Source organism: Camarhynchus parvulus, chromosome 9 (assembly GCF_901933205.1).
Source record: "Camarhynchus parvulus chromosome 9, STF_HiC, whole genome shotgun sequence".
NCBI classification, from domain to species: Eukaryota; Metazoa; Chordata; class Aves; order Passeriformes; family Thraupidae; genus Camarhynchus; species Camarhynchus parvulus.
In genome coordinates this window covers 10,606,370-10,747,786 of record NC_044579.1, presented here as the reverse complement: position 1 = coordinate 10,747,786, position 141,417 = coordinate 10,606,370, and the positions used below count along the sequence as shown (strand labels likewise).

The window sequence follows — 141,417 nt, the reverse complement described above, 5'->3', positions numbered from 1 at the left end:
TGCCAGCAGGTGCTCAGCACATCCAGGGCAGTGCGAACAATGGTGCCCAGCCTTGTTCCCAAAGCCAGGGTAGAGACAGAGTGTCAGTGTGCCAGATGCCCAGCAGTGACCATGAAGAGCAGGACCTCCTCTCTTGTGCAGATGCCATGTGGTAGTGATGTCTGCAGGGGCAGTGCTCACTGCCAGGGGTCAGGAGGAGCGTGAGAGTGCCCACGGGAGCTGCTGCAGCCAATCCGCCCTGCCCCGCTGCAGCTCCTGTCATGCCTGACTGAAGAGAAATGGGGCTGTGCAGAAGGGACGTGCAGGTAACTGCAGCCCTGGCTGCCAGGGGAGGCAGGTATCATGGCAGGTTTTGTCAAAATAGGGATTAGAAAAAAGAATCAAAACTTGTTCTCTAGGGCAAAAGTCTTGAGCCTTGCTGAGGGACGCAGAGAGGAGCTCTTGTGTGCACACACACATTTATTCCTGTTCAATGGTTTATGCCTTAGCAGGGAGCAATTATTAAGTGTCTTGGTGTAGATCCCAGGCCCCTTGATTGTTACCCTGTTGGTCTCTGGTGCAGTAATGACCTAGTTCAATGCAGAAATGTCACCAGGAAGGAAAAGGAAAAGGCAGCAGTCATGAGGCTTCAGAGCCAACATCCACCCCCATCCCACATACAGAACTCTACATTCTGAATTTAAGAAGAACCTCGATACCTCTCATGCCCTAGGCCTCGATTTGTTCATGGCATGAGTACAACTCCCATGTGGAAATCTTGAAGTTTTCAGACTAGTGCCAGTCTGGAGGATTTCAGTTGGTTGGAATTTCCCTGCTTGCTTACTCTGACTGCAAACTTCTGTTCTCCCGCTGGACTCCGCAGGTGAGCAGGGGTCACACAGGCTGCCAGGGGCAGAAGGCTGGGGCCTCTGTAAGAGGCTTCTCAATGTCTCCTCTCGTGCAGTGCTGATAAAGCCATCAGGGCTCCAGAGAACCTTTCAGGAAAACCAAAGGGGAGTGCGACTAGAAATTGCTCCCACCCCAAAGGTACAAAAGCACAGAAAACATCGCATCCTCAATGATCATTATTTTTGAATATAAAGAGAAGCAGTAGCAGGCTGAAGACCTGCCTTGAATGGGCAAATATTCGACACAGGGCAGAGGAGCAGACTCCTTCTCTGCGTTCAGCTTTGCTTCCAGCTGCTTGCCCAAGCCGGCGGTGTCTGTCATCTGAGCTGTCACCTCCAGATGGAGCCAAGCGGCGCCTTTACAGCACTGCTCAAAGCTTCTGCCTCTCCGGGATTTCCCTTCAAATACCACAGCAATGAGAAGTTTATTCTTACAATAGATAACCCGTATAATTCCAATCATAACCTCATGAGGCAGTTTTGCCAACAGAGATCACAACTTTTACCCTCGATGCCAGGCTCACTCCACTCCTCAGAGATCACCCTGTGGAATAGGTTGTCAGCACATGCTTTGGGAGGCTTAAGTGGAGAACAAAAGTCCCAGGTCATAAAGCCAGGGTATGCAGGAGGCTCTGCTTCTTCAGCTTTCTGTTTCCTAATTCCATTTGTAAAAGCTGACAAGTGAGGAACTTTTCTTCTTCCTTCTTTCCCAGATGCAGGTCTTGATGTGGTTATGTGGATATGATGCTTTCTGCTGAGTTTTCTGGTATCCAAATGTCTGGATAAGTCAAAGAAACCTTCATGATTTTCACTTCATGGCTTTCTGTGACAAAGGTAGCTTTGTGTTTTCAACAGTCCTGACCTTTGGGGACATAGCAGTGGCCACACAGGTCCCATAAAGGATCATGACTCTCATTAGCACATATATGTGTATAGATTACTTTTGTCTGAGACAGGTACTGAAAACACACATCATCTTCCTATACTTGTCTTGTTCTGAGTTCATTGACCTCTGTCTGCACCCATTTCTAAAAAGCATCCTAGTCAGTTGTTATTAATGGTAACTCAGAAAAAGCGGTGTGGTGAGCTAGAAAAGGCCTGAAAAATCTGAGACAGCCTTCCCACAATCAGCATTAAGTCCTTAGCAGTGTCAAGACCAGAGTTTGACAGCAAGAGAGCCTGGATTAACCAGGAAATGTATTATAGCCATATGAAATGTATTATAGCCATTGCCTTCTCCTTCTGTCCTGTACCCAAATGCAAGCCACTTTCAGAGAGGATAAGTCCAGTGGAAAGAAAGGGGACATTTTCTCTTATTTGGTGTGTGGTGGAAGTGTCTCTATACAAACATGACAGAGGGAGGAAGTGAAAATCTCCCCTGATAATAGCCAGAGAGGTGTTTCTAAGCTTGTGTGATGGGCAAATTGTTCTTCCAGCCCAGCCCATGAAATGCCCATGGATGTCAGACCAAGAGGCAAACTCCACCAAGGTGGGGAGGCAGCATGTGAGGCACCAGTGCTGTCTGTGCTTCCCTCCATCTCCCCCCAGCTGTTATTGCAGTCCTGGTGATGTCTTGTTTATTTTCCGCATGCCCAGCAATGTGTTGCTGTCCCAGCTCCTTCCACATCCCTGTGTTCACCTTCCCTGCAGGGCAGGACAGGTGAGTGACCCTTCCTGGAACAGGATGCCAGGGCTTCCCTGGCCATGAGTCACTGGGGGCAGGAAGTGGCTCCAGCCATTTGCATCTAGCTTGGGGCTCTGGAGCATCCTGGCCTGGACAGCAGAGCAGGTCAGGATCCTCCAGTTTTCCCTGGTGTGAGGCTGCTCCAGAGTGTGCAAAACACAATGAAGATGGTTCGTGGCTTTTCACCTGGTGGAGAGACCAGTCCTTCTTTAGGTCTGTGTCTTCAAACACAGCCATAGAATGTGTTGTAGTTACTAGAAAGAATACAATATTCTTTATTTAGTAGAAAATGGCAATGTACATGTTTAATATTCTTTATTTAGAACAAGTCAGCATCTTCTTGAAGCAAAGTCTGTAGCAGTTTCTCATCATGGTCTGCTTTCCTAACTTGCATGACAGATGTCCCCTCAGCTTCAGAAAACAGCTCTCCCAAAATAACTTCCCAAGATGCCTTTGTATAGCCCAAAACTTGGCTGACATGACGCAGGGTAACTTTCCAGTGAATTTGTAGGCTGTACTACATATGCTAACTGTGCTTTGACACCAACAAAAGCATTAGGGTATCCTAATATTTGATTGTCAGAGCTTGGCCTTGTTGGGCTCTCACTCTGTGTGCTATCAATGCAGCAAAACTTTGCTAATGTAGGAGTTTTATCACCTTGACTACACTCAGTCCCAGCTCAGGGACAAATGCACCATGGGTCGATTGCTTTTATTACTCATTAACACAAGGTGGTCTGTGCTCTCCCTTAAAGCCAAGCTATTCGTGTTAGAGAAAGAGAAACGACCGCCAGTCTTGGGAAGTGGTTGTCACCAGTCTACTGACAAAACCATTTTTGCAGCAACATCCCCCTGAGGTTGCAGTCCCGTGAGCACAGAAGGGTGGTGTTCTGCCTTTACTTCCTCAGCGTCTAATACACAGTGTAGCAGAGGGCCTGGAGCAAGAAGGAAGTGGTGATGCTGTGCGTTCATGCATGGAATACAGACCTCTCTGCAAACAGGCAAGCAGCCTGTGACGTGACTTGCGCTCAGGGCCAGGGGCTTGTCCAGCAGGAAGGGCTCAGGAGTCAGAGGTGATGGAGAGCTTTGGAAGGGGTTTCCCTAAGAGCCCTTCTGCTCCATGAGCTTGTCTGCCCAACCCTTCCTACTCCTCCCTCCTGGTTGTATCACCTCCATTTTCCTGCTTCACACACCCCCATCCATGGCCTCTAAGTGTGTTCAGCTCCAGAGCAGTGCTCCTGGGATGTGAGATGTGCACACAAATAAATTACAGAGCAGTGTGTAATGTACCTCTTCAGCCATGCTCATACAGCCACAAAACCTTGGGATTTAGCTTGGCTTTAGCTCAGTAACCCCAAGGAAAATAGTAAGACTTCTGAGCAGCCTATGATTTTTCAAGCAGGCAGTATATAAGATTAAAGGAAAACAGGAAAGCAAAGGCATGTTCTGGTAGATGAGAGCTTAAAGGATTGGTAAGTAAAATTGTGTTTGTACACGTGTGTGTGAGTGTCTGTATATTACACACACAGATACGATGCTTGCACACACTCCTTTAAAACAGCTTTTTTAGTCACTACAAAGCAATAAATGCTAAAACAAGCATTTCATTACAGTCTACAGGTTCTCAAAGTACCATCTTCTCCTCAGTACAATAAATTTAGTTTTATGGCTGCCTATGAAATCCCACACCTGAGAAACACATCATCTCAATGATGTATTACTAACCCCACTTCAGAGCTGGGGAAAACCAGGCCCTGACTAAGTGCCTTTAGACGGAGTGCGAGGAGTCCCGCTCCTCTTTAGCGCCGGGGCAGGACTCCCTGCCTGGGCGTGGTGAGATCCCTATCGGTGAGAACGTGTGTGACCACTCGGCTTTCCTGGGAGCTGCCGGAGAATACGCGCTGCCCTCGCTGCATACCAGCTGCACGCAGGTGTGTTTTGGCAGAGGAGCCGGGTAGTGGATCAGACACACCTTTTCTCGGCATGTCACAAGTTCCAGTGCACAGCCCTCGTCCCCAGGCACCCCGAGGGCTGTTGATGCCCTGCCACGTCCCTGCGGAGTCATCCTCACCCAAGCGTGCCTTTCCCAGCATGAGCCTGAACTTTCCCGTGCGCTGATACCAGGGTGATTAAACGCAAGTGAAGCACAACCTCTGTGCCACTGCTAGCAATCGTGCAGGAAGGGGAGGGAGAGCAGCGCGGGCATTTAGCACTCCCCAGAGTCCAGAGAAAAGCATAGGAGAAAGCAGCCGCGGTGGAAGGGCTCTGTGTCGTGTCCCTGCTCCTCAGGGACACCTTAGCGCAGGGGAGGGGCCGTAGGTGAGCCTGGCCCTGCAGGGCTCTCCTGGCTGGAATCCAGCCCCCCCTGTGACTCACTTCACAAGAAACATCCGCTTCAGACCTCTGTGCCTCTCGCTGATACTCACCAACCTGCTTATCAGAGTGACGAAAGACCCTCTAGGAGACTCATCGAGAAAGGGATGAAAGTAACTAGGGGGTTAGAAATGCACAGTTTGGTAACAGGATGTTTGGTCTGCTATAAAAAGCCCAAGAGGACAAGAGCTGAGGCTCAGAGAGAACAGTTGCTGCTGTGATTCACAGACCGTGAACGCAGGAGAGTTTTGAGATCGGGTTAGATGAGTGGGGGCCAGGTTTGGGTGCAGGATCTGCAAGGAGTTTCCCTGCAGAGCTCTGGGGCTGTGACTCTCTTAAAATCAGTGTCTGCGCACTTGCCTGCCACCTGTCCGTACCGACACACTCACTGTCCTGTCTCTCCTCCACATCGGAGTCTCTCTGTGCACTAAAAAAAGAAAACACAGCATGTCCTTTCCCTCTTTCTTTTACCTGCCCCTATTCTGCCCTGGTGGTCCCGGTTCATGAAGGGCCCAGTTTCTGTTCTTTAAGATGTGTTGTTCCTCACCCACGCTCTCCCAAAAGAGATCATCCCTCCCCTCTCTTCAGGCTTAAAGCTTCATTTGCACCTTCTTTGTCAACAGCGCAGGGCGTGTGCTCACGGAGCGCTCCCGAAACGCCCATCGGCAAAGCCTCTGTGTACATCGGGTTTAAGGGAGAGTTTCACCAGCAGGGACACAGCTGTGAGAGAAACACCCCCAGCCCCTGACCTCCAGCCAGATAACTGGGGTTTTAAACTCCCTCCAGGCATTGAAATATGACCTTGGGTTTCCAATGTGCTCTCCCTAGCGATAAAGGGTGTGTTGGAAAGTCCGGGGAAGAAACTCCTTCCCTCCTCCTCTGCCAACACACAGTTCTGCTTTCGGTGCAGATGGGTCTTGCATTTAGCCAAGGCTTTTCAAGAGTTTCATTTCCTTGCAGGCACTAGAATTTAACCGGCCACATTTAAATACTCTCTAAGTGTTTAACTCTGCTCCCCACTGAAAAATCCAGCCACGTTTGTCATGGCAGGGGCTACTGAGTGCTTCAGAAATACCTGTCTCTGATTTGGTGTCTTAAGGAGGACTGACCACATTGACTGTCAATACTTACAAATCCCATTCTTCTGCTCCTCTCCGTTTCCAGAGACAACTGCTTGTCAGAAGATGGTTGTACAGGGCCAGCATGCCTCTGAGGATGCTGAGCAGTTGTTAACTGTTTCTAGCCTGTCATGAGATTTCCTACAGCACAGTAATCTGTGCATCTTGAATTTTTCCAATGTCCAAGGACAGCACAAATAGGTTTGGTCTTATTGATCCCCAGAGGAATTCCTAGCAGCATGTGAAAGAGACTAAGTTCAGCAACCTGAAAAAGATGTGAAACTTCATTTCCAAATATTTGCATTGCCCCTAACAGTCTGATCTAGAAATCTGGCAAGAATTTATGGCAGAGCCTTTCTAGGAAGGACACTGGATCACTTTATCTTCCCAGCACTAATTATCTGACATATCATAAGGGCTTAGGAAAAGGGCAGAGGTTGTGGTCCAGGAACAAAAATGTGAGACATAGCCATACCCTGAGATGAGAATCTTTGAGTAATTTCTAAAGTGCTGAGTACAGCTTGGGCTTTTCCTTGGTGTGAAGGTTGCCCCCAAAACCAGACTCACAGGTACTTGATCTTGATGGCTCACTTGGTCAGCGGTTGGGCAATGTAAATGGTGGTAACTCTGACTTCACAGAGGTAACTCTGTCTTCAGGACTGCCTGAACAGCAGTTCCTGCAGAGGACTTCAGATGTAGTCATTAGGCATCTTTTCTCCTCCCCATCTCTTTGTAATACCATTCCAATGCCTCCTTCCTCCCTTGATCTGATTTCAGCAAAAACAACCTGAGGTTATTCCAAAGAGGAAAATTTTTCAGTGGTGATTCTGAAGGTGATCAGATTCTTGCCAGTCTCAGGAAGTTAATTTCATAACTAGGGTATCAAGTTCATAAATGAGCATGGGCACCATCCATCAGTGAGTTCCTGGTGGACACTTGGTGAGATTTGGGTAGAAACGTGATTCTCGCTATAAATTATCTTGGAGGATCTTGACCAAGACCTTGGAAGTATCAGGAACATGATGAGAGAAAACAGGATGGGTAGATGGCAAGGACTAGGTCTTTACAGAGCCCATCATCTGGAAATGCACTTAGAAAGCTCTTCCATGGATGGTACCAGGGATGATTTTTATCTTGTCAGGACCTTGGTGCACATCTCTCATGGCTCATGCACTGAGCATGACACTCACACACACATGGATCTGCCTTGCTCTCAGTCAGCCTGGGTCTCACTTACTCTCCTTGTTTCCCCTCTCCTGCCCTGGGACTGTGGCACCAGGAACTGCTGTGCTCCACGTGTTCCTAGTGGCACATGGTGGGGAAAGTGGCCACACTTTGTGGCTGACCCTTCTTACAGGGCACACTTTCCATCTACCACATCACTGCTGAACCTCTTCCCCAGATGCCTCACCATATCTGTCCCAACATGACATTCTCATTAGTTTAATACATTTTGAAAATTATATCTCTTGTTGATATGATGTAAAGCTACTCTCTATCTACAAGATTTAACTCCCTGCTTTTCCTACCATTACCTCTCTAGTACTATGAAACTTATTGTTTCCAGGAATTTGATTGTGTCTGACTTTTGTTTTCTATCTGGCCTCTGGTACAGAATGTCCAGTGAAAGAACAATACTAAAATAGAAAAACTGAAAACAAAATAAATCCTACCATACGGGTCAAATCTCTTGGCCTCCAGGGGCTGGTTTTCGTGCCCTGGAATCTCTATCACAGCTTCCAGTATTGCTTTGGGAAACAACACCCGAGCAGCCAAGTGCAGGACCACCTTTATTCCTTGGCAACTCACTGCCTTGCACAGGCAAGCCCTGAGATCTGAGAGCTGTGGGTAATGACACACAAAGTACAGCTTTACACATGCCAAAACCACTTATTTACAGACGAGAAAGATTCCAGTGGTTTTGGGGCATTCTGAGGCACAGTCTCGGGCCCTGTAGTCATTTGTTGGTTGCTGGTTCAGAAGAGAAGAAAAAACAAAGGTAACAGGTGAAAACTGAGAAGCCAGGGAGGAGACACGATTCCTTTCAGAGCCCTCACTAGAGAGAGGTTTGGAGGAGAAGTCAGGAGTTCAGCCAGCCTCACACAACTTCAGTGTGTTACATGTAAACACATTTTAGCTACAGCCAGATGAAATCCATCATGTGAAGAGTGGAATTAAACTACTCCCAAAACTGTAACCTTATTAAAACTGGTGGGAAAATATGAATGTTTGAATGACTGCAAGAAGAGGGTTGATTATTAGCTTGGTTTATCTCCAGATGATTAGGAATTCCAGGTCATGTCTGCTGACCAAACATAGATTGGTTTATGCTTTTTCTGTCCCAAATATTTGAGAATGAATAATTACTACAGCCTACTTTAAATCGTATTTTCAGAAATATTCCCTGTGTGTAATCAGTATCAAATAAGTCCTGTCAGTCCCTCCAATGGATGCTGCCCCCATCAACCACAAATTTCAATAACAGAGGAAATCTGAGCTTTGCTCCTGGAAATGATGGTTTCAATTCATCTGTGTAGGTAAAAGCTCTGGTTTTGGTGCTATTCACTGCCCTGTGGTTTACGGGCAACGGGAATCATTTGAAGGAAGTCTTTTCCAACAACTCTTTTGTAAAACTTTGTACTGAATGGCAGCCCTGCAGGAGTGAGCTGCATATGAAGAGTTAAGCTTTTCTTGTGCTGTTGCCCTCTCCAGCCCTGAAAGCTGTGATCTTTGGCTGCTTCAGCTGCCACCATGCTCAAACACAGTCTGCCTCTCACTGCAGACCAGGCTGGACACAATCCTGACTAATCCCAGGGAAGATTTGCAGAGGTCTTAGATCCTCCTGACATCTGGACAAAGACATCTGGGCGCTGCCTGCAAAATAGAGCTCGAAGCTAAGGTTCAGCAGGGGTGTTTCCCCTGGATGGATGGAGCAGTAAGTGGGAGAGAGAGAAGAAAAAGCAGCCTGCAGAAAACAACAAAGTCTTTTTAAGGTTTTTCTAGACAATGTAAACCTGAGCTAAACACATGTGGTCCAGCCAGTCCACCCTTTTCCTCCAGAACCTTGGGAACTTCAAATGAAACAGCAAGTCACAGAGTTCAAAAGAAACAAGGTGTTGCTCTTTCCTGTGAAGTACTGAGTAAATCTGCAAAACTCCTTCCTGTAGAATGCTGCCAGTGCCAGAAGTTTAAAAAAACAATCAGCTGAATTCATGGAGGGAAAATCGACTGAACAAAATTAAAGTTAAAAGTACTGACACCAGCTCAAGATTTATTCAGACATGGATCAAGGCATGCTATAACGCATTTTGGAGAAGGGTCACTGTTCTTGCATTATTTCCTGGCTCTACAACCAGCTGCCACCAGAAACACAGGCTGGAGTGCTGCTGTCTGGCCATTCCCATTTTCTGGTCCAGTTATGAAGCTTGTGCCTTCAACCTGAAATCAGAGTAATGCAGCTGTGCCTGCTCTGTACACCTGCTGCTCTGTGCACCTGCCCATACTAATAACTTACAATCAGATGTTTACCCTTATACATGAGTTTTAGCTCAAGGATGAATTCAGGGGAGTCTGGGGGCAAGCGTGAGGGTATGCAAGGGCAGAGAACCACATGTGAGCCCACTTCCCAAACACAGGCACACACAGCGAGACCTTCCCCGAAAAATGTCTGAGAGAAGAGGAAACCAGGCTGCTCACCTGCAAGTCCTGGCAAGTGTTGAAGCTTGTTTTTGCCAGAAAAGGAAACAGGTATCGTTTACTACCCACAGAGCTGAGATCTGTGCTGAGTACAGCACTGAGGCTGCTCTCTGACTCACACCCCCCAAGGGAGTGACATGACCAAGGTGTTGAGCATTTGGCCAGGGCTGTGGCACACGAGGGCAATCTCTCTGAACAATTAGAGGAGGCTCTCTACCTGCAGACAGAAAGATCCCAGTTTGATTTCAGGGACTGTCTGTACACACGCCTCTTCTCACTCGGTCATGCTATTGTAAAGGACAAAAATTCAACTTGCATGTTTGCTTAAGAGCAGGCCAATCACTGAGGACTGTCACTTGGGGAGTACCTTTAGCCTAAAGAATACAGAGGAGATTGCAACATCTTGGATAAACCCAGGTCTTTCAGCTGAGAATAATGATCTGAAGGAATGGTATTTCCCAAAAGTCAGGTATAAAAACTAGGTGAAAATAGAGTGAAAACTCTTTGGGAGTTCCAATGGAAAAAAACACCCCAAAACCAAAAAACAAACAAAGCAAAAGAACTGCACTCAGAGGAGGAAAGACAGTGATTAAGAGTAAAAAGAGGTTTTATTTTGCCCATTGAGGCAGAACAGAAAATCATCCCAGAAAGAAATCAGATATTTCATGACTCAAAGAAAGGAAGTTCAGAAGAGGAGACTAGATGCTCTTAGGGATACTGTAAAATCCACTGCAAATTCCAGAGTACTGAGAACATTGATGAGTGATGAAGGGGAAAAGTGGAGTTTCAGTGTTTATCTTGCTATGTAAATTCCTTGTGATGATTCCACAGAAATAGTTTCTGGGTTTTGAAATCTTTCATGAAACATGAATAAAAAGTATCAACCTCAAATTGTCCCTAGAAAGCAAAATACAAATTTGGTGTTCACGAAGCTGGTGCTGTGCATGAGGGGACTGTGTGAACTCTGTGTACAGATTGTCAGGGATGTTCAGTGGTCAAAGAAGCACTGGCAACTTGTGCTGCAGCCTGTGAGGGCTGCAGGAGGTCTGAGAGCACGTGGATGTGTGTCCTTATTGCCTTTCATGGGCTTTGTGTGAGCCAAGGCCACTCTGTCACCCAGCAGCACTGCCCAGTGCAGCACCATCAGGGACAGAGCAGCAACGGGATGGCTGCACAGCCCCTCAGGAGCACAGCATCCATCTCCAGGCTGCAATCCCACAGTAATCCTCACAGAATATTGCTGTCTCCAGTCTAAGTTCCATGTCCTTCTGGAAGGGGAAGACCCTGAGCACAAATGCTGTCCCTATGGTATGAGCAAGCAATCAGACTCACACTACAGACAGTTTTGGCACAAACTGTCCCCTGAGTGCCACGAGGATGAATTCTAATATAAATCCTAAGCCAAAAATTCCCAAGGACACAGTGGCCATGAATTTCAGTCCATCCAAGAGCTAGCAGCATGGTCAGGGTGCTACAACATGCATCACATGCTGGCTGCATGCATTTCCCCAAGATCAGTCTTGATGTGCCTCCCAGTACCAGCGCAATCAGATCATTGGTACCCAGGACTCCTCCCTGTACTTTCCTAGAAGGTTCAGTATAAAGTCCAAGACCTTCCCATCCCTCCTTCTGTTCCCCATCCTGGCTGCTCAGAGCCTGTAGACAAAGGATCTAAACCTTCGAAAAGTGTCTTGGTAACTTTTAACCCTGTCCAGAGCTGACCTTGCACGGCAGGAGTCAGTGAGGAGCTGCCCAATCTGTCGGGGTAGGGGCTGGCAGGAGGAGGGATGGCAGGAAAGGGGTGAGTCAGTTCAGTGCTCTGAAGCACCAGGAGCCCTGCACATTCCTTTGCAGATGGACACTGTTGGACTGAAATGACCCCACAGATGTCAACTATCAAATCCAGACACTCCTAACTCCACACTCCTCAGGTCTACATGAGTTTCTGCCCTGCCTCTTTACCAGGCAAGGAATTGTTCCTCACAGGAATCCGTTCCAACATGCTGGTTTCCCTGCTCCCTGTATCAGAGTTCTTCATGAATACACAGATAAATGCAGCTACTTTGTTATCTCTGCATTGCCAAAGAAAACTTTGCTGCTTTATTCTTCTCCACTCCCAGAAGTATAAAACTGTGGTCCACAGCAACACAGGAAAACATCATTTATTCACATGCAAAATCACAGTTCCCTAATCCTTCAAAAGTGAAAAAAGGCATAACTGGAAAAGTTTGCTACCAGGCAACTGGGGTGGATTTCATCACACCAGCACTGCTGCCTGGACACTGGAGACCCGCAGCCACAAGTGTTTTCAGAGCAAACCAGCCTTGCTTTGTCTCTGGCCAGTGGAGCAAGATTGCAGTGGCTTTTCTCCCCTTTGACCCCCCTGGCATTGCACAGCACTGGTCAGGTAATCACGAGTCTGTTTGTTTGTCTGTTTGCAAATCTCAGGAAGCAGCTCCAGCAAAATCTCCTAAGTCATCAGAATGCAGCAAAACACGGTGTCAAAACAATGCAACCCCATCCCTACCTCCAGCAGGACCTTTATCAGGAATTATCACCTGCTTATCTTGGAGTTTGGGATCACAGCAGGTCCAGGCTGAAGGACCCCTCCATCCAGCCTGCAGTGAGGGCGGGCAGCACCACCCAGCCCATGCTGTGCCCTCTGAAGGAGACATCATATCCTCACTTTGCCTGCTATGATGCGTCAATATTCAAATATTCGTGCAGGAGAAAGGGAAACTAGAGTAACTGGACAAACACACACCCAAGACAGAGCACACTCCTTCCTGGTCTGTAATCCTCTGGTTCAATAAACCTTAGCAAATCACTGAAGAGAAATTTCTCCCAGTAATGCAGAGGTGTACTGTCCTTATTAAAATGGTAGGTTCAAAAGTTTGGATTTGTTCGTGGATGATGAGTGTTTGCACAGCTGCCTCTCTGAAAGCCCTTCAAAATCAGTGTGCTCATAATTCCCATGGCTGCTCTACTGCCTCCTCTGTGGCTGGTTATCCCACGTATGCTGCATGTCCAGGAGCCAGGCAGCGAATCTGCTGGGGGGGAAATGTCCCCAGCCTTGCCTGGCGGCACTGAGCGGGGCTGGGGACAGGGGTCACACACGCAGGACAGGTGGCACTGGCAAGCCCTGTCTCCACTCCCCTGCCCGCTGTGCTGGCTCCGGGAGGGACGGAGGGAGACGCGGAGAGCCAGGTTTACAGCTCCAGAGGGTGAAGGGCAGCAGCGGGCCGCCAGCCCCAAGGAAGGCGAGTGGGGGTTCGCGCTCTCAGCACCCCCAGCTCGAGGAGGGCAGACCAGGGCACAACCAGGGCACCCTTTCGAGGTGCCAAAACATGCAGGGGTGCCAACGCAGCCCCCCGTGGGGGACAGAAGGGATGATTCCTCCGTAGGGAGGGGCAGCGCGGTGCAGGGGGGTCAGCGGCGCTGAGAGAGGGGTCATTCCCCTCAGGGAGGGTCACTCCCGGCCGCACCCGGGGCCGCGCGGCCCCCACGGAGCGGTGCGGGGGGTCAGCAGCGCTGAGAGAGGGGTCATTCCCCTCAGGGAGAGTCACTCCCCTGAGGGAGGGTCACTGCCGGCCGTGCCCGGGACTGCGCGGTGCGGTGCGGTGCGGTGCGGGGGGTCAGCAGCGCTGAGGGAGGGTCACTCCCCTGAGGGAGGGTCACTCCCGGCCGCGCCCGGGGCCGCGCGGCCCCCGCGGGGCGGGGCGGGGGCGCGGCCGGCAGGGGCGCGCTGGGCGCGGGGTTCAAGAGGCGCGCGGGGCGGCGCGCGGGCGGCAGAGCAGCAGCGCAGCGCGCGGGGCAGAGCGGCGCGCGCCCTCCGTCTGTCCGTCCCCTCAGCCCGCAGACATGGCCAGCGGAGGGCTGCAGCTCCTGGGCTTCGTCATGGCCTTCCTCGGCTGGGTCGGCATCATCATCAGCACCGCCATGCCCCAGTGGAAGATGGCATCCTACGCGGGGGACAACATCGTCACGGCCCAGGCGCTCTACGAGGGGCTGTGGATGTCGTGCGCCATGCAGAGCACGGGGCAGATCCAGTGCAAGGTGTACGACTCGCTGCTCAAGCTGGAAGGTAAGTTGGGGCTGGGAAGGTGGTGAGGGTGTCGGGGTGTCCGTCCCGTCGGGGCCGTGCCCGCCGCCCCAGCGCCTCTTGCTTCGGTCGGGGCGGAGGGGACCAGTCCCGCAGGGTCATTACCCCGCGGCCGTGTCGGTCGCGTCGAAGTTCAGGCTGAACTATTTGGACTGGGTTTGCCAGTCCTATTGCACGTCCAATGTCCCATCTCAGCCGTCGTCCCCTCGCCCCCACCCGGGTGCCTGTCGCGTTGGGGATGCCGCTGCTGTCGGGTCTCACGGTCTCTGTCCCGTTGAATTTACTCAGCCTGTCCCTTCAGGGCTGAAGGCGCAGGGCTCGGGGTCCCCCGTCTCTTTCATGACTCCTCACCCTGTCGGAGGTCGGATACGTCTCTCTTGGGGCTCCCCGCTAGGTCTGCCCCCCGGAGCTGAGGGTCACTCCCCGGTGACTGTCCTTTGGGGCACCCCCGGCAGTGCCGCCTCCCCGGGATGGAAGTGGGGCCGCTCCAGGGGCAGTGCTCGGGCAGGCGCCGGAGCTGCCCCGCATCCCCCTGCCCGCTGCCAGTCCCCCCCAAAAGTGCCCCGGAGGGAGGAAGGGTGAGATTCTGTACGTGCGTTCCGGAAAGCGCCGTGTTTGCGAACAAGAGCTTCTGGCTGTGGAGGTCCAGCCCAGGGACTGGGCTGCCGTCGCTGGGCAGCAGCGCTCAGCAGCGTGGCCGGAGTGGGCTCTTGGAGCACGGTTCCTGTTTGCCTTTGGCTGTTTTGGTCTTTTGTTCTCTGAGAAAGTCGCTGCTGCTCCCGCGGGGCTTTTAAGCTGAGGGCTGGCAGGTGAGCTGGCCTCCTGCCCAGGTAGCACTGCCTGGAGTTTTTAGGCAGGCCGGTATGCCAAGATAATCTGTGCGTCTCTTATCTTGTCCTGGGACGGCGAAGCCATGTCGTGCAGGCAGGAGCTGCAGCCTGGCTGGCTGGGGTGGCACGGGGGCACCAGCCTGGCTGGCTGGGGATCATTCGGGTGCTCAAGCCGAGCTGGAGCCTCAGAGAGGGCTATTTCTAGAGCGCTGGGGCAGATGATTTAGGGTGATACCTAAAGGGGTTAAAACAAATGTACTACTTTCTCAATACCTCGTGTCATCGCGAGTCCTGGAACACCCTCATCCCTCCCTAATTAATAAAATAATAATTGCCACCTTGGTCACCTTCTCTTTCCCAAAAGAATGAGCAGGCAGTTTCACGTAAACCGATGTCGGCGGGGAGTGTCCCCGAGTCCGATTGCCACCAGCCCTTCCCGTGTGTCAGGCGGTGAAGCCGGAGCCACCTTCGCGGCCAGCCCACGTCTGTCCCGGCTGTTTCCTGCCCCAGAGCTCCGCAGGAGGTGCGGGTGGCGCCCATCGGGAGCGCTTCGCACCCACTCGGCACTGGCAGGGTGCGGGGCTGTGCTGATCGGGGCAGGGCTGGGCGCGCCGTCCGGACTGCTCGGGCTGCTAATTATGTGTCAGCTCAGCTTCAATCCTCTTATCTCTCACTGGGGGTGGGGGGCGAAGATGCCAGCAGTGGCTGAGGAATCTCCATCCCCCCCCCGGATGGCTTGCGAAAGGTAACCTTGCCTCGGGGGCTGTGTGCAGCCCATTGTGCTGTAAATGGAGCCTGCCTTGAACAGGCTCCCCAAAAACCTGCCCCAGGCCCTCCTGACCTGGCCATTCATGGCCGAGCGGTGAAACGAGCTGCTCCCCTCACCTTTGTCCGGCCAACAATGCGGCCTCTTCTCTTCGGGGGGAGGGAGTGACAGGGACCGAGGCTGAGCTTGTGGTGGCCTTTTCTGTTCTCGCCGAGCTCTGCAGGACGGTATGCCTGAGAATTCTCAAATAACAGGGAGATCATAGGGTGTGTTATCCTCACGGAAATCAGTGAGGGCTGGCAAAAGGGCTCCTCATTCTTGTGCTCCCTCAGCTTTCTTAGGCTGTGCCTTTCCCACTTTTAGGCAGATCATGCCTGGGGACATACACTTTATCTTTCGTTTCACCTCCTGGTGTCCCTTCAAGGTCTTGCGGTCGCATAGGCCTGGGTCGGGACCAGCAGTTCTGGTTTGGGTGGAGGTGCAAAAAAAAAAAAAAAAAAAAACACCCCAAACTGTTTATACCAAATCAACAGCCACACCCTGGGACAGGTGCAGTGGAGAGCTCCCTTACTGCATTCATCTGTGTCCTGCTGAAGGTGGCACAGCTGTGTGGGCAGAACTTCTGCCTGGCCACGCTTTCCTGCCGGGGCTTCATCTGCCCCAGGTGCTCTGAGCCACATGTCAGAGCCACCGATGGGAGAGGCTCAGATCTGTAATTACTTTGTCCCTGTAGAAAGGACTGAGCCTTCTTGCACCTGCAGTAACTCGTGTTTGTGGGAATGCTGGAAGGCTTTGCCAGCAAGTTTTGGAACATCTGGTAGCTGTTGCCATTCCTCTGGGTGTGTCAGTGTTTGGCTGCAAGGCAGAGATGGGGTTGGCACAAGCTGATAAGCACCATTAGCCAGCCGAGGGGCCTCCAGCTTCCCGTGTGGGCACACTGCTGGAGTGCACCCGTGCTGGCACTTCTCCCGCAGCTGTGTTCAGCTGAGGGCTTATGTCACTGCTCCTATTCAGGCAACAGAAAGGCTGCGTTTTGCTGGCTTACGTGAAAAGCAGTGCGTGGCCACACGCAGACATAGAGGCAACAAATGCCACCCTTGCAACGAGGCTTTGTTGCACAGCCTCAGCATTGTTCTTGTGGCCCTCCAGCATGGTCCATGGAGCTTAGCTCAGCTTTGTGCTCCTCGGGGTCTCAGGGGGATGGTCCCAGACATGAGGGAATAGGGCTCCTGGTAGCTGTCTCTGAAAGTTTCCAGCCCCACCTAACCACATTCTCCTGTTCAGGACAGATGTTGTTCTGAATCCTGTCTAGGCTGTTTTAGCTGAAGATACTCATCGACCTGTTTGATTTTGCTGGGAGAGGTTCTGTGTTTGAGACAAGCTGAGACTCATCTATCACTTCATCACCAAACCTAGTACATCCACAATGAGCCTTTGTGCCCTAGCCCAGAAAATAAACAAGGTTTTGAATGCCCTCTGGGTCAAGCAACATGGCTGAAATGTGAAATCTTCCCTCCTACACCTTTACCACCCTGGCTGAGCCTGTTCCAATGGGTGGGGGGAAGGAACGGTTCATGCTCAGGTTACTGCTGCTCAGTTCTGGTGGTAGGGGACTTGGGATGGTGGCCCAGGGAGGGACAAAGCATGAGGGACATGTGTCCAATTCTCCATCTTTAGATCTTGATTAAGCAGGTAGAACCTGTTGGTGTCTGTGCTTTTATGTGGGTTAAGGGTTAATTTGCTACTGTGTTTCTCAATCCTTGTTCCTTCCTGATGAAAAATTGTGATTGAGTGATAAAACAGTCTCTTGTGCTGGCTTTGAGAAGGTAGAGGGTTACTTGGAATGCCACCGAGGCTGTTCCTGTGCAGGGCCCTGGTGTGTCTGCAGGAGGGGATGGATGGCAGTCTGTCGCAATACACTGGCTTTATTGCTCTACAGGCAGCTTCTAAGCAGCTTTCAGTAGCTGGTGTTACTATGTGTTACTAAATCTCTTGGTAAGGGAATTTCCAGGCTTCGTGGGAAAACAGGCTGCCCAGATCTCCTCTGACCAGGAATCTGGAAATGGTGGTATCATGCTTGTCTTACAACCAATCTTTATTTGTCAGTGAGGGTAGGAGGGCATCGAACCTTACTTGCTTTGAGATATGCAGAGTACAAGGCCACTGTTACCTACTGAACTTGCCTCTTGTGCACTGGACATGCAGTAGGGAGTTCCCAACCTTCCCATTTTGTAAAAACCAGGACCCAGAGTCCTTGTCCTGCCTGGATACCTCGGTATGGTCTTTCAGACTTCACGGAGGTGCTTTGAAAGTGTCCAGACTAGAATCTGCTGCTGGGTATGCAAAGTGGGCCTTTGCAGGGTCTGGTAACGGGGTTGAAAGCCTCCAAGACATTAGCAGCTTTTGACAACAACTTCAAAGTGTGAGAAGAGATGTTTGCTGGCCACCTCTGAAGTGTGCTTAGATCTTCAGTCCCCTGTCTACTGCACAAAAGTAACTTTCACATGCTGGCAGGGCAGACCTGCAGGATCTCAGCTCTCCCTCCTTCCAGGGAATCCAGCTTTCATGAAACTCCGGTGGGAAGGCTTTGAAGGCTGCTGGCTTCTCTCAGAGGTGGACAGTGGAACATGCTTCCTGTACTGCAGGGCTGCTTGAAACTCCTGGGGAACTTACCTCATAAGGACTAGAGGGAGCTGCACAGCATCTGTCTCACCTGTATTTTGTCATCAGTTAGTTGGATGAAGGCCCATGGGAAGGGAAGGAAAAGTCCTTGTTTTAAATTAAGGCAGTTGATGAGCATCCATATCAGAGAATAATCTGCACACAAAGCTATTACCGCAATTTTGCCTTACAAACAGGCATTACAAAAATCCCATGGCACTTTCCCAACAGCTTTTCTGTAATATAAATGACATAAACAGATTGAATAAGGAAATGGGATGATAGAGAAAACCTTCAAACATCTGCAGGTGAAGTACTGAAGTATTTTTTTATATAGCTAAGCAGTTACCAGCAATTACTTCTGTCTCAGTTAATGATAGTTGTGGAAGGAAAGCATATTACTTAGGACTCAGATAAACTGAATAAGGTTGTTTGTGTCCAAAACCACTAACAATAATTCTGAATGGTTTGTTAGTATTTTTTTTTAAAGATGTGGGGTTTATTCTGTGAAACAGGTGTGAGCTGCAGCTGCATGCTTGTGGAGTTTGGGGTTTATTTATGCCCTGTAGAATGCACATTAGTTATTGATTGTCATGAGGCATTTTAAGCCTCTGTTTTTCAGTTCTTGCTGCTTTGTTGCTACAGGGTTTTCAGACCATGTCTCTCATTGCTAACCAGCAATCAAAAGGCTTGGCTTCAGAGTGAATACTGGTTTGTATTGACAAAATACTGTTGCCATCTGACAGCTCTTGTTTGGTGCCAGGCCACTTTGTCTCACCTTGTGCAGGACTGTTTTTTGCCCAAGAGCTCCCAAGACTGCTTGGGTTTTCCTGCCTGTTCCTGTTGGTGAGACAGTTGCAGCAACAAGGAGTGTGGGGGAAATCCTGTTTTCCCTCTAATATGGTAGAAGTTGTAAAGTTAAATTGCTGTGGATTACTTCTACTTGCTGTCAGCAGCCTGTCCTGTTTAGCAGGTTGAGACGATATTGTACTTGTATAATTTTGGATTTTTAAAGCATCTGGAAAGGCCTGTGTGAACAACAGAACTATTATTAAAGTAGCTTTCCCAGCCCCTGGATGTGCAGCTTCCATTGACAGCATGTCTGTTAATGTGTAGTTACTAACTGGTAGCTTGTATGATGATTAACTGTGGCCAGTGCACTGCACACATTGCAAAAGTGGTCGGAGGACAAAAGCCCTGCCTCCCAGGCTGTGCTGGGAGCACAGGGCAGGTGGAGGATGGTTGGCTAACACAGCCATGTCACATTGCTGCTTCTTGGGACAAAGGAACAGAATGTTCTGCAAGGGCAGAACCTGTTCTACTGTCCCACTGCAAGCTTCCTCCAGGTTTCTGTCCCTTTGTGAGCCATGCATGAGGAGGGGGTGAGGGCACCAGGAGTTGTCCCAGCAGCGTCTGCTGAGAGTGGGCAGCCCTGGGGAATGCTCACAATGCTGTATTTTGTTCAGCTGCTTCGGCAAAGCTGTTGTGGCATGCATCCAGTTAATACTTATACATATTGAGATTTTGGTGCATTTCATAGTTGGGTTTTTAGAGGTCATAGAAACCTTTTCCAGCATTTTCCTGTGTTTGTCCCTTGGCACTGTGTGTGAAGGTGAAATGTTTTTTTCCACCCTTATAACTGTTTTTCTGGTTTTCAGAGATAGCATTGCCTATTTTGAGCTTCATGAAAGAACTCTTTCAAAACCCTCTTCTATAAAGTAATTTCTTCTGCAGCAAGACTGAGCCAAACTTCCTGTAGTCTTGATAAAACAGGTTTGGTACCTCTGCAGAACATAAGTTTCCCATGCCTAGTACAAACTGGTACTCAGCCATGGGCCTCTCCAGAGCTTCTGCTGTAGGGCACAATTTAGCCTTAAATGTATGGCAGCTGAATTGGTTGCCTGTCAGCTGAAGCCTTTCTGAACACTGGCATCGCTTTTGTAAGGTAGAAATTACTTTTGGAGTGTAATCTCTGACACTAGAGATAAATCAATTAAAAACGAGTTTGGATAGTGCAGTGGTGATTTATGCTAAAGTGACAACTGGCTTTGTTAATGGGTTTCTGTACATGCAGCAGATGGGCTTTGATTAACACATGGGTGGTGCAGAGGTGTGTCACCTTCCCCTTTGGAGGAAGTGAGAGATGATATTAGCCAAGCTGATTGAGGAATTTTCCCAAGAAAGCCAACAGTCATCTTATGAAAGTGTGTTCCTTCCTGTTGCTCTGATGGTCTTTTTGTTGTGTTGTTTGTAACTGGTTTCATAATGTGTTTACAGAACAGTAGGGTTGTGTGTAAAGGGGCAGATCCAGATCTGTTTTAGAGCAAATTAGAGCTTGGTGTTGGTATGGGTCACAGGAGTTTTCCTGCACCAGCAGCTCTGTGGGACAAAGTGTAGTAAAGAAGCTGCAGAGGATGGCTGTGTGGCTTTGCTCTCCTCCTGGCCAGGTCTGAGCTCTGAGTTTCAGACTGCGCCACAGAGCCCATTGTTGGGGCAGGGACTCAGATGGGCTCACCATGCCAGCCCTGAGTGAGTGTGCAGGTGCTCTGTTGAAGGCTTAAATCTTGCAGTCCAAGCCTGAAATGCTTTGCAGAGCTCTACCAGGATGCAGTCAGGGTGTTTTGAGGGATGAGCTTCAGATCTGAGATTCTGTGTCAGGGGACACCTGTGCCTTGGTAACAGCATACTCCTTGGAGCTTATTCATTGTATTAACTAGCCCTGTTTGTTCTCAGGGCTTTACAGGGCTGTGTATGAAAATTCATTCTGTTCAAAAAAACCTGATTTGCCAGACAATGAAGCTCAGGCTCTTATTTCACTGCTAGTCAGGTGTTTTGTCACCTGAGGGGTTTTTTTAGTAATGACTTAATTTGCATTACTACTTTTTTTTTGTATCAAGAAAATCTAAGTTCAGAAGCTCCCATTAGTAGGATTAGTGTGTCTTCATGCCTTCAGATGACTCCATATAAAAACCAAATCCCGAGGTACATCAAGTCTGTCTGCTGAGAACTCGCAATGAGAGGCATCACCCCATGTTCCAACTCTTCAAAAGCACAAGAAGCTCTTAAAGCATTTAAGTATCTTTGAGTCAATTAAGCTAAATATTTTATGTAGAAAAGAAAACAAGGTATTTTTCAATTGTCTGGGAAAGTCCTATTTCTTTTGCCATTGTATTTTTGTACCCTCTGGGACTCAAAGTGAGAATGTAGCATAAAAACATCTAAATCAGCACTGAGTTATTTGTATAAAAGACAGGTTTTGGAAGTGTTGAACAGCAAATGGGCCTCTCTGTCTGCTGTGGCACTATTCATATGTATGTCACTATTCATATTAAAACATGTGCTTAAGTACTTTGTCAAGGTAGAGCCTAAATCTGAATACTTCTTTTGATAAACAGATATGTCCTTCCAATTGGGATTCAAATGATCAAGGAACAAAAGATGTCTGGGGGCAATTCCCAGGTCATTTCCTGCAAAAGGCCGCTGCATACCCTTGTTTGCCATGCATTTTAGAAGAGGCAGAGAGCCCTCTGATCCCGATGCATGGCAGCCTTGAGACTAAAGCTGAGAAGGAATGTCTTGCTTGGCTGTATCCTGTGTATTAGGGAGCAGGAATACTTAGATAGAAGATTGTTGAGCCCAGTAATCTGAATTTTGATTTGTATCTTGAGTTTACTTTGTGGATAACTCAAATCCTATTGTCTTCCAGGCAGTCTGCAGGCCACAAGGGCTTTGATGGTGGCTTCAATACTCCTGGGGCTCGTTGGAATGTTTGTTGCTGTGACAGGCATGAAATGCATGAAGTGCATGGAAGATGACCAGGTGAAGAAGATGAGGATGGCTGTCTTCGGTGGGGTGATCTTCATCATTTCAGGTTGGTAACATAAGATGTGCTGAGTGTTGAATGTGCTGTTTCCTAGGCGCCACATATCCTGTGCGGGATGTGGGAGGGCTTGATGTGTTGCTCCAAGAGCATTTTGGTCTGGGAACTCCTTAGAGGACTTTGGTTCAGGCTACCTGAGGCACCTTAGCACTGGCATTGCAATCTCCATATGGACTTCATGCTTTCCATATCTCTTGGCAGAGCTGATTTTGACCCTGCTTCAGCGAGAAAAGGCTGTCAGCAGAGCAGTCTTGCCTTTGCTGCAGTGTAACTGTGGGAAGCCTCAAATCTGTTCTTAACTTCTGTCCCAACCAGCACTAAATGGAACAGCTCAGAACTTCCAGGGTAGTAGCAGCTCAGCTTTACTCCAGATGCTGATTCTACTGCATCCGTATTTTTGCAGTGATTTTGCTGATTCTTTTTTCTTAAGCCTTGACATGATGTGCTGTTTGTGTGCAGGTCTGGCAGCGCTGGTGGCCACATCCTGGTATGGCAACAGAGTGGCTCGAGCCTTTTATGATCCTTTCACCCCCGTCAACACCAGGTACTGACCCATTTGGTGTAACACACTATAGTTTAGCATGACAAGTGCTCACAGGGCTTAGGTTTGGGTAGCAGTCACTCAAAACAAAGAAAGGAAGTTTCTGAACTAGCTGGGCAGGCTTCAGGCTGTGCAGAAAGAGATGGGACCGGATCTCGTTCTCCATGTGGCTCTTAGATCTTGGCTTTAAGGTAACATCACTGCCAGAGACCTCACAGCTGGGACTTCTGCGATTTTTGCCCCACTACATGCTAAAGGGCTGGTTTGCACAGAGCTTGGCCTGCAGCTATTGGGGGTGACTCAAAATACTGGAGAAACCCAGCTCTGAGCTTTGAAGATCAACAAAGCCTGACTGCTCCAAGCTGCTGCCTTGCAGGAAGCCACATCCATCCCAGTTTCTGCTTTCTCCTGCTATGTGTGAATGTATAACTACAAGTAATACCTCTGGATTACAGTGATTCTCACTTTCTCCCTTCTTTCTTCTCCAGATTTGAGTTTGGGTCAGCTCTCTTTATCGGCTGGGCAGCTTCATCTCTGGCCATACTGGGGGGATCCTTCCTCTGCTGCTCCTGTCCACGGAGAGAAACTTCATATCCCCCCACCCGAGGCTACCCAAAAAATGCCTCCTCCACAGGGAAGGATTATGTATAATGAAACAAAGAAGAGGAGCCGCCAGCACTGGTAGTGAAAGCATTTTGGAGAGGACACTACAATGCCACTGTCCTGAGCAGAGTCCAGGCTCTAGGTTCTGCCTTCCTCTTCTCCCAAAAATGTGTATATTTTTGTAATCCTCTTTGCTACTGGACATAACTTCTCCTTTCTCTCCCAGCCCGTGGAGGAAGGCTAGCCTAGATTCATAGGTATTGCCACTGGAAAGATGAAACCTCCAAGCTTGGGTTAAGTTTAGTATTTGGGAGTAAAAGGGAAAATGATACTGTTTTTATAGACGGATGTTGGTGCTTTTTTTAGTTGGTTGTTTTTATTTTTTTTTAAATAGATGGTAACAATTCAGTCCCATATCCCATTAAGTTAGAGCCCAGTGTGGTGTGTGTAGAAATTAAAGGAACATATATAATATACAGAATGATGAAACCAATAGCTTAAGGGGAAACATAATTTTGGGGAAAAGGCTTTACATGTAAGAATGTTTGGAGATGTAAAATGCTCTTGTACTGTCTTATTGGCATAATCTTCAGCACCCTCCTTTCCATGCAGACAAAGGGTCAGAAACAAATTGCTGTGGCTTCAGTGGAAATCCACACTGTCTGTGCACATGCTGTTGGCTAATGGAAGATGCAGTGTAAGGTAGAGACCACAGAAGTTACCAGACTCCCAAAGCATCTGCAGGTTTCCCTGGTGCCAGGGAAGAGCTCAAGGAAAAGGATTGCCTTCTGTTTTCACTATGTGTCTATGGTGAGGCTGTGGCTGTTCCTTAGACACCGAGTGCTGCCAGTGATTGTTTCTCCATGTTCCCACCCTGGCAGCTGAGCTTGAAGCTTTATCTCTGTGTCTGTTACAGGTCACCTTTTACACTCTCCTCTTTCCTCAAGGCTTTCTCATTTGGGCTTAGTTTCCCAATCTCTGTTTGCCTGTTGCAGCTAGCTGTGTTAAACCAAACTGAATGCACTGCCACTCCCTGATGTTTCCCCAAGGATACCTCACACACTGCCATTCCATCCTGTCTATTTCTTGTAAACACTTCCAGTGATGATATGAAGGCAAATTCCAAGAAAACTGACCCAAAGGTTATGGCATTTGCTTGTAATCCAAGTTCACCAAAGAGGAAGAAACAAACATTTTAAAGATATAGCCATCCTTATATATTAAATCATACCTAAAAAAATAATAATGCTGTTCATCAAAGGTTCCCACCCCTTCCCCTGAAACACCCACTCAGCCACTTGGTGTTGGCTGACACTGGGAGTTAAGTCTTGTGATTCCTACAGGGATAGTGCCACTTCTCCAAAGCTCCAGAAGGAAACTGGTGCTTCTGATCAGGCTTTATAATTGTGTATATGTTCAGAGGCATCAGATCTCTTGATTTCCTTCCATAGACAGGGAGAGCCTCTGGCTGAGCTATGTACCACGTTGGTGGTCTGTACAAGCCTTGTACCTCTGTACCCGACTCTTGCAGCATAAAGTTACTAAAAGAAACCAAGCAGAGCATTTGCTTCAGGCTCGAGTTGCTGTTGGCCTATACTTGGAGCTGGGCCATGTGGCTTCCCCTTCTCCATGGGGAATTGCCTGTGCACAGCAGCTGCCTCGGGAGACCTCTTGTCTTGGGAGGTGGAAGCTCAGGTCACATTAAAGAGCTGCTGAAGTCTGTGCTTTTGTATTTGCATTAACCCTGAGCCAGGGAGCAGATGCTTGTACTGGGAACTTGTAAAAAGTGTTTAAACAATTTCAATAAATGGACTTTTTTAAGGAAAATCAGACTATTACTTCATTTCTTGTTTTTGAACAGAACTTGGAACAGTGCACATGGAAGTGAAGAGTGGGACTTGGGCTTTTGGGAGCCTGCCTGCCAGGATGGAGCTTGTTTAGCTGTGTGTATCTACAGCAGACTTAGGTGGGGACAGATCTTCTGCAGTGAGTCAGGCAGTTGTGGCCTCTGGCAGAAACTCACCCAGTAATTGCTCCGATTGCAGCCCAGGAACCAGAAGGTCTGCTCTGCTCCTCGGCAAGGCAGGCTGCACCCTGGGTGGAGCAGGAAGGGGCAGGGGCAAGGCAGACTGTCCCTGGCAGGGGAGTGGGAGCTGCGGGAATGGGGAGGGGATGGGACTCGGAGCCAGGGTGTTCCCAGGAGAGGTGCTCTGCCTTCAGAGCAGGGAGAGTTCTGCTGATCCTTGTGTGACTCCTTCATCTCACTCTAAGGCCCTTCAAGGAGTGTACTGTGCTTCTATTGTGACAGTACAACCTTTCTTGCAGGCCTGGTAGAGAATGGTTCCTGTTGGGTATGGGGTCTTACAACCTGCACTGATAGCTCCCCAGGATATCAAGGCTCTATCCCCCTGCTTCTGCCTGCCCTGGAAACCTTTTTCTGTTCAGGGTTTTGAGTTCATCCCTTTTATATTTTTAAGTACTTGTGATGAGAGGCAAACTGTATTTAAAGCATTTTCTTAAGCTCTGTCAAGGAGCTGCCTCCTCTAGTCCCTCACTCTCCAAGGGCTGTTTGCTTTTGTGATTACAAACAATAGGAACAAAGCTAATTAGGCCTTGTAAAGCTGGCAGAGCAAAACAGCCAGGCATGTGGCTGGCTGAGTGAGCTTGCAGTGCCTGGAGCAGGCTGGTTGCCTGGCATAGTTTGGGATCTATGGTCATTCTTATTCCAACCTGTCAATTAGTCAAGGATTTCCATTGAGATTAATTTTTTCCCATGTTTTCATGTTCTCTCCCTCTCCAAGGACTCTTGCAACTTCTACTCTGAGGTTTCCTGGGCAGAAGAAAAGAGGAAAGCAATTCCACCTCTAAAATGGTCAGTAAGACTTCTCAGCAGCTGGCAAAAATAGACCACTGCAGGAGATGCAGATCTGCGTGAGGCTGGCACAGAGGCAGGAGCCAGAGGCTACCTTGTTTGTTTGTTTGCTATATTTTAACTGGACAAAATTCAAAGCCAAACTTTCATTTCCTCTCCCTTTCTGCCATGATCATGCAATTCTACTTGGCCATGTTTCCTACAACCCTTTGGCCATCTTTGCTGTAGTTTGCATAGAAAAGCAGTTGCATGGGTTGAAAGCTGGGGGAGTTTCTCACTGGATTTCAGTATTTGCACGTGACTGACATTCCTGCTGCTAAAGCCATCTTGCAATGAAATGATGGCATTTGTCTCTGCAGACAATGGGAACTTTGACTGCTTTTTGGCACCTTCTTCTATGTCATATTTATTATTCACATAGTGCCAGAGCTCTGTACACTATGCAGAGAACTTCACTGTCAGTGGGAATTACATGCTCATTTATATTGCTTAGATATTTCGAAGGAGTAAGAGACCTCAAGATGTTTTTGGAATAGCATCAGCCTGTTGGATTTCTTGGCTTCTCCAGCTCAATAATTTTAAGAAATAATCCATGCCCAATGCCTTTTTCAGATTCAGTTTCTGATTTGCACATGAGCTTCTTGTAATAAATTTGGCTTTGTTTTCTGTATTGCTCTGAAAACATAGCTAAAGAGTATTAAAGCAGTGAAAACTGACAATTAAGATCACAGAAATAGCAAGGCAACCTAGTGACAGCTGTTGACAGCTGTTTGTGAAACACTTATACAAGCTCAGAATCTTTTTAATATAAGGCAGAAGCAGAAATAATGGCATTACTGAGGGAAAGAAGTTAATGAAGGACTTCTTCTCGAGAGAAAAGCCCAGAAATGTCACTAACCTTCTGAAGCTGCTCAAAACAGCAGCAGATCTACAAATCTAGATGAGTAACCAGACTGACAGAGCCTGAGCCTTTGTCCTGAGCATGGAGACATCTGGAGTAACTTTGGGGCGGCCAGTGAAGTGACAGTGATGTGAAATTGTCTCAGTCTTTTCACAAAGGACAGCTAAAAGCTGCCAATGGTAGCAGCATCTTCCAGGGTCTTACACCTAAGTCTACCTGAAAAGTTACTTTGTGCTCAGCTCTTTGCACAGTGTCAGCGCTGCAGTCAAATCACAGAACAGCCTGGATTGGAAGGGACCTTTCCTTGTCACCTTGTCCATGCCCCTGCAATGGGTGGGGACATCTTCAATAAATCCTGCAATGTCACACCTCACAAGTGCCCAAAGCCTGACGGCTAGTGTGTATCCCATCAGGATTACTCGCCCACAATATTTTTTGCCCATGACCTTAGCAGCCACCAGCTGGCAGAGGAGATGGCTGGTGTGACACTGAGCGGAGGAGCCGCAGACTCACATCAACCACGTGTTTCAGCCAGGGCTTTGCATCCAACTGAGCTGAGCTTTCCAAACTGGCCTTTGGATTGCAACACAAACAGTATTGCAAGGGTTCCTCCCTGTCCCCCTTCATTACACTCTTCATTCCTCCACTCCCACTGCTTCTTCAATTTGCCTTGTAGCTGTTTCCCTGCTTCTAGAAGTCCAGCCTGTGACAAGGAGCTTGTTCTTCTATAGCATGTTGCTTTTGACCCTTTCTGCAGCTCCTGAAGTCCTGTGCTCAGGCATCTGCATCACTGAGCAGAAAGGGAAAAACACTCCTTTGTTGAGCCTCGTGCTTGATTGGAAAACATCCCAACTCCTACAGCTTTTCCAGAAAAGCCCTGCCTGGATTCCTAGCATACTGCATCAGGGACTTGGTGTTCCTAGGGTCTACATTTCCTACAGGGACCTGCTGTGCATACCAGGAGCCCCTTGAGCTATGGAGCCTGTGGGTGCTCCTGCTGTTCTGCCACAGGGGACACAAGGAGCCTTCAGCTGGTGGGTCCTGCCTGGGCTGGGGGCCAAGCCCTGGGCAACTCACCTGGATAACACATCTCCTGGGTTTGCCTTGAGGCACAGAAACCGCCCTCCACTCTGATCTGGTTCATCAGCCAGGCCCAGGAGCAGGTTTCATGTCAGAAACATGAATTTTGATGTTTCCCATATTTTTGCCTTGCTCTAGAATGGCTCTGCTTCCATTGTGTCCTAATTCACTGTAGTTGTGCAGGCTGTCCCTCCTGCTAGGAGAAGGACTGTTTGGGAAAATGTTGTCATCACCAGGGAAGTCCATCTGACCATCCCAGGCTGTTGCTGGCTGGTACAGCCAGACTGGGTGGCACACTCTGGGACATTGCACAAGTCTACATTCTTACCATGGTGTTTTTGTACTTCACCTACCCCATCATAAAATTCCACACCTGTCTTTTGTCCAGGAAGCTGAAGGAAGTGACTGACATAAAAAACTGTTTTTTCACATCAGGGCAGAGGATCCCCAGGACTGAGGGGTACAAAGACAGCCTTTGCCAATGTCCTATAGTTTGCAGATGGGTTTTAGTGGGAAAAAAAAAAGGGAAAGCGAGGGAAGAACAACATGAACTAGCTCGTGCCAAGCTTTCTTACTTCCTAAGCTCCTAGAAAAGTCCCAGCTATGTGAAAGCTGCTGAGTGCTGCACCAGTGTTCTCGCTGCCACGGATTCACCTCCCACTGCAGCCAAGGGCTTTGACTTTTAGTTTCGAACCACCCAGCAAGGTTCAGCAGGTGGGAGGCACGGGATGCTGCTGTTCCCAGCCCAGCACTCCTGGCTGCCCTTGGAGCCAGCTGCCCCAGCAGGACAGCAGCCGGGGAGACCTAAAACAAGCTCAGCCAAGGGAAAAAAAAGCAAGAAATAGCATTCTTATTACAAGGTAAACAGTATTAACTCCGTCTTGGGGGAGGAGGAACATCACGGCGGCGATCGGCTTTTCTGCCCACAGCCGGGGAGGGGCGGTGGAACGCGCTCCACCCTCCCCTTGTGCAACACTGCCCAGGCAGCAGCTGTAAATAATCATTTACCTGTGTCTGCTCCTCTTTCGCGGCTGTTGTCGTTCAGTGCAGCTCCCGGAGGGGTGGCTGCCCTGAGGTGTGCATGGCACAGCCTGAGCCCGGGGCTGGCAGAGCTGTGTCCCACCAGCCCGAGCTGGGAGCCCCGGGCCGGCCCTGAGAGCAAGGCTGCCAGCTGCGCTAGGGGGATGGGAGAGTGTGGGCTGCATTTGTTGTTTTTTCAGGGAAAAGAGCTCAACGGTTCCTTTTAATTATTGTTTTCTCAGACCCACAATAACATTTCTCCACACTGCGTTCTCTGGAAAAGGTCTGGTAAAAACACATAGGCCAAAACACATCTGTCAGAAAGCCAGGTCTGCTTGTTTACCTGACTCCTGGATTTCAACACAGGTGCTCTGAAGTCTTCTCTGAACCTTTCCTGACTTCAGGTCCTCAGAAACTCGGGACAAAAAGGGGAAGCCAGTCCCTTCCTATGTGCTTTTCCCTGCCAATGAGTAAAAATGCCTAAACTGACCCAGACCTACGGGTAGTCACTTTTGTTGAGATTTACTGGTCACTGTCATATTGTAGCATGACAAAAGCATCCTTTGGGAAGTATGCGTGGAATGGATGCTCTGGGAGCATGAGCAGCAATGTGACCATGCCCAGGCAGCCCTGTGCACAGAGCAGGGGACGTGAGGAGGAATGAAACCCTCGGCTGCTGCCTTCCTTCAGGGAGGGATGTGGCCTTGGCCCAGCAAGCAGAGTCTGCACAAGAGGGAGTCTAATTTACAGTGCCCTGTAATTTGCTGATGCTGTAATATGTTTAGCTTGGGGAGAAGGCTGTGTTGATGTTACCGTGTTCACTCACATTGGAGCTGTGGTGTGTTCCATCCACATGGAAAACAATTCCACAAAGGGTTGGACCTGGGCCATCCCCATGAAAATAACGGGCAGTAGCTCAGCTGGGGCTGAGCTGTTGGGGCTTTCCTGGGTGGGAGCAGCCCCCTGAACCCTCCAGACCCAGGTGGGGTGTGACAGCCGAGCACCTGCTGCAGTGACGCTCACTCTTCCTTCAGAACTACTGCCAAGGTTAATTAGACTTCAGGTGTCAGCACAGGACCAGGCAGGATCCCCCTAATGCTTTTGAACTGTTCCCAAATCACTGGCTGCAGAGTCAGAAAACATAGCTCCATCTCTCTATCTATGACTTTTCTTCTAGCTGGTGCTTTTTTTTAGTCCAGGCAATGAAGGTGAGAATATTGTTTTCAGTACCAGCTGGTAGCAGAAACAATAAAAATTATCTCAACACACACCCTGGGGTGCCAGGGTGATACTAGACAGACAGACAGACAGCAAATAATTACTGCTCTGATCAGGTCCTGCTTTGGGATACAACATTGTCGTGGCTCAAACACGCCTCTCTCTTTGCCTGGTAGATTTGTTAGCAGTAATTGCTTACACCTGTGCAGTGCTTGAGCTCATGGGGCTGCTCCAGGCTGTCTGCTGCATCTTTCAGGGTAACACTGCAGGACTAAGCCCTGCAGATATAGGAAGCACTTGTTCAAAATTCAAGCTAACTCCAGAGCAAGTATTTCTCTCCACAAGGCTTACATGGCTCTTTACACCTAAATTCTTCATCATCCTCAGAGCAGCCAAGTGAGTTAGGACAGTGTCTTCACTGTGGTTACAAATGGGCAGCAGGCAAACCATAGCCCTGAACCCTAAATGCCTGAAACCAAGTGAAGTGCCTACAGATCCAGGAGGCTTTGGACTTGGACTTGGGTTGAACTTGGACCACTCAGTCCTCAAGCTGCCCTGGAAAGGGGGAAGTCTCCCTAGCTCCATCCTTGCCAGCCATGTGCTTTTGAGTCCTTCTTTTTGCCATCTCTGGACTCTCATCACTCACACTGAGCTGAGTGAAGAGCTCTCTGCTGGGTTTGCCAGTGGGTGCTCAGGCCAGCAGAAGGCAGGGACTGGGCTGAGACCCTGCAGCTCAGAGGCAAGGGAGAAAAGCAGAGTGCTGGGGTAGGACCACACTTCTGGCACCAGTGACTCCTTGGGCAAGGCAGGTCAGCAAAGCTCCCAGGCTTGCCACAGAATTCCTCAGAAACTGGAACATTAAGTAAGAGTCTGCCTGGAGTCCTGTGTTTCAGAGGAATGATGAAATTTTCCTTGCACACACCTATTTCTACTGAAGGCAAGAGTTAGTCCTGATTCAGAGCAGCTCTTATCACTGCAAGACAATGTTTTAATAGGAATTTCCTTACAATTTGTTCCCAGAGCCAGGCTCAGGCCAGCTTTGAAAGATGATGATATCAAGACCGAAGTCCAGAGCAGATGAAAATTGCTCTTACAGAATTGCACTCAGCATGAACCTTTTTCCAAAGAAGACATATCAGGTATTTTGAAATAAGGTAAAAACATTAATTACAGCTGTAGCAGTAGTTCAAAATGTGACAGGCCTTTTAGAACTTGTTGCCATAGGTCACAATGTCAATATTGCAAAAGAGTAGTTTGTTTCCATCATAATCAAGTTGTCTAGCACTGAATAATGGACTACTGGAGGCTGCCTCTTTATCTTGGCATACACAGAGCTCAGCAGTGTGTGTCAACACCAAGAACACTTGAAGGATTGCATTGCTTTATCTGCTTGGACCCAAAAATACAAGAGCTTTGGAGGAGATTCAAAGTTTTGTAAAGTACCTATTCTAAGCCAGCTTACCCCCTTCTAATATAGACAAACTTGCTTATCTATGTCCTGGTGTTCAGAACTTAGCCCTCCCTTTCCTCCTATTATTCACCTGGGTAATGAAATCTGTGCTGTGCAAAAGGGGCACATGAACTTGCAGAGGTTTCCATTGGTGCACTTCTACCCAAATTATTTCAGTGTTACATAAATGGTGTCAGCCCTCAGCCCCTCTAAGCAGCAGCTTCAGCTAAGCTGTGCCAGGTGCCATACAAACAGCTCAGAGCTTGGAAAAAGACATAATCTATTAAGGGTGGGACAGAACCAAATATATACACTTAAATCAACTTGTTCATGCATGACTGGAGTGCAGTAACAGCTCCAGTGAAGCAGCCAGTGTTGAGCTCAGTGTCCCTGAGCCTGCAGCACCTGGACTCCCTTCTGGGCCATAACTTGGCTATTCCTACTAATTTTAAAGAAGGCATACCTATGGAAATGATAGGGCAAATACAGCACAGAGGGTCCCAGAACTGACCATAGTCTTGTCCCTGTTTAGGTCACTTAAGCATTTCTTACAGAACAGATGGCACATTAAGTGCAGGGCAGGCTCTGCTCCCTTCCTGCTACAGCAGAGATGTGCAAGTAAAGCAGTGGATCTGCTAATCTCTTCCATGATGAGATTTAGATAAAGGTTCATTTGGGACTCCCCTGTGACATGGGTAATTTTGATTCACACCTCTTGGACAAATGAGAGCTAAAAGAGTGATTACAACATCCATGACTTCCCACAAGAGATACTTTCAGGACATTTGAGTTTTTATCTTTTTGCAGAACTAATAGAAATTCAGGAAAAAAATGCTGATAAAACCTAAACACACACTCTTCCTTCTTTCCATGGAATTCAACTGCAAAACAACTTACAACGTAGCTAATAAAAAATGGAAAATTTCCTCTCAGAGTCATAGCTTTTCCTCTCAAGAGCAATTGAGGTGATTTCCTATGAAAGCCTGTTTCTGCCCAGTGCCAGTAGCAGTGTTTTTCTTCCCAGGATAGGTGGCTGCACATATTTGTGGAGAGCACCTGTGCACTTGGTGCTGGATGTGCCATCACACCCAGCCTAGGATGGCAGAAGATGTCCCTCCCCACAAGCATGGGTCTGCTCCTGACACCAGTAACTCTGCATCCCCATGATCCTTGGGGCTCCTGTTGTCAGTGAAATCTCTTCCATGTCAGAGATTTATTTTTTCCTGCTGGATGTTTCTCATGTGGCTTTAATTCTGTTTGTGGAGGCAGCTGCATGCACAGATCAGAGGAACGGGCTGGGCGCAGAGTCAGCTTCCCACAAGTTATCTCTGGTTGACTGGGGCAGGTGGGGAAGGGAGGATATGGGCTCCATCCATCCCAAAACCTGTGGGATGGCTCAGGATTGTTACTGTAGTGATGATATCTTCTTGCAGAGAAGACCAGAAGAATGTGGTGGGTGCAACCTGGGACACATTCCCACACCCGCCTCTGTATATTTACACTCATTCAGCTCCAACATCCCATTAGGCTTGATGGAAGCAATTAAAAAAAGCAGCAGTAGCTGTTCTTGTTCTTTTGTGAAAACCAACTAGTGAGATTCTGTTACAGATGAGCAGTCAAATTTTAAGCTGACTGGTGAAGTTAGGCTCCCAGGGTAATTCTGTCTTTTGGAAAAGCTGTGTGTGTGTATGTCAGTGTAACATAGCCCAGCCCAGCACAGGGAGCCTTCCAGCAGGGCCAAGTTTAACTGCTCAGTAGAGGGGAGAATGGGGATCTGTTCTGACTAGGACCAGCAGGAGAAAAAGTGTGTTTATGCAAGCATGCATGTGTGTAGGTGGCACACACACACACTGGACTGTTTGCAAAGGACAGTGCCAGAACATTAGACATGATTCCAGCATCTGCTTGGAAAAAACTTCTAGCAGTATCATAAGAGTAATGAAAGTTTGGAACTGCTGCCATTTGTGGGGCAATTTCTGTTATTTTTGTGTGGAGATCCCACTGGGAAAAGATTAAGTCCATTTGTTTGTTGTAACAACACAGGAAGGGAAGAGGTTTTCCTTTTATCCTGCTAGAACCTTTGGCATCATATCCCTTTTCTCATCTGGTTGAGATCCATATTCAAACCAACAGAGCTTGTCCATGGCTACCATTCAGTAAACAGGAACGAGCTACAGCCAGCTTTTATCTAGATTGAATTAAGCAGGCAGCAGATTGAAGATGTAACATGTTCCCCTTTCCTTTTGCTGGAGCAGGAAGGGATGGATTGAACCCCACTGGGAAAAGGCCTCCCTTGATTCTGATGACAGAAACTTCTGACTGCAGCTGATGGAATAGGAAGCCCTTGAGTTACAGTAATACATCCTAAATGTGGTTGACAAGCCTCTGACAAAACCAGTGGTGAACCCCTGCTTCAACTGGGTGCTCACATCATTCTAATCCAGAAATGATCACAATCTCTGCAGACTTGTACTATTTGAAAATGCCATCAGATTTTCCGACCTGGAAGTGCCCTGAGGCAATCCTCGGCTATTGACTCTGGACTTCCAGCAGCCACCGAAACTCAAACTGAGTCCTTTCTTCTTTTGGATAAACAATCCACCCTTTGCCTCCCTGTTCCCATCCAACAGAACACTCACTCTTGTAAATGAAAGCAAGCTAATTTACTGATCTCAACTGCTCTTTTCCCAACATGATATTCAATGCTGTGAGTCACCAAAAAAGGCTCTCCCCTTTTCCATTAAGGTCAGCAGAAGCTTTAGCAGGGAGTAGGTGCCTGGTCATAGCTCCAGGCTGAGCTGGCAGCACCAGAAGCAGTGTCCAGGTGGAGGAAGATTTTCTGCATCTGCCTGTGCCACAGATACAGCACCCTAATGTCAGAGGAGGTCAGATAAGCAAGATAAGTTGCATTGCCCGAGCCTTCTTTTTTAACAACTCTTTTCGGATGCAAATAATTCAGTTTAATACAGGTAGGTGCTGCCCCAGGTCTCAACATAATTTGGGTGACAAATGAGGAATGGCTTAGGGGCAGGGAGCAGTCACCTAACTTTAGAAACAGTTTAATCTCTCTCTTAGAGCTGCAGCAATGAGGACTTTTCTTTGTGTTTCTGTCCCCAAACAAACTTCCTTTGTTCTGGTGCAGTTTCTCCTCCGTTGGAATTTGCTGTCCCAACTGCCTCGCTCCAGTCATGCTCAGGCTTGCTCCAGTGCCAGCAATGTCTCAGAATGAAACCTGAATGATCCCTTCTCCCCCTCTATGCCTGTGTCCAGCCATACAGATAGAAGCCAGAAAGCATTCCCTGCAGCAGTGTTGGCCCAGCAGCAGTGCATGAAGAGCAGGAATGGTGGGATGGCACCTGCTGGAGCCCAGCCTTTTGGTTCAGATACTGAGTCACTCAGATGTCCAGAGTGGTGGTTGACTCACCAGGAGCATGTGAGGTTGTCCTGAGTCCCTGATGAGTGTTTTCACACCCAGACACTCCTCAGCTGGAGTGGAGGACAGGAAGCCACCTGGAGAAGCCACCAGCCCAAGGTTAGGGCACTGCCTTGGGGGGACAGGTGCAGCCTCCAAACTGACCAGAGTAGGAACATGAATTTAAATCTTTCCTCTTTCACATGGATGTGCCAAAGGTCAGCACCAGCAAGGCTGCCTTTGTTCAAGGTGGCCCTGGTTTTGGCTTTGAGCCTGTCTAGGGCAGAGGATGGGGAAATGCACATCAGCTCTTCAGGGAGTCCAGCCTGAGCTGCTCCCTTTAAGGAGCTCAACTCTTGGACACCTTGGCACAGCTCGGTGAAGCTTGGGATCCTGATGGGTACAAGGACACTCCTGAGTGAGGAACTAGAGGCTAGGAGCCCATCCCATTCCCAGCTGAGACCAGTGGATCAGCAGTCTTGGTGCCTGACTCAGCCCAGCTCTCTCATTCGATCTCACTGAGGAGCAGCTTCCAAATCATGGTGTGACTTCAGAGTCAGGTGAATCAGACACTTGATCAAGAGTCACTCTGGGATTTATGGATTTGAGTGCAAGCTTAACTGTGGCCGTATGCCGAGGTCATTTTCTAAAGAGCAACGTCAAAATGCAAAGTCAGTGAGATGCCTGCTGCAAGAACCCCCCTCCATTTCATGGCTGCTCATGGAGCTGGGCAGCCATTTCTTCAGGCATAATCAGAGCAGTTTGAAATCTCCTGTGTCATCCTTAACCCTGATCAGGTTCCTCTACACGTAATTGTAACAGGTAGGATCAAGGCTAGAGTGAAAAAGCAGCTCCATGTTCAGTGAGGGATCCTCACTGGTAGTGTCCAAGCCAGTGTGAAGTTGGGACCTGGAATCATTGGAGAGAGCAAAGTTTTACCTGGAGAGGCTGTTTCCACCTGCATCTGCCTGTGTGATACCCACTCTGAAGTTGTAAGTGGGGGAGCAGGAAGGGACCCACTCTGTCCCTAGTTGAGTCTGTATTGACACCCACCCTCACCTTAGCTTCTTGCTGCATCCTGGTTTGCGTTTTGTCCTGTGCCTTGTGGGAGCAAAACTCAGGTTTCAGGAAGCGTCTCATTAAATTTTCCCTATTTTGAAATGGAGTGAGTCACCGTCACCAAACCAGCCACTGTTTTGTCCTTGCTTTGGGCACTGAGACAAGCACAGGACTCACCCCTGCCCCATGACTGGGCCCAGAATTCTGGGGAGTCGGGGGTCCAGGCAGCAGCAAACACTCATCCCCTCCCCTCTCAAAAAATGTCCCTCTGTGGCTTTTAGACACAAACATGAACGTACATGAAAGGGCAGTGGGTGGGGGCTTGTGCTGAATAATAAGCAGCAGCCAAACAAGTCGAGCAGGTCTGTGGAAGCAATTCAGGCAAGCCAAAAAGATCGGTAAGGTGAGATGTAATTATAATCCCTCTGAGCTGGGACACAGGAGGAGCCGAAGCACCCGGGACACAAACACCAGCCATGCAGCCCTGCTACACCAGGGGCAACTGGGCCCGAGTAACAACTTGTTTACAACTTCATATTCGTCCTGGCTGAGCCAGCCCCACAATGATGTAACTCTGAGCACCTTATACCTTGGCCTGGCCAAAATTATTTGGGGTGCAAGAGGAGATAGGGAAGAGGCACACACACTTAGGTCAAATTTTCTTTTTTACTTTCATGCATCCTATCCTCGAAATATTTAACTGAATATTTAAAATATTTATTATTATTTAAAGTATTTATTCAGGATTTTCCCCCTGTTTTCTATTGTGTGTCGTGTGTTTTGCTGGTGTGTCAGTGATGGAGGAACTGCACAGCAATAGCTCACATGCAGCAACAGTAAAATGAAAGTTCAGAGCCCAAGCAAATGGTCTCTAAACCTCTATTACCCTGTTAGAAAATAAAGAAACCAAAAGGTACCTTGATTATCACCAGAAAATAGCCTGTGGGAACATCCTGCTCATTCAGCTATCCCTAACTTGTTTTCTTTCTTTAGCTGTATGAGGTTTCCAGTCTCAGTTGTCCAATGGCACAACATGAAAGGGTGAAAGGGTGGCCCTTGGGAGCCAAGTGCCCAACCAGAAGCTGAAAGAAACCAGTTACAGCCAAAGACAAAGCTTAACATAATGAGCATCATCAACAGAGAAAAATATGAAAGCAGGAGAGTTTCAAATTGTCTTGTCACTTCAGATAAGATCTGACTTTCTACACGTAAAAATGGAAGTAAAATTAAAGGGAATGGGGGCGAGAAAGAAGCTGGGGAAGTGCTGAAAGCTTTCAGGCTTTGTTCTTTCATCACAAAAAAGAAAAAGAGGGGCACGTTTTCCCCTTTGTAAGTTGTATTTAAGAGCTAGACCCTTCTTCATTTCCAGCCAAGGGAATTTTTGCTTTTGAGTTTGAAAAAAGCAGAATCAGGGTCATGATTTTTAAAAAGCTTAAATCCCAGGCGTGTTTTAGAAACAGATTCAAAAGCACATGCTCACTGCAATTATCTACGCCTGCGGTGTTTTCAGACATGTGGACTTCAGGAAAACAATAGCCAGCCCTGTTATCAGCACAAAGGAGGATCAGTTTGGAATTACCATACCTGTAACGTAGGCAGCCCTCAGCTCTGAGGGCTTCTACTCCCACTGTTGTTCAGCTGTGAATTTACTTACAACGTTCCTGGGAAAAAAAAAAGAATAAAAAGAAAGAAAGAAAGAAAGAAAGAAAGAAAGAAAGAAAGAAAGAAAGAAAGAAAGAAAGAAAGAAAGAAAGAAAGAAAGAAAGAAAGAAAGAAAGAAAGAAAGAAAGAAAGAAAGAAAGAAAGAAAGAAAGAAAGAAAGAAAAGAAAGAAAGAAAGAGAGAAAGAGAGAAAGAGAGAAAGAAAGAGAGAAAGAGAGAAAGAGAGAAAGAGAGAGAGAAAGAGAGAAAGAGAGAAAGAAAGAGAGAAAGAAAGAGAGAAAGAAAGAGAGAAAGAAAGAAAGAAAGAAAGAAAGAAAGAAAGAAAGAAAGAAAGAAAGAAAGAAAGAAAGAAAGAAAGAAAGAAAGAAAGAAAGAAAGGCATTCCTGACTGAAGTGTGGAGCAATTGAGAGCTGGCACCCTCTAAGAAATAGCTCTCAGCACAGGTCTTGCCTAAAAGCAGGGGGATATTCTGCTACTGGAAACTGATGGTTTTTGAAGCAGGAAAAAAAAATCAGAGAGAGAGGATGTCTGAACACAGGGATGCTCCTCTCCAGTGCAGGCATTTGCACAAGGGTAAAGAGGTGAGGGACGTGTCCCTGGCTGGAACACTCCCCTGTACAGGAGCCATGACTCCTTCCATCCATTTAAAGCAAAGGACCATGATGAACCATTACAGCTCCAGAAAATAGTTTAATAGAAAGGTTTGGTGCTGATGGCAAATATCCGGGTGCTACCCGGTGTGATCACTCCGGGGCACACACACCTTGGGTAGCTGGGCTGGTGAAAGAAAGGCTGTCTCTTGGAAACCCTAAGCTTGTTATTTAGGTTAACTGCACGTGACTTTTTTATGTATTTGAGTTTAAAACTCCCAGGGATAATATTGCTGAATCTCAGCTCAGTGGGAATCAGGCATGGGTAGTCAAGCCTTAAGGACTTGAGCTGAGGAAGAAAAAAAGCGATGGTGAGTTTTAGCAGGTCCTGGCTCCCCTGAGCGGCTCCAGAGGAAGTGGTCTCTGTGCGGCGTTTGCATTGCAAACTATGCTGAGAAGGCAGTGACGTCGCCTAACCAAAGTACCAGAAACATCTCAAAAACATCTCAGAAATCCTGGTCTCTGTGTCAGGGGCTACAAATCCTCAGTGGTCTGGGTCCTGGGTGTCTGTGCAGCCGAGGGACGGGGGGACAGGACCCACACCCCGCTATCTGTAGCAGCCATCTCGGCTCCTTCCATAATCGATGGGGAGAAACTGGGAGGAAGGCGTGATTCACCGCACCTGCCGGCGCTCCGCCCGCTCGCTGCCCTCCTGTCCCCGCTGTGCCGGCACTGCCCTCCCTGCCACCGCACTGCCACCTGAACCCTGCTGCTGTCCCCGCTGTGCCAGCACTGCCCTCCCTGCCACCGCACTGCCACCTGAACCCTGCTGCTGTCCGGGCAGTGCCGGCACTGCCCTCCCTGCCACCGCACTGCCGCCTGAACCCTGCTGCTGCCCGGGCACAGCGCTGCCATCGCCCCGGGCCGTGCTGTCCCCGCGGTGCGGAGCAGTGTTGTAAATCAAAGGCGACTCCGACAAAGGGGAGAGAGAATGATGCATTTGACTCCATCATCAGAAGGCTAATTAATTACTTTATTATACTACACTATGTACATTGTATCTAAACTGAATCTGCCGCGCACTCACTCTTGCTCACCACTGCTCACACTGCACTCATCTCTGATTCTCCCGTGACTGTCCCGGCACAGTCCCTTCTTTTCCCCCACTTCTTGGCCCCGATAGGCCAAGGGAACAAAACATCGTCACTTTGGGTAAACAATCTCCGTATTGCATTCTACTTTGGCACAACACAGGCACAGCAAGCGAGATAAGAATTGTGTTTTCCTCCTTCTCTGCTTGTCTCACAGCTTCTCTCTGTTCAGAGGGCATGTGGATACCACAGAGCAGCACCCCAAAAGCAGCACCCCGCCTCCTGCACGGGTGATCCCTTGCTGGCACTTGGGAACAGGAGCAAGTTTGTGTCACCCTTATCTGCGAGATCTCAGCTGTGCATTTCATTTCTCCGTGTGCTGAAACCTGCTCCGGGTGTGATTCATGTGCCATTACCATGGGTAAGCCCCGTGGTGGCGATTTGCAATCGCTTATATAAACCGGGTTTCCAGCGTACCGAGCACCTGTGAACGATGTCAAATCGTAGGCAGAGTGCTCGGGAAGCTTCTGGACCTTTCTGGGCTTTGGCAGGGGCACCCGTGGGCTCCCCCCTGCCCCAGGCTAGCCAAAACTGTGATGCTGCGTGGCAGGGAGCCAAGGCAACAGCCCTGCCAGAGGGCTTTCCCCATCGTGGGGAGCAGATACCCAGAGCTCCCTGGCAGGCTTACATGGAGGGAGAAAAAGCCAGCAAGAGACAGGCAGGGCTGGGGAGAAGGTAGAGCAGGGTGATCCTGGAAGGGAGGGCTGGTTTGGAGAGGGGAAGTGCTTGGAGGCTTGGCTGGGGAGGGGAGGCTGGTGGAGATGTAGGGTGAGGAGGTGACAGTGGAATGTGGGGACTCTGAGAGCAGCCTTGCTGGGGTGATGGGATGGAGCTGGGAGAAAACCAGTGGAGGAAGGGCAATGAGGCAGATTGGTTTCCAGCTTTCTGTTGCAAATGAACAGAGGTGGGAGAGGCTCTGAGGACAGATAGGGAGATTCAGCTAATCTCTATCAAATTAACCATTCTTTAAAGACTTACTGAGCAGGCAGTGCATCCGTGGGGGATACCGGTGCGGTCCCGATCCTTATCCCCCTGTGCCCATGGAAATGCACTGCTCACCACTAGTGCAGCATGTGCAGAGCCTGAGTGAGTCCCAGCTGGGGGCTGAGGGTGCCCTGTGCCCCCCTCACACCCTCTGGCAGGGCCACCCTGAGCCTCTGATGAAGCTGGATAAAGGGATCTGGGAGATCTGGTCCTGCAGGGAGCCCGGCAAAGCCCACCTGACATCTTGTGCCCAGCTCTGCCACGCACTGGTTAAAGTCAGCTCCATTCTCAGCCAGAAGAACCCTCTGATAAGTAGTAAGCCAGCCAGCTGCATACTTACCTTCCAAGGCTGGCCAGCACTGACATGCTTTGCGGAGCCAGGCCCAGCTCCAGGGAGAGGGGGAGTGCCCGGGAATGCTGCACAGGGAAGTGGGAGGATTTACAGTGTTTGCCATGGGGGTCGGGGGGGTCACCTGAGCCGAGGGGGCCTCCCATGTCCTTCTCCCCTGCCAAGAAAGACTTTCCTTGCTTGGCCTCCCAGATAGTTGGATCGAGCAGCCCCTTCCCAGGGTCACTTTGGAGCAGCTGAGCCTGGGAGATGAAGCCATGGGTAGGGCTGCATCCCACCGGGAGAGCATCCTGCTGCTGGCACCAGGAGATGGCTCCAAGGGCTGTGGGGAGCTCGCAGAGGCATGAACTGGGCTGCAGACATTGTTCTGTATTGCTGGGCATTTTTTTTTTCTCTTTTGCCTGCTGACCATCTCTTTGTACACCCCCACCCTTCCAGGCTGCCCTGACACCAAATAACAGCAAAAAATAGATATTTTCCAGGTAAAATGGGGTCAATGCCTGACCCAGGAGGGGTGCATAGGGATGGACTTTCTTTTCAAAGTGCAAAGGCTTAGAGAGACTGCTTTACCAGCCAGCAGAGCATTCCACAGGGGCTGTAGCACCCCAGTGTTCCCCCCCCCAGCATGGACTACACAAACAAACTACAGCTGAACTCCCCCAGCCCAGCTCACTTGCTGGGTTGTTGGGGTTTTTTCCCTCTGTTACCAAGAATGCAGGAACCTGCTGCTCCTGGATGGCTCCAAGCTGAGTTTCCCTTCTAGCCCTGCCGCTTCCCAAGCAGGGCAGAGAGTGCAGCCAGCCGAGCTGCCGGAGAACTGCACCGGCCAGGGAGGCACCTGCCATGAGAGCCTGCAGAGCCCCGAGCAGCTGCCCTGCACTGGGAACGGCCCCGGGGCACCAAAGGGAGATGGGCAGGGAGCCCCCTGTCCCCCCTGGGCAAGATACAGCTGGGGGACATTGCTCTGGCCACTGCTCCAGGGGAGGCTGTGTGCGAGGAGGGCTCATAGGAACAGTTTTCCACAAAACTGGAGGAGGTCACAGAGTGGTTTGAGTGACAACAGGTGACATGTAGGCTTCTGCTCTGAGAGGAGTTCTTGCAGGAAAAGGCAGAAATCTGAGTAAGGTCTAGCAGGATTTCCTATATCCAGGCCCTGGGGACAGGGTCCGTCTTTCTGGGTCAGTGAATATTGAATATTTATGCTAATTGAAAAGCCTGGGAAGGTGAAGGCTGGCTCTGCAGATTCATTGTATGGTAGTCCCACTCACTGTCTTAAAGTGTGCTGAACACCATTTTCAACTTATTCTCCCAGCAAATGCCCTGACAAGGTTTGGGTGCTTCTGCTGTTGGCAGGGCACTTTTGTCTAATCCCCATCTCTGAGATTTCTCACCCTAGTTAGGAAACCAGTTGCAGAGCACCAGAGATTCCTCTAAACACGATTATTTCCCAGCCTGGTGAGCCTCCACCTTCCTGAGACAAAGTCTGACCAGGTGAGAGTCTCTGTGTCCCTCTCCAGCCCTGCCTGGCCGCCTGCCTCGCCCACCACGCAGGGCTTTGCAGGCAGGGGCGCTGCTGCTGCTGCTGCTGCTGCTGCTGCTGCTGCTGCTGCTGCTGCTGCTGCTGCTGCTGCTGCTCGGGCCCTGCTCTTGCAGCTCCACTGCAGGTGCTCACCCAGGCTGTGCCTGCACTGAGCCGCTCCCCGGAGCCTGGGTTTCCGACCAGACTGCTTTGCTCACGCTGGGCTTGCACAGTCTGTTGCTGTCTGTTCCCTTCCATCGGGTTCCTGCCCTCGGTTGCGACACCAGGGTGCCGCTCCTGCTGGCTGCCCCACTGTCTGCCTCTCCACACGGTGTGTTCTCATGCCTTGCCTCCAGACTCTTTGAACCAGTCTGTAAGATCCTTCTTATCCTCCTCCAGATCTCTGCTGAGATGATTTCTCTAGGACAATAATGGGAAATTCATTGTCTAGCTATGAGGAGAGGAAGGATGTGGGGAGGAATCTTTATCTCCCATCCCTGCTGGGACATTGGCTCCCGAAGTGATGTGACCCATTTGCTGAAAACCACATTTCCAAACTGTCCAGTGGTTGTCCTGCTCGCTGCTGGGTGAGAACACTCTCTGGAGAACAGGGTCACAAAGCCACAGCAGCAAGTGCTGGGAAGATGGTCCAGGCAGTGTGCAAGGCTCCTGTACCCGTCTGTCCCCTGTGTCACAGGCAGCTGTCCCTGGCAAGGCAGGAAGGGCTGTTTGGCCTCAGTGCAAAGTCCAGCAGCAGTTAAAGCAGAGCCTGTGACAACATTTCATCATCCCAGTGTCCCTCTTCACTCAGTGCTCCCCAGGGCACACAGGGCACTGTGGCAGCCTGTCCCAGCTTTGGGCAGCCTCGTGCTGCTCCTTTGGCTGCAGCTGTTGTGATGGAGGCTCTGGACACAGCTTTGAAACCACACCCACAGGGTTTCTGCATCAATCCAGGTGGTGGACACTCAGGTTAGGATCTACAAGGAGAGGATATGAGGGCTGAGAAAGCCTTAAACACAAAAAACATCTCCAGATCAAACTGATCCCTCAGGAGCAGTCATGACTGAGGAGGGGCTTTGGTTTCACATTACTAATAACATAAATCCTACAAAACCTACTGTGGGGTTTACACAGGAAATTCATGTCCTGTTGGCTGTGCTTTGTGGAAGACCTGCTCTGAGATATCTGTGGGCAGAGCTTGGCAAACTCTACACAAGTGGGAATGTTGAGATGTTGGAGCAGACTCTGGGTTTACTTTCCAGGAAGAAAAAGGATCCTCTGCCCAGGGCTGACTCACTGTCAAGTAGGAATTCAGGAGGCTGTTGTACAAGATGATAAAATGAAGAGGAACACCAGCCTACAAGGCTTTTAACTTGACACTTTTCCTTGATACATGAAAACAAAATCAGCTAGACTGGTGGTCAGTCCCTCAGGTTTCCAGCTCTGTTTCAGGCAGCCTGGGCTGCTCATGGGATGTGTGTTGTTCCTTTGACCTAAGAAATCATGAGCACAGTCCCTCCTGTCAGCCACATGAGTACTTTGCAGCCTGTCTCTTGTGCCCAAGCACATGGGCCTTGCTCATCCACCTGTCTGGAGAAGATGGCAGCAAGGGCAGTTAGGCTGACCACTGGCCTAGAGTCTGGGAACTGCTGGCTCTGAATTTTGGGCTTGGAGAAATTCTGCTACTTGTGATATATAAAATGGGAGGTAGTGATGCCTCAGCAAAAGTTGCTTAGAGTGGCTCTGGGGGTTGACTAGTTAATCCTGCAAAATGCTGTAGGTATCTGAAGTGTGATGGTTATATTGCTGCCTTTCACACAGGCAAACTGTGTTCACTTCACCTGAGAACTTAAAGCAGACTGCTCTCATTAAGACTCCCAGAAGAGTTTTTGCAACCTCTTGTGTATCTTGTCAGGACTGACATGCCCAGTCTGTGTGAAATAAGCTGTTGTGATCCCATTCATTTTTCTAGCAGGCAAGTGCAGTTCTTCCATCAGCTCACTTGTCTGATGCAGAGACCAACACCTGGGATTGCAGGTCCCTGGACCAAGTCTGGTGCCTTTTTTGGCACAGCTGGGCTGGTGTTGGTCTGGCTTCACCTGCGGGTTTGCAAGCTCTCCATCCTGAGTAAGCTGGCAGGAAGCACATAAAGAGCATCACTTACACATTCCCACATGGTAAATCCTGTCTGGAGCAGAGCCTGCCTCGAGCACTTCAGAGCTAGGAGTGACCCTTGTGAGGCTGCCTAGAACAGAGGCTAAGGAATAAAGGAATAAAGTAGGTATTTATGAAAAAGGCCTTCAAAGAATACACCTTGGGCAGCACAAGAGCCCGGCTGTGGGCCCACCCAAGATGAACTCCAAGTCATGAGTTCTTGCACTTTTATAAGTTCTGTTCCATTTATATATTGGGGTTAATTGTCCAACTACAGCTTCAGGTTATGAAGTCCCATCCTCCCAGTTTGCTCTCCTCAATTTGCTGTTGTTTATACTTTTTGAGCCTGAAGCTGCAGCGGTGTCCTTGGTTCTCAGGATGGGAAAAGATTGTTTTGTCTAACTAAACTGTGAGAAGATACATATATATACATACATATATATACATACATATATGTATATTTATACATATATGTCACTATAGGACACGAAACAACACGAGCGCACACACCGCTGCTCTCAAGGTGAAGAAAAAGGAAATTTATTTTCTGACTCCAACATTTATAGTTTTCCAAAAGTGACAGTGGATTAGAGGATGAAAGTGCCACCTCTCCAATGACACTGGACAAACCAAGAGTCCATGAAATTTCTCCTCCTCCATAAAAGAGTGCAAAACAATAAGTTATTTGCAGAAAGTGTGTGAGAAAGTTTGCTACAATAATGTAAACATCAGAAGGCTTAGAAAATCTTAAAAAATCAGGGCAACACATATATGCTTTATATGTATAAAAACATATATGCGTCGCCCTGATTTTTTAGCATATGAAGTGCTAACACTATATGAAGTTCAAAGTCATATACTGATGCAGTATAGAACGCAATAGAGAATCCAATAATAATGCAATACAGGATTTGGAAAACATGAAAGCTACAACTCAAGGCATCAGGAGAGGGCCGTGAGGAAGCGGCTGTTGCAGAGAGCAGGGGAAGGTGGCGAAGCGAGGGGGATCCCTGCGGAGCTGCCCCGGGGTCCCGCGGAGCCAGGCGGCGGTGGCGGGGAGCGGCCGGCAGGCGGCGCTGCGGGCCCGGGGAGCGGAGCCAGTGCCGGGATCCCCTCCCGAGATCCCGGGATTTCTCCCCAAATCCTGCCCTGCAGCGCACCGTGCCTGCGGCTACAGGGAGCCCAGCGCCCCGAAACCGCACCGCAGCCAGCCCCGTGTGCTGCTCATTTGTGCGGCTGGATAGCGGCGTTTGTCAGCCGGGCTCGGCCGAGGGACCGTGCGGAGGATGGAGGCAGGAGCTCGTCCAGGATGGAGGCAGGAATTCGCCCAGGATGGAGGCAGGAATTTGCTCAGGATGGAGGCAGGAATTCGCCCAGGATGGAGGCAGGAATTCGCTCAGGATGGAGGCAGGAATCCCCTCAGGATGGAGGCAGGAATTCGCCCAGGATAGAGGCAGGAATTCGCCCAGGAGCCGCCTGGTTCTCACCTTCCTTCCATTGCCCCTTTCTTCCCCGCTGGAATGCCGGGGTGGCTGCTCGCCTGCCTCGCAGGGAAGGAAGGGCCGAGGGGTGGATCAGAAGGAAGGCAATGTGCCCTGTTAATCCCCTCGAGCCCACACTTGTCACTGAAATGTGTGACTTGGTTCCCAAAGCGTGTTTGCTGCCTTCCTAGTACAGCCAGGTGACTTTGTCCCTGAAATGCTGAGTGTCCCTTTCAAGAGGCTGCCAGCTAAAACTTCAGACATCAAAATGGGATGGCAGAACCACTCTGTGCCTCACCTGTGCTATCACTTCTCTTTTCTTTGCCTTGTACATCTTCACTCTCTTAGCAAGAACTATGTGAACTCAATCCTTATACTTCTGCCAAATGAAATTTCCTTTTTACCTTTCCCTGGTAAAGGGAGCTGCTTTTCAGGCGGCAAGGACTCACTCCTCCAAGAGGGGATGAACGGAGGGCTGAGGCACTGCTGTGTTTTGGTGGGAGTGGATGGGACACCAGAGAGCAGGGGATGTGAGGGGCAGCAGCATCTCACCTGGACAGGTTATATCTCACCTGGACAGGTTATCAGCCCTCTGGAGGGACAGGGCAGTGCATGGGAAGGGAAACAGAGGGACCTTCCACCATGGGCTGATATTTTCCCATCTTGTCTTTTAGACCATAAACTCTCCCAGGATGAGAGCCTGAGCAAACATCCCCATGCCCAGGAGCAGGGAGGACTCCCCCGTGGTCATCTCCTGCAGGTTCTCTCTCTCCTTGGGCTTGTTGGTACCCAGCATGACCCTCAGACCTTCCTCCTGGCCATCTTTGTCCCTCCTCTGCTCTTGCTTCAGTTTTCAGCCATCCTCCCTGCATTCACAAAGGAAGAGCTGGGAGAGGGCAGCAGAATGAGACAAGGAGCTGGGGGAGGAGTTAGAGAATTCCAGGGTGGCCATAACTTCTTTCCAGTGGTTCATTCTCCTCACATGCCCCCCACAATCTCACTGCATCTCACTGCATCCAAACTTCTTCTGCAATACAGACCCCTTGCTTGCTTGCCACCCCCCAGCTCCCAAAATACAGCCTGTGCAGTCCTGCACTTAGCACTTACTCTCCTTTTTGCCCTGCCTCCCATTCCAAGGAGAAAGGGAAGCCACTCTCACTGTCCCACTTTACAGGGCTCTGCATCCTCATTCTCCCCCCTGCACTCATCCTAGCCAAGCAGATGAGGACAAGGGGCTGTGGACAAACATCCAAACTCCTGGGGCAATAGAAACCATAACATTGAATAAAACCTGCCATGAAGGCCAAGCCAAGGGCTGCTCCTTGCACATGCAGCATGCTGAAGCTGGCCTTGATTTCCAGCACACTTGTGAGGCCAAATCCTGATTTATTTATGGCAGCTTTCCCATCAACTGGAGTAGACCAGGACTCAGACTGAGACACACATTCTCACTAATGTTTCATAGAGCTGTACTTTTTCTTCCAACACGATGGTCTTGTTAGTAGCTGGAAGGCTTCAGAAATGTGCAGAACAGATGCAGGTAATTTGGGATTTCCAGCCTTGGGAATACTTTGTGCAAACTGAAGTCAGTGGGAAAGCTACCACCACTTGCAGTGGGTGCTGGAATGCCTCTGAGCTATTTGGCAGAATAAATTCGATTGCCTTAATGAGTAAAGGAGGGCTTGGGTTTTCCACAGGATAGAACATTCAGCAGCAGTGAGCTCTGGAAATGGCTGTGTTATCACTCAGGTCTCTCATAAAAACAGATCAAACCCAACAACAGCAGCAAAGTCCTGAATGAGGGAAAAAGGAAACATTTTTTTTCTTAAAAGCTCTGGGAAATTGGAGCACTGGGAACCATCTTAGTGGAGGGATCAGTTTGAAAATGAGGATGTTTCTTAACCCCAGCTCGTTGTGGGAATATGCAGCCTGGCATTTCTGTTCTGAGCAAAGATCTTATCTGGCAAATGAGCCAAATTACCCAAAAGGCCTGTGTTTATCCCATTTCCATGACACAACAAGGTCCAAGTGCCACCCCCCAGACTCACACAGCTGTGTGTGCAGCAGAGCTCATTTCAGGAGGGCCTTTGAGATGGAGATTCCCAGGAGTTCCACAGTGTCCATGCTTTTTCCCCACATCATGGTGTTCCATGCACTCAGCTCACAAAGCTGTGTCTCCTCCTCCTCAAACACCCAGGGCAGGCTGCAAGGTTGGCGTGAAAGGCTGAGATTCAAACCTTTGCTGCACCTCTTCTGGTCCAATATGCCCTGATTTCCCTTCCTCCAGTAAGGAGGTTACTTTTTTCCCTCTGAAAAGGGGTCCAGCAGAGGCAAAAAGAGCTCTCCATGCAAAAGCCAAATCTCTTGCACGGTGCAATGACAATTCACAGCCTCTGTTACACTGATAGGTAACAAGAGTGTCACCTGTGTAATGGGGAGAATATTCTCTGGAGAATATTGGAATCCTGGACTAGATACCAAAGTATCTCACTATGGAAATTTTACATCATGAGGCGTCAGAGGTTGTTTAAAGAAATCATGAAAGCCACAGCCCTCTGAGCTTGTTGCTCAGGGAACTGCACATTTTCCCAATGTGGGAACAGGTGATGGAAAAGCCCCTTCCATTATCAAATGCTCATGTCTGACCCCAGCCAGGAGAGTGTTTTCCCTATAGTGTATTTTCCCTTCACATTGTGTTATTTCATCAGTTTAAATCCCCTGCTTGTATTTCTTCAGTTCCCAGCTACAGAAAGCAGCTTCAGCTGTGGCTGTGCTGCAGCCAAACTGATGTGCTGCACGTAGGAGACCCTGAGGTGACCCTGCAGTGACTTCACTGGGTGCCTCACAGTAACCTATAGATGCTGGTGCTGTAAAAATGCCTTTGTGAGAGGCATAAATACAAACACTGTGAGATCACATATTCCAGGCTGTAACTGAATGCAGACTCTTGGAAGAAAAACAACTCAAAGCCCTCCTGGAAAAAGCTGTCAAGTACAAGCACACTCCATAAATTTTTCCACAACCCCAAATGTACCACGCAACAAACAGGCTACTCTTGGAAAGTGGGGCTGGGAGCCCCACAGTGGCTGGGCACTGCTTGTATTGTTTGTGATCTGTGCAGGATGGGGAGAAGGAAGGGTTATCTCAAGCCCTTGTTGTGGAGATGTCCTTAGGATCTCCATGGGAACCAAGAGCATCAGGAAGGAGTCGTGCTTGCTCTGCAAAGTGAGCCTGGTGGTGCCACACAGCAGCTCCCCTGCCCAGGGGGTGCCCAGCCTGGCTGCTTCAGGCACTCCCAGCAGAAAAACCAACCAGGGACTCAGGAGATCAGCACTGACAGCCCAGCACTGGCACTGGGCAAGGAGGGCACAGACCGTGCAGGGAACTGCTGAACTCTGCCTTTCTGCACTCAAGTGCCACCAAAGGACCTGAGAGTCCAACACTGACCTGCCCAATACTTTAATTTTTGCTGTCTTTTCTCCCTACTTCTAGGCAGAGCAAGGACAGTCCAAGCAGGATTCCTAACAGCTTGCTCTGTGGCCATCACCCTTCAGATTTCCTTGGAGAAGGTTAACCATCCTGGCAGATGCACCTGCTTGCAGTCAGAATAGCAAACATCTGCTGTGCAGGTGATTTAGTGACAGTTTACCTGGCTGTGCAAGGTGCCCCAACACTGACAATTGCAGCATGGCCATGGGGAGCTCAGAGCTCCCTACCTTCCATCTCACACTTGTCTATTAGTGTCTGGTGATGTTGCACAAATGCCTAGAGCAGGCAATCAAAAAGAATTATGAGCTTAATTAAAACCCACCATGACCATTTAACTAGGCATAATGAAGCTCTCCAGGCTGGAATTTGCCCAGCACTCAAGCACTTGCTATTTCAAATGAGTGAGAGTGGCCAGAAGTGGTTTTGCAGTTCAGGGGAAAACGGCATGTCCAGTCCTACAGTGCCTCTACATCCATGCCAAGGGCTCAGAGCAGCACAGTTGTTTGTGCATCTCCCATCGAGCCCTGTCTGGGCACAGAGCCACCCTCACACAGCCCCTGCCAGGAGCTTGGCCCAGCTCAGTGTGCTGCACACCACCTTCTGCCACTCTGCATGGTTTTCTCCCTATTTCCAGCAGTTACCCTCTAATTATTCACTGGAGCAGGGGCTGGATGCTGTGACAACAAAGCTTGTGCCACAACCCTGCAGAGTCCCTCCCAGACCAGTAAATAGTTGTTGATACTGAAAATAATCCATCTGGGCTTCTGTTCAGCCTCAGAGGAGGAGAATGCAGAGGCTGCACTCGGCCTCCCCTGCCATCTCCTGCTCATGCTGCTTTTAATGAGCCTTAGCCATGCTCCTCAAGGCTCTGTCCCAGCAGCACAGGGACATCTGGCTTGGGAGAGGTGCCAGGGCTTGGCCATGATGCAGAACCCCATCCATCAGCAGGGTCACTGCTGCAGAGCTGTCCCTACAGGCACTGAGCGTGGGCTGGGGGCACACCTGCCCTTCTGGCTCCCAGACCTTCTCCTGTGTCTGTGTGAGCACCCTGAGCTAAAGGTGTCCCTGTGTCTGTGTGAGCACCCTGAGCTAAAGGTGTCCCTGTGTCTGTGTGAGCACCCTGAGCTAAAGGTGTCCCTGTGTCTCTCTCTGGGAGCACCCTCCCTTCCGAGGGAAATAGTTGCCCCAGGGGGCTGATCCTGGATCTGTGTTTTGCTGACCTTACAGGCCATGCTGGAAATCAGCAGAACCTTTTTTGAAATAAATGGGTAGCACTGATATATGACAAAAATACAGCTCAGAACATGTTTAAGGGAGGGATAGCTTGGTTTTTTCACTCCTAGCTGTTTGGATAAAGGAGTGAAAATATAGCTAAGACAAAAATAAGCCAACCAGGATGGTTGGAGGCCTGGGGGAGAAGAGGTTGGGCTGCATTCATGGGTGCCTGCCTGGCACTTTCTCCCTGACATGCTGAGAGGAGCTCACCAATGCAAGAATTTATTGTCTGGGTGTCACATTGCTGAATGTCACTGAAATGCCCCAGAATTCAGGTTTTCTGTGCTAGGTGCAGAAGAAATCTCCATGGCCAAACCACTGCAGAGATGAAGCACTGCTGGCATCAGCTGGCAGCTGCTTTCTCTTGTATTTGGGGCTAACTCTGACCACCTCTGTGTTGACCCTGCTCATTGTTCAGGGCAGAAGAAACCCAGCCTTGACATAGCTTTTGGGCTGGACACAGGAAAACCTCAAGCATTGCTTTTTTGAGCACAGAAGCTCATTCTACTCACACAGGAATGTTTGTGTGCTTGCAAAGCTGGGGGTGCAGCATGGGAAAGAATGAGTTCCTGTGATGTTTTGTGATGAAAAAGTGGACACACAGTTAAAGGAAAAAGGTCCCATTTTATCCCAGCCAAGCCTCATTGGGGAAACTCCAACAAAATCAGTGATGTTTGGCCCAGAGAACAAGCATGTTGGCATAAGCATAAAATGAATCATCCAAATGGTCACAGATGATTTATGAGAATTCCTCATGCCTTTACTGCCCTTTCCTCCAGCTGTCCGAGCTCCTTCCACACCGTTCTCCCATTGGAGAGCAGGAATTAACCTCCTTTTTCCTAAATGCTACATTTGGGGAAGACATCTGACTGAGCAGGCCCTCTCTGCACATGGGAATGGCTTCAGATATTCAGGGCTTTCCTTAACATAAACATAAAATGCTGGCTCCAGGTCCCTGGAAAACCAAACATTCCCCTTGGGCTCCCCTGGAAAGCCAAACACTCTCCTTGGGCTGCTTTAGCAGGCAGTGTGTCCCCTGTGGAAAATCTGTGTGGGATGGACACAGCATCGATTAGGGAACACCCAGCACCAGCTGATGGGCAGTTTGGTACCTCCCCAGTTGTTTTACTTTGGGTTCTCTACTTGCTTGTTATTTCTTCCTGTCAAGACTGTCCCAGAGCTGGAGAATGCTTTCACATGTGTCCTTCTCCAGTCTTCACCTACATCTTCAGGTGTGAGGGCAGGGTCCTCTGGGGCCTCTGGGACGTTTGATGTCCTGCAGAGACCTGCTGAGGGAGGAGGAAGGCCACAGACTTTTGGTGTTCCTGTCACCCTGACCATCATGAGCTTGACAAATCTCCCTTCCACTGGAGCACAGTGCTCCTAACAGGTCTTGCTGGTCCCTCATGCCTGGGGAGCAATGCTCCAAGCTGGCTCCTTTGCTGCCAGGTGACCTCTGGCTGGAGCTGTGCCACGCTGAGGACAGGAGCCAAAAGGAATGACAGTGTTAAAGCAGCTGGGGCTTGAGGGTGGGCACCAAAAGCACAGCCCTGGGAGGTGCCCTGGGTTGCTGCTACCTGTGCTGAGCCTGATGTCAATATTAACCCTCAGCACTGTCATCACAGCTGGATTTTGCTGTCTCCTCTCCCCAGGGTCTGTCTCTGGCTGCTGTGCTGTCCATGAGCCATCCCCTGGCCTAGGGCTGTCCCCTCCATCTCCATCAGGATGCTGCTCTTTGGGGAGGGAGGAGTTGAAGGAAAAAGCTGTGGGCACAGCCACTCCAGGTGCCACTGATACACCACAGGATCCTGATTGCAAGATGCTTTCATGGAGCTGGGGAAAATCCCCTGAAGCCCTATCAGGTAGGGAAGCTCTGGCCAGTGCAGAGTGAGCAATTCTGCTCAGATCTTAGTGCAGAGGGAGAAAAGCTTCCCAGGGATGACTCACAAATTCCTGAGTGTGCTGAGGTTTTTCTGAGATGAGGTCAGCTCTCACAGAAGCAGGACTGCTGCAGAAGGGGGTGAGCTGATGGCTTGGTCTCCATCCTGTGTGTGTTCAAAGAGACACCACAACAGCCCTGGTGCAGAGTCCAGTTCTGGCACACATCCCTCTCCAGCTGCTGAGCAAATGCAAGGATCTCTGCCAGCCTCCCCTCTGCCACCTCTCCCTGCTGAATTAATATCTCCAAACTCATCTGGAAGCAGAATATCAGCAGTTCCCTGCGATTTGGTCAGTGCTCATAACCAGCAGTGTAGCAGGCTTAGAGGCAGACACAGAAGCAGAAAGAAACACAAGGAAACACTGCAGGCAGTGCTAACATCAGACATGCTTTTATTTCAGCTTTCAAGGTGGTTTTCCAGGTCTAATTGTGTTCAGTAGTTAAACAGCACATTCATTTCTTTGTTACCTGCAGCATATTGGGTGTCCCTGTTCTTATGTTGTTTTGATTTCTAGGAATTTGAGGGTTTAATAAGGTCTTGTGTTTGTTTAAGGAATTATTGCCCACCCAATTGAAAGATAATGGGACGCTGTGGCCTTGCCAAGTGTTTTTATGCTTCAATAAAACAACAAGCAATTTACACAAGCCAATAAAACAGTACCCTGCCTCCTCAATGAAGAAACACAAAGCCAGGTTTGAAACCATGTCTAGCTCAGAAAAGAAATCCACTCTTACTCAATGCACTCCATAAAATTAACTGGGTAAGAATCCCCCATACACTCTCCTTTTCCCAGAAGTTTGGAAAATCAGCACAAGATGTGTTTGCAAATCCTGTAATGTATCAGCAGGATTTGTCCCAAGACAGGTTGCTGCCTGTGAAGCAACAGACTGATTGCTCATTAAGGCTTCCAAAGGTTGATCACATGGCCCACCAATCCCTTATTTCTTTTCTCTCTGGGCTCTGTCACTCTCTGAGCCCTGCCTGGTGGTGTGGAATGCTGAAGAATCCCCTCTGATGTAAGGAATTGCCTCTTTACCCACTGCTGCAGGGCTCAGGCATTTGAGGGCATTTTCCACACTGGCATTCAGAAAATTCTGAAGGCTGTGCTGACCTTTTGCCCTCTGAACAGCTCTGGCATCTCTGTTCAAGGGCTGAGAGCATCCTCGAGCCCTCAGGGTGGGCTCTTGTTGCTTTGCCTGCTTCTTCTGTAGTGGCAAAGAGAATTTTGGAGTTCCATGGAGACTGAAGCAGGGAAGAGCCCTGTTCCCTCAGAAGTGTCTTGCCATGTGTCTTACCTCAGTTTGAGTCTTGAGCTTCAAAAGCCTGCCTGAGCTCCATCTGAAAGATCTCCTGGCCACAAGGATGCTCTGGCCTGCCTGTTCAGGACTGCCATAGAGGAGAGATTTCAAACTCTGTGGTGACTAAAGTGGCAAGAAGAGGTCTGAGCCCAAAGTGGAGTAGAACCCTTCTTGTTCTCACACAGCACTTTACTCTTCAGCAGAAAAAGATTTCTGCTGGCTCTTCCAGTGGGAAATGCCACAACAAAACTGAGCTTTGGGTTTTCCTCTATGCAGCAGCTTGTGCTTTGAGTGTTGCTGTTGGTAGTGCAGACGGGCACCACCTCAAGTCTCAAGTTTGCCTTTGGAGATGCCAACCAAACGGAGGCCCTGAAGCACAGGATGGCAAAAGGATGGTGGAGACTCACAGCCATACTGCCCTGGATTGCAGCTGGAGCCAGCAAGGAACACACTCCCCAGTGCACCCCCTGCTCTGAACCCATCAGCCCAGCAAATCCAAGATGTGCTGGTTAAAAGCTGGGAGTCAATCACAACAGCTTTATCCCTGCTGTCCCCCCCAGAGTGCCCCCAGCTGTGGCCAAGGACCTTCTGAGATGCTCTTTAGGCCTGCATCTCCAGCCAGCTGAGTGCTAATCCTCTGCAAGGTGACCTCTGCTTTGGGGTGCCCGCCAGCCCCTGCAGCAGCTGCTGCTCTGAGAGACCTTCCTGCCTTACAACAATGGAGGCTGTTTAAAGGAATAAATACTCAATCTGGCCCATTGCAAAGCCAGGTTCACAGCAGTCTCTCCTGACAAGAGAAGGTCAGAATCTCCTTAAACAGAAACACACCCTGGTACTAAGATTAAAACTTTCCCATATCTCTTCTGCCATTAAAATCCCACTTCTCATGAGAAACATCTTTTCTCCTTCCATAAAGGATCCAGCTCATTTGAGCCATCAGCTTGTCAAAGTATGATGGATTAATGCAGCAAAGGTTGCTGAGGCTTTTAGCTATCCTTCTCTGGACAGACACTTCAAAACCACTCTTGACCTGGCATACAGAGCAAATTTCACTCCTAGTCCTGAAGGCTTGGCCAGGAGATGCTTGTGAGACCAGATCACTGCTCTCTGCAGAAATGACAGGGGTCAGAGAAGTAACCACAGTCTAATTTCTAACAGCTGAGACCTTCGATGCAAGGAGCTGATACAAAAGCAGCACTGTCTGTGCCTTACTTCTTTTCCATTAAAAGCTGGAACAGAAACCAGAAAATTAAGGAAAACTGAGTCCTTGCTACTGTGTTTAGACATCATCTCCTCTTGGCTACCCTCCAGAATCTTTTTTTGGACAAGTCCCAGAGGTAATGCAGTGGAGGAGAGAGGGAGCAAATGCACACTAGGGTCTATTTTTAGTGATTACAGTAAGGCTGAAATCTGTTCCCTCCGCCCAGTCCATCCTCAGCCAAGAAAAGGCCCCAGAGAAACTGCTGAGGCTGTACTGAACAGGCTGTGCTCTCTGCTGGGCTGCTCACCTGCCAGCAATGGGTGTCCCCTGCAAGGAGCAGGAGAGCTGCTCCTCTGCCCTGGGTGATTTCAGGCTGCTTGCTTCCCTGCCTGGGTGCCAGCATGTGGTGTGCTGGGAATCTGCTCCCTCCACAGCCTTCTGCTGCTCCCCTCAGAGAAGCAGCCTCAACCAGAGAAACCTCAGCTTTCACACAGTGCTGCACCACAGGGAACACAGAGGCCATTTCCCTTCCCATTCTTCAAGAGTGTTTCTGCTCTGCCACTTCCATAATTACAGGGAACGCTCCAATGAGACAGGGTGTTTGCTCCTCTCCACTATCACCATCTGGATCTGCTGCTCCTGCCACATGTCCCACAGCTGAGGTAACAGCCACCCTCTGTGCCTCCACTGCTGCCTGCTGGGCACTTGTTTGCCCTGGAGCCTGAGGCAGTCCCTTGGAAGGGTAGGAGAGGGTGGCACAGGGGAGCCCGAGGCAGATCTGATCTCACAGTGCTGTTCTGGAGCAAACTGGAGTCACTCCATATCCTTACACTGCTGCTCCACCACATCCCATGGTCTCCATACCCAGTCTTTCTGTAATTTACACCACTGTGAAACCAGAGTGAGTTTGCTGCTGCAGGGGAGTTTGTCCAGCTTTAATGAAGCCTAAATGTTATCCATGGGGGAAGAGAAGGAAAGAGCCAGAATGAGGGAACATGTCACTGCTTGGATTGGCAGGATCTTTTCCAAACTGAGTGTTTTCCACTGGCCTGCAGTAGTTCAACAAATAATGACATGAATCCACTCCTTCCAAGTCTCCTTCCTCCATCACCCCTTCCAGCCCTTTCCCCAGCAGCTATGGCCCTACAGAGTATCTGTGCAGCATCCAGCTCTTCCCAGTTACTGACACAGGCACAGGGGATGGGATGAGAGGAAGAATGGTGCTGCGATCTCCTGCACACCTGAGCTGGCCACAGAACCTCGGCTGCCTCATTCCTTTCAGCTGGAGCTGACTGTTAGAAGGTTTCTCATGCACTGGGGGGCAGGAGGCATCCCTGCTGCTCTGTGTTCCCAGGCTGGTGCCAGGCATGGTAGTGCAGGTGTTATTGACCCACTGCCAGGGGAGTCTGGGCATGGTCACTGCAGGTTCCCAGCACAACTCTGAAACCTTTGTGTTTGCTCTCATTTGCCCCAGGGCCACACAGTTGGCTCCAGCACTCTGACTCCAGTATTACATTTGTAAAGACTGACCAAGACCCCCCAGATGACTCTGCATTACACAAAATGTTAAGAATTCCAGTTCTGCTTCCTTTCCCAGGAGTAATTTCCCTTAAGACAGGATTTTGCTGAGATGTCCTGGGTTGGTTATTCCCTTCCCACATCTGGGTGGGAAGCAGTGTGCCAGCAATCTGTCTGCCTAGCAGCTGTAGAGAAGTGAGTTTTATGTGTATAGCATTAGCAGAACATTTTGGGATTCTCTAGGATGAAAACTGTGGCCATATAAACCTAACACCTTGCAGTAAAAATGATTCAGCCAAATGTACTCTGGAGTGTAGTTTTAATCACCTCTGGGCCTCCCTCTCTGCATGCAGTGTGTCTGTGATCTGTCCCAGCAGCACTTCATCCTCATGAAGGCTTTTGATTTTTAACCAGGGCAGGTCTTTAAGGAGATGAAAAGCTATTCAAATTTATACTTAAATGTACATAATTTCTTCTGTTTTCCCTTGTGCTGCAGCTGATAGGGCTGTAGATGTTATTTGCACCTCTTGGTCAGCTCAGTCAGAACTGCATTAATGTACAAGAAAGATGGACTGCCAAAAGTGAGCCACAGGGAACCCAGTGCTTGTGAAAGAAGTCAGCTTAATGTCTTTCATGGTCTCTCAGTCCCCCACTTTTTCACTGAATCACAAAATTAAAATTGGGAAAGGCTGGCAACACAGGAGTCCCCTCTAGACCTCTGCCATGCCGCTGCTGGTGAGAGCCTCTGGTGTTTGCTGCGGTCCTGGTGGGGGATGGCCCCAGATGGGGATGGATCACAGTTATCCCTGCTGGTGATAACCAGGGAGCTCCTCCCTGCTGTGTCCTGCCATTGCCAGATTGTTTTTCCATTTCCTCAGTGGACTTTGCCAATTGGGCTTCCACTGCTGCTCTCCTCACCCCTCAGGTTTCACAGGAGGACGTTGGGTTTCCCCCTGTGACAGCTCTCCATTCTCTGCTCTTAGGCTGCCCTCCTTGTGGGCCTCTTCCCCCTGCCCGACATTTCCTTCTTCCTTCAATAAGCTGGGGTCTGGCTCATGTGGAGGGCTCTGTGGGGAAGACAAATATTTACTCTGGGAGTCACAGTCTCTCCCTGCTGGGCAATGCAGGTAGAAAGCTCTCTGGATAAAACCTTGCTGTTTGCAAATTATATTTTGGATAGGATGCAGCATCTACCTGAGCTGGCTCAGCTTCCCCATGGCTTCTGCATAATCTTATTTTAAAATGCCTTCTGAGTCCTGAATGATATTTTGAAACCAGAAAAGAGCTGATAAGAGGAATGACAAAACCAAACCAAACCGAACCAAAGAACAAAAACCAAAAAACAAAAAGACAAAACAAAATAAAAAAACACCAAAAAAAACCCCAACCCCCCCCCCAAAAAAAGCATCAAGGTGCTCAGATTATAAATTAATGCATACAAAAAATAAGCATGAGGTCATACAGAAGAAACACATGGCCACACTGGATTTAGGGGTAGTTATATTGATTTTAATGAGGGTTTATTTACCATTTCCACTAAAAAAACACAGACTGCTTCAGATAGCTTTTGAGAGGCCCTTGAGTATTTCCTCTTGTCCCACTTCAATGCCCACATCTTTCACAAAGTCTGATTCTTCCATGTCACTCAAGTCCTCACTCAGCTGAGGTGAGGCAGCTCAGGCCAGCCCCATTGCAGCCAGCACAAGGAAACCTGGGAATCAAATCCACCTGATGTTTACCCCAAAGGCTTTCAAGGGCAGGGTTTTCATGGGAAGCTGGTGGTGAGTCTGCAAACATCCACACCAGCTGCACGGGAGCCTGGGCCTCTCCATCTGCACACACACATCTCCATCAACCTCATTTTGGGTGAAGAGGAGGTTTCCTCTGTGTGGCCTCTCTCTGCCATCTCATCTTTCTTCTCCACTCACACACCACCACGGAGGGCTGCAGTTGATCAGCCAGAAGTGTCAGCTGTGGCCCTACATGAATTCTGTGTCCCTCAAACCCACCTCAGCAGGCGGTGTCACCCCCAGGCACTGATGCATGTGAGCTGCCAGGGCTCAGCCAGGCTCCGGCTGTGCGAGCGCACGCTCTGCACTTGACCCATCCTGTTGGCAATGTCACCCACTTCGGTCCCATTACAGCAGCCATGAATTGCACCCTGTTCACACTCTGGAACTGCCACAGCTCCCAGCTAAAGTTCAGACAGTTGCACAATGGAGCCATTCACACGTCTCATTAACTCCGGACTATGCATTGAAAATAACTGTGTCATATGAGTCTCCGATTCAATTTTCCCAGTTTATATCATTTATAGGTACCTTCCTGTTTATAACAGCAACTCCAGTTATGTAAAACTTTTTGTCTGTCAGTGGAGGAAAAGTGGTATGTAGAGCGCAATAGAATAATTCTTTAGTGTTATTAATTGTTGTCATCCCAAATAAGATAGGCCATAGAAGTATTTCAAATCCAAGCTCGAATGTGACAGGCATGGAGCCAACTCCTTCAAGACACCAGTGTGCCTTTGGTTCTGTATTTTAAACTTCTTGAACTTGTTTTTATCCTTTTTTAATTTACAACAGCAGTCAAGTTCAAGTTTCCAAGTAAGAAAAGTGTGAAGGCACTTGGAATTCAATAAGGCTCATACCATTGCCTACACATGGGAAGACACAAGGATCTTCTGCTTATGTGATTTATAGGATTGTATTTCTCTGCCGAGTGCCAACAGCAAGCCTTATGTTGTATTTGTCTGTGCTCTTGTATTAAGGTTTTTATAACAGATGCAGCACAGGGGTTTCTGTGTATCACATAGCACGTGCAAACTAAAGCACACATGTCCAAAGCTTCAGGAGGCACAATGGAGGGGTGATTGCAGAGATGGCTTTGGGGAATTAGTTCTGGTTTGTGCTGCACTGGAGAAGCAATGGCAAATTCTAGAACACAAAACCCTGTCCCAAACAGGCAGAGGTACAGTAAATCCCATAAAATGAAGCAGAGAGATGGGACAGACAAGGACAAAGAAAAGAACGAGCTGTCAAGGCTGGTATTAATAATGATGTGCAGCAGAGAGAGAACTGGACAGGCCTGTGCCAAGGCAACTTTGCTGGATGCTGCAAAGGAAGATATGAGATGACCTTGATAGTCTGTGTGAGGATACAAGAGCGGGTCAGGCACTTAGAGCAACACTGCAAGCAAAGCTTTGCTGGCAATCATTTTGTGCTTCTGCAGAGGTAATGTCAAGAGGAAGTCATTAAGGAAAACGAGGCTGTCATCAGCAAGATATGAAGTGGACATGCATTGGAGAAATGTCAGGATAGGGGGCTGCTAGGACAGAGGACATTCCAGGTTTTTGAGGTAGTAGTTCATGAAATAACAACAGCTGGCATTTGATCACAGGTCAGATGTCTGGGAGAAAGTGATAGCGGCTCCCAGGTCCTGAGCCAACAGAAATATTGCTAGAAGGAAGTAAGAGTTAAAATGCTTTGAAATAAAAATTAAAGACCTGTTCACCTGTGCTGACCTCAAGTTATCAGCAACCCATGCAGAGCAATGCATCAGAGACAGGCCCAAACATACAGGGAGACAGCTGTGGGGAAGCAGATTTGTAAGCCACTAGCAAAGAAACAACAGGTAGAACCTGGAGCAGATGCAGAGGCGCTCCCAGCAGGCACCTTGTGCTCTCTCCATCCATGTTCTACAGTGTTGCAATGTGCTACATCTTGCTATACCAAGATTAAAAATTTACAGAGAAAATTCCTCCTTGGTCACACATCCTTTCACTCTGCCCCCAGTTTTATACAACTCTGATGATGGATTTTTCCTGGAAGGAGAGTCTCAAAATATAGTGCATGATTAATATTGCAGCACATCTTTTTTGGTATTAATTTCCTGACATTTACTGACATTCACAACCACTCTCACACCTTCTTGAATAAAAAAGGTGTTGGGTAGATGGAGGCATTCTATGGAATTCTAGTATGGATTTGGGTCTAAATCATGAAGTACGTAACTAATGGATGTGATATATTCAATTCACTTGCACTTTTGTACACAAGGCGAGACCCAACGCCCTCTAATTTAGGGTATGTTGTACTTTTCCATCTGACTCAAAGCTCTCTATCTCACTAAGGTACATGGCTGAAGGGGTCTCCTGTGTTTGATTTGGAATTATAAAGTTTGTCCATGATTAAATATGAAAGCAAGTCTACAAATGAAACAGAGAGGGCTTGAAACCTAGGTCTGCTTGTACAGTGCACATTGGAAAGCCATTTTGAAAGGCATTTTAAGTTTTGCTCTTATCTTCTTGCCAAATCATCAGTGGTTTGACTCACATATCAGAGTTTTCAAGCAAAAAAAAAAGCTTCAGATGAACCTATTTACGTAGGAAAAGGTTTTTCAAAACAACCGCACAGGGGCCAGGATCAACATCTGAACACGGGCTGAGTTGTTACATTTTTAGAATTATTCCTTTCATTAAAGGCATGAGGGATATCTCACGCATCTCGGGGCCTGATTCAGAGTTGTAACATCCTAAACCAGTAATTGCTGTGCTGGGTGAAACCCTCTCTTTATATTTGTTTTGGAAGCAAACCTTCCAAACCCGGTTCCTTTCCAGCTCCATGGAGGAGAGCCTACCTTGCCTGTGATGCTGATGGCTGTAGCAGCAGCACTGCTGGATGTTATGGTGCAGATCTGAAAGAATAAGACTCAAAATAAAGGGAACAGCAAACTTTCCATCTTCTTGCTGCTCTGGCAGTGAGCAGGCTCATAAAACTGAAAGTGGTTGTTCAAGCAACTGCACTGAATGTCGGAGAGATACACTGGATTAAGAGCCTCGTTTGTGCCAAATCTTGTTGAGCTCTTTGCTGCAATTAGCTAACAACAGACCACCAGAGTGAGGGAAAGCCAAATGTCTGTGAACAAAGACAGTGTGACTCCAGGCAGGGAGACTGCCAAGTGGGGTGGTGGCAGTCTGGCCCTAAAGTGAGTGGATGCCTACAGGGAAAACCCTGCAAGAAGGGCAGCAGGATGGGTCAGAACAAATAACTTTTTCTTCACTGTTTTAAAAAGGACTTTTAATGAAAATAAAGATCTGGACCAGAACATGCAGCAGTGTGAAATAAAACATTTTGTTTGACTTCTCTCTCTCTCCAGTCACTCATGTACTTTCTACATTCCTTCCTATGCAGGGCCTCAGTTACCACTGCAAGCACAGAGATGTTGCTGACTTGGAAGCAATGTGGAATTGGGTACAGCACTTCTGCAAACAGATCATCTGAGATGTACCATTCAGAACATTCACCCAGAACATTCCCAAGCATTTTATCCCTGTGATTTGGGGCAGGGCTCTCCCCAGCTCTAAACTTCTGCAGTCACCAGTGGCACCTCTGGAACCCTTGAGAAGGTTTAAGTAGCCCTCTCATAATGTCAACTCTGCTCCCAGAGGAGTGCTGATAAACTTTTCTTTGCAAAAGGCTTTATCTGGACCTGAGACCTTTGTTTTGCACAGGCAATCGGTTACAGCATGTACCCCTCCCACTGCAGATACCCCTTTCAGGGTTGGGTTCTCCTGTTGTGATGCCCTCCCCAGCATGCCAGCCTGGCAGGCAGAAGGGTGGAGGGGACATCCAAACCTTTAAAACATTTTGTGCCAATTGGCAAGAAAGCAACAAGGACAATTGTTGTGAAATCTTTGCCAGATGGGAAAGATCTCCACCAAGAACTCTAGTAATCTCTAGTCATGTGGAAAAAAAACTTCCTTTATGTGAAACTGTGGTAAACTGACTCCATAATCTGATCACTTGCCCGATGAGAGGCTGTTGAGCCCTGTTTCTGATCCGGGACACAGCAGAATAAACAAGGCATGATTTGATCAAAGTCACTGGAGCAGCAGAGGGGGATGCACAGCATGACCGTGAGGAACATCTGGCTTATTGCAGTAACAGAGTCTGGACCAAGTGGATTTCAGGCATCTCCCATTTCCAGCTGTTTTAGTCTACAAGAAGATAGGCAATATCTGTAGAGATATTCCTGAAATATCTGAAAGAAATAAGGCCACAATGCCTTGCGAGAGACCCTACTGAGAACGGTGATGTATGCACAGCCTTTGGAGTAGCAGAGCCCAGAACATCTTACAGTAAAGCACCTAGCCAAATCCAGGGTTTGGTCAATCTCCCTCACTCAGGAACAGCTGATTTTAGCCAAATTAACTGTGTTAATATGAAAAACTTCTTGGTGACAGGTGTTCAACACTGAGATTATTTAAAATGCCAACTAAGATATTTTTTTCATGTGTCACCAGTCTGCATTGCCAAGCGTCTCGTCACAAGAAAGCATTAAAATTCATGCAAAAAAAAAAAAAAAGTAACATTTTTGGCAGGGCAGGGCATTGCAGCATTGGAAGAGAGAAATCTTGGAGGAATTGAGACAAACACACAGCTGGGAGCTGAAAAAGCTTCGCCAGCCACTCACTGTGCCCATCCCAGACTATTTATTTGCAGAATTCCCGAAGGCAGGAGGGTGCCGGGGTAAGAAAAGGCGAGCGGGGTGGAGAATCCAGCGAAAGACGGCTCCAAGCAGTAGCCTCGCAGGGAGACGACACCAAGCATCCTTTGAATAATGCCGCCAGCGCGGGGATGCGGGGCGGCGGGAGGAGGTGCGGAGCACGGCAGGGAGAAGCGGGAGCAAAGTCTGCTGCCGCTGCTGCCTCTGACATCACCGCGGGACGATTTACATTTCCCGACGTCACTCACCAACCCCTGCGGCCGCGGGGGACGGGGATGCTCGGAGCAGCCCCGGCGGCCGCCGCTCCCCCTGCGCGCCCCCGGCTCGCTGCGGGGGACGGGGCCGGGCCGGGGCCGGGCGGGGCGGGCCGGGCCGGCGGCGCGGGGCCCTTTAAGAGGTGCCGGCGGCGCGGGGGGCGGCACAGGCCGGGCGTGCATGGAGCCGCGGCCCCGCCGCCACCGCAGCCGAGCCCCGCGCACGGCCCCCGGAGCCCGCCGCACCGAGCCCCGCTCCTGCTGACGGAGCCCCGCGTCCCATTATAGCGACATCCATCGCACGGATCCCGCCTGGCGGACTGCACGGCGCTGACCCCGCATCCCAGCACGCCGGGATCCGCTGCACGGACCGCACTGCACCGAGCCCGCCGGGCGGACCGCGTATCCCGGGCCTCCCGCATCCCGAGCCCCATCGCCCCGCGCTGCCCTCGGCGCGGCGGGCATAGCCCCCGGCGGCCGGCGCGGGGGGCCCGGCTGCTGCCGCTGCTGCTGCCGCTGCTGCTGCTGCCGGCGGCGGGCGGCGGGTGCGCGGCGGAGGGCGGCCCGCTGGAGCCCTTCGATGCGCTCTACGCCAGCGGGGTGGAGGCGTACTACGGCGGCGACTTCGCGGGCGCGGCGCGGTGCCTGGAGCGGGCGCTGCGCAGCCGGCGGGAGCTGCGGGCGGCGCGGCTGCGGTGCCGGCGGCTGTGCCGAGCGCAGGTGCGGCTGGAGGAGCCGGGCCCGGGCACCGGAGGGGACCTGCGGTTCTTCGGCTCGGTGCTGCGGCGCGCAGAGTGCGTGCGGCGCTGCGAGGAGCCGCGCCTGGGCGCCGTGTCCCGGCACCGCGCCGCCGAGGAGGTGCGCGCCGACTTCCAGCGCAGGGTGCCCTACAGCTACCTGCAGCGCGCTTACATCCAGGTAGGCACCGCCCGGCCCTCCGAACCGCCCTCTCCAAAGGGTTACCCGCGCTTCCATACTCCCGAGCATCCCAGGTGTGCCCCTTCTGCCAGCTCTCCCGAGCCGTACAGGTGTGGTCCGCACGACGTTCTCTCTGGTGTGTGCGGTCAGTGGTCATGGCCAGTTCCTGAGACATGGAATCCTGGATAGCAACGTAGATTCTCTCCAGCTTTGGTTCACCTGTGCTTTACCTGTCCTGTTTTGGGTGTTTTTTCTATTTGCTTTGGGGAAAGGATGTTTTTGTTTTAATGTAACACAGTATAATTCTGAAAATTGCCTGCCTTCAGTTTGCAGAGAAAAACCCCTCAGTAACCCCCAACGCCCTCTGCCAGAGGTGTTTCCCTTTCAGACAACCTGAACTGATCTCATATTTCTGGAGCTGGGACTGTAGGTGAAGCTGGAAAGCTGGAATGTACATAACCTGTGTTCCAGGGACCTGATGGTCATTGTCCTGATGTGATGTGAAGTACTTTGCAGTATTTCTGGAAAGTAACAGTGTGCAGTCAGTGTTTAGCAGCCGCTGACATCCTGAGTATCATCCTCTTATCCCAGTAACTTCTGCCTTATAGCTGCTGCCTTACCTGAGAAAAATGGTGTTACTCTTTGAACTTCCTTGCCAAAAAGAAGGAAAAAAACCCAGAGGGAAAAAAAAAAAAACCCTCCCAGCAACCCACACCATGATAATGGTATTTTTCTTATTCATCCAAGACTTGTGCTCTGTCAAGCCAGCTACCTGTAGTAAGTCTTCCTGTTCATGACTAGTAAGGACAAAAACTCTGGGAATTTCGTTTCATGACAAACGGAATGTTTAAAGCATTTCTGGAACATCTCCCTGTGGATTTCTGCTTTATTTGAGCACATTCATAACCTTTTAGTTGTTATAGGCAACTTAATAGGTGAAGACCTGCGTAGTGGTGCACAGGGAGGGTGAGTCTGCTGAAATCCATTTCTAGGTGGAGAAACAAACATCTTTGCTAGGCAGTGCTGGTGCCTGTGGTGCAGCTCTTATGCAGCAACATCAAGGAGGAAAACCATCAGCACTCAAACCTAGTGGAAAATCATAGCTACATTGCTTTTTCTATGCTTCCTTTTCTGTCATTGCCTTAATGTCAGTTTTACAAGTCAGGGACTAGAACTGCATTGGCTTAAACTCTAATGGCCATGTGATGCAGAGTTCCTGAAAGAAATCCTGGGGGTGAACTGGAGCTGTAATTTGGCTTGTGTGCAGTGCCAGTGCAGCTGATGGTCCTTACTATAAAAGATATTCTATGTAGTGTCAGCATCTGTGGGAAGTGATGCAAAATTTGTCATGCTAAAAAATCAATGATTTCTTAATCTGATTTCAAAGCCTTTTTCAGACTCACTGATGTCAATCTCACTGAAGAACTTTACTCTAAATTAGATAATAGGGTTTTTGTCTCCCACTTCGGTAAAATTGATATATAAAACCACAGAAAATTTTGGGGTATGGGCTGTTCTTGCATGTATGCTTCTACTGAGACTGAAGTTATTTTCCTAATGGCATCCTAAGCTTATCAAAGCAATGTGTTGAAAACAGCTTTTTTAAAATTTATTTTATGTGTGACTCATCTTAATTTGCTTTTGCAACATCTGGGGATTTTATGTTCATGCTAACACTGATTTCACTGCTCTCAGATGGAGTAGTGGATGTTCTTGTTATCTGTATGGCTGTCCAGGTATCAGGCATTGGAGCCAAGGGAAGCTACTCTCTGATTAGGCTTGTTTGTGTTTTTAATAACTTTTTCTTTAACCCTTTCTGATTCTCTTGGATTTTGTAAGCAGCACTCTGACCAGCCTGGTCCCTCACAGCACCCTGCAGTGATTTGCCCATGTCCTCACCTGGCTGCTGCCTGTATCTGAGCTCTGCTCCCAGGATTGCCCTTTTGCTCTGGCTCAACAAGTCTGTGCACAGGAGAAAATGCCCCACATGGGATTTGCCTGCACTTGCACCAAACACGAGGTCTGCTGTCGTACACTTGGATGTGAACCATCCCCTCATGCCAAGGCTGAGTGCCAAAGCTTTGGCATGTTCCCTGGGGGTTGGGATGCATCAGCTCCACATCCTCTGCGTTGACTTTGGCTGCCACAGCTGCTCAGCATTCTGTCTGAAAAGGGGAGCTTCAAGGTGGGGCTTGTGCAGAGCCCCCCTGCCTTGCTGTGGGTGCACAGACAGGCTGCACAGCTCTGGGGGTGGCCACTTCACCCTCGTGTTTTGCTTCTTGAAACCAAAGAGATGAGGCTAAACACCCTGCTGTGTACCCTGTCCAGCTCCTCCCTGGGCTGCATCACGGGGCCAGGATGCTGAGCCCTGGGAGGATGGCAGGGTTTGGTGCCATTTGTGCTTTGAGAAAAGAGGAGCAGCCTGGAATGTGCTTCCCACCTCCCACTCTTGCTGACCTCGTGCTTGTTTGTTTCTCAGGAGGGGAGAAACACATCCCGTCAGGAGGGAGTGACAGAGCAAGGAACAGATGAAAAAAATGGAAGGGTTTGGCTCTTGTGCAGTGCTTTGAAAAGCGGTGCTGAATATACATGAACTAATCCTTGCAACACTCCTGTGGGGTAGGAAAAGCAAAGGCTTTCAGTCCTGCTGGACAGATGGACAGCCTAACATTGGCCAGCACTCTGTGTGCCTCTGCTGTTTTGGGAGCAGCAGAGCCACCCAGATGCCCTGGGAGCAGGCAGGGCTCCCCACTGCCTTTGGTGCCCTGGGAACAGGCTGGGGTCTCCCACTGCCTCTGGTTCCACTGCAGAGCAAGCACCAGCACAACCTGGCCCAGTTGTAATGATGTGAATGAGACTCTGCAGTGAATTGCTGGAAAACTGGTGCTAGATTTGGAAGTTTTGGGCTTTTTTTACTCCTTTTTTTTTTGCTTTTTTGGGACTTTTAAAACTGGATTGTAGCAGCAGATGTACAGGGCTGCATTGCTCCTGCTTCTGAGCAGATGCTGAAGATATTCCTGCACAGAGCACTGTAAAGGGGCAGGGAGGTGATGATATGTGTAGGTGAAATACCACTGCTATCCCTCTACAAAAACATGTTCTATCAGCCTTTGATGTGATCATCCCCATCATCCTATCAATTACTTCCTCATTTATCCATACTTTTCTGAAACAGAAACAGTGGTCTTCTGAAGACCACTTTTCTATTTCACAGACATGATCTGAGTGTTTCTGGTGACTCTGGCATGATGTGAGGGGAGGCTGTGGTGCACTGCAGGAATGGGACAGCTTGTGGGTTCAGCTAAGTGTTTCTGTCAGCTTTGGGCTCAGGATCAGCCTCCTGAAGTTGACTGCAGACTCTGCACACTGTAGACGGATTGCACTGAACAAGCAGCCCAAGTCCATGTGTGTTTGCAAGACTTCTTTGTGGCTTCTCAATATGTATTTAAGTAGAAGACTCCTCCTTTTCCTAGGCTAGCTGGTGTTTTCAGGTAATTTGGAAATAGAGTTGGGTGCATTTGCTTGAGGCAGTTAGGGTGGGCTGGGTTGAGAAGGAGATGGAAACATGCAGTGCATGTAGTGGGCTCTCCAGCCACAGTGAAAAGGTTCTTCAGTGGGTTTCTGCTGCCATGTCCCATGGGCTGGACAGTTTGCCAAATGCTGGTGAGTCTCAGCTCTGTGCTGGCTGCTTGGTCTTTGTCAAAGCAATAACCTCTGGGCTTGGCAGGTGGGTGTGGTACGATCTCTTTGCCCTCTTAAATATTTTATTAGTCATGTCCTCCTTGCTTTGCTGCTGTAGTCATCTTGTTTCTGTAAAAACCTAGCCTGCAGGCCATGATGTCCTAACCCTGCTTTTTGGAGTTTTTCTAGCTCTGAGAGTAAGTGGAGGAGGAAATGTACACAATGTACACTGTGGCAGTGTTTGCTGCTGCGAGCTGCTGACTCAGGAGCCGTGTTGGAGCTTGCCCTGGCTAGTCTGCCATGAACCCTGTGACAGAGCACTACTTCCAGTCCCCAGTCTAACTTCTGCAAGTCAGCTTGGTCCAAAAACAACGAGTAACTTGGAAAAGTTGATCACCGTGTCAACTGCAAAACCAAATCTTGTTTCTCTTCTACCTTACTGACCCTCCCCTTGAGGTCTCTTTCCTTTGTCTCGTCCTGTTGGCAGCCACAGCATTCCCTGGCCTGCTTGCTGGGTTGATGCTATAGCCTGTTTTAGTTTTCTGTGGATATTGGTGTGCTGTTGCTGAGCACTTCCTCCCAGTTTGTAAATCCTGAGCTGCAGTGTTCTTGTCTCCCCACTTTGCTGAATGCCCCGTTGCACATTGGTGAAGCATGGCAGGAATTGTATGTACGTAGTCTGTAACCACCAGCCTTGGATCTAGATGATGAAAAGCTTTTTAGCCTGTGCTTGGGTTTAAAACAATAAATAAAACAAGTCTCCAGCATGTTGGACATTGCTTCTCTCTTAGTAATGCCAGATTGTAGGTGGAGCAAAAGGGGCAAGAGCCTGACTGTGTCTGGCTTATCCTGTCTTTGGCTTGAGCTCCCCCTTACCATGTCTGAGATGTTTTTCAGTTCTGTTACCATCATGACTTCATGTGTTGCAAGCAAAAAACAATAATGTTTCGGTTTTCTGTGTTGTAGGAGAGACTGTTTATTTGTTCTTTAAGGCTGTTTCTTTTTTTAAAAAAACAAGGTCTTGTTTGGGGAGAGCTTCCACTTTTATCTTCAATGCTGGGTTTTCCACAGTGCAGCAGATGGGGCAGTGCTGGAGGCAGCACTGGGAACGTGTCCTTGGGTCACACTGGGCTGTCCTGCCCACCCAACCACCAAGATGTCTGAAATGCAGCAGGCACAATAACCACTTGATAAAAGACCACAGGAGAGAAACAAAAGAGACAAGTGTGAGGCCAAACTTCAGAAACACTTGTGATACAGATTATTCCTGACTCCAGTTCTGCCTTTGAAAACTCCCTATTTATGACAATCCAGACCCAAGGGAGGAGAGTTGTGTATGTAAACCTTGGCCTTTAACCTCCCAGTCTGGTTGTTCTGTCCTCTGCCAGTGCTTGTGTGATCTCTCCACCAGCCACACTTGGGTGGCTGAGTGTACCAACCCTCAGGGTAGTGGTTGTTGAGACATTTCAACCAAATCCTTTCCACCTCGAGTAACTACTTGCTGCCCACCTCTGTGTATTTCACAGGGCCAGAGACTTCTGTCTCTGTGGCAGGTATGTGGATCACCTACCTGGGGGCTATGGAGTAATTCTGGATTCACACCAATGTGGTTGCTTAGGGAATTTGGTTTGTTTCACTCCAGGACTGCTGTTTTCCATGAAGGTTTTGCTCAGTTTTCCTTCGTGCCACAATGCTGCATGGACCTAAGCTGGTAATGGGGTCCTGTCCTGGGGTGAGCCACAGCCTTTGGGGAAGTGTGGTTTCATGTGCAGCATCTCATGGGCACTGACACAGAATAATGTGTAAAACTTCTTACTTTAAAGTCTTTGGGGGAGCAGCTGTTTCTCACCAGAGGCACCACCTGTCCTGCAAAGTCTGCCTGTGCCGTTGATCTTGTTTTTGCAGGATTTATGTGACATCTCAGATGAAGACCTATAGTAAAACTGTTGCATAATCATTATTATTTGGATTTTTACTATTAGTGGTGTTTATTTATCTTCAATCTTGAGAATTGGTATTACTCAGATACTGGATAAATAAACAGATCTGAGACTTAATCTCTTGGAACATCTCTTTATTTAGATTTTCTGAGAAAGCATTCCTACTCCTCGGCAGAGGGTAAATGTTAGTGCTCAGAAAGTTAAAATTATTTAGGACAAAAATAAACTCAGTTTATGGGGATGGAAAACTTTGAGTCTTGATGGTTGGGTCAGTGTCCTGGGTTTAAAACAGGATATTTAGTCCTGCCCTAAGCCGGGACACTGACCCAACTGCCCCTGCTCCTGTTCTTGCTGACCATTTCAAATGAAATGCTTCTAACATGTTTAGAGTTGAAAGTGTTGTCAAAGAGGGAAAGAGGTGACCCAGTGGTTCAATTCTGCTGCCAGCAAATGCAGACTAGGTACATCTTTGTCATGAAGGTGTCTCAGTGTCTTCACAGGAGTCAGTCTTGACTTTTTGGACTTGAGTATGGGCTTGTCATGTACTAAAAATTAGACTAGCTGGTTGTAGTGATTTTCTGCTGGTTTCTTTTGTTTTTTGAGTGTTTGTGTTTGGTTCTTTTTTTTTTTTTAATAGAGCAAATGCAAAAGCAAAACTAAGGTGTTTGCAGTTTGCCACATCATTTCAACTGGTAGTAAATTAGCACAGCACTGCCCAGCAAATCAGGACACAACCAGTAAACATCTACTGGTCTTAGACCCACTAAGCTCATTTCATACAGCCTAATAATCATCCATTTGATAGCCAGGGCTGCTCTTTTGGTCTTGCCAAATTCCTCTTTCTCACTTCATGGCTATGCAGTCGTGCCAAGGCTTCAAATTATACTAAATACTAAATAGAATAATATAGAAAAGTGCTATTGCAGGCTGGGTCCCAGTGCAGTGGGTCCCAGCCTGCAATATTTTGCAGTCTTTTGGAGAAAACAAGGTAACCCTGAATTCCTCCTTATTTCTTGGCAGTCTCTGGTGACGTGGCTTGGATGATGGATGAGGCAGGTGTGACTCACATGGTTTGAGTGGATTTTTTGAGACCTTGATCTAAAGGCCTCTCAGTGCAGGTTAATATCCCAAGTGGAACAAAACTGGGCACCAACAGTGCAGGAGAGCCCAGACTCCTGATGCTGGGGTGGGACCCAGGAACCTGCCCCTTCCCTGCTCTTGCATCTCCTTAGTTTCTCATGGGTATTGCACTTTCCCCTGCTGGCTGCTCCTTGGCAGAGCCCTGCTGCTGCACTGCCCTGTCCATGCGCCGTGGTGTGCTGGGATTTGTTAAGTGGCTTTTTGAGCTGCCTGTTAAATCTCATCCATACGTCTGAGAGCTCTGCTCTGGCTTCTGCAGAGCCCTTTTGTTGTCCTTGGCCACAGGAATAACAAACGGCAGCTGATGATGAACTGCATGTGAATGAGCAATGCAACTTAGCCCTGCTAAGCAAACTTATGCCCAGTACTCTTGAGTTGTGGCTGAGGTTTCAGCAAGGATTATTCCAATTTCTTGTACAACTGGTGATTTCATCGTGGATGGCACCGGCAGTGGTGAGAAACCATCCTGTCAGTAGCTGCTGCTTTACTGCCAACCTCCCGAGCACTGCTGGAGCCTTGCTAGCAGGATTCTGGGCTCAAAGCACTGCTGGACGTCTGGAGCAAGGAATTGAGGGGTTATTTATCTTAGTTTTTTCCTTTGGAGGTGGTATGAATTAGTCATTGTGATTGGGTTTGTTCCCAAGGAGTAGGAACCCCTGTGCTCTGCACAGGGCATATTTCCATGTGTGTAGTCTGGAGTGAGGCCAGGCTGAGTTGGGATGAGTGGATGTGAACCTGGAGTGACCCAGCTGAGGGCCCTGGAGTTCCTGGGGAAGCTGAGATCAGGACTTGGCCGGTGTGTTCCAGCAGTAAGGGATGGCAGGAAGAAGGGCACGAACTTCCCTGCACGCTTTTGTTTCCAGCCAATGTATCAGCAAGAAGGTATTGACATTTTTATTTCTTGGCCCTGAGCTGGTGGTGACTAATGAAGGCAGGGGGTCTGCCTGTGGGTGGGTTCAGGCAGCAAAGAGCTGTTCCTCATCAGCCTGTACCTCCCAAGCATCCTTCTCCTTTCCATGACAACTGGTCACTTAAACAGACCCTCCAGGGCTGACGTCAAGGGTCAGGGATTTGGCCACCAAATAATTACAGCAACCAAAATAGCATCACTTTCCCCACCCCTTCCTTCCCACATGATCCTGCTGAATCCCAACTCATAAATGTCCTTTTTTTTCTTTCTTGGATGAGAAGCAAAGCCCACATGTATTAGCTGGAACATATGGCAGGGTTTGGCTGGAGCCCATAAGTTGTGAAGGCCAAATATTCACTTGTAGCTTCTTGTTCACTTAAAAAAAAAAAAAAAAAGAGGGGAAAAACACGTTCTTTCAGGATTGGATGAAAGGCTGAGTCTGTGCTGGTGCTGGGATGGGAGGCAGATAGGGTGTGGGACAGCATGCTGACCGTGCTGGTGTGACAGGGAACGTGTCCCCTCACAGCCACTGAGAGCTGGCCTGGTGGCAGTGGCCACTGTCCCTTGCTCCCTGCCCTAATGCTATTTCTCATGTCAGGCAGGGTTTGCAGACAGAATGTCACCAGCACCAGGGGTGCAGAGCAGTCAGCAGGTTTTACATGTGGGTTAGCCATGGACAGGAGAAAATTCTGTCTTTGCAGCAGTAAAGGCTTTATTAAGGGTCTTGGGAGCATCTGGGAGGGCACAGAAAATTTGTGAAGGAGAGGAGAATGAAGGGACATTGTCAGAAATTGAATGTCTGCACCACCAGAATGTACCTGGTGTACCCAAACTAAAAAAATCAGAAACATCACGAAAATGCTTGTTAGACATCAACATGCTGCTTTTCACCTTGGGTTTTCCAGAGCAGCTGCAATGGTGGCCTTGATCTCACATCATATCCCTGCAGAAAGATGAGCCTGAGGCTGTGCTGTGTCCTGTCAAAGTCAGAGGTGGGAGCACATGAATCCACAGAGCCTTCTGCCTGGAAAAAAAAGGGTGGGTAAATCCTGCCTCAGAGTATTGCAAGTAGGGCACTGCCTACACCCACAGCTCTTTGAGGTCAGGGCTGGACTCCCGAGGATGCAGTGGGGAGATGTACTGGAGTTCATTGCCCAGGGCTGTGAGTGCAGCTTCTTTTGAAGATGGAGCCAGCCATATTCCTTCCCAGGAAAGATCAGTGGTGTAGAAAGAGCTTGGAAAATATCCTTCAGAATATTTGCTGAAGGTGTTGCTGTGACTGCCCAGGGACTGAAGCACAGTCTGTTGGTTCCCTTGCTTAGAAAGCTGCTTTTAAAGTGGTTTTTGCTAAGGCACTGCCTGTTCTAAGGTTTATATATATATTCTGAGGCATCTGTGACCTGAGTTACTCTGTGTCTTTGGAAGCAGATGAGAAACTGCAAAGTTTTGTTGAAATAGTCTGAAAGGAAGATTTTAGTGAAATATTTTAGTGAAAGAGAGGAAAATGTTGTGTCTTACCTGCATTTTTCCTATTTATGGAGCTGCTGGTCTCTGTTGCAGGGACTGAGAATGGACAGGAGTTTTCTACTACCTGTGGGCAGCACTGATCCTGGGGATGTGCTTGCAGGCTGTTAACCAAGAGTTGTGAGATGCCCTGAGCTCCAGAGGTGGCTGAGGAAGGGCTGTTTTTGTAGAGGGAACTAGGCTGCTTTGGGAGAGGCTTTTATTGCATGGTGATGCAGATCCTGATCTGTGCTGCTGAAAGCAGGTGCTTGGGGCAGGGTTTGCTGAGTGAGTGGTGCTGGTGCATCTTGTGCTCCTAATTACCCTGGTGCACTCAGCACACTGTGTGTAGGCACTGCAGATCCCATTGTGGGCTGCTGGGGAAGCTGGTCACCACTGCTCCCTTTGCTTTAAGTATCTTTTAAGATCTTTTAAATGTCTTTTGGCAGATGGTGGTTCCTTGGTTGGCAGCCCCAGTCCATTTTCTTTAACACAAGTGTTGCACCCTGGTACCCAGGTGGCTCTGCTGCTTCTCTGGGGTTGCCACTCCAGGGTCAGTCACAGACTCCTGCAGCCAGCTACCTTGGCTCGCTGGGTGCTGCTCACTAAAACTTGTTTTCAGCTTGGATCCTGCTACAAGGCAGGCAAGTACCCAATAAAACAGTGATGTGCCACTTTAGGAAGCAGCTTGTCCACTCAGCTGTCAACTGCACATCCCTTCTGTGCAGCCTAGGCTGGGCTGCAGGACTGTGGCAGCTCATTGCAGGCATGTGCTGTGTGTGTGAGGGTGCAGAGGACGCCTCAGGCTCCCCCAGAGCTGTTTCCCCAGGTGATGCCCATGTCTGGGCTGTGTCTCCAGCTGAGTTCCAGCTGAAGCCAGGCTCAGACTGGCTTCATGCAGCACTTTTGCCTGCATGGGGGAGCAGAAGCTGTTGCACCCCTGTCTGCCATCAGCATGACCTTTGTGTGCTCTCCCTTCCTGCTGCTGGAGTTTGCTCTCCACCACCCAAACTGCAGAATCTTTCTCACTGTGCCCTGAGCACTCCTTGCCCAGGCTCACCCCCCTCCAAAGGGGCAGATCCTGCCCACACTCAGTGCTTTAATGCTGGGTTCAGGTCTCATTGCTGTAGCCTCAGTGACTTGGGTGTAACAAAAGCACAACTTGGGACATCAGTGCCTGGTTGTGCAAGCACTGTGAGAGGAGGCAGCTCTGCAAGGCACTGCTTTGTAGAGGACAAGGCTTGTAGCTCCCGTGATGGCCTGGGATGTGCAGGACAGTTTCAGTTTTGGCAGCTGGACTCTTCCATGTGATAGCTGAAGCTCTGGGAGTTGGAGTAGGCTATGATTCTCTGAATGTTGCCAAACTCGGATCTGAGCTTAACAAAAGAGATTTTCCCATCTTGGGAGACTCATTCCAACCCGATTACTGTTTGGGTTGTTCAGCAAAACAGTCCCTACAAAATGATTTTTGCACTGTAGCACAAGGCTTCCATGGTGGGGTTTTTAACTCCAAATCACTGTTTCTTTAATCACTGTGCTTCTGTTTTCCAAATATATTTTTGGATCCTTGCTGGGAAATCTGGCTAGATGACAGACTCGTAAATAAACCATTTTTAGCTTCTAATCCTTTTTGAATCAAACCAAACCAGGTAGAGACCTGAATAGCCATTCATCTGGACTTTTTCTTGTAAGTTACAGCTCTTAAAGTTGTCACTGAGTTGCCAGCAATCAATACACTCAGCTATACTGAAAAGCATGGTGTAGAAGCCATAGTGTCCTTCATTATGCTTTTGAGAAGTATTAGATAGTGAAGGTTTGCATGTTTCAGGCTTATTGTTTACATTCCTGTCCCTCTGCTGCCGTTTTGCATGGTGGCTGTTACAGCTCAGCTCCTCAGTGGTGGAGCCCTGCTCAGAAAGGGTTCCAGGTCCTTTGGGACCCTCTGTGCTGCTCTTTGGGGTTGCTTTGGTATTGCAGCCAACCTGTGCTGAATAACAAAGTCCTGCTAAGTAGGATTGCCAGCTGAGCTCTTGCATGCTCTGGGTGTGTGCACAGATGTGCAGGGAGCTGGGGAGATGAACAGCAAAACCCTCCTGGTGTTTGCCTACCTGAGATGGGAGGGAGTGCTCAGGTGTAAAGCTGGCAGTGCCCCTGAATGAGGGATTATTTAATCAGGCTAAGAAAGTACTCAGGCCTAGAAAGGCCTATATTTGGGAAGTGATCAGGATTGCTGTGCCAAGCGAATGTTGCTGTTTAAGTGCCAGTTGGTCAATGGCACAGCTGGGTCAATAGTGCATTATGTCAACCCCTTTACTGTCCATCTTATTTAAGCCGCTTAATGGCAGCTTTGGAAGTTATTATCTGCTACTGAGGGAGGAGAGCTAAGCCCAGACAGCTGAGAGTTCAAGTGTATTTAATTTTGCTGTTTGCTCTTGAGTCCTTGGCTTGGAAAGGTAAGGGCTGTAGGAAGACAAGGAAGGGAGAATCTGCTTTTCTTTTCCTAGTGTTTCCTCTGTGTCAGGAGGATCATCAGGCATTTTGGAGGTTATCCTTGTAGATTCCCCTGTTGCAAAACTGCAGTAGAATTTTGGCTGTGCTGTATTCTCCCTTTTATGTGCCAGCAAGCTTGGCTCCCTGCTCTTATCTACACTTAGTGCTTTAGCAGTCCTGAGCATGGAAAACTAGGTCTGCTTTTGCTTAGCATTATAAGCCAAAAAGCAGCACTCAGCTATCTCTTGTGTCAGAGCCAGGGGTGCTGCTGAGTGCAATCAGAGACTTTGTCCAACCAGTGACGGGTGACAGCAGAGGGGTGTCAGTGCTGGGGAATTTCAGACAGAGATATGTACCAAAGGCTGCTGAAAATAGCAGGGTTTGAAGCCTTCTGAGCTGCACACTTTGATCTTGGTCCATGCTGAGGACAACTGCTCTGACTGATGGACTGCACTGTAAGTTGGTGATGGATTTAGCAGAGTCCTCACAGGTGTCTGGATTTGAGATGTGCTGATATTAGCAGTAAAGCTGGGTAAAATGTCTAATGGTGTATCTGTCCTTTAATGTGAAAGCACTGAGATGGAGGTTGTTAGGACAAACGGAAGGGAGTGTGACGCAGCTTATTCAGAAAGACAAAGAGCTGAAGTGGTGCCTGTATTTGCTGTGGGCTCACATCTGTTCTGATGACTCAGGTTGATGCCTGATGGCTTACTAAGGCACAGCTGCACTGTGCACTGAAGTGTGTGTGTTGGCTGCAGCCTGTTGGGTTTTTGTTCTGCACAGAGCTCAGATGAGATCTGCCAGACCTTGGGCTCAGGTGCAGCAGCCCCTGATTGTCCCAACTGTGCTTGATTTGAGAGCCTGTGAGCCAGACACCAGCACAGTCCAGGAGGCAGGACAGCAGTGGCTGGGTTTGCTCCAGCCCAGCACTCCCAGCCCTGCTTTGCCCATCTGTGGAATGAGTTTGATGTGCAGTAATTGCACACCAGGCACTCTGTGTGTGTGACAGGGCTGACATGACATATCTGGGGAATGTCAGATGCGCTGCGTGGTGTCCGTGCTCCGTGAGGGAGTTCCAGCAGGAACAGCACACACAAACAGTAGCAGATTAATTAAAGATGTCCTGCTCTGCAAAAGGCCAATTATGGAGCAGCTTGCTCAGAGTCAGTGGTGCTGCCTGACCTGTTAGCAGGGCATGAGCTAACTGTCCCCTCAGAGGAGAGCAGTCATCCAGCTGTGGCAATTCACTGTCACAACTGTCCTGCACATCAGAGAGGACATGTGGCTGTCAGCCATGCAGGTCCAGGGCAGGTCAGCTTCCATCCCTCTGTTAAAGCTGCTCCACAGGCAGCAGAGCAGGGTCTGTGTTCCATACTGCAGACATTTGCAGCCAGGTGTTCCTTACTACCTTTGCAGAGACTTCAGTACCTTTGGTATGTTTATTCCAGATGTTTCTCCTTGAGCTGCTGCTGCTGCTGTTTTAAAGGACCCTCAAAACCTGATAATATCCCTGGGACCTGGGGAAATTGAGCATTTCAGATGAGTGGGAGTCCAAAATCATCATCAGGCTGCAGAATAATGGTTGTCCTTGTTTTAGGCCTTCAAAGCCTGATAGGATCATGGTCAAAAATGTGACTCAAGGGTTTTCTTTGGAGTGGTTCCTGAGTTACAAACATTTTCTTGTTGGGACCTGGACTGAATGTGGAAAGCCAGCTGCCTTGTCCAGGGGCAGCAGCTTTCATTTCACAGGACTCATCTGGCTGAGCATGAAGGGTGAAGTGTCCTAAATGTCCTAATGTCCTAAACCCAATCCCATCCCTCTGTCCCACCACTTTATGGCCCAATGCCATAAATCCCATTCTCTAGCTCACCATAAATTACCCTGTGAATCTTTTCTACCCACATCCCTGCTTCTTTCTGGTGAACCTCACCAGCAAGACCCTTACAATCAGCATGAACTCCTGCAAGGACAGTCAGACCCATCAGCCATGGGGCTGAGCAGGGCTGACAGCTCATGCTGTCTCAGCTACACTGCTTGAGGAGAGTTGCTGAGAGGGATTCTCCCTTTCCAGCAAGGCTTTATCTATTTTTCATATTGCTTTACTTTAATCAAACAAAAAAAATCATTGCTGGAAAAAATAATTATTTCAATATCCCCTGAGATTTGTTTTGGAAAGCTGATACTCTGCTTGATTTCAAATTCACGAGGTGAACTGAAATTTCAGCTCTGGAGCATATTTCACTTTGTCTTCCACCTGTGGGAGAACTGAAAGAGAAATGTAAGCAAGAAAAGTGGGGCAGGAAAGAGAAGTGGCAAAGGGACTGGGGAAAGGAGTCACAGCATCAAATGTGTTTGTCAGACTCCTGTGCCAGACTGGAGGAGGAGACCATGGGGATGCTGTTGTGTTGAGGGGCACTTGCCTGTACCAGGTTTGAGGAGGATGAGCAGTGATAGGTTTGTTTCTTTTGAAAGGAGGAACTTGCCAAAAGGTTGGATTTGAACATTCTCCCGTGGAAAACTGGAGCAGGAGTTCCTGCTGGGGCTGAAGCAGCCAGGCAGGCTCTCTGTGGCTGGAGAGAGCGAGCTGGGGGTCATCCCTCACAGGGTCTCAACCCTGCACAAAGCACACAGCTGCAGCCAGTGTCTCTCAGCTTGCCACTTTGGAAGGTTTTGAAGGCCATGTAGCTCTGCTTTCACTTCCTAAAGCCTCTGTGCCAGGTGTATGGAAGAGCCAGCACTGTCCCGCAGGGGATTTGGCCCTTCCTCAGGAGGGACTCATCCTCCAGGCCAGTAGGCAGAGAAGTTTAACCAGGGTTGTTCTCAGGTAGTGTGCACTGGGTTTCACATCACTGAAACACGTCCAAAAATTGTTATTACTTTTTATCCTAGTTCACAGTAGAAGATTTCACATTTACAATAGGACAGCGGTCTTCAGCAGCAAGCATAGACACATTTCTTTTCTGAGCTACAGAGACATGGATTGCTGCAGAAGAAAATTCACAATGATTGGTGTTTTGATGGACCTCAGGTTAGCAATTGGGAGTGTCATAGCCTGTCCATGAACACCTTTTCTACTATAAAGTGAGGCTTTCCAAGAGCTTTTGGCCTTTTCCTTAGCAAAGAGGATACACTTCCCTGGCATGGGATGCAGTACCCCAAACCCTGCTTTACCCCAGACACACATCTTTGTGTCCAATTGCACAAGTGTTAGTGTGTTAAACAGCTGTGTGACGTCTTCCACAGAGCTGGGCTTGTGAATTTGGGAGATTTGGGAGCTCGCTTGTGCTTACACACTTGTGTGCACTCGTGAGTGCAGAGCCTTAGGAACAAGTAGAACAGCTGTACTCCTTGAATCTTTCCTAGTTCCTCAGCAGAAGAAAACTTGCCAAAAATATGGCACCCTGAATTTGTAACTGCTCTCTTTGTTCCCATTTGCTCATATCTCCAGAGGAATGAAGTCATTTATTTGATTTGCCCTGCTGCTTCACACTCCTGCTTATGAATGGCTGGGACAAGCCTGGCTGCGTGTGGTTTGGAAAGATGTGTTCACTTGCACGTTGGTGTCCAAGCAGAGTAGCTGGCTCTGAAATCCTATCAGTGAGGCTTTTGAGTAACTTGAAACCCCTCCCGTAGATGCTTTGAATTTCTTCCACTCTGACATTGTGTAAGCCCCTGTTGAAGTTTCATTACCTCAGTAACCACGGAAAAGCAGCCAGCCTTTTCACTGAAACCTTCCCCACAAAGGTCTGGATTCATTCCCCCACCCCCCTTTTTCCTTGAATGCAGAGCACAGCTTATTGTAGTTTAAATAACAGGGGAGAAGGCCAAGTCTGCATATGGATCTGGGTGGCATCCTGCTAAAGAAGTAAGAATGTGTCCTGTCCCCTGGCTGTCTCTGTGCCACTCTGTACTAAATATGGAAGGTGGCCTGTACAATTTTCAACATAATTAGGATATTCAGTACTTTATTTAGAGTAACTTATAACAGACCAGTCCCAAGCAGCTGCTGTTTCATGGGCCATCCTTGGTATTTTCTGTGCTTTAAATAACTCCAGAGTTTTGTGATGTGCTCTGGTGAGACTTTTCCCTACTTTGTCTCTAAAATTTGTTTCCAGAGCCTTGTGTACTGAGTCATTGATTCCCCATTGGTTTAGCAGGGCATTGTGGTGTGAGCAGTCAGAAGATTTCTCTAGTGCTCTTTCTCTTAGGGGCAGTATTCCTGGCAGAGGAACTTCAGCCTTGCCCAGAATGGTACAAATCCTCCTCAGCACAAATATCCCCTTCCCACATTCACTACTGAGCCCCATCCAGGTTCCTTCTAGCCTGACTCCTCCTGCTATTTTTAACATAGATCAGAAGAGTTACCCAGGAACAAAAAAATGTAATTTTTTGCCAATTTTTCATCTGGTTTCACCCAAGGAGACAACCACAGTGTATGCCACTGCTATGTAGAGAAGCTAAAATATCCTGTTAAAAAATCAAGACAAACCTCTGCCAGCAGCCACTACATGGAGCTGCTGAGGACTTTTCCTTGCTGTGGAATACTGCTAGGATTTGGGAAAGATTTTAATTTTTGCTTTTTTTTTTTTTTTTGAGTGGCCTAAGCCCAAACAACTGAAATTCATGGGAAACTGAACATCCAATGAAAAGGTTTTTTATTTGATGCCCACACTTCCCAGTTTAAATCAAGTCAAGCTCCACTTGCTGATGCTTGGAGAGGAAAAGGAAAGACCTTTTTAGACACCAGGCAATGCAATATATGTGCCTCCCCAGACACTCTAATTTTCAGCCTTTTTTATATTCAGACACCTATAAAATTAAGGGATTATTTTGTTTGGCACAAGATCCTGTCTATTTTCAGAAGCACCCAGAGCTGCTCCAAATGCTGCAGTTACTGCTGCTGGGGGAATTGGTGCCAGGCAGCTGCTTCTCATTTCTAGGGAATTTAAGAAAAGTTCACGGTGCTTAGCTGATGTTTTGTGTTTAGTAAAGCCTTTGCTTTCTCCCTCAAAATTTCATTAATCACATTACTTGTTCCTTAAGCAGCAAGGTAGCAATCAGGCAGAAAGGATTGATGTTATTTGCTCATAGGCAATCCAAAGTTGTTGAAGCAAGGAAAGAAGATGAGAAGACTTCTCAGTCCTGAGAAAGAAAAGCCGTTGCTTCAGGCTGTGCTGTGGGAGGTGCAAGGCAAGAAGTTTACCTTAGCTGAGTGAATGAGCACAAAACCCCATCTAACAGCTTTCCTCTTTCATGGTGGTTATGGCTTTGTTTTTTTCCTTTTAACTAATGATTTTTTCATGTGCAATCTGCACAGAGCCAGTGTGTGATTCTGCTCTGTGCTAGAGGATGGGATGCTCAGAGCCAGTAACAGGTGTACAAACTTTTGGAGTTCTTTCATCTCATAGAGCCTGGAGTGCTTGCACTGATGTGGTAAATAAATTCCTGAGAGTGTCCATGTTCAGCAAGGTGAAAGCAGGAGGGAGAGTTCCTGCTCTTGCTTTGTGCCCATGGTCAGAATCTGCATCAGGCACCCACCACCCTGCTAAGATGAAAAGATATGAAGGCACTAAAGTGTGATCATGTCCTTTGCCACAGATCACACCATGTTTTGTTAGAATTACTCAGTTTAGAAGACTAAAATAGCCCAGTAAGTTGCCTTCCACAGAAAAAGTGAAGAAATCAAAAAAGCAATGTATGCCAGAAGGGTGGTAGGGGGGAAATGGTCCAACAGAGTCTGCCCTGCTCTGGAGAGCATGAGCCTCTCCAGAAATCCATCCCTTTCTTGATTTGTTAATTAATTTCAGTGATGTAGCTATTGAAACTCCTGTGCAGGTGGGAGGGTTTGCTCTGCACATTTTCATTGCAAGTAACTGCAGAAGGAAAGAGACTTCACCAGACCACAAGGAGGGCTGAGCTCTGTGTGTTGGCAGCAGGACAAGAATTATCTCTTCATTAGCAAGCTGTGAATGTTTGCTGTAAACTGTTGTTGTGAATTGACTCCTGCAATTCATGTCATTCCCATGCCAGATGCTGTCAGGCTCATCAGTAAAGCCACTCCAGGCCACCCTGTAATTCTGGTTAGACCTAAGCATACCCACAAGTGGAGTGTGAGGGGAAACAACTCTTGGTGCATACACACTTGTGAATGGGTGAGATCAATAGGCAAACTCTTGGTAGTTTTTTAATGTTTCCAAGACAGAGGTTTGCCATGTGTTTGGGTGGATGCTGGCACTGCCCTGGGTCCCTCTCTGGCTGATATGCAGGAAACCATTTTGCCATAAAAGCTGTGGTGCTAGAGCTGCTTCCCTGAGACAGCTGACATTTCACCCTCCTTGCTGAGAAAGCCTTGCTGTAATCTGCTAGATAAGGAAAGTATTTTTATTCCACCTCCAAATACTCTGCTTGCTCAGAGTCTGGCTGTGCCACAATTTTTGCAAGGAGCGGGAGGCTCTTGTTTAGCACAGATGCTGATCTTACCCCCTCCCAGCTTGCTGAGTCACACAGATGCAGCCCAGACATGATGTAGGCTGCATATCAGACTTCCCAGGCTTTCCCACCCTTGCAGACCTCCTGTTGTGGTTTCAGCTAAAAACAGAATTGAGGGACTTGATTCATCCTTCATGGGAAGAGCAGGGGAATGACCTGGATTTTCATGTCTTTTCCATGCAGGAGTTGAAGTTCCAAAGGCAAACATTGGTGTTGGCTCTTGGAGAGATGATTGGCTTCCTGCTTCATTCCTGGGGACACTTTCTGACTGTCACGTTTTGGGCTGTGTGCTGGCTCCTGTGGCGCTCAGAGATGGGAAGCCTTGCTGGGCTGGGAGTTTGCTGTGGTGCTGATTCAGGAAGGCAGACGGGGAAGATGCTGGAAGATGCCTGTGTTGTGACATGTGACCAGTCTGTTTCCAGGAAGAGAGCTGCTGTGCTTCTTTCACAACTTCAGTGATAAGCAGCCAGCCTGGAGCAGAGCCTGGAAAATGTACAGAGTCATGGGATTTTTCATTCTTGGTTGTGCACAGCTTCTTCATCTTGGCCCTTGAGAAAGAACAGAGCTCTGGTGTATTATTTTCCAGCTCACAGCCCAGGCAGACTAGTCTCATGGAAACTGGATCCTTTGGGGAGGAAAGTTTAGAGGGTGTTGGTTTGTTTCCTTTGCCATTTATCTTGCTTGAGGAGATGAAGGACTGGGAATGAGACAGGTATATCACCATCTAAATAATGTAGATTGTCTAGTGTGTTTTGGGATGAATCCCAGTTTCCTTTGGCTGTTTTTATCCTAAAAGGTGTCAAGTGCTTATGTACATTTCATCAAGTGACTTGTTGATGCTCCTCAAGCAATAGATGCCTCAGTTGCATTGAGGCATGTTTCCAGCAGGAGGAAACAGTCAGAGGCTCACGAGTGCCCTGGGTGAGAGCAGCAGATCAGGCTGGAGGTGCCAGCTGAGGAGAAGGCTGATGGAGACAGTGGTGCCTGCCTGCCCCTGACACACTGATCTTGCTCTACACATTGATTTTCTTCTCTGTTTTCAAGGATGTCCATGATATCAGTCTCCCAGCTCCTTTTCATCTCTTTTCCCATGTCGATACCTGGCTTAACCTGGGTGCCAAGGGGCAGCACAAAATCACAGGTGCCTGGCCCACACAGGGCTCCTTTGACTTCTGGTGTCAGGAGGAGGCAGATTTGGATGAGAAACAGTTTCCTACCTGGAATTTCCTGTTTGGGTGCTGGGAAGGTTGTTAGGGATTCCAATCTTAATTATGAATTTTTTGTTTCAATTAAGATCCCTCCCAGATAAACTTGAGCCCAATGCCAGATGTGTCACAAACTCCAGCCTGCCACTCTGCTCCTTTGAAGCTCCTTGCGAAAACAGACTGTGGACATGCAGTGCAGAGACTGCATTTGGATTTTCTAGTGAGAAAACCTATTTGTCCCAGGCTTTTGCTGATGTTACTCTTAGTAACGTTTGTGTGCACTAGAAAATGCATGATTAATGGTATTGGGGGAGGAGGAGGTTTGCTTTTGGTTTTTGTTTTTATGCAACTGACAGAGAGAGCAGCTGTATCCAGGTACAACAAAGGTCCCCAAGAGTGGCCAGCACTGGGCACTCAAGGAAGGACAGAAAAACATGTTCAGAGCACAAACAGGATGCTTGTTTTCAATATACAAGGCAGTTAGCAGTTGCAGTGGTTCATTAAGAACTGGGGTAAATGATCTAGCCTGGCAAATCTTCTGAATTAAAAATGCTCAAGATCTTTCAGAATTGTAATTCTCAAAGGTCACAGATTCATGTGAATGCTGCACTGACAGATACTAAAAAAACTTCTGTAGTCCAGCCACCTGCTTGAGATAGGGTACATGCCAGGTTTTTACATGTGATTTTAAAATCCTCCTGAGGACAGTCCTGAGTTCCCAAAGAAAAAATGACCTTGGAGTTGGGTATTCTTTTTCCTGATACCTAGATAAACATTTTCACATGGTACAAACTAAGCCAGTGGCTGTACTCTGGTTCCTCACCACCTTTCTTTTTATATGTCAGCCTGCATCTGAAGTGTGTTTTCAGCTCCCCTCTGTGTTTTTGATTCTAGCTTGAGAACGCCAACTGCTTTCAGTCCTGGACCAGACCTTCCAGAGTAATTTTGTCTTGCCTCCTGTCCCTGCCCCAGCTCTGCTGGATGTGTGTTTAACTTGGTTCCACTTTCCCCAAAGCACAGCCTTGGCATTCCTGGCTGCTGGTGTCCTGCAGTGGGAGTGCCAGGACTGATGTTGCTGTGAGATTGGCTGTTTGCAAGGGCAGCCCACATTCCTCAGGTTATCCTAGCCCTTACATTTCTGCAGAAATCAGATCACTGGCAGGGCAGGTGTGGCCTTGGTGTTTGCTGGTCCAAGGCTGAGTCAAAGGGAAGGGTACTTGTGAAAAGGCTCTTCCTTGGCACAGGCACAGGCCAGGGGGGATGTGCCCACCCGAGAGCACTGACAGCATGTGCAGATGTTCTGGAGACAATGGGATGGACAAAGGCAGCGTTTCCTGTCAGAAAAGGTTCATCTGCTGAGGAAGGTGGTTTCAGGGCCAAAAGAGCAAGAACAGAAGAGTCCCGTGGGTGGTTTCTTGCAGTGTTTTTCCAGAGGAGATGCTGATTTAATACTTCCTGTTGTTCAGTGGGATTCTGCAGTTCCCAGGGCAGGAGAGTTCATGGTGCTGAGCCCTTGTGTAGTGGTGAGCACTGCAATGGCCACACATGCTCCCCACGCCAGCAAGCTGTGGGAGATGCTGGGTGCTGCTGCCTGTCAGGCTGGAAAACACTGCCAGGTTCATGAGGAGGGCTCTGGAGGGCAGAGGCAGGACTGCAGGGTATTGCTCTGGAAGCAGCTGGCATTCAGGGAGCCTCCTGCCCTGCTGGGAGCTGGTGAACAGGGTAAGGTCATAGCAGAGGGTCAGAGCCAGCTTCACAGCAGCTCCGTAGCTCCTGAAGCTGCAACTGCTGGTAGAGACAACGGTTCCTCAGTGTTTTACTTATAAGCAAATTCCCCTGCACTGGATTATGAATTATCAGACCCAGACAGAGGAAGTCTCTCATAATTCTCTTCCTCTGAGGTAACTCAGATTCTTTGTGAATTAACTTGTTTTACAAACTAGAAGCACAGGATACAAAAACAGTGGTTAAGAATCTCCTCCAAGTAGTACTCCAGTGGATGGAAAGTTAATGTAGGTCAGACAGCTGTGCCAGATCCCAGCTATCCAAACTGGGTAGCAGACTTTCTGCTTTCCTATATCCCTTCACATCCTATATGATGTAAGCACCAATAAGCAGCTTGACACGAGTGTTTGTTCCAATCATGTCAGTGGATAAAGCCACTCAGAATGTGTGCTCCTTGGGCTGAAGTTGTCTTTGGAGAGCTGGAGATGTGTTTTCCACCCCTCCTCCTCACTCTGTTATCTCCAAAGAGAGCTGATAACCTGTCTTCCCTTCCTCCTGGCTTTTTACTTGCCTTAACCTGCTGATAGACAGTAGCAGACCAGTCTGTGGTGAGCTGTCACAGAGCAGGGTTATCATCCCATGCCACTGCAAAAGTGACAAGTGTTTGATACCATTTGTTTTTTCCTTTTTCCCTTTTCCATTTTCCATCCTATAGTGAAGTCAAAGCTCACTTGTTTATGGCTGATCACATTTTGTCAGCCTTCCCAGCAGCAAGTAGTGCTTGGCAGGGTAATGCTGAGAGTGCACGGACCAAAAATTATAAATACCTTGAAATTTAGGTTGCATGCTCCAAATTTCAGTTTTTATAGGGGAAAAAGTATTGCTTCATGTTACAGAAAGGAAGTGGAAGAAGTGGAGAAAATCAAATGCTTCAAGCAAGGTCTTGTCCAGGAATGGAATCCAAACAGATGCTGTCAGCTTGTGGCCTCTGCAGGCAGAGGCAGTTTGGGAAGGGGACGTGAGCTCAGCACTGTACTCCTGTGTCCAGGGAGGACAGGAGCTCTGCTGCTGCTGCAGGGTGGGGAGAAGGGCCAGGGGGAGCTGGAAGATGCTGCTCCCTAAATGAGGAAGCCCCCTTAAAAGGAGGAATTAGATGACAAGGCCCCTTCCCACTGATCAGGTGGAGGAGGAGATGGATGGTTGTGGGTGCTCTCCATAGGTAACCCTTGTGAGTGGTGGTGTTATGGAGAGCAGGGTCTGTGCTGGGGGTCCCATCTGCAAAGAGTTTTTCCTGTAAATTCTGGATTGCAGTGAAACCTAGGTGGGAGGGGAGGTGTGTGTTAGTGACATTTATCCTGCAGAGTTCTGGGATGCTCCAAGGTTACTCTGGAGCGTTGGCTACCTGGATTTGTCGCTTCAGTGTAACCAACAAAGTTCTCACCACGTGCACACCTGTGAAATGAGGCTCCTAGCCATGGATAAATTCATTATATTTGGAAACTTTCATCATACTTACATAATAAAAAAAGGCCAGATACAAACCTGCATAAAATTCCGGGTGAGAACTGTTAGAAAGAAATTTTAGTAGGAGATGAGCAGTGACTTAGGGGAGGGATTATAGTAGGGGTTATGGAAGAGTTGAACTGATATGTTTCTGCTTTGTTAATTGAAAAAATATCCTGGGGAGAAAAAAAAACTAATACAGTAAATTTCTTTCAGGAGCTGGACACCAGTGTTTAAATACCCACTTGGTTTTGCCCTGTGGTGTGAGAGAGTAACCCCATTCAGCAATATATTCTGATTAATGTGTCAGTTCCCTTCTCTGGAACACAGAGATCAAAGATTTTTAGAAAATTCTTCCTTCCCACACGGAGGGCTATTCCTAGTATTATTTTTGGAACTGGGGTTACCAGAAGTTTTCCAGGAAGAAAATTGCAAATCTCAGTACTCTGTGGGCCATCTGCTTAATTTAATTTTTTTTTTTTTTTTTTTTCTTGCACATGAGACATTTTGGAGCCTGTACGTAACCAGACAGTCGTGTTGACTGATTCTGGCGTGTCACAGAACAAGCACTTTGTAGCCTGAACCAGATGTGGGGAGGCTAATGAGGTGTCTGCAACCTGAGTGTGAAAACCTGAAGCTGGAACAAAAATTTGGAATTTGATACCTCTTGAGGTAATGGAAATTAGTGCTTTAGGCAGAAGAGAAAGTGCAGATTTGGGGTAAAGTGCTATTAAAGGCAATGAAGCAGTACATTAATTAGAAATTAGGGATATTACTTTGAGAGTTGAATACTGGCTAGAAAGGTCTGTGGAAAAGCTTTCATGATACTTCTTTATATTTGGTTATTTTTAACTGCTGAGAAAGCCTGCAAACATGGAGTTTAAATCCATAGTCACGTTTACCTGGAGTATGATTTCCTCTCCTGCACTGAGAGCCAGAGCAGTGCTGGTGGGAATTGTGGTCCTGCACAGGGTCTGGAGCTCAGGAGTGGGCCATGAGTGGTGACACAGCCACTTCTCCCCACCAGTCACATGTAGATGGAGATGGGGGCATTAGGGAAAGAAACTATTTTGGAAGCCACCTTGGGATGCTGGATTTTCTTCTGCCTTGGCAGGAGCAAGAAAACTCAGACTTCCAGCTGTGTGCAGTCCCTTCAGACCACTGCCAGTCATTTTGACATGCTTGGACCTCCAGCCCTATAGCTCAGAACTGTTAATGACAGTATTTTTCTCTTCACCTGACCTTTTGACAGCTCTCTTGAATTGTGAGAGCCTGTTGGGCAGCATAAGTAGCAGGGGCAGAACCAGCCACTCTCATCAGCTGGAGATGTGGCTTTGCCTTCACTTTTCTGGTTCTGGATCCTTGACATGCAGATTGTGGGGCACATCCCACCATCCCTGGATAGCTGGGAGTGTGCAAGCCATCTTCTCAGAGCTAAGGCAGGCCCCCCATAATCCCAGTGCCCATTGCCTCCTTGGGAGCTGAACCCAAGGCGTGGTACCAGATGGGGCAGCCCATGGAGCCCAGGATATGCAGTGCACGCTGCTGCCCATGTTGGTGAAATCAGGGCTAGCCTGTGTGGTGGTGGCTTTCAATCTGGAACTTGCAATTTGGTGTTCCCAGGGGGTTCAGGCTGTAAGGATCTCCCTGTTCTTTGGGGTGGGATTCCTGCATGCTTGCAGCATAGCATGGGTGTTGTGAGTTGGAGCAGGGACAAACTGCTTGTGCCTGACCTGGGGCTGCTAAACTCCCCTCAGATATGTGAAACTACACTTAAATTTGAATGCAGAATTCTTGTGGTGTCATTCTCATGAAGTAGCAAGGAGTGTTTTTATCATCTCTTGGAAATAGAAGGAAAACCCACATAGCTTGGGGTGTCTTGCCCCCAGGCACTGCATGTGTTACAACTATCTAGACAGACAGAAATAACTACTTTAAATCATCCTTCTTACTTAGGGCTTTTGCTTTCCTTTGGGAGAGGGCTCTTCACTCTCTCACTCATATTCCTTTGAGAAACTTCATATGTTTGTTTTCGTCTTGTCTGTTTGGCATGTTGAAGCAAAATGATGTGATTGACCTTTAGGGTTACAGATGAAGCCTGGTTTCCGATCCTTGTTAATTTAGGATAACTGCAGGAAAATCTCAGAAGCACTGAGATAGATATTTCAGATGAAAGCAGAAGCTGAATGGCTTGAAGAGGTTCAGCACTTGGGAAATTTGTAAATATTCAGCTGAGAGGAGCGGAGCATGTGTGTGATTTACTGGGTGTGCTTGGCAGCCTTTGCCTGTTTATTGGAGCAGAGCAGGAATAGCCATTATTAAAAATAATAGCTAAAAAAATTTAGCCTTTTTATTTAAATTAAAAAAGCTAACAAGCTAACCAAAAAAAAAAAAAAAGCAAACCAGGAAATCTTTTTAAATTTTGCTCGAGGCTTGCCTGGGCACACAGATTTGGTGCTCTTAAGTCCCAGGGAATGCTGCAGGCATGGAGAGGAGGCAGAGAGCAGAGCACTGCTGTTCCCATGGTGCTTCCCAGTGCATCCCAGCCTTGGCCCTGGCTCCCCAGCTCTGCTCACTCTGCAGCTGCTTGGCTTTTTTCTCAGGGATCTTGGAACGTGTTGGCTGCACCACGTGGATCACATGAAGCCGGGTCCAGTTCCCTGTCCATGGGATGGAAATCTGCCCTTCCCTGTTATCTGCTAGGCCCCTCCCAAGGGAGGGAGAGAGAAGGGAGCAGCAATATGTGAATTCAGCTCCAAGGGGCTGTGGAAAACCAGCCTCTTCTTCTGTGCAGTCTGCTGCAATAAACATCAGCCCAGAGCCTCTGGGACAGATGGATAAATCCTCCAGGACTGTGCTGAGGGACCCCTCCAGGTCACCATGGCTGTGTCAGTACAAGAGTGAATATTCAGCGAGGTTGTTGCTGTCAAGTGTCCTGGGCTTTGGTTTAAGCACCAGACCAACCCCTTTAAGCACCAGACTAACCCTGCTTGGTGCAGCATCCCTGTGTGCTTGCTCAGCCCCCGAGGGAGCTGGGGCTCTAATGGAGTGAAGCAATTCACTGGGAAGCATTGGGGTAATTACTGACAAGGCTGTTTACATATCAAGTTCCCTCGTTGTGATGCACTCATTGGGCTCTTTGTACACAGCTGCCGGTTTAATGCTGAAGCCAGCCCTTTCCCAAGCTGGGCTGTGAGAGAACCGCTTAAAAATGTGTTGCCTAATTGCTGTTGCTTAATTAACGGTTAGGAGCATGCCAGCTCTGTGTCTTGGCTGTGCCACGGAAGGGAGGCAAGCAGAACTGGGAGGGGGAAGCTCAGAGGAAGCCTGGAGCACAGTAGGTCTGTGCAGGTCTTAATGATCTGCCAAACACGGCTGAACTTTTTCTCTGGCCTGCAAAAAACTTCACAGATTTTTCTTTCTCCTGTCCCTTCTTCCCCACCTGGAGCCAAGTCTGAGGGGCAGCAGCTTGGTGAGGTATATGGTTGGAAGGGAAGGTGTTAGGCTTAACAAGTCCCCGAATTACAGAATATTCTGAGTTGGAAGGGGCCCACAGGGATCATTGAGTCCAGCTCCTGTGTGAGTGGCTTGTCCTGGAGGTTTGTTTCTGCTACCCCCATGTTTGCTTTGAGTGTGTCAGGCCTGGGTGTCCCGTGGTTGCCAGCATCTGGGGTGGCAGTGCAGTCAGTGTGGAGCAGTGCAGCCCCAGCAGAGTTTCCAGAAGGGGCTGGAAGCACAGGATTTGTATTTCTGCTGTGCACTCAGGGCTCTCTGCACCCAAGCCTGGTGCTTCACTTGTTTCACTCTTCAGCTCTAATGTCACATTTGGGGTTTTTTTAAATTTATTTTTAGTATTTTACTGTCTTGCACTACTGGATTTGGGCTTACAGAGGTGGGAAAGGCTTGCATAATCTCTTGCTCTTCCCTGCCTGTGCAGGGGTCCTGTCCTGGCGAGCTGGAGGCTGAGCAGCATTGTCCTGGCTGCCCTTCTGGTGGGAAGTGCCAGCAGGAAGGTGCTGATGTTCAGACTCAGTCACCAGCTCCCAGCCAGCCTGTTTTCAGCATTAACTCTCTGCTGCAATGGAAGGGCCACGTTCCAGCAGAATATCCCTCTGTGGGTGTTGGATGACTGTGGCACGGTGAAGATATGAATGAGTGGGTGTTCTGCTGCTGCCTGCAGGTGAATGTGTGCAGCTCCTGCCCTTGGAGTTCAGAGAGGGGTTTGGATCCATCTGCAGACGTGCACTGAGCCTCTGCCGTGGCTAAATGGCTGTTCAGACTTGGAAGGAGGGAGTGGAACATAAGATCAAAGGTGGATGGATGAGGCTGTAGGTCTCAGACATCTGCTAAGTGCATTGCAACTGGCTGTGCTGCAACATTAAATTCCCAATGCCTCTTGCAGAGAATTCCCAGTGCCTGCATTACATGGCAGCCCAAATATACAGCCTGTGCTGTGCTGCAGTAGAGTTCAGTTTTTTTTCCAGACCAGCTTTTAATCCACTTACTTTTCAATAGGCCTATTTGAACATAAATGATTGTAATTAAATGTGTGTTTCCCAGCTGGATGAAGGCAAGGTAGAGGAAGGCAGATGGCCTGGAAGGGAGCACAAAGACTCTGGAACAAGCTGCTGTGAGGTGCTCTTATGTGGTTTTTGGAGTTCATGAGCATCCAGTGAGGGAGATGCCAGGGAAAACGTGCCTTACACCCATGTGAATTGCCTTGATCAGAATCCTCCTGTTTGCTGCAGAAGTGCGTGGGACTCGTCAGGGGAAGTGGTGAGGAAATGATGTCTTTGGGATCTCGGTTATTGCTCTGTAGGAGTGTGAACACGCTGTGCTGCTGCTGTAGATCTGTTGCAGCTGTGTCATCTGATGAGGTGCTGAGCAAAGAGCTCTTCAGGCCAAGGGGTATTGGTGTCTTTCAGTGTTTCACAGGTTTTGGTGCACCAGAGTAACTTAGGAGAGACCTCAGAGTGTGTGTGTGTGTGTGTCAAAGGGAGCATCTGGGTATGAGCTCAGGTCAGATTTCATTCTCACACTGCCACGAAGGCAATTCTTCATTTCTTGTTCAAGTGTGGAGTGGATTGACCTGGATCAAGTCCTGTGACTGTGGGACAGCAGAGGTCAAGGCCTGCCTGTGATCAGATAAAACCTGAAGCTTGCTACATGGACTGAGGAAAAGGAGTCCCACAAATTTGTCCATAAGTTGGAGTTGCTTAAAAGGACCTCCTGGAGCTGAATCTTTAGTTTGTTTGCCCATTATTCTGAGAGGTGAAGTGGGATGTAGTTTCAGTGCCTTAGTTCAGTGCTTTCAGAACTAGACTGTGAAGATTTTTTGATTAAGATTCTCTGCAAGCAATAAAGGGAAAAACCCACAATTTACCATCAAATCTTCTCCCCAGGACAAGGTTCCTGCCAGCAGTGCTCTCAGAATGCTCCCTCTCATGCTGGCACCAGACCAGTTTGACCCTGGAGGGGGCTCAGGGCGCTGCTGGCAGCAGATCAGGCCAGCCTTGCCTGGGGAAGGTGGCATTGGCTCAGGCTCAGCTGCTGGAAGGGAAGGGAGCCTGAAGGTAAAGGAATAGTTAAGCTGTTGATCCCTAGAGCTGCTGGCCACTGCTGGCTGGTGGAAGATGCTGCATGTGCCTGAAGCTCTGGATGTCTCTCTTTTCATGCAGTCAATGCTAAGACTTTCATGCACACTGAGGAAACAGTGCAAAGATCTCTCAGGCTGCAGAGGACCAGTTTTGTTTCAGCTCCAAGCTCCTGGGTTGTGTAGCATCTCCCATCATGGAACTGGGAGAAGGGGCAGGAGCCATGTTTTTGGGGTTTTGGTGGTGTGGGCTGTGGCTGGCCTGCTCCTTCCTCCCCATGGCCGCTGAGTGGGGACAGGGCTGTGCTCAGAGCAGCTTGCTCACCTCGTGGTGACAGTGACAGCACAGCAGCAGTGCTGGCTATGTGTGGAGATGGGGCACAGCTGCTTGGGGAGGGTGGCAGAGGACAGAGCCCCTGCCATGGCCTCCTCAGGCCCCAGAGCTGCTGCCAAAGCAGGGACAGGGTCACGGAGGGGTGCAGGGAAGCCAAGGGCCCACGAGCTGGGGCAGGGTGACCTCTGAGCTGTCCTGTTCCCTCACTGAGGGCAGCAGGGCAGGGAGAGGAGGTCAGTGTTTCCAGTCTTGGCTTCTGTGCTTCATTGCTGCTGCTTTCAGCAAACTGGTTTGGCTGGAGGAGTTGTGGGGGCTCGCAGACAATGGCTGCTCACATTTTCCAGCTGTCAGATACTTAATGACATTAACTCCTCAGCCTCCTATGTTTGTTACTGATTTAATTTATTTTTTTCCCTCTGGCCCAGCCAGCTGAAGTGCTTCCAGCAGCCAGATAGCCCCAAATCCTGGCCCCCATCAGTGCCCTCCCACTCTGCCAGGCTGCCCTCCAGCAGCAAAGGGGTTTCTTGCTTATTGGAAGCAAAGTGCTGAACATCTGAGGTGCAGTGGGGACCCCTGGCCTTTCCCTCCCCTGGAGGAGCTGTAAATGTGCATTAACCTGATGGATGTGTAGGAGGGAAGCGTCTCCCCCTTGAGAGCAAGGAAATAACTCATTTTGTGTATGGAAAAGGCATCTGTTCTCTGCACAGAGTACTGAAAGCAGCAAAAGCCACAGGGTCTGAGCATCCTAGAGAAGGGGAGGACTCAGGGGTTTGCCAGCTCCATGGCCCTGCTCACACTCAGCCACCAGTGCCCCTGCCTTGGACCCTTATGGCCCTTCCTGCCTATACACTGATTAATAAACTAAAGCACTGACTTTTTGTGACTGCCTACTGCTATAGCATTATAAACAAAGAAAGAAGATAAAAAGGTTTGTTCAGTTATTTTTGTCAATTAACAGACAATTTGTATTCAGCTTTTCCTGAAGGAAGGGTGGTCGGGGAGAAGACACTCAGCACGCAGAAACGAAAGGAAAAATACCTTTGAACTCTGCCCAGCTGCTTGAATTCTGGAGCTGAGGTGCATCACACCACTTGTAAGCTGATAACTGATCCTTTCCACCTAGCTTTGACTCCAGGCATACAGTTTGCCCTTGATATAATAGATAATACATAATTATATATTTCATATTTAGTATATTATAATAACATAAAATTTCATATGCTATACAACATATAATATATAATATATAATATATAATATATAATATATAATATATAATATATAATATATAATATATAATGTATAATATATAATATATAATATATAATACAGTATGGCATGCAGGTGTGCAGGCAGTTGGCATGCTGTCACAACATGCTGCTGCTGTGTGTGAGCATGCCTGTGTGTTTACATGATAAGAGCTCTAATGATTGAGGAGACTTTGGCCTGGGAATATCCTGAAGATTGACAGTGCCTTTATGCCCCACTTGGGGTGTACCTGCTAGCTCTGTGCTCTGGATTTTGCACAGGATCTGAAGGAAAATGAAAAAAAACCTCATTAGATCATTTAGGAACACTCTGGAGAGTTTCAGTTAAGTTGCTTCAATTGCTCTTTGGTACTCCTGCTTTTTATCTTTCTTTGTTAATAATGCTATAGCAGTAGGCAGTCACAAAAAGTCAGTGCTTTAGTTTATTAATCAGTGTATAGGTGTGTTAGCAAACCCTCTCTGCCCCAGAGAGCCCAGACTCTGTCTGGACTGTGGGGTGCTGGATTGGATGGGAGAGGCACAGCACCAAAGTCTGGCAAGGTCTAAGCTGTCGTTCTGTGTAGCAGCAAGGAGATATCCTCTGCAGGTTTTGATTTAAGAGCCGAGAGCCTGTGGGTCAGACTCATGAACCAAAATTCATTATTGGAGTTAAATGCCAGCAAAAGCATCTTTGCTCCCCTTTGCACTGAAGAAAGTGAACTTCAGTTGTTCTCAGAGGCAGCAAGTGAGGATGTGCTTCCCCCAGCCTCAGAGTGGGCAGTGGGACCATCTGGCTCGAGTTTCCCAGGGGTTTGCTTTAGCCTGCAGACCCTTGCCAATTTACCAGCAGTGCAAAGGCAGGAGTGTGGGAGGGCTTCCATGGGATGGTGAGTAGGAGTTGATAGCTTGTACCTCACAGACCTCCCGATGTGCAAGAGAAAAGCTCAACTATAAAGGGCACTTGAGGGCTGTTGTTGCTCCAGACCTGACATTATTCCAGTCCACTTCACCTGAGGCTTCTCCTTTTTGCACCATTTCATTTTCTGCTTCGCTGCCAATGAAAGCAATATTCTGTTTTGATATTATTAGTGCTAGAAAGCCTAATCAGCCCTTTTCTCTCCTTGACAATATCTGCCCTGCCTGCCTGAGAGCTGATCCACCCTGCCCAGCCAGTCATGCAGCAGGATTTCCCAAGGGCTGTGGCACAGCATCCTCCTCCCTTTCTTGGTGTTTTTCCTATTTGCCAGGCACAGAAGGCTGTGGGAAAGAGTCAGGCTGACTGTGTCATCCTTTTCCCTCTGAACTGACACATACTGAAGTCATTAACTTGACTATCAAATCTCAGCCGTGGGCTGAAACATGGCAAAGAAGGTTTAGGGGCAAAGTGTGTGTGTGGAACAGGATATAGTGGGTTTTCCTGTAGGAAGCCACCTGGGTCAGGGACACAGCAACAGGGGTCATCATGACCATGCCTTCAGATTTCTTCACAGCAATGTGATTTATGGGCAGGGCACTCATCCTAGTTCAGATTTCTTTCACTGGTATTTGTGGGCTGTGGTTCATGCTGATCTGCTGTGCCTGACCCCTTCTTGCCAGCTGAACACATAATTGAGTCGTGTTAGGGTCATTCATTACAGTGGTCAAAGTTTAGTCATAGAAATATGGATTTCTCCCTGGGAGACTTCACAAGTGCCCCTCTCCCCATCTGCAGATTGGATATTACCATCCAAGAAAGCTGTGAATTAAGTTGTTCAGAAACAGGCAAACCTGGAGCATCTGTTTTTTGAGCCAGTTTGCTTGGGGTTGTATTTTGGACTCTCTCTTAGCAGTAGGAGATTTGCCATTGACTGTCATGGCTCTAAGTTTTGGTGTTTTCCTGTACCTGTGTGTGAGCTCAGAACCACCCAGCATGATGTGCAATAGTTGGGGGAATCCTCGGGGCATGTGTTACCTCTTCTGATGTTCTACAGCAGAGGGTAGGCAGGGAGGCCCCCCAGCACCAGTGTGGCTGGCAGCACCCTGAAGTGAAGTGAAGTATGGTGCTGACCTGCGCAGGGCGCTGGCTTGCCTGCTGTGTGCCAAACACGTGGACATGGCCAGCACTCCACTAGAGCAGGTGGTGGAGTGCTGGAAAGGGCATTTCCCTCTGGAAGAAGAAGGGCCAGAGCCCATCTGTGTCAGTGTGTCACCAGTGTGACACCTCTCATGTTTTGCACACCCTGTTTCCCTGCTGGATGCAAGCAAGGAGAGCTGAGGAGGATTTTCTTTCATTTTGTTTCACCAGCTTTCTGGTTTGAGTCTGCCTGTCACTTCCTTGCTCCAAACTACTTATTTGGCAGGTCAGGAGTGTGAGTCACAGCCATGGCCCAGGATCCTGCCTCCTGCTTTGGCCAGCAGCACTGCAGCTGGGGCAGAGCAGAGCTGCTGCTGATGCTCCAGTGCCTGCTTGCTGCAGGCCATGGAGGCACTCACCTGGGGCAGGGGAGAGGGTAAATTCAAAGGTTAATGAGCAAAAGCATTTATTCTGACGTCTGAGCCCAGACTGTTTTCTGATGTGTTGCTTTCCAAGGAGAGGGTTGTGTACTCTTACTTGGTAACTTCAGCAAACTTCTCCCAAAGGCAGGATCACTTTCAAAAGAAAAAGTCAGTGGGAAATGCATCTGCACACAGGCTGTCTCTAATATCATGGGCTTGGAAATGAAACTGGATTCTAAAAGGCGATACTCCCTAGAGATTGAATGGGCTTTGCAGAATTTGTGCTGACTAGGCATAACCTTTCCATGAGGATCCTAAGGAACACAGGTTTTGTTCTCTCTGTTGGTATCTGACTGTGTGACTTGTGCTGGACCCACTGCTGGAAGAAGAAAAGCAGTTCCAGTTGGCAGCACAGTGAAATACAGAGTTTCCTGGAGATATCCCTCCTGGTGTCTGTAATGGCAGGATCATGTGGGCCAGTCCTCAAGGATTCATCTCTTGCACCCCACTGCTAAAAAAAGCAGAGAAAGTGAATATGCAGACCCTTAGAAAAACTGCCTGGCAATTCTGTTGGTGAAAATGCCAGTGCCTGCTTCTAATAAGAAAGACAGGGAGGGAGGGAGCAATATTTTGTTTCTGGTGTATAATGTTAAAGCAAACAAAAGCCCTCTTAGGGATAAAGGAGGCTCTCAGAAGTGCTGTGTCCTGCTTCAGACGTGCAGAACTTTGTCCACAACCTTGAGGACTTGCAGGCCAGCTTCAAGCATCGTGTGTGTTGGCCAGACAACAATGAACCCTTTGAACACACTTTGGGTCAGGGTACTGTTTTCTTGGAGGGGGAAAGGGAAGGGAGGCTGGTGCTTTGGTCTTGTATCAGCAGCCGTCTGTGGTGAGCCGCAGATGGTTTCAGTGGATGGCAGGGCTGGCTGTGGTTTCTCTGTGCAGGGCTGGCTCCTGAGGCACGGAATCTGCAGCAGCAGGTCTGCTGCAGAGCCATTGCTGCCTGTGCAAGACTTGAAGTGCCTCTGCCCCAGCTCTGTGGTTTCAAAGAGAGCTTTTAAACTAACGTGGGAGTCTGTGAAATTACCCTGCTGCGATGTGTCAGCTGTTGACACAGCAACATGACAGTATGTCATCACTTATTTCCTGCTTGAGGGATCATAAAGCCTTTTTGCATGGTTTGGTGCCATCTGTTTTCCAAAAGAGAAACTTTATTGTATTTCTCTTGCTCTCATTGTCCTCCTCCTCCAGACTTGGCCTCTGGTGCCTTTCCTGAATGTCGCTCATGAGCTCTCTGGGGTGAGGTGAGAGAAGGAGTTACCCACCTTTCATACATGTTTGGGGCTGCACTGGCCCTGCTCTCAGCCATCTCTTTGGACTGCTGTCATCTGCTGACAAAGAGGGCTATTCTGTGCAGTTCATGGGTACCTAAGTCTGACTTCTTTGCCTGGACAGCCTGGGATCAAAAATGCCAGCAGGCCAGCTGATGTGTTGCGCATGAGACGACAAAGTGTAGTATGGTACTTGGGAAACAGCAGTTGCTTTGCAGCCCTGGTTTGAGCATCTGGACATGGTGAGAAGCCCTCAGCCCATACCTGAAGGGGAGTTTGAATCTCTAGCTGCAGTGGGAAGCCCACCCTGTCCTGGGCAAAACAAGGGGTGCAGCTCCCGAGGCTTTGGTCCTCCTGGTGCTTCACTCAGAGCAACTCTGTTTTTCCACCAGTCAAAAGCTGCTACTGTTGATGTTGGTCTGGTGTAAAACCCAGCCCAGAACTGATGGAAAATTGGAGGTGGTTGTCTCTCCTGCCCCATCACAAGACAGAGCTTTTGCTGCTGCTGCTGTCCTGCACAGCAGAACCTTTTCCCCTCCCCAGGGCAGGGGCAGTTCTGTGCAGCTGCAGTCGGACGTACGGGCGGTCTCACGGCAAATCCTTCCCAGAGCTGCTGAAGGAGCTTGGCTCAGGTCTCGTGTCAAGTAGGATGAGGGAGGAAAACGCCTCCAGCTTGTTTGTGGTCTGGCAGCCAGAGAACTTTCTGCTGCTGTCACTGGGAACCAGTGTTCTTTTCTACATTTACATCGTTCCTGGATTGTTTCTGCTGCGAGTGGCTGTGCCACAGCCCGGCACTGTGAGCTCCAGGGAAGCACTCCCAGGGAGCCAGAGGAGAGGGATGCTGCTGTCATGGACAGCATCTGTAAATAATAACCCAGAGAGCTGAATGCAGCACTGATGCTAGCTCTGCAAGTCTGCCCATGCCTCCATTTGCCAAGTCACCATTTAGGTCATGCAGATTTTATTCTGTGCCCCAGATTTACTTTGGATGGAAAGCCACATGTTTCCAGTGAATTACACCTGCAGGGATTTATGTTTTGAATTAGCTTCAGAAATGACCAAAACACATTTTTCAAAAGTTCTTCATATTTGCACTTTTTAAAACAAATCTTTTTTTTTTTTGGTAGTGTTAGAAGGATGCTCTGCATTTTTAATTGTAGTCTGATCTGGAAGCAGATGAATGTTTCTCCAAGAGCTTCTTGAAATGAACAGCTGTTGTTCACTAAGTCAAACAGAAGAGTTTTGTGGAAACTATGTCCAAACTGATTCTCTTAAAAAACAAAACCAAAATTAGATGCAGTATTATGGTTAGGTGCACATGCCAGAGGCTGAGTAAATTTAACAACAGACTTGTGACTTAGTCTTCACCCTATTTAATCCATCAATAGTTGGCTGTAAATCTCTGTTTAGAATAGAAATGTTGGAAAGTGCTGCAGCCCCTGCACTCTCACTGGGATGCTGTGAGCTGTTGTTAGAGCTGTGTGGTGGCAGATCCTTCTCACTGGCTGTGATGGGATTTCTCAGGTTTTGTAGTTTCCCCTCAGGGTTTTGGGGCGAGTTCCATAGGATGTCATTACCTCCTGCCTGCCTTGCTGCCCTCTGTGACTTTCTGTCTCTGCCTGTGTTGTCACCCTGGATTGTGTTTAACCAAGTTAAAGGATCTTTGTGAAACAGATGATGATTAGCATCCTTACCAGAAGTTTTGTTAAAATACTTATCTGTATTTTCTTTTAAAAATCCCTGCACTGACATATCTGTTTCTTTCAGCTTTATCTTTTCTGTGCCAAGGAAAGCCAGACTTGGTACCAGTGAGAGAGACTGGTTTGATTCTGCTGCTCCAGGCCAGAAAAAAGTCAGGCATGAAGTCTGCTAGATGGCAGAGTTCCTCTGCCTTCATCCATGTCATGTGCTGCCATGGAGCTGCTTGCAGGTTTTATTTTCTAAATAATAATTTTTAAGGGTTCCTGAGTTTGCTGATCGGGTTTTCAGCAAAATGGAAACATTTGCAGAAAGCAAAAGGGTGAATCAACATCTGGCAACTTCCTCAGCCACTATATTTTTTGTTCTTTCTTGTGGATAAATGCAAAAAAAAGAATTCAAGTGAAGTCTTTGTGCACATAAAAGCCTCACTGTCCAAGCATGATTGATTAGGGACGCTTGCTGTTTCCCTAATTCTCTTTCTTAATCTTGGCATCATCCACGTTTTCCGTCTTAGCTGTTTCCAGTGGGGATGAAATGTTTGTGGAGGGGCAGGAGCCACCCACCCACCCACGTTGGAGGCTCCTCAGACAAATGGGTCAGTGTTCCCTGCAATCACGGGTGGGAACAGGAAGCCAGCCCCTGGCCACAGCTCAGGGCAGCAGAGCCATCGAGAGCCTGACCCTATTTGACTTCTCTTTTCTAGATCTCAGTCTCTATAAACAGCTTTTTATGGTATTTGCCTTTCAAAGAGGAACCAGGGTGTGGATGGGAACAGTGACAAAGAGCCACTTATAAGGACTCAGTGAGCTCTTACAGGAGTCCACTGCATAATTTTCAGATCAACAGAAAAATCTTGCAATATCTTAAGCCCTGATGTGTCATCTGAAGTTTTTAAATGCTGTCATTCTGCCTCCCAGCAGTCAGGGCCAAAAGGTTTGTGCTCCTGTTTAACAGGGAAACTGAGTCATGGGGATGCTTAGTGCCTGGCAGAGGAATTCCCAGTAAATCAGAACAGAGCCAGCAACTGAAAGCAGAACCTCAGTGCTTGGAAAACACTGGCTTCTCACAGGAGCATGACTTCATGTGTCCTCAGCAAGGGCAGACAGCTCCTCATTTTTCGCACAGTGGAGCACAGCTCTGCCCCAGACAGCAGGTACTGTCTCTTGGGGTGACATCAGTGCTGGGGCTGCAGCAGGGGCACAGAGCTGCCATGCTGTGAGTGATAACAGCCTGTGCTCAGGGGGGTCCCCACAGCATCCCTGTGGGACATACCACTCCCTGGGTATCCTGCTCATTCCTGTGCAGCTCTCCATGGGCTGCAGATCATCCTGCAGCAGCTGGCAGGGCTCTCTCTGCAGAGGGAGCCGTCCTTCCCTGGAGCTGCACCAAGCAGCTGCTTTCTCCATCTCAGGCAGGCAGAGCAGTGCAAGCAGAGATGGATTAAACACCTGTGTCCTGCCCCAAGTGACACGTGCATCCTTCAGGATGTTGCTTCCCGGTGCCAGTTGAGAATTGAGGAACTGAGGAGCTGGTGATTGGGTAGGAGCCCAGTGGAGGTCATCCATCACCATGGATGCTTTCCAGCCCTGATGTGAAGAAGGTTGTGGAGGGGTGTGTCTGCACAGGGTTTCCAGCAAGCAGGACCACAAGAGTGTCAGAAGATGGAGCTTTACACTGTATGTGATTAACTTCATCCAGGCTGTGGCTGGCATCCCACCTGGCTCTACCCACATCTGCCCCCAGTACAGGAATGTGAGCAGTCCAAGTGCCCAGCCCATGCACTGCTCTTGCCCAGGGTCTGTGTCGTATTTCCAGCTTGTGAGGAAGGTGAAGGTATGCACCTGTAGGAGAGCACGCAGAGTCAGAAATGTGGGATGTGCCACTGATCAGCCCTTGGCGGAGGGCACATCTCTTGGCTGCCCTCAAGGACAGACCTGTGCCCACTTCCCCTTGGGTCACTCCTTTGGCCGTGTGTGAACTGGTCAAACTGGGAGCTGACACGTCCCATCCATATCATTCTACTAATTCTTGGGAAGGGTAAACTGCACCACTGGGAGGACACACTCGGCATTTCTGTAGTTCTTTACCAAGCCAGGAGAACAGAATCAGTGAGAATGCCTGGAAGCCTCAGTCAGGGGAAGCACAACCCCTTAGCTCAGGTCTCCTTGCCCTTGTTCTCCAAGCAGGTTTGCCATAGGTGTCTCCCATTGGATGGGGATGTTTGGCAGCCCTCCAGGATGGGCAGCAGCTCCTGGGCAGCTCACAGGGTAAAAGTGACGCTGCTGCAGCAGCAGATCTTGTGATTTGGTGCTAATGGCTCTATAACTCCATTACTGTGCATTTGTAGGGGGATTTTTTATACACTAATTAACCAACAGTTTGATTTGGAGGCGATACTCTGGGCTCTATTACAAGTGGGCAATTGTAACTCAACATCCCAGTGGGGCCCCATGGCACAAAGGAGGGGTTTGAAAGCACTGCTTTTGGCAAAGGCTCCTTCATCCCACCGAGGGATGGAATGTCCTGATAAGGGGATGGAGCTGCAGGGCTCGTTTCACTCCTTCGAGGAATGGCATTAGGAGGCAGCCCCGAGGTCTGGTTCTGATTTGCTGTGAGACATCAGATCCTTACCTGCAATTGAGGGAAAATGATACCTCTGTGCAGGGGCCTCACAGGGTTCAGCTAAGATTAATAGGGGAGGGAGGGGAGGTGAAATATCTCTGGCATTTTGTTGTTACTATTATGATGTGGAGTGAAGCCAGGGCATCTCTGTGAATGATCACTGCATTTGCCTCTTGAGATCTGGCTGTGTTTTTGCCCTCTCCTACCCTCTACTAATCAGAACAAAGTTAAAGTTTGTAGTAGAAGGGCTCAGAAAGCAGCATTTCTCAGTGTCTGAAGGAAAAGCAGCACGTTTCCTGGTGTAATTAGGTCCAGGCTCTCAGGAAATGAAGGCTGTCTAGCTGATAAGTGTTTAGTAATGATTACCAAGCCAAGGCTGGGGAAAGCAAGCAAAGTGTTTTCATTGCAGAAGCAGCAAATCCAGCTGAGATTGTGGTGTGTGTCATGTATGGAGACAATTGTCCCAGTGGTGTGTGGCCTTGCTCGCTGGAACATGAGCCAAATCTACCCTGGTGTAAGTCCACAGAAAGCTCTGGAGCTGCACCAGAGCCTGAGCAGCCGAGCACACATCTCCATGCAGTGCCCCTGGCTGGCAGAGGTGCCATTCACCCAGACTGGTGTCACTCTGCTCTCAAAGCCAGCAATTCCTCTCTCAAATTAGTAACAGTGCTCATCAAAGCTGGGCGAGCTGGAGGAGGGTAACAAGGGTAGAGTTACATCCTCTCCAAATGAAATACACATTTCTTCAGTGGTGCTGGGTAAGCTGAATGTGGCAATGTACAAAGGTGGGTTCTTCAGCGTGCTGTGTGCCAACCCTTATGAAAGGGAGCCTCTCCCCTGAAATTTCAGGGTCAGATTTTGCAGGGAACATGTCTGGAGGTTGCTCTGCTGTGAAGTCAACACAATCCATCCAATGCCAGCATACGCATCCTGTCCACAGCCCTTGAGACCTGGTGTGCTCTCAGTGTTCTGGATGAGAAAGTGCCTTGTGGACCCCTTGCCCTGCCCTGTTTTTGTGTCCCTTAATTTCAGAAGATGCCTTTTGGTGGGAAACCCTATCCCTGTTGTATGCAGATGGGTTTGAGTTTTATGAGCATTGAGCATTGGAGGAACTGAGGAGTTTTGCAGCACTGCTGCAATTCCTCTTGCCTTGCAGATGAGTCAGCCTGTACTTTGCAGTTCCGTGTTTTCTGAAAACTCTACCATAGCCTAGTGGTAGGTCTTTCTGTCCCACACGTGTACTCTGGTGGAAAAAATACTCTGATGTCCTAAAATCTCCCAAATTCCTTATTTATTGCAGCCTGTATAAATGAGTTCCAGAAGGGATTACACAACTCCCAGGAGGACAGGGCCATCAGTGGCTTTTAAGCCCAGTGGTCCAGAGGCAAATCCTGGTTCAGGAAGCCTGTAAGCTGCTGGACATTGCTGACAGTGCCCTGTGTGTGAGGGTCACTGTGTACCCACCATGTCTTTATGGCTTGCCCACAAGTGTCCACCCCTGGCCACTGCTGGGAGAAGATTCCTGGGATAATCAAACCTTTGGGCTGAACTTGGCAGCCCATGTAACCAGCGTTCCTGGCAGGACCTCTCCTTTGCTCTTCAGACCAACCAAGATTAAATTCCAGAACTGTGGATAGATCTTCTCTCTCCCTTTATCTGCAAACTTTGTTTCCAGTGCAGTGCCTTTGTGCTGGCCCAGTAGTGGAGAATCAGCACAGAAATCTCTTTTCAAATATGGCACTTTTCTTCAAACCCACCTAAGGCATAAGCTGAGTTTGCTTTCCCTTGGTGTCAGTCAGTTCCCCTCATGGTGAGCACAGCCCACCCCCAGTCTGCAGATCTTCTACAGACTTTGCAAAATGGTTGAATTTGGACTGTGATGGGTTTATTTAATCAGATCTGCAGTGCCCTAATGTCCATCACCATCATGATGGCTTCCATGAATTCAGCAGCTGTCAGTCATTATTTGCTGGTTTATGATTTGAGCCCTGGAAAAGGTATCCAAGAAACATTGAGTCTGGAAAAAAAGTGAATTAAAACCATTTCCTTGAAGACTGACAAGGGTTTTGGGTGAGGGAACAATGCACAGATATGCTGTGAGTCTGCTTTCTTGTTGAAATTTATGGTTTGTTTGCTTTTCTCTTTGCTGCCCCACCACAGATCAGGGCAGGGAGAGATAACCTCTTCTTCAGATAGTACAATCCTGTTTGCAGCCCGCCCTCAGGGCTCTGCACTCTGCTTTTCAAACTAAAGCTCTGTACTAATACCATAAACTGACCATGGTGACTGAGTCAGTCAGCACCCTCTCCAGGAGAAGACCTTTCTGTGGCTCAAGGGAAAGGTAGGAAGGCAGTCCTCAGGCTGGCACAGGCCTTAAGCCTGCTGACAAAATTCCATTTACAGCATGAAAGGGCTGCAAAAAACAAATGTCATTTATCAGCAGGTCGCTGTGGCACCCTGGCTCTGGGATGGAGGTGGAAAGCCATGTGTGTTCTGAGAAGGGCATGTTCTGGGGACACACGGAGCTGTTTGGATGTTGTTAGGTAGCAGCAGACAAGGCACAGGAAACTTTGGCTCCCAAAGGGCATTCAACAGCTCATCATGTCTGACTCTTCTAAGAGGTGCTGAGCCATTGCTAAACTGTAGAAAGGGAGGAAAGTTTCTGCTGTAGGAATTTTTCTGCTTGTCTCAGATTTTTCTGTTGTGTTTTTCTTAAGTGTTTTAGTAATTACTGCCATAGAGATACCAGTGTGGAGACAGCTGGGTTGGGAGTGTGACCCAGTTATCAGTCAGTGCAGCTTGGCTAGCTGCAGTGTCCAGGCAGGCAGGGTGCTGGAGAAAATTCACATCTAAACTGCAGAGCTGCTTTTAACTGCCTGCCAAGTTTGTTTTGTTCTGATTTCTCCTAAAAGCATGAGACCCTCCTCCTTTGATGGCAAAGGCTTCCCTCACTCCTCACCAGTGTGTTCAGTAAGATTCACCTTTCTTCTCCCAGGTATTTCCATGATTCTGGGGACCGCCTGCCTCTCAGTTATCAGTCATTATATCAGATGAATGATCATTATTTGTCTAGCAGGCAGTGGCCTGCAGGAGTGCTGGTGATCCCTGGGGAGGGGATAGTCACAACCTGCTTGTTCCCAGCTGCTCGATTTCAGTACCTTAAAATGCCTGGGCTACTCTTTGATACCTTTCCAGGTGAGCAACCTGGAACCAGGCAACCAGGTTAGCTCAGGCTGCCACAGGAATGTTATAACAACAGGAGGAAGGACATGCAAGAAAAATTCTGCTGGACAGTATAAAACCTGGCTGGTTTTATGCTGTCCACCTTTTAGTACCAAGCACTGCTTGTTGCCATTAGTGTGTGAGTGTATTGCTTCTCCCATGCTACTCATCTCTAAGGGACTGGTTAATTATCTGGCCAAGGAAGACTCTGGGGTGCAGGAACTTCATGGGTAACCACCTCACAGATTCCTGAGGGCTGAATATATCCCACCTTTTCCTCATTGAAAATAATGTTTCACACACAATGTAGCTGCTCTCAGGCTTTGTTGGGCAGAACTGAGTGTCTGCACAGGGCACAATGTGGCTCGGAGTGTATTTCACAACGAGTCAGATCGAAGGCTCAGTAAACACAAACACATTTCCCACTGCTTGCTCTGCAGATGAATCTGCAATGCTTCAGTGTGTTGGAGATTTATATGGGAAGGGTCCTTCCCGCTGGAAGTGGTTTTGCTGTGGGTAAATGCCCTGCTCCTTGTGCAGGATTTGTTACACAAGTGTGCACTGAAGCATGTAATGCACAGCCAGAAACGTGTGGAAATCATTCTTACATGCCTGAGAACAGGTCAAGAAGAGCTTGTCAGAGAGGGAAGGAAGGGAGAATGTGAGGGTCAATCTAATTTGTTTTTTTAATGCCCAATGGCCCTTTCAGACAGGGTTATCCAGTCAGTCTGCTCAGCATGAACTCATGCACACGTGAAATAATGCCAGCGTGGCTCAAGTGAGAGATTTGTTAAAAAATATTATTTCCATCTTCATTAATTGAAAGAATTTTTTTCCATAAAGAATATTGAAGTGGTGTTTGCTTTTAGATTTCCAAGTATCTCCCACTTTCTGAAGACTAAATTCATCATCTAGGTAGCTCATTTGACCATGCAGCTACCAATCCACATTATGTTTGTGTCCTGAAAATTGCTTGTTGGAATACCAAAAAACCCTGAGCCATTTCTAAATTTCCTTTCTCATGAGAGATCTTCCCTGTGCCAGTTCTGCAAATTTGTCCTGTTTTGGATTTGGGTCTGCCAGAGTGATTGGTAGCCAGCAGCACACCAGCTGGGGTGGTCTAAGAGGAACTGTCCAAAGCAGGCTAGAGGTTGTCTTCATTTTGAAAATGAAAAAAACTCTGAAAATATACATGGGGAGCCTCTAGGAATGCATTATTATTGCCCTTCATCACAGCAGTAGCAGGGGAAGGAGGCAGCCCTGTTTATCTTGAGTTGGAAGACAAGAAACTGATAAAAGGTTTGGAGAGCAGGGACTGGTGTGGTACTGAACTTAGAGATGGCCTCACACCTTTGGCTCCTGGTACCTCTTCCCTGCACTTGATTGAGGCCCTTTCCTGCTGTGTGCTTGCCTTGCTCTCTGATTTTGGTGGTTCTGTGGGGCCAGTTGGTGCCATAGTGGGCTGCAAACACTTCAGTCATCATTCTGAAAATGTGTGACCCATCAGCAGAAGGAAAATTTCCTGATTAACTTATCTGGAGAATTTAATCCTTCTTATTTGCAATAATAAAATAGTTGAGGTAAGGTCAGATGCTATTTATAACCATCTCACTGTTCCTTGTTCCTTCTCTCCTGGGCTGTAAGCTCTGCACAGACACAACCAGATTAATCCTTCATGGCACTGAACCTTTTATTCCCCTTGTTGTGCTTGCAGGCTCCAGAGCCTCCTTCCTCTGCAGAGCCCAGTGCACTGAGCTTTCACTACAACACAGCAGCAGTGCAGCTGTGGAAAAGTTTAGAAAAACATTATCTGTTCAGCAAACCAGGGATTGTCTGCGAAGTTGGAAACTTTGGTTTCTGGGTCAGCTGAATGGTTTGAAATTTTTCATCACAGGCTCCATGCCAGGTTCATACACTCTGCAATTAACTGAGGTTGTGTGCAGGTAGGTCCAGTCCTGGTGTGGCAAGAAGTGCTGAGGGATCTGACATGTTTTCCAATATATAAACCTTACTTCTGTTCCCCTCAAAAAAAAAGTTTTAATTGAAACTATATTTTATGTGATGAAGAAACCTTGATATAGAAGCAGATTGGGTTAGGACAGTTAGACACAGAATGTATGACAGCTGCCAATATCTGATATTAAGTTCAATGCAATGGGAACTCAGTATGAAGAACAGTCTGAGGTCTTGGTTATATCATACCTTTGACCTCTTTTCTCAATCAGGCAGAACCTGTATTGCTTTGGCTGCCTTCTCTCTAAAATCCTCTGACTTTTGCACCTCTTTCATCCTTGTTTTTTGCCCTGAAAAGCTCAGGATGAGCTGGGAGCAGCTGAATACCTGTAGTTGCTGTGGTTACAGCTGGTTTCCCCCAAAAGCTGCAGTGTCAGTGTTCAGCACAAGCAGAGCGGTGGTGGGAGGGCAGCCCTGGCTGCATGAGCTGACTGTAAAGCTGTGCAGTGCTTGTCTCACAGGCCTAGCACCCTGCCTGTTCCCCTTCCTTATCCCCACTGCCAAGCTCCAGAGAGCAAACCTAAAGGACTGTGAGTTTTGGGTCACTGTAGCTGAAGCCATGGTGCTGCTGTGAGGCCTTTTCCCTGGGGAAGGGGACAGGAGTTTGTGCCAGCCTGCTGAGCATCTGGCATGAGAGGGGCTTTGGTCAGAATTCGTTTGTGTGCAAGGGGTGAAGGCAAGTGTGAATTAAGAACATGTGCCTGCCTGTGGAGCTGAGCCAGACTGAGGTGTCTGGGGCAGCTGTCAGTGATGGGGTGAATCCTCCGGGTTTCTCTTTAGGGTATCCAGCAGCCAAAGTGGGGATGAAATCAAGCAGCAGGTTAGACATGTTTCAGTGAGACAGCTTCTTCCTTAAGCCCAGCAGGTTGGTGACTGTGGCATCACAGGTACAAATCAGGTTGCTCAGCATGGAGTTTGCTGGCTTAAACATACCTTGACAGGTACCAGCATGGCAATGAATAGTAAGGGTCTGTTAGCATTGTGTTGTGTGTCACCATGCAGCCCATGGAGGCTCCATAAAGGATTTTCTCAATGGTTATCAGTGAGAATTGGGTTCAGTTGTCTAGTGATGATCAAGATGCTCACTCCAGGTCCTTTCCCCAGCCTATTTGTTCCTGCACAGGGCTCCAATTACAGCAGCCTTCCTAGTCCAAGGCACCTCTGCAGGCTGGAAGCCACAACCCCACTGAAGCCCAGGCCAGCACTGTCCCAGCTGGGAGTGAAACTGAGCATTGCAGTTTGCTGAAATTCTTTCATCTGAGGTTCTGCTGCTTAAAATATTTTTTTTTATGAACCACTCCTAAATCTCATTGAGGAAAATAAACATCTTCCAGCATCAGAGCCCAGCAGCACTTACGTGTTGTGTTTTCCCCTTCTCAGCTCTAGGTGTTGGTATGTTAAGATCAAAATGGACAGGGCAGGGTGTTCCCAGGGCTCTCTCAGTGCTGATGCTCTGATTTCTTGTGTCTTCTCTGGCTGAAATACACAGGGTTTGGTGCAAAGCTGCAGCAAGAGTCCAGCAGTGTCATTCCAGTGGGCTGAGCAAGCAGGGCTTAGAGCACATACTGAGGTTGTGAGTCCACATCTGTCATTTTTTCCTTGCTCATTTTCATTCAGCAGTTGTTGTGCAAAGATCAACATTTCCTTCTGTTACGTGCTTGCACATGCTTATGGCCCCCAAGTTGCTTGCCATCCAAATAAACAGAATTACTACTCTGTGGGAGAAATGCTATTATTTTTTATTGTTATTAGTTAAAAACAATGGGAAACTAGGCACAAAGAAAACAAAATTATTTTTTTCCAATGACTGCACAGTGAGATTGTGACAGGGCCAGGAACTGAGTCCAGGTGTCCTGAGTCCCAGCCCAGACCTTTAAGCACCAAAATATCCTGCTCCTTGTGAATTCAGAGTGTTTTGGCAAAAGTTTCCCCAGAGTGTTTCATAACTAATGTCAGAGCTAGACACTGAACGTGTCTTACCAGTTAGGAATTTTGCTTTTATACACACTCACTGACTTAAAAACTCCCCCCAAACTTAGCAGCTGTTGGCTTCTTTGTGTTACTTGAATGTTTCTAAGGCAAATATGGAACATATAAATTGAAAAGCATTGAGTTGAAATGTTCTGCTTCGAGTCCACTTAGCAAACTCCAAAGGTCATCTCTGCTGTGTAGAGCCAGCAGGACTAGACATAGAGTGAGCCTTGTTTGAAAGGGATTTTCTGTTGTCTAGAAATCAGGCTCATCCTGTTTCACAGGGGTGGATGTTATCCAAAAGAATTAAGCCCATCCTGGGATCTCTGACAGTTTTTGACACTTTGCTGAAAAGGATCTAGAGCTAAGGGGAAAAAGAACATCCCACAGCAGACTATTGCAGGTTGTGTCTTGAGGGACCACTTCCCCTTCTGAGAGGTCTTTAGTCCCTTTTAAATCTGCACAGGCAGGGTGCTGGTTGTGAATAGAAATCTGTGATGTGGAAGAATGCAATTCCCCCAGGCAGCTCAAATAGTGGCTTCTTAGCAGTGCTCTGGATCAGGTCAGCAGCTCACATCTCCAACAAACCTTTTGTTCCATCTTGACTGTCTCTAATTACTAGCTGCAGTGGCATTCCCACAGACACTCAGCAGGACCTGAAAATTCCCTTTGTGAGATGCTCTGGTCAGTCCTTTATCCCACATCCGATGGTGTCCAGCTGCAATAAACTTTTCCAGAGTGGGATTATGTTGAAATGATGTATTTCAAAATGGAACATATGTTCCTGAATAGGAATGTCTCTTTAAAAAAAACAAACACCAAACTTCTGTTCTGGAGGGGTTTTGGTTTTTTATGTCCCAGTTAAAAATTTCTTATAGTCATTTTTCATGCCTGCTGGAAAGCCAAGGGATTATTATGGAGAGTGGTGCCCTTTGGAAAACTCCAAATGAAAGACTGGAATAGATGTTGTTTTTGCAGTAAAATCTGGCTCCCCTGCACATGTTGTCAGTACAGAGATAATCCTTAAAAACTTCTGAAGTTTACACAAGGCAAATATTTTGCGTTTCTGTGGGCACTGCAGCACAGCTGTGCTTTGGTGTGCAGGGGGGTGGGCTGGGATGCCATGGCTCTCACCTTTTTTCATTTTGGGAACATTCCTGTGTTTCCTGGGCTGGCTCTGCCCTGGAGCCTGTCTGCCCTGCTGCAGGCTGGCAGGATGTGAAGCTCATGCTTCCCTGCAGGTCTCTGTTCCCATCCTGCTGGTGTGGTTTGTCTGCTGGGTGCCTGTGCAGGTGAGCTGCTGTCCCATGTCCCATGGCTTGCTGTGGCTTTTGCTGCCAAGGAGAACACTCAGCCTAGCCTGGGCTAGCATTAGCCTGGCCCTGGCTGACAAGTTTGGGTGGGACTGCTGATGTATCCCAGGGACCTGAGTGCAGCTTGCTGGTACCCAGTGGTGTTGGCTTTCTTTCAGAAGCAAATGTTTTAGTGACTTCTCTCTTGCTAGCTCGTGCAGAGGTTTCACCTGAACATCTGTTCTGCTCCTGATGCTCCCAGCAGCTGCCATGGATGTGTTTAGCACTAGCAGTTCTGTTTGTTTATGAGGCTTTCTCCAGGGTGAAACTGATGTCTGGTCTCAGTTCTGAATCTCTAAACCCAAAATAATTTGGTATATCAAAATAAACCTCTCTTTCTACCTCTGCCACCATCAGCAGAGTCTGGCCTTTTGCAGCTATAAACAGCTGAGCTTAATAAATGGTCCTCAGTCCCTGTCTCCAAGCAGAAGCCCTCAGCCTGGACATAGCTCAGCCTCCAAGGCTTGTAGAGAGAGCAGTCTTTGCAGCTGCTTTCCCCTCCTCTCTCCATCTCATATCTCATGAGCATCTTTCCACCTGGAACTGTGCAGGGGGTTGGAGTAGCTGAGTTGAGAGGATGTGCTGCTGGAAAACAGGCTGGATCCCATCACCAACAGACCCTGTTGCAGGGACTTGTCTGGCTCTCAGGAGCTCCAGCTCTTTCCATTTCATTTATATGGGGCTTTCCTCTCAATTCAGCTTTTTTCTTTAGCCTCTGCATTCAGGTTTTCCTTTGTTATCCCATCATTTCCCAATCCAGTGGTGTCAAAAGGATGTCAGAGGATGCAGCATAAACTGCTGTGTTCACCTTCTACATCACCAGTCTCACTTTGTGTTTCTCACCTTGTTACAGCTGAACAAGCTGGAGGAGGCAGCAAATGCAGCTCACACCTTCTTCATGGCAAACCCTGAGCACATGGAGATACAGCAGGACCTGGAGAACTACAAGACCATGTCAGGGAAGGCCAGCTTGATTGACCAGGAGGCCAGGCAGCACATGGTGAGTCTGAGGCTGAAGAGGTGCCCAGCTTAAGTATCAGGAAGTCTGGAGAGGAGATATTAGGAGGCCAAAAGAGATTAATCTGGGAACGGGGAAATTCTTACCAATAGAGCAAAACAAACTCTCCCTTTCAGCATTTTCCCTTAAGGCAAGCCTGCTCCTGCCTTCTCTAGGCACTCTGCTCTTTGTTTGATTGCTACATCCCCAGCCTGGTCCCTCTGTTCAGAGAGCTCTGGGGTTCACATGGCTGTGAACACACACAAGCAGACAGCTTTGATGGAAACCTCCATGACATCTCAGCTCCTGTGTGTTTCTTTTGACACAAGTTCACCCACCTGGGCAGGGTACATGCACATGGGTGACTGTGGTGATGATGGTGTACAGTGGCAGGCAGGAGAGTGTCAGCTGCTTCCAGCTCCACAAAGCAAAAGCCCAAGTCAAATGCCAGGGCCACCCCCAACTTCCCAATTTCACAAGACTCAAGGAAGCAGGAGTAGCTGTTGGGTGTAATTAATGGAGATGCTCATTAGGGGCCATTCTAAAAAATGAGCAATCTCTTCTCTTGGCATTCAGTGTTGTTGTTTGGTGGGAGGGTAAAAACAAACAAACAAAAAGATTTTTTTTTAAATGCATAATCTAGGAGCGGCACTGAGGATTCCCTAAGTATGGAGAAGTTCAGAAGAGCATTTAGAAAGGTTTATTGGGTTCCACTGGTCTGAAAGTCCATCAATGGCTTAAACATGGTTTGGTACAAGTGGTTATATCTGATAGATATCTGGGGAGATTGTCCTGTCCCTGTCCCAGTCCCCTATTACCTTCTTTTGAGAAGCATCTGCAGGCAGCATGGCCTGCTCATGGTCTGTGTTCTGCCTGCCTGCTTTGCAGGAGGACTACAGTGCTGGGGTGAGGCACTATGACAGAGAGGAGTACGAGCTGGCCATTGAGCTCCTGGAGCGTGCCCTGCAAGGATACTACTCTGAGGATGAGGATTGCCAGCTCATGTGCGAGGGACCGCAGAGGTTTGAGGAGCACGAGCACCTGGATTACAAGGCTGGTCTCTACGAAGCTATTGCAGGTGAGATCTTTTGCATTTTTAGAGTTCTCACCCTTGGCCCTGAAATGTTTTTAGTTACTGAGTTTGGGCCTTTGGCTGGATTTGTTGAAATGTCTTCCCTCCCACTTCTGCTGCTGGTGAGTAACGCTGCAGGAGGCACCTGGAAACCCAGCAAGTGCAGACCCAGAGCACAGTGTGCTAGAACATCTCATTTTGGTCCTGAACAGAAGCTGGACCACAAGAATTGCATTTCCAGATGTGTGGAGCATTTGCAGTTTTCTGTTAGAGCTGGAAGTTGAGGTGCTTTATCTGAACTGCTTCCATTTCCCCTGTACACAGTCTCACACACCTCCCTGGAATCCAGACATTGCTGGCCTTTGTTTATGTTTTCTGTTTTCTGAGAGCATATGAAGAGAGCAGCAGAGTTCTCTTGGCCATGCTCCAGGTGGCCAGGAAAGTTGCCAAAAAGGCTCGTAACATGGATTAGAAAATCCAAAAGGATGGATTTGTCATTAGTGGAGGCCCACCTAATTATGATCTTGACTGAAATCTCTGGGGAGAATTGAATGTTGCTGTGTAATCTTCAGATTTGCATGTGTGGCTCTGAGCCAGAGAGGATTAAAACAGTTCATTCTCAGTGGAAATGAGATTACATTTAATTAGTTGTAAGGGAAGGAAGAGCAATAAATTAAGGTTTGTTTGGTGACAGAAATCTTATTTATCTGCTTATGGTCTTGGAGTTGCATCAAGCCCCGAAATCTCGCTTCTTGTGTGGAAAATACTTCACTCAGATGCAGAATGTTTTTTGTGTTAGCATAATTCGGTTTGTGTCGAGACAGGAAATCTAATTGAAACAACCAAGAGGAGAAACCACCAGCATACCGGATGGGAAGCTGCCCTGCTGGGGTTTGTTTACCATGCAAAAAATAGAAGTGTTGGAAAGGCTGACTTGGTACCAGTGTGGCTGTCAGCTGATCAGGCCTGCTTTTAGAGCCTGGACCAGGACACGCATCAAGAGAGCAGCCTTCAGTGGCAAAGCAAGCCCAGCATCCTTCTCACTGAAAGCTGCTGCTCTTCAGACAGGACAAACTGCTCCTGTGCTGTGCAAGCTGAGTGCAGCCCCAGTGGGCTGAGGTGTTTCTGTGCTGGCCCTTCCTGAGCACAGACAGGCTCATGGTGGTGCTCAGAGCAGGACATCACCTGGGGGGGACAACAGCCAGAGGGTCCCTGCAAGTCTGAGGCTTGGCCATGTGTGCCTGGCCATAACTACCCCAAACCCCAGGGTACCCAAAGGAACATGGAGTTGAGGGAGGGAAATAAGATGCTTGGTGCAGCTGCTTTTCTGTAGGAAACTAGGTGGCTCCTTCCAGGATAATCCAAAGTTCACCCCTGGTCCAAGGCACTCAGGCCCAGACATTTCAGTGGGGAGTGGGAACACGTAATATACCAAGGAAAGAGAGTTTAGGTTTCTTCAAACTCATTTCTTTTCAATCCCAAACTGATTTGCTCTGCTGCTGCTTGGGGTTGAAACACTCTCACCTTTTCCCCCCAAGGACAGATATATTTCAGTGAATTGATTACAGTACCAAGAAAAAGCAGTGCTTCTCATTGATGGATTGATTATTTCAGATCTAGAATGGTTAAACAGGTTTAAATTACAACAATATGATTTATGTCCTTTCCCTTCTTGCTTTTCCTAATGTAATACCCTGGATATGCATGGTAAGTCAGATAACTACTCAGACTACCTGTCAAGAGCCAAGAGCACATAGGCATTGTTCTGAGTTTCCACTTGGTTTCATTGCAAATTCCTCAGGTGGTTTTTATGGCAGCTCTAAGAAATGCTTTGGTAGCTGAGCACATGATTCTTTTCAAGCCTGTGTTTGTTTCTTAAGGTTTTTAATGGTGTGCAGAGACAGAGCAAGCAAATTAGATTCGTAACTACATTGCAGCAAAGGCTCCAAAATGGAATCAGATGTCAGTGTTGGCTTTGAAACTGTACAGCTGGTACGACGTCTATACTATGGGGTCCCACCAATTAAGAAACTTTGTTAATGGCAAATATTTACCATGTGCTTGTGATTCCCTGGGGGTGCCTCATCTTTGAGAAGCAGCAAATGGGGATTTCTGCTGCCCAAATTTGCACCTCACACCTTTCAGACTGGCCTTGCTTGGCCATGCTGAGAACCTGCAACAGCCCCTCTTGGCTAAACCTCCCCGTACCCTCCAGAGTTTTTTGCTGCAGGGAAGGAGAGGATTAAGGAGCTGCAGGAAGGGAATCTGGAGCTGGATTTCATGTAGCAGCACATGTGGCCACCTTGTCTTCACCTCTCTGCTTGCTTTGTGGTTTGTCTCTTGGGGCTGAAGGGCTACCTGCCACCTGCAGTCCCTGCACTCCACAGCATCCACAGCAGCTCCTGCCACACCAAAGAGATGCTCAAGCTCCCTCTACAGTTGAGAGAAGGAGGAAGGCGTTTCTTAAAGGGGGCAGAAATGTAACTACAACTCTGTCAAATTGGCTTTGGGGAGCAGCCTGAGCTGTTGCCACATTTCTCTTCACAGAGAAGAGCAAGGCACCGTTCTTCCCAAGGATTTCTGAGATTTGCATTCTCTGAACCTCTGAGAATGGGAAAACACAATTCTTATCACTTGGTGTGCCTGTGTTGTGCCAAAGTAGAATGCAATATGGAGATTGTTTATCCGAAGCGAGGATGTTTTGTGTCCTTGGCCTATCAGGGCCAACTGTGTGTGTGTGTTGGGACTGTCGGCTGACAGTCACGAGCAGTTGTGTGCAGAGCGAGTGCTTGGCAGATCCAATTTAGATGAAATGTAAATAGTATAGTATAGTATAGTATAGTACAGTATAGTATAGTGTAATAAAATAATTAATTAGCCTTCTGATATCCATGGAGTCAGATGCATCATTCTCTCTCCCTCACCAGTGTCGGAGTTGCCTTTGATTTACAATATGAGCTCTTTCCCTCAGTGCGCACTCACCTGCTGGGCCAAAGCAGTGTGGGTTGCGCATCCTTCAGCTCAGGAGTTTGAACCTCTGTCTGTCCTTCTCTGGGCACCATCACCATCCCCTCAGCTCAGAGCAGCTCTCCCTCTTTTCCTGGCAGATCACTACATGCAGGTGCTGGCCTGCAAGCACGACTGTGTCCGGGAGCTGGCCACGCGCTCGGGCCGCATCTCGCCCATCGAGAACTTCCTTCCCCTCCACTACGACTACCTGCAGTTTGCCTATTACAGAGGTAAAGTCCTGGTCCTCACAGCACTGCTGAGTTCTGCTCATTCTGTGCAAGTTCAAGTTGTTCCATGTGGGCGTAAGGCTCTTTCACCCTGATGCCCACACTACAGTGATGGAGAGGCACAGTCTGAAAGAGAAGCAAAGGACATTGGAAATGGTGTCTTCAAAAGTCAGCTTGACTGAAATACAATTAAGTAGCTTTATGAAGGTGTTTTAGATCATCAGTCAGGTTTTAAAAGCCCAACCTTTAGCTTAAACATTACTTTTCTTTAAATAAATAATGCCTTTTTTAGGGTACTTTCATTTGCCTTTTAATAGTAAAATCCTTGGGATTCATATGTTTCACGTTTTCTGAAACGAGCTGATACATTTTCTAAATTAATATATAACAGACATATGACTTAGCTCAAGCTTATCCCAAGATGCCAGTTTTTGCCAATTACCAAATATTTTAGGATTCGCGGCAAACTTGCAGGAGTTGGCAGCATGGCAAAATGTCAAGGGTTGGCAGTGCTAAAAAATCAAGCCAGTTGTGTGGTTCTGTGTGCTATTTTATTATGTTTTGTTACATAAAAGAAAACAGACATCTGCTCTCTCAGGCTTTTGCTAATAACTTTTTACTGAAAAGGGCAGACTGTGCAAGGGTCAGAATTTCTACTAAAACATAAAGATTCATCACCACAACAGGAAGAAAGCAGGAGGAGTCAGTTCATGTGTGGTGTACAGGCTTCTTTGTTCCTCTGCCCAGTTAGAGGTTTGCTGTGGTGGGTGAAAACCCCTGGGCCCTGAGAGATGCTGCACAGATGAGAGGCAGTTTGATGCCAGACAGTATCCATGTCCTGCCCGTCCATCTGGGTGCAATTTGGATACCATCTGGTCTGTGCATGATGGCAGAAAAGTCTTGTTTCTGTGCCTCAGTTTCCTTGCTGGGGAAGTGGAGTGGTTAAGACAAAGAGGCATCCAAAGAGCCCTGTGAAGTCTTGGGCTGCTGCTTCAGCTGATGGGGAGCTCAGGCTGTACTTCCCTCTCTGTAGAGTCCCCTCCTGGGCTCTGTGTGAGCCCCCTGTGCCCCCTTGACCACTGTTGTGTTCCCCCCAGTTGGTGACTATGTAAAAGCCCTGGAGTGTGCCAAGTCCTACCTGCTGTTCCACCCGGACGATGAAGATGTCCTAGAGAATGCAGGTTATTACGAGGGCCTCTTGGAAGGTACAGTGGATCCAGCCACCATCAAACCCAGAAAGGTGAGACTGAGTGACACCTCAGAGCTCCTGGTGGGAGGCTTTAACAAAACAACTTGGTGGAAATAAAAGCAGCCTGGCAGCTTTCCCCCAGTGGGACCACTTTAAAAAGAGAAGCAGAAGTGCTGGGCTCGCCGGTGATGCTGAGGTGGTGATTTTCAGGGTGCAAGTTCAGAGTCGCTGGTGTGGGGGAGAAGCTGGTGGACAGAATTTGCTTTAAATGGGGACTTCAGCCTAGTAAAGCCTGAGCAAGGACAGGGAGGGCAGTGACCAACAGTGTAAACCCTCCTCTTGCCCAGTGCTCCAGCGGACACGCAGAGGAGGAATGCAATGAAAAATGAAACACCGAGCAAAGGGCAGCATCTCTTTAGACAGGGCTGAGAAATATTTCCCAGGAGAGGCTGAGATCCCAACATTACTCTCAAGTCTCTTAGCTTGGAGTTCAAAGCTCAGCCTGTTCTGCAGACAGTAGCTCTGCTATCACAGGGTTAGGCTGGGGTCAAGTAACCAAACAGTGTGTGTTCCATCACCCAGCAGGACAGGCTTCCTCTCCAGTCTGGGCAGCCCTTATCTGTGGCCCTGGTGCTGCCTTCCTCACCATACAGAAGTTCCTCCATCCCATCCCATCCCATCCCATCCCATCCCATCCCATCCCATCCCATCCCATCCCATCCCATCCCATCCCATCCCATCCCATCCCATCCCATGTCGTTCCCCTTGCACCATAAATAGAGTGTTGGCAGGAACTGGTTTTTCCATTCCTTTGGCAATTCCTGGACTACCAGGCAAATCAAGGTGAATTTGGTAAAGTACTAAAAAGTAAAAGCAAAATTATAAAAAGGAAAACAAGAAAAAAAGTTCTTTTCCATCACAAAATGAATCTAGGAAAAAAAACCTGAAGTTAGCAAAAACATTTAATTGTTTACAGTGTTTTGAAGTTTTCTGTTAAAAAAATGAATTTATTTTTGCTTTGCACAATAGTTTTCTAGGAGAAATACCAGTATTTGCAGACTTTTCATTCAAAATAAAGCCTTCTGATGGACAATTTCCAGCTGCCTATGCTTTGGCCCCCATCCCAGCACTCTGAGTGCATCCCAGGGCCAGGCCATTGGCTCCATGGGGGAAACTGAGGCACAGCCCAGCCAGGATCCCTGCCCCACCAGCCTGAACTTGCCCTCATTCTGCAGCTGGGGTTTCTCTGGCCAGCCTTTTGCCCAGATATTTTGAGGCTCATCAAGGTGCTCAGGAATTTCTGCCAGCTTTGGACATGTGTTTTGGGGATTCAGGCTTCCTAAATGAGTTGCTGAACACCTTCTGTCATGTATTGAGTGGCTCAACCCTGTGCCTGGGGTTGCTCCAAGCATCCCTCAACCTAAAGAAACCAGCAGCATTGCATGGAAACCAAACCCCTGTGAAGCAGAGGGGGATTGCCACTGTCTTGCAGAAGCTGGCCATGTGCAGCTGCTCCTGTTTTCCTTCTCTTTGCAGGAAGCCAGAGCGCTGCTGCGGCGGCACAAGCTGGAGTCCCACCTCCTGCGGGTGGCTGCGGCCGGCCTGGGATTCGCCTACACGGAGCCGGTGAGGCCTGCCTGTGCTGGGCCAGCAGCTCACAGCTCTAGGACCAGCTCCCCCTGCCCCTCCCCTGTAAATCCAGCCCTCTGTAGATGACTCAGGAGCTGGGTCTTGGCCCGGTTTGTTCCCTGTAGGAAAACAGGGATGGCAAAGCAAAGGAGGCATTCCTGGGGTGAAGGGGAGGCACATACAGCCTCATCCACATTTTCAACCTGGTGAACTCAGGCCATTGCCCAAAGTTAGGTGGGATGGAGCCAGAGAGGCTGGCTGATGTCCCTGGGAGTCAGGCAGAGCAGGTTTTGGCTGGAGCATTAAATTAAGAAGTTTGTCCTCTCTTTTCCCACAGAACTACTGGAACAGGTACGGCGCCCGCCAGGACGAGCACAGGTGAGCCACAGCTGAGCTGCAGCTTCACCATTCCCCACGGTGGGATCATGGTGGGGTACCAGCCTGCCACTCAGGGGTACTGCCCACTCACCCAGCACACCATCCTGGTTGAATTAGTGCCCTTTGCCCCTTGCCATTGCAAACATTCCCACAAGAACCTTATTTTAGTTGAGTGCCTCAAAACCAGCAGTGGTCTAGAGGGAACTTGATAGCTGAAGCAAGTGGTACTGGTCAGATTTGTTGGTGGAAGCTGTTGCTCTCATTACCAGAAAAGCAATGTTTGCCACAGGACAGGGTGAGGGCTTCAGCTTGTATGGCTGCCACATTTGTACAAAGTACTGATTTGCTTGGGGTTTTTGTGTGTTAGTTTCCAAAGGGAGCTAAAGGGCAAGTTGAAGAACTTGTGGCCATAGTCATGATATTCGTCTTCTGTTTTGCTCCTCAGTGTCCCATCAAGCATAAGCAGTGAACCCGAGGATGGGCCCCGGCTGTCCCTGACAAAGAAACCCATGCCAAAGCCGGATCGAGAGCTGAAGGAGGGTAAGGCTGATGAACATGTCTCAACAAAATTGGGATTTTTTTCCTGTTGCTAGAGACTACAGACTGCAAAGGCTGACCACTGAGCAATGAGGGCCACTCCTATTTAAGGGAGTTCAAGTTTTGTTTGAGACAGACAAGTCTTCAATGCTGCCACAGCATTTCTGGGTCTGTGGATCCCAGGGCACTGCTGTGCTCTTGGACCTTGTTTTTCCCACCTGCTGGGCTACTCACTACAGAGCCCTGAGATGTGGAGCTGGGAGGCTGAGTCTTCCTCACCATGGGGAAAGCAAACCAGCAAACAGTAGTCCTCTGTCCAGGTGCTTTTGAGATCAGTGTGTTCCCTGTTGTCCAGGCTGCAGAAGGATGGGTGCTGGAAGCAGCCTGTCCTGATGCTTTCCCAAATGTGCTGGATCACACCATAGTAGCAACCACTTCTTTTGCAGACTAAGCTTATGATTTCTTGTCTTAGCTCACATGAAATCACTTTGTTTATAAGACTGTCAGCAGACATTTCAACTGATTTCAGCACATTTTCGGCAGCCACAGAAAATACCATAACATCTACTAAAGATAGGATTTTTCCCCTTAACAATTTTGAAAAACAATATTGTAGCCAAGCACCAAAGCAGCATCCTTGCTGCAAAACAACAGGGTCTCAAGCCAGGAGGTGTCTTATGTCTCTAGTAAGCCAGCTCCACAGCAGCAGGCAATTAAACCTCCCTGTAATGCAATGGGTGGTAGCTCTTGCTGGGGAATTTCACAGCTTTCCCCAGCCCAAGTTGTGTCCAGCTGCTCAGTGTTGTGCTCAGAGTGTTGTTATCCCTTCTCTAGCTGTACATCAAATAGGCAAATACCACAGGAAGATACCAAAGATCATGCTTAAGCCAAGAGCTGGTTGAATTATATTTGTTGGCTTGTTTATAACCCAGTAATTTCAAAGTCCTTATTTCTGTTTCTATTTCTTTCTATGCTCTTATTCTGGTTTACTTGCAGAATGTTTTTGTTTACAAAGAAAACTGAATCCATCAAAAAGGAACTGGGATTTTTGTCCATCCAGCTGCTGCCTTTTTCTGTGGTCTTTTTTTCTTGCTCTCTTTTTACTTGGAAAAAGAAAAGCCTGAAAGAGAAAAGTCTATTTTAATTTTGCACTCTTCTGTTCTTCTACCCTTCCCCCCTTCCTCCTTTCTGCCAATTCCTTCTCTCCCAAAAGTCCAAAGAATTCCTCAGTTTCTCTGGGGTGTTTTTCACAGAGCACAGACCCAGGAAAGAGGTCTCTCTCTGTGCTGGTGCTCAGAGCAGGCAGAGGCAAGGAAAGCAGGTGGGAGCACACTGTCAGTGTGGGACAAGGGTTCAGTGTCCATGGCACAGAGCTGCCCCACTTGTTCCCTGGGAGGAACAAGGAGAAATGCTGGAAGTGTTGAGCAATGCCTTCCATGTTCATCCCTCATGTGCTTATGGCTGGGGAAGAACAGCTGAGCTGGAGAACACAGGCCTGTGTTGGAGCATGCCAGGAGTTTGGATTTGAGAATTCGGATTCTGATCCAGCTGCATTTGCAATAAATGTGATTATCAAGCAACAAAATCAGCACAGTGAACACCAAAAACATCCCATATTTTCCATTTCCAAGAAACGTAACTCTTCAGAAATAAAGCTGTGAACTAATGTCAGGGCTTGTGGGGCTTACGTGTCCTCCACAGGCCAAGGAGACCTGCCAAGAACACAGTTTTGACTCAGTAGACAGGGAGAGTAGAAGTTAAAAAAGCATTGTCACAGAGAAGTTTCCTTGTGCCACATGGTGGGAAGAACTCTGCAGCTCTGTTTCCTGTATTTTGTTGCTTGTCTGTGACAACAAATAATTTTCTTCACAGTTAGATGTATTTAATTTTTTTCCTGGAGAGACATCTGGTTTAGGCTTTTATTGTTACTATTTCTTTCCTTTTGTTTCTTTGAGGAGATGCATGGAAGAGGCTTCAAAAGATGGTGGTTTAGGGGCCTTGCTCTGGTTTTTGGATCAGTCAGATTTGATGGGGATGGATTGAAATGTCTCATAAAAAGCTTGCAGGCAGAGGGAGGCAGCTCAGAGGCAGGATGTGAGGGATGGCAGGGACAGCCCTGGCAGCTCCTTTGCCTCAGTGGAGGAGGATTATCCCGTGAGTCCTCTGGCTCACCCACTCCCTGCTCTCCTTCTGGGAGGAGAGCAATGCTTGCTGCAAGCTCAGCACCACGTGAGGCTTTCTCTGTGTATGGCAGACAAAAATCACTGATGACAGTTGCAGAGGGTGGCTTTGCATGCCAAGCCAGCAGCATCCACACAGCACAAATGCAATGGGAACCTACTTGGGTGTTGACAGCTGGGCTGGAGAGCCAAGTTAGCCACTGTCCCTGTCTCCCCCTGTGTCCCACTGGGGTTTGGTGTTTCCAGGCTGTGGTCCCTGCATTTGCAAGGCAGCTGTTGAGAAGGTAGAAAATGCTGATGCTCCTGCAGCAAATTGATTTCATCTCCTTGTGTTCCCATTGCTTCTGTTTCTTTTGTGACTGGTGGGAGGCCACACTCTGCTCTCTGCTGTGGAGCTCTTTGCCTGTCAGCGCACCTGGTGACTTCAGCTGGCCTCCAGCCTCTGTACAAAATGCCAACAAGGCCAGGGCATGTTCAGCAGGATGGTTTTGTGTCTCTCCTCAGGGGGCCCTCTTCTGTACAGCGATGTGAAGTTTGTCTACAACTCTCAGCAGCTGAATGGCACCCAGCGAGTGCTGCTGGATAATGTCATCTCAGAGGAGCAGTGCCGGGAGCTGCACAGGGTGGCCAGTGTGAGTGGGCAATGTTCCTGGGCTGAGTGTGACAGCTGAATGTGTGATCAGCCCCTGGAGACCATGAGTTCATGCCTTGCTGAGTGTTACAGCTGATGGCAGGATGCCTGTGGAGAGCAGGTGGATGCATGTCCCCAGTGTACACCCATAATTGCAGCACGGGAGCTGCTGCTCCATTCTGGGCTGCAGGACAGAGCCTGTGCAGAAAGAGCTCTTTCCCCCTGTTATAACAACCCAAAGGATGCTCATCCATAAGTGTGGGTGAACCTTCTCATTCACCATTAACTGAGCTTGGCAAGGGACGCAGGGTGGCTGAACATCCCCAGGTGGGAGGTGGGTGGTTGATGTCCTGCATCTGTGCTCACAGAGAGCGGCAGCACCTTTCCACCCCAACTCACCTGGCCCAGTGAATGCAGCCCTGGGGGATCTTGGGGAAGAGGATGCCGTGTACTTCCATTGCAGATCCCTCTCTCCTGACACACCAGTTCACCCCTCATCTATATTCCCGTTTTCCAGGGGATCATGTTGGCTGGAGATGGCTACAGGGGTAAAACCTCCCCCCACACCCCGAATGAGAGATTTGAAGGAGCCACTGTCCTCAAAGCCCTCAAGGTACAGCTCCCTCCTTCTCCTCCTCTCCCATGCCCTCCCTCCCATTCTGCACATGACACTGACCTCCCTTTGCCCCTCTCCCTGCCCAGTATGGCTACGAGGGCCGTGTCCCACTGAAGAGTGCCCGGCTGTTCTATGACATCAGTGAGAAGGCTCGCAGGATCGTCCAGTCCTACTTCCAGCTCAACTCCACGCTCTACTTCTCCTACACGCACCTGGTGTGCCGCACCGCGCTCTCCGGTGAGGAGCAGGGAGCTTGGGAGGGCTTCAGCCCTCCATGGGGGGTTCATGAGCTCAGAACAGCTCTGTTGTGCTTAATGCTTAAATGCGTGGCCAAGGGTTGGGCAAAGTCAGCACCCCACAGCAGCAAAAAGTGGGCACTGCTGTCCCCCAGAAAAACAATTTCTGGGATGTCTCTTGGTTTTCATATCTGCAACTCTTCCTATTTTCTCCTCCCTTTTCTCTTGTCTGTCCCTTCTCCTTTCCACCCCAGCCCCAGCTCTCCATGTCACTTCCCTGCAGTCAGAAAAAGGCAGAGCTGTGCAGATCTGAGTCCTCAGATGTTGCCTTTTCTCCCCAGCCATTCCTTTCCTCCTCTCACCTGTGAACACCACGTGGAGTGGGGTCAGGTTAGGCTCCCACCTCATGATGGGACCCCACAGAGCAGGGCATTCCCATCTCATCCGTCCCTTCTCGTTCCCCCTTCCTCCACATGGCCCTGCCTAGGCCAGCAGGAGCGCAGGAATGATCTGAGCCATCCCATCCATGCTGACAACTGCCTCTTGGACCCCGAAGCCAACGAGTGCTGGAAGGAACCTCCTGCCTACACCTTTCGGGATTACAGGTAGGAAGGAAGGGAAGGAATCTCCCCAGGGACTTCTCTCCCTCTGGCTGTCCCCCACCCATGTCTTCGTGGAACAATGTGGGATCTGTCCAGGAGGTGGGGGTCAGCCTTGAGACCTCCCCAGTTCTCCCCTAACTGGGGTTTCCCACTTCCTTCCCCAGTGCCCTCCTGTACATGAACGCAGATTTTGAAGGTGGCGAGTTCATTTTCACCGAGATGGACGCCAAAACTGTGACAGTGAGTTGGTGCTGTGGGCCAAAAGCTGTTCCTCAGCAATCCTGCTGCAGAGGTGCACAGACCATCTGCTCCCTCCCTAGAGCTGTGCCAAGCAGTAAACCTGTGGATTAGGGATTCTCCCCACCCCCGGTGCAGGCAGAGGGATGGCTGGTAGTTGTCCCTGGCCGGGAGGACTGCTGAGCTGCCACCCCATCTCGTGGTCAAACATAAGCTGGTGTCTCATGTTTGAGATGCAATGCCTGATCCAGGTGTCTTGTTCCAGAGTGGGTCACAGTGGTGGACATCAGACCCTGAGAGGGATGTGGCTCAGGCATGAGCCCTCACCTCTGTTTGGGGCCATTAAGGAAGCTGGCTACCCACTCTGTTGTTGGACAGAGGTCTGGGCACCATGCTGGGGTCTCTGAAGAAGCTGGAGGGTAGATTGTGTCTACTTAAGTGCCTGAGGGTTGGTTTGGTTGGCAATTCTGCTCCCGAGGTCCTGCAGGACTCTTGTGGACTCTGCCAAGAGAAGAAAGAGATGTTTGACAGCCATGCCAGGCTTACCCTGGACCTCCCTGGAGTTATGCCATGGCCCCATTTTGCTCTAGGTGGTCACCTGTAGGCTTTGCAGAGACTCCATGCCATTATGTCCTTTCTGCACAATGTCTGCACAGCAGGAGGAAGCTTCACACCTCCTTATTTACCCCACACATTTTGCCAGCCATGCCCAGAGCTCTACATGTCCCCCCAAGCAGCTCACCAGGTCCTGGGGCGATGCAGAGGGCTGCCCAGTGAGGTCCCAAGCCCTGGATTGTGGTGAATCTAGCCAAGCCAGCGTGTGCAGTCCCTTGCCAGCCTGTTGTGCTGTTTCCCTGCAGGCCTCCATCAAGCCCAAGTGTGGGAGGATGATCAGCTTCTCGTCGGGCGGCGAGAACCCCCACGGGGTGAAGGCGGTCACCAAGGGCCAGCGCTGCGCTGTGGCTCTCTGGTTCACCTTGGACCCTCTCTACAGAGAGCTGGTGAGTGCCTCCATCATCTGTGAGGAGTTGGGGCATACCCAGCATCCCACAGGAGCCAGGACCATCTTATTTTCTCCAGTCCCAGTACATCTATTTTCCTCCCATTACAGCCCCCACAGCAGCACTCCCATGATAGGAGCTGGCCCCAGGGCAGGTTTTTCCTGCCAGTCCTGGTCCTGGGCACGCATTGCCCTTGGCCCGTGGGGTACAGTGCTGGGCTTGGGTGCTGAGTGGGGCGTGGAAGGGCTCCGTGCAGGGCTGGGCTGGCCATTTCTGACACCTAGTGGCAGCAGCCTGATGGATGGGGAACTCCTGCAGTGCCATCCACAGCTCAGAGTGCTGGGTAAGTCCTGCTGCTAAGTCCTCCCACAGGCATTTCAGTGACTTGAAGTCCATGGCTCTGGGCACCCAAGATGCCTTGGAAGATCTGGGCTGTGATGCCTTTCACCAGGCACCCTCCTCATTCTGTTTTAAAAAGCTGCTGTACCAGCCCCTGCCTTCCCTTTAGTAGCAATTCTGCCCTGTAAAAATAAAAGATACAAGAGCGAGCAAAACTAAATGCAGGGAGAATGCAAAACCCTCATTCCTTTGCCTTGTGATGGAGGTAGGCTGTGAGGTTTGGGTAAAAGCTTATTTTCAGACGTAATTCAGTGTCTCCCAGTTTTTTTGCACCAACAGAAATTCCTCCAGGCTTGGTACCTTATGGTGGGAGATCAGTCCTGCCCAGGGATCTGGAAATCAACAACAAGCAGAGGGACAGGAGGAGGGTGTGCTGTGCCAGTGGCTGCTAGTGGAGTGTGATAAGGGAACTACAGAACATCAGCTCTGCCCTGACCACTGCAGCCCTGCAGGGAGGAGGGAATCAGGCATTGAGGTGGAAAGGGATTTGATTAATTTTGCCCAGCAAATCCCCAGCTTGAGTCCCAGGCTCTTCCCCATCCTCTCACCTACACTGCTGGTTCTGGGGTAAAATCCTTGCTGTGTGTCCTCCCAGCAGCCTGAGCCTCACTGAATTAGCTGGAGCAGGCACTGAAGTTCTGCTGTTACCATTTCTTCCCTTCCCCTCTTGCAGGAACGAATCCAGGCAGATGAAGTGATTGCAATGTTGGACCAGGAGCATCTAGGACCCAGTGAAATGAACATCAACCCAAAGGATGAGCTATGAACTAGGCCAAAGACTTTTTCTATTAAATATTTATTTAATATTGTTAATCTTATTAGAACCCTTCTATTTTTGTACAGAGATGCTGTATAAATTAACAGGTTAATATGATTGTGGAGTTTCAGGAATGCCTCTTCTGTGTTTAGCACAGCTTTTGCTGGAACCCTCATCCCTGTGCCAGCATCTCCTGGTGGTGCTGACTCTGCTTCCAGCATTCCCTGCTTTTCTCTAGCACGTCTCAGGACTCATTCAGGCCCACTCTACCCCCTTGGAGAACCTTTTTTTTTTTTTTCCTCAACCAAAAGTAGCTGCTCCTCTTTAGCATCTGCTGGAGAAAATTCTCAGGTGTCCTAATGCACCAGTCTTCTTGCTCTTGCTTCCTGCTGGGGAAAACTGGAGGACAAAAACTGGAGTCATGATTGTCTCTCACCATTTGAAACATGCCCTTTAGGGGAAAAAACAAAGGAAAACCCAAGTCCTAGCAAAATGGAGATTTCTCTGTAGCCATGTGAAGCTGGTGTTTGGGCATTAATTCTGAGCAGAGCTTCTGGAAATCAGCTGCTGAGCAGGGCCATGAGCTGTGCACAGGGTGAAGGGATGTGATTTGCAGCTGACTCTGGTGAAACAGGGTCTGTCACTCATGTTCAGTCCTTTCTCTTGCTGATGGCCTGGGAACTGAAGGATGCTGCTTCACACTGCATCCTTTGAGCTTCCAGCCCAGTCTGCTGCTGGTAGAACCCAGAGTTTGTAGCCATAATTTCTGGAAGCCTGTTGGAAAGCAGCGTAGGAAGTTACAGTGCCATGGTGTTGGATGGTCATGGTGTAGCTCTGCCCTCTGGATGTCCCGGCTGCATCCTCCCATCCTGGCAGTGCAGAAGCAGCAGATGCTCATGGTGTGGTGGTATCTATTTGCTCAGAGGAATTCTGACCCAGCCTGAGGATGTTGCAGTGAAAGCAAGTAGTCAAGTAACTGCTGCTAAGCCAGTAAATAATTCCTCCCCAGCCATTAAATTTAGTCCTGTGTGTGGGATCAGAGCAGCCCCTATCTCAGTCAGAACAGGCATTGAGTCACAGGATTTCTGTCCCAGCTTTTATTTTGACCCAACAGCTGCTTCTGCTGCTGGAACACAGTTCCTAAAAGCCAGGTTTCAGGAATCTTCACTTGAAATTACTGCAAGGCTGCAATCTATCCAGAAAACACTACAGGGACTTTTGCTGGAGTTCACATCCTTGAGCTGCTTTGCTCAGCTCCCTGCTGCATTGGCTCTTTCATCTGTCCTTTTCTACTCCCTCTGCCAGTTTTGGCATTCCCAGGACTTAAAATCTGCCACAGAGAATTGTCTTTACTCCCGTAGCTTGTGCCTATTCAAACCTCCCAGGCTCAGAAGCCCCCTCTTCCCATCCAGTCACTGGCTGCAAAGGCTGTCAAAAAGGATTGGCTTTCTGTAGAGACCTCCTCAAAAGCTGGGACTGAGCAAGATAGAGGGAAACTCTGCATCTGGAAAAATAAATGCCCAGACTGTGAAGAGGGAACTATTACCACCCAGAAAACGCTGGAAGAGTTACTTGCTGCATCTCCTCCAATGCTGCATCTGCAGAGGAAAAGGCTCTGGGCATTCTTAAGCCACTGGCATTGCTTATTCCTTTGTTGTTATCTCCATTCCCTCATAGATTGTTGAAAATATTCATCAAGTTGACTCCCCAAAGAACTGCCCACAGGTTCCTGCCTTTGAAGAGCCTTCCCTGCTTAAGTGCCTCTTCTGTCAATGCTTAACTCCATCCCCCTTTTCAAAACAGCCAGAGGAAAAGCTGGGGAGAAGAAGAGGAGAGCAGCTGTTCACTTTGGAGAGCTGGCCCCCATTTCATGGTCCCTCCACATGCACCACACTGCTGCATCCAAGGCTTGACTCTGAATGCTGCATTTTCCATGTGGGCCTGTGCTGCCATCCCCCAACCACCACTGCCTACTGCAGAGCTGCCCCTGTGCAGCCCCAGCCCTCCCAGGGGTGCCACCAGCTGCTTCTGCTGCAAGGAGAGGCGCAGGGGCTGGCACAGGTCATGCTTTGTTTGCTCCTATGGTGGTTAGCCAGAGCTGTGTCTAAATCCAGGGAAAATAAACTAAACACATCTGGGCCTGTCTTCGTCTTTCTTCAGTCAAATATTAGAATGAGAGACCAGGGAGTTTGAGGTCTGTCTCATGATGGTACCTGTGCCTTTGGGGTTTCCTGCCTTATACCTTACACACAGCCCCCTCTCCATGGTGGAGCAGTGTGGACAGTGTGTGTTTCCTTTTGGCTGCCTGTCCCTCTGCCTTGCTGTGCATCCAGCTGTGCAGTAGCTCCCATACCATGGACACGCTCCAGGCAGTTTGGTGAGCAGGAGGGACAGTCCCTGTGCCCTGCTGGGGCCACGGCCACCTCAGTGAATCAGCTCTGCTGCAGGGCCAAGGAGCAGCCTCGGGGGATGCAGCGTTGCAGGGCTCACTGCAAACATGCCCCAAGAAAGGAGAAGACTCTGGGCTGCCTGGGCCATGCCTTTCACCATGCTGCTCTGCCAATGAGACCTGCTGGCAACCTGGGCCATGCTGAAGCCAGGAAATGGGAATGCAGTGAGTCAAAGGCACTTGTCCTGTTTGTTTGTTTTTCCAGCTCTCTGCTCTCGCAAAGTCTAGCTCAGAAGTGGATTTGTATTTCTGCTGCAACAGCAGAGGTGGGTGCCAAGTTCACTGGCACTCTGTAACCTCACAGGAGCAAGTTGCAGAGCTCTTTGGGGTATGCACCAAAATACAGCATAGGTTTTTGCATCTGTGGTATCCAAGTGGGATGGGTTGCCACCAAGGTGGCTTGGACTGAGAAGTGATTTTAACTCTTGGATTTGAGGCTGGGGCCTAGCATCTGCCAGAGCTGTCAGGGCCATATCCAGAGTGCCTGCACCACACCTGCATCCCTGCTAAAAGAAAGCTGACAACAGTCCTGAATGTATATACTCCTCCTTGGTCAAATATGCCCCAGGGACAACCTAGTGCACTTCTATTTTTGTTTCCTTCTTTGGTTCATGCTGTTACTCCTCTCCTGACCTGCCAGTCTGGTAATTGCTGCTTCCTAAAGCCCCATCATGAAGCAGCTCCCCAGGGAGGCAGTGCCTGCAGCCACAGCACTGAGCTCAAAACTGATGTGCATTTCAGAGCACACCTCATGCCTCCCAGGGCAGCCCCAAGGCTTGCCCACCAAAGGGAAGCACAACCCATTTAGGTGTTGGCCATGTGTTGGCCATTCCCCAGTTCTATCACCAGCAACAGGAGCCTTTTGGACATGGAGGTGGTTGAACCATGCCTTAGTTCCTTGTTCACTCAGCTGTGCCCTCCCTAGTAATAATAATAAATGTAGAGTGGGATTAGCAGGGTTGATTTATGACAGTCCTTGAGGAAAAAAACAACCTACCCATAAAGGAAACATAATGGAATTTAAAAGTATTTAAAACAACAACTGAGGTGGTTCTGTGTGTGTGTGTTTGGGTGTGGATGTGGTTTTGAAAGTGAAGCCTGCATGCTGTTAATCCATGCCAGGGGACCTTTACTCCCAAGGAGATTTGTTTTTCTTTCATGTCCAAGTGGGCCCAAGCCAAGTTCACTCAGCCCTTGCACAAAGCTGTTCAGATTGTGGGGGCACTGGGGAGCCTGCTCAGTGCCACAGGCATGTCCCAGCAAAGGGGAGCCCATCATATTTCAGGACAATACAAATGAAACGATGCCTTCATTAGGGACAAGACTGCATTCTGCAGTCAGGGATGTGGCAACAGTGTGAAGAGCCAGTGACAGCAAAAGCACCAAGGCTTGGGGAGCAGTGGCTGACAGGAGTCACGACATCTCAGCAAGGCACCTGATGGCTCATGCAGAGAGTAGGAGCACGGAAAACACCTTGTGTAAGTAAAGAACCTCCAAGACAGGCCAGCAGAAAGCCTAAGGCTGAGCCCCCTTGGGCTGTAAATGCCTTATTCCAAGTGGCTGCTGAAAGCTTCTCTCCAGCCAAAAGCTCACGCCTGAAACCTCACCTGAAAATAAGACTTGGGGCTACTTACAAATTTCTGAATCTATAATCAAGGCTGAAATACCTAAAGCTCTTTATGTCCAGTGGCTACAGTCTAAAGGAACCTGGATATTCCATAGGCATTAGTCTGAGAGACTTTCTGAGGCATTAATTTAAAGCAACTGAACCTTGCCAATGTTCTTGAGGAGGCTTAGAGCCATGTGGACAGTCAGTCTCCAGCAGCTTCACTGGATGATGACTAATCCCCATTATTTCCAAGCTAGGCTATGGTAAACTTATAAAACATGGTGTGTTTGGTCTGCACACCACCATTCTCAAGGTGAAGGAAGAAAGAGGAAGTTTATTTTCTGACTCCAACATTTATAGTTTTCCAAAAGTGACAGCAGATTGGAGGGTGACAGTGTCACCTCTCCAATGACACTGGTCAAACCAACAGTCCATCAACTTTCTCCTCCTCCATAAAAGAAGACAAAACAATCAGTTATTTACAGAAAGTGTCTGAGAAAGTTCACCACAAGAATGTCAACATCAGAAGGCCTAGAAAATCTTAAAAAACGAGGGTGACAATCCCCACTGTGGGGTTGGCAGTCCCTGTGCAAGGGTGTCCCCACCTCAGAGGGGCTGTGGCCGTGGGTGGGAGCAGAGCCTGCCCCGGTTTGACAGCTTTGCATTGCAGGTCCTCACTGCCTGAGAGCTGCAGCAGCTCAGCCACAGAAAGAGTGGCAAAGTAAGGAGATGGAGTTTGCACTGAGCCCTGCTCATCCTTCCTGCTTACACCCGGGCAGAGCCTGGGCACTCACAGGCAGCTGAACATCTTCCCATGAAAAACTGTCATTAAAAAAAAAAAGGTTGTTTCCTCCTGTCCACGCCCTTACCCAGCCTTGGGGAAAAAAGAACAAAACAGCTGGCAGTGAGATAAAAATGGGCTAGTCCTGCTTTGGGAAGAATTATATAAAAAGAGGAAAGAAGTATGTATGTCTTTTGTTTCCACAACTGCTCCTTATGTCTACACCCCACAGTAACAGCCACCTTTTCCTGGGGGAGGTGTTCCTGCTTGTCTGTGCATTGGGGTTTGACCCAGGCCAGGTTCCAAGACACTGTGCTCTTCCCCACGTGTGGATGGCCCCACATATGTGTGCTTCTCCTCCCACCTCTCCATTTCCAAACCAGCACCCAGATGGACGAGCTGCCTTGGTGTCAGTGAGAGCACCAGAACCAACAGAGTGCAGCCTTACACAGTGAGATCCTGCACTGCTGTTTGCCCCAAGCACAGCCCTGCCTTCCCTTGGGGCCTGAGGCTGCACGTGGAGAGGTCCAACAGATGTCACTGAGAGCAACAGAGCTCCCCAGTACCCTCTGGGAGCCCAGCGTGTGTGGGGCACCTGACCATCCCCCCAGTGGAAACTGCTGCCTCCACAGCTCTAGAGGATACCATGGCCGGCCCAGAATTGCTTTTATCTTGTTTTAAACACATGGTGAAAGCTGGGACTGAGTTTGTTTCCTTCTCATTTAGCAAAACTTTTGTTATGCAGAAAAAGAAAAATCATAAATGTCAGCAGGTCCCAACCACCTGGCCAGCATCCAACCCCACCAAAAATAACTGCAGCACACTAGAGGAACTTGAGAAGGCTAAACAGGTGACTCAGAGAGCTGCCTGGCCACCCTCACCTTGTTTCTGGTTGAAAGCACCCCTGAATTTCAGGGGAGAGGGTCCAGCTGAGGTCTGGCTGGGCAGCAGCATGCAGGGCTGTGGTGGCACAGCACAAGTGCAGGAGCCTGCAGTGTGTGCCCTGGTGGGAGCAGGCACTCTGGGGGACCTGTGGGCAAACAGAGCAGGCTGGTGAGCAGACACACTTGGCAAAGGGACAAGTCAGCTAATGATTGTTTCCAGGGATGGTGTGGATAATGAGAATGGCAATTCTAGTAGGTATTTCCTGAAGCTGAGCAGGGCAGGGCAGGGGGAATTTATATGGGCTCAGTTCAGCTTCTACTCCTCCTTTATTTGTAATGAGATTAGCAGCAGAGATGGCAGGGCACCCTTGCCTGCTGCCCTGATAGGATGAGCTGATAAGCACCTCCTGCCTGGCCTTGCATGCCAGCCCAGCAGCTGAGCCATGGGGGAAAACACCAGGGAAAACCACCCTTCCATCACACAGGGCCCTCTTGCAACCGTCCTAAGCTCAGGGGTATAATGCTGCATGGGACTGGCCAGCCTGATCCTGGCAGTGCCAGGAGTGGTGCTGGTATCCTAGGGCAGGATATCCCAGTGTCACATCCCCTCCTTGCAGTGCTTCTGCCCCCGATGTCAGCTGGCAGCATCAGGTTAAACGCTAGTCCCCTCCTTACTGCTGAGATATGAGGCCACCACCTGCCCACCAATGTGCCTTGGGCAGCCCCAGCGCAAGGAATGAGTGTTTGATTTGACTGCATTGTGGCAGAAGCTGTGAAGAAGAGTGACTGCCCTGCAGAGCATCTCCCAGCTGCTCACAGTGCTATAACTGGACTGTAGCAGAGGTGGAGAAGAAGCTGTCTCATCATTCCCACCCCCAGAGAGGAGAATGTGGATCCCCTGACCAATTCTGAAAAAAATCTTCATAGCACCCATGACAAGGTCTGTTCATGGCAAACCCAGAGCCACCTCTGAGTGTACATAGCCCTAAGCAGGGGAATTTTGTCTGTAAAACCACTGAACCCCCCCAAACCTGTATTTTAAAAGCTCGTATTAGTTACAGTAACCAAACACTCGTGGGACAAGTGTATCCATCCAGGGCAGAAGTTCCAGCTCCTGTGGAGCACCTTGTCACCTGGCTTATCCTTGCAGGGCTCCCTGCCACCACTGGGCAGATCTGAGGTGATGGCTGAGCCTGATGTCCCCTTCACCATGTTGTCACTGGTTGCATTGCCCCAAGCCAGGATGTCCATGGAGAACCATCTGTGGTGACATGCATTTCTCATTCAGCCCTTTTCATTGAGCCAAATCAACATCTGCTCATAGCCCAGGGGTGACCAAGTTGCTATAGGGGGCAGCTTCCCAGTCATGTGGTGATTGTGGGGAGCTGCTCCCACCACCACACAGGAAAAAACAACCCACCAGCATCTTAAAACCAGTTTGCAGCCCCCAGGCATCTGGGGGTTGTTTGTTCATCTCCTTTCATTTCAACATCTCATGTGAGAGGCTGGGAGCTGGCACTCACTGCTCCTGTGGTGCCAACTTTGAGATTGTTTTATTTGATTTGCCAACCAAAATGGGTGGAAGGGTGGAGACTGTATTTTCCCCTTTATTTTTGTTTTCAAAAAACCCTTCTGGCCCTGGGTGAGGCAGAAGAAGCTGAGTAGTTTCACGTCTATCTACTCTGTGACAGTTACCTGCCTACAGCACAGCCTGGCTCCTCCAAGCAGAAGAACTGGGTGTGGGTGGATGGCCTCCCTGTCTAGTTGGGGAGAGCTCTCAGCCACCTCCCACAGCCCCATTTTTCTCCCCACCAAGCACATTGGAAAAGGCTGTCATGTGAGCCCCTCCTTCCTTCCTCTGGCCAGCGGATCAAAGGAAAAATGAAGTCAGCCCATGGCGCTGGGAGAAGATGGGGCAGGCTGTGAACTCCTCAGCAGCAGTGGGGTGATCACTGCTCTCATTTTGCACAGCTGCAGGGAAGGGGTTTGTCCCTGAAGTGCCCAGGGAAAGCCCCGGGCCATGTGTGGTTGACACCCTGAGGTGCTGTGGGCAAACACTCTCAGATTACCCACCTGCACACCACACTGTGTCCCAGACAGTGACTCTCAGGGATGGGATGAAGCGCATCTGGACTTTCTCTGGAGCCTGGCTGCACCCTGGGCTTCCCCAGGTGACTCACAGAGCCTTCACAGCATCTCTGCAGGCAGAGCAGCCCAGGAGGGTTTTTCCATCTCGCTCATGGCTGTGAAGAGACAGATGTTCATGAGCATCTTCCAAAAGTTCAGCCACAAGCAAATGATGTGCTGTGCTCTTCTGTGCCCACCAACCTGCCAGGTCCACCATGCCAGCCACAAGCCCACAAGATGCTGCCACAAGGCTTTCCTGGCATCTCGTGCTTGCCCACCCTTCTGGAGCCTCCTGAGAGGCTGTGGGGAAAGTAAACGTTCCTGCACCAAAGCCAGGCACTGCAGGGAGCGAGAAATCCTGGCTGATGAGCACACACCCTGCCCTGCTCAGCTGGCACCGTGCACGTCCCTCCCTGTTTGCCGCGGTGCTGCCCCTGCAGCCACGACCCGCACCCTGCTAATGAGCCTTTAGTTCCCCTTGAGGTGCAAGATGCCACATCCTTTCTCCCTTTTCACACTAATTACATGGAAACAAAAGGGAAGATGCACCATACCGGGAATGCTACCGAGCCTGTGAGTCCCCCACCCAGCGGGATGAGGTGGGAGCTCCTGATGGCACGGGTACAGGAACCAGCAGCCAGCCTCCCACTCCTCTTGCTCAACTGCTGGCGCCACCAGGCAAAAGATAACAAACATCTCTCCTGCTCTTGTGATGGGCCTAGCAGCAAAAGGAAATTTCCAGGTCAGAAGCTCCTGCTGGGTAGCCCATGCTCCAGGCTATGGGGAAGAACTGCAATTCCATTTTGCTCCCACTGTAAGCACTGCACAGGACTGGGGAGACCCATGAGCTGCACACCCCAGGCACTGCCTTGGGTTCTCCCCTGCTGCCTTCAAACTTCATCTCACTTCCAGCACTTCCACCCTTCCCAAGAAATGACATGGCTACTGCTAATTCCTTCTAAATACCTGCAGCTTCTGGAGAAAACCCAACAGGACTTTTTGTTTTCTCCTTCTTCAGTTGCTCTGCAAGCCAATAGTCACCATGTGCCAGGCCATGGTAGTCTGAAGGCAGCTCTGCCTTGCAGGCACACTCGGTATGAACAGGGATAAATGCACCAAAGGGATCATCCTGTTCTACCCTGGAAGGGGGGAAAGGGCAGAGAGCTGCCTGGGAACACAGGCCAGCTCTGGGAGCATCACCTTGACCTTTTCTCCCTGTCATGCCTGGCCACCCCAGTCAGCATTGCTCTTCTCTCATTTGCAGTGGAGATGCTCACTGCCAGCTACAGCAGCATGAATGGGAAGAAAATCAGGCTTAGGAAATTGGCCTGAATTAGTATAGATGTCTGTCTTGGACATCCTTTTCTGCAGCCTCTCTGGGTTTGATTTGTGTGTCTCAACTGTCAAAGCCATTCCAGATGCCCTGGCCTAAGCCGGCATGCAAGGATTAATCTGTGCTCTCCTTGGGCCCAGCATCAGCTCACTTCAAACCGAGATGTGAGACTCCAGAGCAACAGTTTCTTTCCAGCTAGATTCTCTCCATGGGCTTCATCTCCTGTGAAACACCTTGGCATCTCTGTTCTGCTTCCTGGCCATGGGGGCACTACTGCAAAAACAACAGCAAACAAACTCCAATTTCATTCAGCTCTCTGGTTCCTGGGGCCTCCTCAGACAGCAGCTGGTCACTGCCTGTGTAGGATCCAGGGTGCCTTCACCTCCTCACCTGCCCATCTTCATGTGGCTGCTGGCATCCCTGGCAGGGCTTTCAGCCATGTCCAATTTCCTCACCTCCGAGGCAAGGCTGAAACCACCTGAGACAGCTGCTGCCCATGGCCTGACTAACGTACTTGGCTTAATGGTTACTCACTCATATTTACCCCTGGGTGAAATGATAAGGTTCTGGGCCAGGTGGAACACGTTCAGGCATCTCTTCTTCAGGGCAAGCTGAGTCTCTGCTGTTAGAGTTGTGCAAAATCAAGTTTGTGTGTGGTTCTGGTACTTGCCTTTTTACTGTGGAGCCCTAAACCTCCAATGCACAGCACAATCCTGCCCACTGATAGCTCCTAAACAACTGACTTCCTCCTGTTCAAGCACTAATTAAGCAGCAGGAAAGCTAAAATATAAACCATAATAGAGGCAACTGTATTGCTACCCAGTCACTTAAAGCTGGAATAAAACTTTTCTCTAAGGAGAGCAAATCACCCTCAGTGGCAGGCAGAAACCACCACAGGCTGCTCCTCCAGCTAAGGGAAGCCCTGATCAGGATTTTCAAAGGATGTTGTGGGTTTGAGGCTCCCCAGAGAGGGAGGACTGGCCTCCATCAGTGATTTGCTCAGCATCAGCCTTGAGAGGGCAAATACTGCCCTGAGGGGAGGGCACTGGGCACTGCTCTGGGGCCAGGCTCCTTACACATGGGCACTGAAGCACCTTCTAGGCACAGCGTGATGGAGGGGATCACTTACCTCCTGTTTCTGAGGAAAACATCTCCATGGAAATACTCCTGTTCAGCTTCAGGCCAGCAGCTCTCTGCAGGCTTGGCAAGGGCTGCTTGACCATGTCCTTGGGATAAGAAATCAATGCCTTTATCTCACATTCTGCCATGGCGCGTGGATAATTTGATGCAATTGTGTAGCCACCCACGCCTTTAATTAATCAGAGAGTTTTTCACGCAGCACTGTGCAATATTTTATTTCCTAACACCCCTGCTCCGGTGTACTAGGGTCTGTTGTAACATTTCTTACCCAATTCCAGCACTGAGGGCTATGCAGCCAAGAAGAAGATGGATCACACGTGTGGAAATCTTCAGCGTCATCTCCAGAGGCGACTGCCAAGGAATCAGAAGCTGAATTAATCAGAGGTTCACAAAGAGATTTGGGAAAACAAAACAAAAACAAAAAAGAACCAGCCAACAAATGAAAACAACCTCAGGAAGAAAACAAGAAGTCAGCAGATTTCCTGGGGTTTCACTTAGGAAGCTCAGGAAAAACTGGAAGACATCAGAGAATCTCCTAAAAAACTGGGAAACACCTTGCTAGAATTCACTGTTCTAGGACAGAGCTGAAAATCCCTTCCAAGGGCCACCACCATATCTTCCCCTTCAAACCTTCTTCTGCCCAGCTTCATGTTGGTGCTGCTGATGGAGAAAAGGGAAGTGCAAGTAAAGCCTGGAGATGGTTGGGCCAAATGCTAAACACCTGAACAGCAGTGCCTGAAAAATGCCTGTCCACACCTGAGAGTGGAGCAGCCCTCCCACATCTTTGAGTGCAAATGGGTACTTCTTTCCAGGCTCCCTGAAGATTGTGGCAACCCCAGCCAGGAAAACTGGGACCTGGAGCCTGAGGCAGGGGTGAGCAGTGGGGCTGCCTTGCTGCCGGGCAGAGAGAGGTGGCCCCGCACAAGCACTGCCCCTGACTGCCAGCACAGCACCGCTCTCCACCTGCCACCAAGGTGGGTGCCATCCTCTCCAGCTCCCCAGCTTCTCCCTGGGAGCTGCTCACCGTCTCCACGGCACAGCCCCGAGCTGCAGCAGGTGCCTGCCCAGCGCTGGGGGATCTTCTCACATTTGGCCTCTCCAGAGCAGGACCCACATGTGCCAGGGCGAGCTTTGAAAGACACACCATCCAACTGAGGCACAGCCAGCTCGCAGCCCCCGGGCGAGCCGCCGGCAGCAGCAGCCCGGAGCCGCACAGGTGCGTCCGGGGAGCCGGGCCGGGCCGGGCGGGCCTGGCGGAGTGCCGGGGAGCCGGGCCGGGCCGGGCCTGGCGGGCGCCGGGAGCCGGGCCGGGCCTGGCGGAGTGCCGGGAGCCGGGCCGGGCCGGGCCTGGCGGGATGCCGGCCTCCCCACCCAGCCCGGCTGTGCCGTGGGAGCTGCAGCCAGGTGCTGCTGTGGGAGTTCCTGGCTGCGGCGTGTGCTCTGGGCAATCACCCGCTGGTGTTTTCTCAGCTGGAAGAAGCGATGTGTATCGCTCTGGCAGGAGCACTCCTGCAGCCGAGCTCTGTGCGTGTGCGTGAGGGGAAGGGGGAGCGCCCCTGCTGCCCTCGGGCACGGCACGCACGGTGCTGCGAGCCCGGGGCTTTGGCTGCGGTGGGCTGCAGCACGGGGCACCCATGCAGGGCTGCTGCCTCCCATGTGCCTCCTGGGGTGGGTGGCTCTGAAGGCATCCCTGGGCAGAGGCTCACTGCCTGGGGTGAGAGGAATCATCTCTCCTGCTTTGGCAGATGATGGGTTTTGGACTTCGTCTTCTGAATGTCCCATTTGTGCTGGAGGGGGTTGGGATGGGCACAACACTGGGGGATCCTCTCTGTGCACGGCAAAGGGCAGGAGAGCAGCAGCTTTCCCAAGAGGCGGCCGCAGGAAGATTTGTTTTGCAACACCAACAAGTCACTTGCTTATTCCGCCCATATAAAATAAACAAACAGGAGCTGCTGCTGCCCTTGCACGTGGGGTGCAGGGGGTGAGAAGAGGCGAGTTTATAAACCCGTGCCCACGCTGTGAGCGCCGGAGGTGGCCGGGGGGACGCGCGGCTCCCGCGGGGCTGGAGCGGAGCCCGCGGCCCGGGCTGCGGCTGCGGGGCCGCCAGGGGGCAGTGCCTGCCCGGCACCGCTCTGGGCTCTGCCCTCTTTTTCGTCATTTTTGTGATTTTTTTTTTTGCCCCGCAAATCCCCTCGACAGGGAACCCACGCGGCGGGAGACGGGAGAGTCCTGGCTTCTGTGCAGCCAGCTCTCACTTTGTCTCAATTGTTTTTTTTAAATTCATGTTTGGATTTCTCTCTTCTCTTCTCTTCTCTTCTCTTCTCTCTTGATTTCTCTCTCTTTTTTTTTTTTGTTTTTTTTTTTGTTTTTTTTTTTGTTTTAGCCTGCTTCGAGACACTCATTTTGAGACTGCTGGCAGCTGAACAGAAGAGGAAAAACACCATCTCTTCCCCAGGCCTGTTGATTTGTTTCATTGTTCCCCTTAGCCCTACACCAGTTTCTTTGCTGTGCCATGACAGTGTCTCTCAAGCTTTTGGAACTTAGCAAAGCTGATTGTATGGACAGAGCCACCTTGCTAAACATTAACTAACAAGCTTAGTCTTCCCTTGGCCTTGATGCAGGCAATAATGAGACTGCATCTTCCAGGGCATGATTCAGAGTGGGAATCTAATATCCCCTGAATGGCTCCCCAGGGACTTTCTTGCCACTGCTGATGCAGAGAGCCTAATCTCCTACCCTAGGCTGTTGGGAGAGACAATGTAAGCATCTCCCTTGCCTGCTGTAATGGTTGGTATCAGCCCAGCTGCTGGTGAGTAATTGCTGAGCATGCCAGCAGGCACACACCTCCTGTTGCAGCACGTATCCCCATCATCCAGGGAAGTGGCACAGCCAAAAAGCCACTGGCTGCTGTGTCCACATTTCCACAAAGGCAAAGGGCAGGGCACTGCAACACTGGTGACAAAATCAGCTGAAAGGTCCATGGAGACCCTCCTCTAACAATCTTAGAGCACTGAAATCAAAATCCAGTTGTTCACGGGCCTCTTAGGGATCTTGCTGTGGGAGCAGGGTGGGGCATGGCACTGCTGTGACTGCAGTGACCAAGGCAGAAGCACACTGGGCACAATCAATGTCCTCAGGAGTAGCAGGGACCCTTCAGCCTTGGCTTCAATGCTAAAGGTACAAATCCACTGTACACCACCCTCGGTGATACCTCTCAGTGCTCATCCATGCCCTGGACCTGTAGCTGCAGATCCCTTGTCCTGCCCCAATTCCTGCATCTCTTGCCCCCTAATCCCACAAAGTCTTTCCTTTACTCACCTGTGGCCCCAGGCACCTGGCTTATTTCATGAAGGCAGAGCTGATGTTCCTAAGAATAAAACATATGACACTAGGAGCATTTGCAAGGAAGTCAAAACATTTTAACAAAACCAGTTAATCCTCCAAACCCTCCGCCAAAAAAATGACTTTGACCAGTTTGAGCCAAGGAAGTCCATAGCAATGCTCACCCAGCAGCAGGGCGAAACTATCATATACCTCTGAATATAATTTTGGCTCCTTCACCTTAGGGAAGCAAGCTGGGAGAAAGCCACAGCCAGTCCTTGCCAACAGAGCATAAAGATTATCTTCCTTCCTGTTTATTTGACCTTCATGGCCAGTGTATCCAAATACCAACAATAAGGCTCCAAAACTCCAGCCTCCACCTTCTGCTATGTGCTCAGGAAGACAATTCTGCCATGGGTCACAGAGAGGCAAAACAACTCAGGACCCAGAAACCACCAGCTGGAGCCTGGCAGGCAGAGAGAGCTGTTTGCCAAACCTCTGTGGCACAGGCACAGCCCACAGGGGCCAGGCAGGGCAGCCCTGCAGGGCCTGCCACGGCTCCCCACCACCCCCCACCCAGCAAATGACACGAGGTACACATTCCACAGCTCAGTAAATCAGAAGGGCAAACAGCCCAAGCTCTGACTCCATGCAGGGCTGGGCTGCCCACATGGTTTTCCCATGGAGAAACAACTTGGGAAGAGGCAGAGTGGGAGGCAGGTCCTGCAATCCTTCCCCCACGGCACAGGCAGCTGCTGTGCCATCAGGAAGGGGGTTTGCTAAGGCACACAGGACAGGAAGAACATGATGAGCATGAACCCTCCACAGGCTCCACTCGGACACTTGCCAAGTTTTGTTCTGTCCGGGTAAGCTTCATTCCAGGGGACTGCCAGCTTCAGCACACTTAGGACTAACAGCAGAGAAGGGCATGCACGTCTTCAGAGGTCCACCCAGGCTTGCAAAACACAGCTGGAAGCTCGTCATGGATCCCTGCCCTGAAAACTTTGTGCTGGCCAACAAAGCATCCCAATATCCAAAATTCCAATGCGTATGGGTGGAGGGCAAAAGGGAGAGAAGCAGCTTGGGATTCCTCAGCACTGAAAGCCTTGCTGTAACCTAAGCAATGTAAAGGCTCCCCCCTTCAGCAGTGGATCACAGCAGTCAGAAAGGACAACCATATTTGAAACC

At 49.0% G+C, this 141,417-nt stretch overlaps 3 protein-coding genes across 3 annotated transcripts in view; 2 read left to right on the top strand and 1 right to left on the bottom strand.

Annotated features, from left to right (window-relative positions):
* CLDN16 (claudin 16) overlaps positions 1–4 on the bottom strand; it is a 6,818-nt gene extending 6,814 nt beyond the window's left edge. Inside the window, exon 1 of the mRNA XM_030954710.1 lies at positions 1–4. This exon is cut by the window's left edge and continues 113 nt beyond it. Within this exon, the coding sequence (XP_030810570.1) occupies position 1 (1 nt within the window). The 5' untranslated portion in view covers positions 2–4.
* Positions 5–13,613: 13,609 nt separating this feature from the next.
* CLDN1 (claudin 1) lies at positions 13,614–24,969 on the top strand. Its single transcript, XM_030954713.1, has 4 exons — positions 13,614–13,842; positions 21,824–21,988; positions 22,457–22,541; positions 23,027–24,969. The coding sequence occupies exons 1-4, from the start codon at positions 13,620–13,622 to the stop codon at positions 23,187–23,189; spliced, it is 636 nt and encodes a 211-aa protein (XP_030810573.1). The 5' UTR covers positions 13,614–13,619; the 3' UTR covers positions 23,190–24,969.
* Positions 24,970–62,672: 37,703 nt separating this feature from the next.
* Positions 62,673–126,685, top strand: P3H2 (prolyl 3-hydroxylase 2). Its single transcript, XM_030954651.1, has 16 exons — positions 62,673–62,678; positions 63,811–64,440; positions 111,742–111,888; positions 112,774–112,963; positions 116,065–116,196; positions 117,291–117,433; positions 118,919–119,008; positions 119,349–119,389; positions 119,835–119,929; positions 122,611–122,738; positions 123,255–123,350; positions 123,440–123,590; positions 124,077–124,194; positions 124,356–124,431; positions 125,289–125,429; positions 126,502–126,685. Exons 1-16 carry the CDS (start codon positions 62,673–62,675, stop codon positions 126,592–126,594), a joined length of 2,277 nt encoding a protein of 758 aa, XP_030810511.1. The 3' UTR covers positions 126,595–126,685.
* The last annotated feature ends 14,732 nt before the right edge of the window (positions 126,686–141,417 follow it).

Bases quoted from the DNA above. Each gene is read 5' to 3' on its own strand.
- CLDN1 (XM_030954713.1), top strand. From the start codon at position 13,620: ATGGCCAGCGGAGGGCTGCAGCTCCTGGGCTTCGTCATGGCCTTCCTC. The intron at 13,843-21,823 runs GTAAGTTGGGGC...ATTGTCTTCCAG, and splicing joins CTCGCTGCTCAAGCTGGAAG to GCAGTCTGCAGGCCACAAGG. The intron at 22,542-23,026 runs GTACTGACCCAT...TTTCTTCTCCAG, and splicing joins TTCACCCCCGTCAACACCAG to ATTTGAGTTTGGGTCAGCTC.
- P3H2 (XM_030954651.1), top strand. The intron at 122,739-123,254 runs GTGAGTGGGCAA...CCCGTTTTCCAG, and splicing joins AGCTGCACAGGGTGGCCAGT to GGGATCATGTTGGCTGGAGA. The intron at 125,430-126,501 runs GTGAGTGCCTCC...CCCCTCTTGCAG, and splicing joins ACCCTCTCTACAGAGAGCTG to GAACGAATCCAGGCAGATGA.